This window comes from Patiria miniata, unplaced genomic scaffold, assembly GCF_015706575.1.
Source record: "Patiria miniata isolate m_02_andy unplaced genomic scaffold, ASM1570657v1 HiC_scaffold_21, whole genome shotgun sequence".
NCBI lineage: Eukaryota > Metazoa > Echinodermata > Asteroidea > Valvatida > Asterinidae > Patiria > Patiria miniata.
Window position 1 is genome coordinate 1,476,057 of NW_024037060.1, and position 121,456 is coordinate 1,597,512.

Genomic DNA, 121,456 nt, shown 5'->3' on the forward strand with positions numbered 1-121,456 from the left:
AAGTATATAATTTCTAAAGACACCCCAATCGACCTTGCCCTTGTGAAGGATGTAAGAAGATACATTCCTGAATCTTTAATCGGTGATCTTTATACACAATTATTGTGCAGCAATTGCGTTGTCAGATGATCATACTGCCGTTGTCACACACACCGTACAATTTGTGTTGAAAGCCACTTATTTACATATATTAGGGATGCTGCGTGGTAGATTTTACGGTCCTGCTAACACGCAATCCGTGCATCAAACGTGAACCTCTGGTGACGCGAGCACCCCTTCAGCAATTTTCCCCTCACTTCCCCTTTGCACAGTTCGATAACTCCCCTGCTCCAACCAGCCCGGAAAATGCTCGTTGGTTGCCAGGGCAACTCCTCTCTTATTCCTCTCATGTATTATCTTTCCGTTGCTGCGTCACACTGCTATCGAAGGATCGAGCATGGCTCCTTATCGATTGTTCTATGGGATCACTATTCTGCTTGCACTTTTACCTTGTCTTTCTACTGAATTTTTGCTGGTCACACAGGGGCTAGCCTTTTTGTGCGCTCTTGACTGACTGAATGACTGACTTACTCCCCGACTCGGACCGACTCCCCCCCCCCCCGACTTCCCGATTGACTGACTGACTGACTCCCCCCGACTGACTCCCCGACTGACTGACTCCCCGAATCCCCGACTCCCCGACTGACTGACTCCCCGACTGACTCCCAGACTAACTGACTGACTCCCTGCCCGACTGACTCATCGACTCTCCAACTGACTGACTCCCCAACTGACTAACTGCCACTTGTGAATTAGACTGGTTAACTATCTCACTGACTGACTGTCACTTGTGAATTAGACTGGTTAACTATCTCACTGACTGACTGTCACTAGACTGGCTACCTATCCACGGCCGGGCAATTTTAGGATTTGGGTCATGATGATGATGGAGGGACTGACAACCAGTCAAAAACACTACTATAGTCTCCAAATGTTGACAAGAACTCACCACTCCTGCAAAAAAGTATGTGGTCGCGATGGTTTTCCTTTTCTCTTTTTTTTTTTTTACTTTTATCATCGCATCTTTTTCAAATATTGTACATGTTCATTTCAGCTAATTCACCCCTACAATTCTCCTTCGGATCATTCAACAAAAACACTCGCATAAAAGGTCACATACTCGCCATCAGTCTCTCTTCAAGTCAAACACAATTTTCCTCAAAAACCTCGCCATCCACAGCTTCATTCTGTGATAATTTCACTCCTGTTTGCCCGACACAATGTTTCCTTTCACAACAAAAGTCCCTCTTACTCAGCTTTTAGCGGCCGGCCTTGTTAAGAGCGCGGGGCTCGGCGGGCAAAGTCCCGGGGGCTACGCTGGATCGAGACACGGTGCTTGTTAAAATGACACATTTCAGTGGTGTTTTCTTTCCAAACATTGTCATCATTTCTAGCTTTAGTTACGAAAACCAAAGGTGTTATTGCTGAGACTTATTTTCACCGTAATGAGACTCCCGACAGGATGGTTTACTTTTTAATAACCTTTTGTTTTTGAATTGCAGTGCACTGGGATAACTTTGCTGTCATGCCGAATAAACCTTCAAGTGAAGTGCGCATGATTGACCAGAGTTTCGAAGTATAACGTATTTCATGCACCAATAGGTACAGTGTAAAATCCCGCAACTGTGGTAATTTTGGAATGAATGAAAAATCACTTCTTTTACATAATTGCATTTTCTCAGCAACCCATTGTGCTGTTTTCAAAGGTTGCGCAGAACTTGTTCAAATATTTAACGAATTATTTAACTCCAACCCCGAGTCTCTATTTGGCACGTCACGGGTCACGTAAAAATTACGATGAAATATGTTGCCAAAATTTGAAAATCCACCATTGAAGTTTGAACATTTTCAATCGCGCGCATGAGTCAGGACTGATTATCTGAACTATACAAACACAGCGGTGCGGATTGCTTTTTTGTGAGTGAGGCATATACGCATTTGTTTTACTTTTTTTACATTAACATCTACTTGTAAACATAAACATCTTCACACGCAACTTTCCCACGAGACTTGACAAAATGTATATTGCCAAATTAATTTTGTAAAATTCGAGTGATCTTTTCATAACCATGTTCAAGGAAACTGGGGAACAAGCTATTGTTCAGTGAATTCGAAAACATAATTATAACGGAGCCCACTATTTTAGATAAAGTTTCCATTATGAAAAATTTTCGGGTTTCTATCATTTCTCTCCCTGCATTTAGCTCATGGCTGCTACGATCAATTTTACGGTGCTAAGCACACTAATTCGATAAGTGGACACCTGCCAAACCAAAACAAGTTTACCAACAACTGTGACTGGTAAACAGCTGATTTGTGCTTAGCTCAAAAATTGACTTCGATGTAGTTTTCAAGCAGTTGCAGGCCCTAGCATCGTGTTTGCGATGAGCTGTGCAATAGCCACAACTCAAGGCAAGACACTTGGCCATGAAAAGTTAGGCCGATGTACGAGGCACTCTCGTCCGAAGGTGTTTGCACCGTATACCGGTGTATAACGGCCCGGCGCGCTCCGCGAACACCGGGCCGGAGAGGGCTCAAGAGGCTAGACGCCCTCATGAAAATTCATGTCGAAACGCGCGGGCTGCCGGCGTAGTTGAGATAAGAGCCCCCTGGTAAGACAATCCATGTGAGGATGCATCGGGGGAAAATGAGGACTTGAGGATTGCCAAGGTACGTCTGCTCGGAAAGGTCAAGGGGTCGGTATATTCAGAATGCGATATATGGTGTGACACTGAATTGGTGACACTGAATTGTTGTCTGAATATGCGAGGGCAGTAAACTGTACAAGATTTCATAATAAATTGCCTAACCTAGGCCTACATCTTTCTTTATAGTTGCTACACCCATGCTCTTCAAGCTCTTCGATTTTTTACTAAACGAGATTTCAATTTTGTATGTTTTATTTCAAAACGAGGAAAACAATCGAGCGGTAAACATAGCGCTTCAAAATAATTTCGTTTTTTTTTATTCGTTTTTTTTTTTAACTGATGAAAAATGGCGTGGAGCTTGTCACACTTACAATAGACCTTATTCATTAAGGCGGAGTTAGATGGCAATCGGTTTTGTATCGCTTGGATAGGCGTGGGTAAATCTTTGTTCATGCATTGTTACTAGATTAAAATAACAAAGAATGTCTTCAGAGAGACATCTCCTCCTCGAAATTAGTCTGAAATATTCAACCCCGGCTCCCATCTCCGTACCCCACCTCAATCCATCGCGTAAACCCGTATTACTAAACCCTTTTACCTAGAGAACCACGTGCAGGTGTTGTTGCATGCGACATGTCGGTCAGTACATTTCATCAAAGCTCATCAAACACTCCTTACTTGGTATCTGCTTCTGCACTGTAAGGGTGCAGACCAGTAAATGGGTACAACATTGCCTACGCCGACTACTTCAGAGTTTGCAAACTGTCTTTTTTCCACGTAATAGAGAGTTTTGTAGCCCCCTACACCTGAGGGTTGGTAAAAATGAAGGGTCAAAGTTCAGAACCGGTCTTGAATATATTTTCTGTGAAATTTGGGATGAAATGGGACCATAGAGCTATATTAAAATGGGACCTGCAACGGTTGCTCGATGTTGCAACGGAGTGGAGGAATCATTTGATAGGCATGGGCTTCAGGACTACTTTTAGGAGGGAAAAATCATCCTGAACTCAGTCAACCACGCAGAAATTGAACAGAAAGTGGAAGAGGATTAATATACTTTTGAACGCTTTTGAGAGTTGTTAGGTATTTTCCTGATTTTTTTAAATGGCGGGGGATTTGTCATTGGTGTCTATGGGAATTTATGTACTGGTCTGCGCTCAAAAGGCCTTGAACGGAGTATTATCTGCCACCATACGGAGTAGGCCTATGGCATTATACTCTAATAACAGCTGCATTATTGGATAAATACTATCTACTATTTCTCATTATGCTCAGTTCTTTTAATCATTTTTTCTGCCAATTAAAAATGAGCGCACTGACCCGTATAATTAACTTTTGCATCAGCCGAGCTAATTAATCATGCTGCATAGACCCTCATATCGATACGCTCATATTCCTTCCTTTAACACGCATAGTAAGTAGCATCGTCATTATAACAAAAAACCACACGCAAACATAAATAACATCCATCCCACGCATATCCAACCTTTAGAAAGTGGTTACTGCTTTTAAAGGCTATTGGGTGATTTTAAAAGTGCCTTTAGCGTAATATTCTAACAATGCCCGTGTTCTTTTAAGCTTTGGCAGGAGCTTCTTCATGCCGCTTGGTGGTCGGTCTCTCCCCGGAAAATTGACCAAAATAAAGGCCCCATAAGATTCCCACAAAATATAACTACCAAATATTAATTTTCAAAAAAAAGCAAACGAAATAAATTAAACTAAGCAAAAATTGTTTGTAACAATTTGGAAAGATGTTTATGAAAAGTTTGTAAATGGAGGCAAAACATGAGCAGTAATGTTATAGTCACGTGGTATTCATCACAAATTGCTATAAATCTAGGTAAACATCTGAAGTATGGTGTTCCATATGTGCCATCGGCGTCGCGTTTTTGGGCGCCGCGTTAAGCTCTGGCAGGGATCATTTTGATAGATTTCATGCAAGACTTTCATGCCAGACCGCCAGAGCTTATTGTGCACTCGCATTTGTTCTATGGGCACTCACTTTATAAATCTAACCATTTACGAGTTTTCCTAATAGAGGTCGCCGGTTCAAACCCCGCTCCAGTCAATTTCTTTATTCAACTTTCTAAAATGGATGTAGATCGTGGTAACAGTTCGTCCATAAATTAATGTTGTGCACTTAATTACCAAAGAATCCCATGAAATTGTCCACACCATGTACATATACACACAAACTTGCAACATGTTGTGCTCAAGCAGTGTGTATAGCTTGTGATGACATCGAAGTTTTGCTCGGGAATTATGAACATTTTGTTTTTAGCATCAAAATAAAAAAAGGTCAAGAAACGGCAGAACAATCACTAAGAATTCGGTGCAATTCAAGGATTTTTCCCTTCAAATTTTATCGCATGGGATAACTAATGCGGGTAGATTAAATTAAGGAATCTATACGCTGAATCATATGTTGCAAATCACGTCATACGAGCGGATGTACATGTACCTGCAAATGAACAAGGACATTTGTAACTAATATACGTATACATGTATTGTATCACTTCAGGAATGGTTTCGTTTACACTCTAGTCTGTCAATCCATACCTTTGGGATCTTTAGTGTCTGTGGCTTATGCGGGTATGCATTTTTATAGTTTTGTTCGTTCCTTCGTTCGTCGGGTTGTTTGTTTGTCTGTGTCTGTTATTTTTATCAGCTAGTCTGCCCAGTCCATTCTTTATGTTTTTTTTATTATTATTTTACACAATAACTCCACGTCTGAGTTCGGAAAGAATCAGTGGCGGTATTTTTGATATATTGCATCGTGACTCATCGTCTAAAAAAATGAAGAGATGAGTTATGAAATTACAAACAACATCCATAAACCAATAATACTACCAATGGTAATTTATAATCCGACTAGCCGCATTTACAATTGTAAAAATTATGTAATCAGCCATTTTTGCTTAACTTCGGAAGCAATAACATTATACCCTATATACTTGAACGGAACAAAAGTCATTATCTCTCAATAATATACTCAGGAATAGCTTTGCAATTCTAATTCCAATTCAGCCATTCGATAGTTTTGCAATTCTAATTCGATGACCGTAACTTCCATCGGTAAAAGGTTTATTACACGTGGCGGTCGTTCCTCAAACGCGGTTGCATCCTGTCGTGAACTATACCACGCATGCTGCGCTGTGTACAATCACGTACGCCGTAAGTGGCGCGGCAGTATGGTACAAAGTTAACCTGTAAAGAAATACATTCCCATAACACCAATGATAAAATACTCCCACTTCAAAAAAAAATTGGGGGAAAATACTCACAACTTTCAGAGTGATCACGACATACATCAAATTAAAGCTTTATGTAATCTCTTTAACTTTCTGGCTTTTTTCCGGGAGTGGGGTAATCAATGACTTTGGGGTGATTTTAAAAGCAGTCCTGAAGCCCATCGCCATTTTGAAAAATGATCTCTCCACCCCATCACAAAATAGAACGACTTTCAGGTCCGATTTCATCCAAAATTTCTCATAAATACAAGTTCAAGGACCTGTCTAGAGCTGAGTCTTCATTTCTACAAGTGACACTCAAGTGCAAACTCTCTATTCAGAGAGAAAACAAATGACAGTAGGCCATATACAATCCTGATTTGACCGGCGAAGGCAATTTTGCGCCTGTTCACTGGTCCACACCGGCCGTATGCAACAAGTGGCGTAAAAGAACAAACATCACGCGTGATGTCAATTTCGAGGCTAATGACCGTGGGTGTTTACTACCTCCATCCTGAGGTTATTTCCAAAGCCTGCCTCTCATTAACATCGAATATTACGAGGCGACAGAGTTACATCAGAATGAGTCTGAAGCAATAATAATTCGCATTTAAATAAAGACTAAAATTTCAGGAATCCGCGGACACGAGGAAAATAAACTCTGGTAAGGAGACTCAAAGTATATTTTTTTCAGAGTAGGACTGAAGTAGATTTATACTGTATAAGCCTACTGGGTTTTTTCGATAAGGTTTTTAATGTTTTACAGTTCGAACAAATGACGTATAATCACGGTACAATTTAAAATTATTCATGAGCCTATACTTGCAAAAAAAATATATGCAAATGCACATCCGGAGCCGCTTTCCACAGCACTCAACTACACCTGGACATTAACGGCGTCTGTCTAATTGCTTAAAGCCATATGATCATTTGCAGTACTACCAGGAAAAGTACCTACCGATTTAATGACAGAATCCTTGCTAAGAGTGAAGATAGGACCGGTATCTAATACCCCATGAAATTAATCCGACTGAAATGGTGTCAGTCGGAACAAAACTAACTTCAGGGGTTGTGTCAAAATAGTTTGCCTGCGGGCACACTGTTTTTACGTCCCTTAGCAAGGAATCCAGTTACGAGACCCGAATTGTATGCTATCCACTGAGCTGAAACTTCAACAGGTTAGTTGTTACGTACCTTACTTAAGAAGATTTTAGCAATTGTATTGCTTCAAACAAAAAAGAAATGAACCCAAAGCAAATGATATATGTACCACTGAGGTGAGGGAGGTCCGAAATGTTCATGTTTTACCATTTAGAAGCCAAGATATTACACAATACTAAAACCAAGTAAAGTGTGATCCGTTTGTAATGAAATCATCGCCTGACACAGTGGTGGACTTGTGGATTATCCTCGCACCACCCAAGGGAATAGGTTTTTTCGAGGAAATAAGATCGTGATATTATAGAGCTGTGGCTTGGGGGCTATGAGGCTGATGAGACGGTCCTGCCTCCCCATTGGACAATTCCTGCGTGGTTCCCTGCGTGACCGATGATTACACACACGAATATTCAACTTGACAGGGAGCTGTAAGGCCTACGTGTTGGTGTCACGTCATCATCGTGGGAGCGAGCACGTCTCCATGCATCGCTCATCCACTCACCTGTAATGTGTATTTATTCGCTTCTCTGCCACCTCACCGAGAGAGAGTGAGAGATACACACGGGCAAGGGAAAAAAGCGGTCGGTAAGTCGTACGACACGACCAAGTTAATGGATAGAGTGGAGATGACAGCACCGAGTAGCTACGACATGATGACGGTGTGAGGCAAGTCCACAGGGAGAGGAAACAACGCCACTATATCACGTCACTGGATTGGCGGTGTGTGTAGATGCAAGCACATCCGCTGTCTCTGTAGCCACGGGCGAATCGACCACGCAACATTATCATTTTATGGGTTGCGGCTTGCTCGGCTCGCCGCGTGCTCCAGCCTCAGACCGTATAAACTCCGATCCATCAGTACCGATGCTAACGAGTCTTTTCCCCTGGAAGATATAGGAAGACTATAGACCGTGCTGCTGGCCCATCGTGCTACATCCCACTCCCATCACGGCAACGGATAACACTATGCTTTGGGCTCGTCCGTCATCGGGTCGCCGCTAGCCAGCGCTGTTCTGATTATAATCCGCATTTTTTTTCGATATTAAAATATGTTTTTCGCGTGAGGAACAAGTTAGAGTGTGCATCCACAGGTTGGTTGTTTCAGGAAAATACATGGGATCAGTGTAGGAACACCTATCGTCATTGTTGATATGGTAAGGTTTTAGGCTGCTTTGGTGAGCGGTTATCGGATTCTGTGTGATACTTTTTTCCCCTTCAAAAGAAACGATCTGTCTTCTGTCAAAATATTTCAGGCACACGCTGAATTTTGATGAGCGCATACCGTTGTCTCGACGTGCCCGTTCATTTTCTGCGCACCGCGTGGACAGGATTACTCTGGCTGGTCTATGGTACCGAGGAAGAAGACGAGGAAGAAACAGTGAACAGCATGTCTGCTACGTCGCCGACACCCAAGCAGGTCGAAGTCTGGCTCCAGGAGAACCAGGAGTGGTTCGAGGACTATTTTCTGAAGAACGGTTCCAAGAAGTTGGTCCAGCGGTGGATCGAGTCCCACAAGGGGGAGATGATCGGATCGGGGCCCAATAACTTCGGATTGAAGCCGGCCCTGTCGCCCTCCACGCAGCGGCGGGTCACTTACGCACAGCTCAGCAACAGCAAAAGCCGCACCAACTCTCAGAGCGACGAGAAGACGGATAATAACAACGAGGAGGCGAATCCCATCAGGCCTCGGTCCGGCTCCAGACAATACCTGAGACAGGACTTCGCCAAGGCCAGGTCGAGGACGTTATTTAATACCTGGGCCTCTCCTTCTCCGGCTTGCACAGATAACGACGATCCGGACCAGGACTCAGGACCAACCTCACCCAGGGATCCAAGCAACTGCAGACGGGGTCAGCTGAGACGGGCTTCCACGGTCCCGCCCGAGAGACACTCCATCAGTATGCTCAGCCTGCTGCTTGAGCCAAAGGTGCGGCTCCCTCACCGGACCAGCATCACAAACGAGGCCAAGCTAGAGCTGCGCTCCACCGACGAGAGGCAGTTCTTCCTGGCCTTGGTCAAGGACATCTCCCAGGACCTGAACCTGGACAGCCTTCGCGAGAAGATCAGCACCAACGTCGGCATCTTGGTCAACAGCGAGCGGACTTCCCTGTTCCTCCTGGAAGGACCGAAAGGCAGGGAGATGCTGGTCAGCAAGCCCCACAGGTTCGCCTCAGAGATTCGGGAGAGTAATAATGGGAGTAAAGGAATCTCCCAGTGGCAGGAGAGAGGAGTTATGCTGTCCCCAGGGGAGGGGTTTGTGGGACGAGTGGCAGAGACTGGACAGACACTAAGGATCGAGTCGCCTGGAGAGGTAAGCAGACCTGATGAGATTCTAATTCTCTAAGACAAGAAGACAATTATATCCAACCTTTCCATACTGAAATAGATCATGGGAATTTAAGTTTCAAAGACAAAGAGACAAACACCTAAATTATAAGTGCAGCGTTAACGATTTTTGAATCAAAGATTCCTTAATGAATGATTCAGTAAAACAGAGTGAATTTGTATAACAATTAGCATTAAAACGGAATGCGAAAAGTAAATGTAAGCGTATTAGCTTAAGACTGTCGTTTTTTTAATTAACGTGTTAAACATTTCATGTTAACACGAAACACCCAACACCACATGGCACAAATTCTGATTTGTATTTAACCTTCAGCAAAACCAAATTAATTATGCTCATTTAATTCACCTCGACCATCTGTTGCGAACGTGGAGTCAGTGTTAATTCGAATGTAATCCCCTATGCTAATTTATATAATTTGCCATCAAAGGGTTCTCGCCGTCGGCGAACTGACATATTGCGTTTCAAAGGGTCTCCCAGAAGCCCCCTCCCTCTTTTAATTTTTTTGGGGGGAAGAAAAATCTCTCAATTTTAGAGACTCCCACACACTTTTGACGAAGTGGCGTCTTTTATATTCAATCATAAAACAAATTCGTAAAAAATTACTATTCTTTGTCACCAAGAACTGACTGGATAGAAAAATCGATACAGGGATAATGCAATGATCGTTTTAGCTTTTAACGATAGATTTTCATACATCGCAGATGTTCCAGTAAATAATCATAGCTGAATATTTGTTCCAGCAAAATCTGACTTCTTTTTTGTTTTTTATCAACACTTCACCTCTAATTTGACTGGCTGCTTATTGACAATTCGTATTTTGAGATAAATGGACTTAATTATGCGCTGAAATGCTTATAGGCTGGTTCCGCACACACCGGTATGCATGGTTATTGCTTATGGCTACTAATTATAATTGGTATAATGGCAATGACGAGACTGCAACTTTACCCGTTTCTTAGCTACGAAAGGTCGATTCTAAGTACTTTCACCATTACTGGCCACCTAATGGGGAAAAAAATCAGATTTTGTTACATTATTTTTATCGTCTCACTACCGGGTAACCAATCCCACGGAGCCCGGTCCTATAACAAAACCGGACGCGTTGCCCGGTTCGTCGGAGTCTCCACAGCGGGCATTTTTTTTTGCTGCAGATTTTTTTGGTTTGTGTGAAATATGTTGCTTGGTCCGGGCAATCCGCGGTTTACATTAAAGGTAACGTAGAATCACTTCCTTTTTTGCGCATTTTGTTTTCGTTTCAAGCAAAATAATTGCAATGGCACAAAATGTTTAGTACTAGATAGAGTCCCAAAACTACAACCTGTTGAAGTTTCAGCTCAATGGATACTTCAATGTATACATGTTTTAAGTAAAAAGAGAAACAATGTGCGCCATTTTGGGGGTCTCGTAAACGGATTCCGTAGATGACGCGAGCACCCTATATTTGAAACCACCTTCGATTTTAGTTTTCTTCCACAAACGATAACGATACCCGTTTCAGGCTATTTGATGTCAGTACTACCATCACTTTGTGCAAGGTTTCTGTCATTAAATCGGTAGATACTTTTTTCCGGGTAATTGCAAATGATCCTACATGGCTTTAATTACACGGCTGCCGGGCATCATCATTCTCCTATCTCCCCTGATTACTTCCAACGACATGATGAGAGATGCTCAGCTTTAATCAAGGCCGTCTATCGCAGAATAACCTTAATTACAAGAAATTGCTCCCCTGAAAGAATTGCCGTTAAAGACGAAAGAAAACCGGGCATGCGCCTGAAGGAGTGAATGTTAATATAAACTGACCCGCGGTCGGATATTGATTATTTTGGACAGATGTGAAACAATGAAATGAAAACTTGACACTTTTTTGTTCCGTCGATCGAATGAAGGAACCTTGAAAATAACTCAATCCACAGGTAAAGGAAAGCTTTCATTTGAGAACATCTTATTCAAATTTGGGGCCTTTGATGTCATGTTGACGCAGGTATTGAGATTCCTTATTTTTTTCTCCCAAGAGTGAATATTCACTGTATTCGAGTGAAAAATCCCTCCACCTCACTCAAACTAAGGACAAGACTTTTTAGGGGGAAATTCATTCAGTCGAATATAGCTCGAGTTTTCACTCGAGACTCGACTGAAGTTATCCTTTTTCAATCTAAAATTAGAGTGATTTTAACTCTTACTCGTCTGGTCCCGAGTTTCATTCTTTGGAAATCGAGATATAAGTTTTAATAAGTTCACTGACAACTTTTGGTCAAAACAAAAATTCTAACTTATTTGCAATGCGCGAGACAGCTTAGCCGTAGGCATATTCATTATAATTGAAAAATCACTGAAGGCAAGACAGTGTATACCGGTATCTTATTTTGAGCCACGAGCGAAACCTATGCAATACCTCGACCCGTTTGACCGCTCCGCTGTTCAGGATGGAAAGACGCAAACTCGATCAATTTTAATTTTCAAAGCCGAGGTGCAATGTCCGTCCGGCATGATCTATGGATTTTTTCCAGGAGAGCAATTCCACTTTGGGAGAGACAGTCCCTGCAATGTCTGCGAAAATTAATCCAACGTCGCCAGAGTTATAACATAACTGGCCAGTGCGAATGAGTTGTAGTCGTCAATGCTTCACCTTGTAACATCAGCTGTAACGTAACTCGCACCATAATTGAAAGACACGAAGTCCATAATTGTTACCGTGCATGCCTGAGAAAAGGAACAAAGGCAAAAAGTGACCAAGAAAAAACGAATCAACTAATTTCGTTAAAGCTACACTACAAAAGCAGGAAATGTAATCCTTTTAACGTTTTTTTTTGTGTTTTTGGATACTTGATTAAATCTGTCGACCAATTTGTTGTTAATTATACAATTTTGTGCGCCATTTTGTATGGGCAACATGAGCACGGAACTAAATTATTTTGTTGTTTGCAACAGGTTTGGCCATTTTATGTATGGGCTGGGCACTCAGGAAAGAGGCATCCATTGAAGTTGTTGTCTGCTTTGATTCAGTTGAATAATATTTTATGATTTAAAACAAATGTCATTTTTTTTAAAGAATGTATGCGTGGATAACAAAATAAAAAAATAAAATGTTTGTGACAACGTATGGAAACAGTGGACCATTTTTATTTTTTTTAAATATTTTTTTTTTTTTTGGGATCAATTCTCATAAAATATTAGTGCGGAAAATAGGTCAACACGCAGAAAATAGGCCAATACGAGATCTAATTTGAAAATAAATATCAATTTTCCTTTAAACTTTTTAACAAAAAGAGGAACCTTTCTTCTAAATTCTTGAAGTAGGCCTAGACCGGCCACCAGGCGCAGGAGAACGAATGTGATTGGTCAGCTTGAAACCCGATTCTGGTGGCTCCTCCAGTTTCAGGGTCATAGTTTAGATGTAAATGCAATCCAAAAGAAAAGGATTTTCTCCAAAGCTTTCTCCATTCTGATGATCTTTAAACATGATTCGAAAAATAATCAGATTTCAAATCACCTATTTAACAATGTGTGAAAACATATGGCCCCCCCTCACCGGCCCCGATATCTGCCCATGTTTGTGATTATACAAACCCAATCAACTAAACACAATCGACCCTACAAAAGCAATATGAGCATTTTGCATAATCGACTGCTCCTCACTTCGGAATAAACGAATTGTGTTGCTGACCCGAGACTGTAGATTGAATCATTCATGCATTGCTGGATTTGGATTACTTGGCATTGTATGAGGATATATTTATTAATTAAAGTCGAGTATTTCCTGATGCGTATCACAGAGGAGCGAAATTCTTTCCTCAGTGAGGGCGCTCTGTGCAAAGTGTCTGTATTGTAGAAACCCCGGACCTGCTGTCTACAACATCCGGGCTTTTTCATTCATTGCGCCATGCACGGTTAAGTGTTTGAAAAGCTTCAACATTGATACCTTGTATCAAATTATGACGTTTTACTAAATATAGATATATTTTGCGTCGCTCCCGATGACTGAATACAAATTGCCCATGTATTGGATTTACTCTTAATAAAAACTTCTAATTTTTTAAAAATCAGGTGGAGATACAACCAAAGCATTTAGCTCAAATAATGTTGAAGGAACTTTGGAAGAAAGTTTGTCTTATGTTTTTAACATAGCAGAAACCTTTCCTAAAGCGATCAATTGATATTTCAATATTGGAACCTTTTTGTTTTGTTTTTAACGTTAAGTACAATTTGTCACATCGACGAAAGGAACGGTGTATTAAAACACACTATTTTTTTTCTGAGCTGCACGGGCAACCTCAACGGCAGGTTGCATTGTGTGTATTTCTCGTCTTGGTAGATTTTACCATCGGTATAAATGGAAGCCCTTTTTCGGTGTACCAGTGACAAATGCAAATGTACTCAATGCTTGACGACAAAAGGTTATATAGATTTTTATCTGAAACCCAAGGTCCGATTTTTCTGAATTCAGCGAGGCCTTTCAAACGAGACCTATCCACAAACACGTGGTAAATTTCGTGCCTGGGGTTAATCAGGTTTAGTAAAAGGTCAATCTGCTTAAAAAGCATTTTAGTAACAACTGGGCATTTTTATGAGTAGTTTTGTCAGATCAAACTCGGGTCATGAGTGGACTGACACTTAAGGAAGAAATGGAATTTAATTTATTGCGCCTCGTCTCGAGGGGATGGCCTGGACAACAACACCTTGGAGCACTGATAAAAAGACATGATTGCCGAACTATGATTTGATTAAGGATTTTATTTAGTGTTTCGGTCTAAAGTGAGCGAACTTTAACCTTAGAAAAATGGCAGGAACTGGAAAAGCGTACAAAATGCAGCTAACTGACAAATAGACATCCTACTTAATTAATTTTGTTACAGCTCTGGGTTTTTTTTTGGGGGGGGGGGGCGGGTGGGCGGGGGCATGTGAAGATATTTTTAGCTTCTCAAAGGTCGAGCCTGGCCGATAAGTTTGAGCAGGAGAAAAGATTCCTCAAGACCATCGGCTTTACTTGGGGGGGGGGGGGGGGGGGAATGGGGCACGCCTCCCCCACCCTCACTCGAAGCCCTTCCCCTTGTGCCCCCACCAATTAAAATTTGTGTCAGGCAAAATGAGCCATTTATTGTTAAAAACTAATTAATTGCCCCTTCCAGAAAATGAGGCCCCCTAAGTGCCCCCCCCCCCCCCCCCCCCCCCCCGCAAATTGGACTCCAGTGTAATACGCCACTGGACTGCGCAAGACATCTTGAACTTAGCTCACGCCGCGTGATTCTGCGTTCTGAGAAAAGAATAAATAAAACGACAGGTGACGGATGTGAGAAACTCATTATGCGAGAACAAAATACCGCGCCGCTTCATCGCGCTATCAAAGGACACAAATAAACAAGATAGCTTGCTTTGTCGGAAGAAACTCATAATTCCCTGCAAATCATGTGATTTACGGCATAATAATGACCAGTGGAGAGTGGGAACGAAGGGGCACTTTCCGCCGAGGTTCCTCTGCGTGCTCGTGCTCGGATGAGTGCTGTCTCCCCGTCTGCTGTCTGTCAGCCCCTTGGGCCCGGCCGATAAATGTTTGATGTCTTCTGATGCACTTCTAGATTGTGATTTACTTGGTTTTTGAAGGCGTTTCTGGATATATACTGGTTTTTTTCTTCTCTCCCCTTTCAACAGGAGAGAGCTTGTGAATTCTTGAAAAGGTTATACGGTGAACGACGCGCACGTCTGTCTGACAATACGGGGTTGACGGATCAAAACATTTGTTATTTTGTTATCATATCAGGAAACGGATCAAGGTATTAATATTTCGCTTTCGAGATGGCACGATGTTTTATGCATGTCTGCTCTCCCATGTTATTATACGTCGACAGGTGGCCGGACAAAATAAACAAGTCTATATTATCTTGGATGAAACATATCTTCCCTCGGTAAAATTATAATACTCTTATTATTGTCCTGACTGAAGACCAAATTAAGTATTATAAATAGGCACAACATTTAAAAACATATAAAATCATTTTTTATCATGAATTTTGTTCGTTTCCAATAAAAACACCGCTCAAATCCAAATGTTCAAAACTTAACCTGTTGAACTTTCAGGTCAGTGAATATTACAATTTTCGAGAGACAAAAAAAAAAGCACAACCTTTTGATCACGCAACACGATTTCGTCTATTGACCGCTTGCAGACGCGTTCGATAATCGACGCGCGAAGGCGCGCGACGCCATGTTGTGGGACAGGCGTATATCAATTCACGCACATTTTGTCCCATAACATGGCGTCGCTCACCTTAGCGCGTCAATTATCGAACGCGTCTGCAAGCGGTCTATAGCACTCTTTATTTCCAAAAATCAGTCAGTTGACTGATCCTTGGAAATCATCTGCATTTTTAATTTCTTCTTAATGACAGCAAGCCATACGGAACTTCATGGGGTGTTTAGCACCAATACAAACTTTAATCCAAGTATGTTTTTTGATAACAATTCGGTAGGTTACTTTTGGGATAAATGCAAATGATCCTATAGTACGTATTTCGTTTCATCGTGGATTCACAGAGTGTCAAAGCAATATGGCTATACATACAAAGGCTTTGATAAAACAAGCTAAATATGAAATTGCCAAACAATATATCGCAAGTTGCGCTGAGAACTCACTTGTTCGTCAAGAAGATGTTTATCCTGTTAGAAATTGTGAATCAAATTAGGTTTTGCCCTTCAGAGAAATTGTGTTTTATAAGTTATATGAACTGCATCTGAAGCTGGCATCACAACTCATAATTCACAGCTAAAGGTCCATAGGATCATTTGCTTTTTTTGCGTTTTGAGCAACGAAATATTATTGCTCAAATTTAAAAAGGTACATAACATTACAACTATAACTTGTTGAAGTTTCAGCTCAGTGGATAATTTAGTCTGCATGTACGTTTTGAAAACACTCTGCAGAGAAAACGTATGTACAAGTTTTGGTATCTCGTCAATGGATTCCGTTGCCCGCACGTAGACACAACACAAATGTGCTCGCAGGCACACTTTCTTGAACACCTTCATGTTTTCTTCCGAATGAATAATTCACAGGGTACCATGTTCTATATATTCACAAGGTTTTTCTCGTTAAATCGTTTCCCGGTAATTGCATGCAAGTGTCCTTCGTAAATTAGTATGATTTTAATTCTGGCCGCATTGTTTTAGCAATGTTTTAACCATATTTAATATCAATCTCAAGAATCGTGAATCTTAATACCATAATTTTATAGAAAAAGGTAATCCACAACTAAAGTTGGTTTTATCGGTGCTAAATGGCGGTCAGCCGACACAATGTCGGCATTTTACCAACATTTTACCGGAACCAGCATTTGAAGCATGACCAAAGCTTGACCAAAGACCATCGCATGCACTCATGAGTGTTCGCAATGCTTCTCCCGATACTTCCTCGTGTCGACACTGAGGAAATCCAATACCAATGAAAGGAGGGACGGGTAGACTTTGAAATCGTCACATCACTCGTCGATCAATTACGGAGGCAGCGCGCAAAACCTGAAAGAAAGAGCGGGTAGGAGAAAAAAAATGGTTGTATCCGCTTACAGTATATCTCGGACGTTGTCGGACATTAAAGGACTCATTCGATGGATTTTTCTTAGGAACACATTTTGTGCAACCATCTACTCCTCTTAAATGTGTGAAAACTATTTGACATCCCTTTTTTGGTTAACTTTATTGATAAGTGTATGTCTTGAAACATTTACAATTTTCCATGCTTTTCCGGACAACTGAGGGCGTTGTTGCTGTGATGTCATTTCAGGAACACATGCACAGTTCTCTGTTCATATTGTGAATCAAACTTTTGCTAATTTTGAGAAAAGTTTGCTTACTGCCAAGTATACTGACACAACAACAACGAATCACCACAGAAAAAAATACGACAGCAAAATATCCAAAATTCTAGCAACTTTTTGTGCTGAAAAAGCGTTGAGGTTTCTGTCAGGAATGACATCACAGTTTTGCTCATGAATATGGAAATTTCTTAGCATAAAAACCAAAAAACGCACCAAAAATACCCTTGAAAATGGCAAAACGAAAATTGAAAATAAGGTTAGATGGGACACAAAAGGTGCATTTTCAAGGAATGCATTAATAAAATTACATTGCATGGCCCTTTAAAAAAATGCGGTGAAGTTTATTTGATCGCGCGAATCTATCGCGTAACGACTTTCATGCATGTAGAAAAAACCCCATAATGGAAAGGTTTGCCTCATCCAGAACCCGTGCAATGAGGCTTCGAAGCGTGGCCGGTTTTTGATGAACGACAGAGGACTCCCCAAAAAGGGAACAAGATAATTAACTTGGCTGCCTCCTCTTCAGTCGAGACGGTGACTTAAGACTGTGGAGACAGAGAGGCACGGACTTGAGAGGGAAGGGGCGGCGCGGGGGCAAAGGAATCAGAATTCATTTTCAACTTCATCAATTGAGAGTCGGAGTCTTATTGTCAAAGACTATAGTTCCTCTCTGTCTCTCTAATGTTTTGGCCGAGACACTTCGTTTTATCTGGCAGGGCGTGCATTTTAAAGTGCATTTTAAAACATAAATATGGGATGCGTGAAAAATGACCTCGATTAAGCGCAGCAAATCTAATGTAAATAGCGTATCCCTTTCTACATGACCATGGAAAATAAGACGAGTAATATCCCATATATTTTGAAGTGAAGTAACAGCGTGTATGTTACGATTGAATATCAGTAAAAAATAATCTAGGAAATTACAGGAAGTAAAAGGTGGGAATCAAATTCGCGGACATGAGATTTTTCAGACTTTTTGAATCTGTGAGAAAGCATTATCAGTATAGAAAAAAATGCATCTTTCAGACATTTCATCCAATTTTCAGACTTTTTAAACGGACAATAACATAACTGAATTTGTGAAAAAGTCATTCTAAGACCAAATGATGGCCGATTTTCTTCGCTCGATTTCTTATTAAGAAGTTGTTTGCACTTAAATTTGATTGCGCAGGCGCAAGACATTCCAGAATCAAATTGGCTTAATTAATATCCTTGACCCAACTGGTGTGCAATTACCGTCGCAAACTCTTCAAAGTGCGCCCTCATGGGAGCTCCTTTTGCGCCTCGGTCCCTTTTCAAAATAATTACTTTTGCAGGAGTTGTTGTTCTTTTTTTTGTAAAAGAGGTTTTGCTTCTGAAACATCTCTTGAGTGCGAATGATCAACAAAAATAAACCTCGGGAAAACAACCTAGACTTGCTAGATACTCTCTGATGTCCAAAGAGTAACATTTAATTTTATTCGAGTGGACGTGACAATTTACCCCCATCGACTGAAACTATACGTTTTATTCATTCAATCGAATATATCGGGTTTTTACTTGAGTTTCCACTAGATTGATAATTTTTGGGCAGTGTATTTCAATCTAAAATTAGAGTTATTTTCATTTTTCTGGTTCCTAGATTTACTCTTTGGAATTTAGAGAGTACAATTCTACGATGATCCACACGTTCGTTATGATGCAGAAACCTAGAGCAACGCCCCAAAGTAAATCGAACCGTAAATGTCCACTCTTCAAGTCGTCCAATAACATACTTTATGCAACAGATACCCTGGGCAAGACATTAGCAATGCCTTAGCCGTTGGGTGTGTTACATGTTAACCCCACCAAGTCGGAACAGGCATTCAGCAGAATCTCGCAACCTTCAAATGTCAAGTTCATACCCCGTCCTATGATTACCCTACCCTCGCCCCCTCTTCCTTTTGTTTCACCCGCAGTTGTTTATCTCACCTTCAACAACTGCCCGGGTGAAGAAATGTATCCTTGAAGTTGTGGCATCTTTTTCTCGAAAATGAAAATGTCAAGCCTGACAAGTTGATGGCTGTCGAGGGGCGAGGGCAGGGGAAAGGAGACCGAATAACTTGATGCTGCTCGCGCGGTGGTGAAGTGCCCGCAATATTGGCCCTATCGAGTCACCTCGTAAATTTGAAGGAGAAAAAAGACTCATGCCATTACAACAAGTGGCCCAATATTACATTCTGATGTGGAATCAAAGACGATGATTACAATGTGCGTGGCAATTGCGACAGACCAGGGTAAAGTGGACATATTTACGGCTCGAAAAGGAGGGGTTTATTCTTCATAAAATTTGGCAATAATTCGGAATTAATTTGTAAACAATTTGGAAATGGTTGCAAGTCGGGGGAGTCATCTATAACTGATGATTGTTTTTAAAGGGAGGGTACTGTTGGGAAAAAAAATGCTTTTCTCGATGTCAATAATGAGTTACCGTTTGGCTTTGTTTTAATTTATTTTTTGTTGAATGAAAAGGTTCGTCGCTTGTAACCATATGTTTTCGTTCATCTTAATTCATTTTGTTTAAATGAAATGTGTTTTGTTCCAAAGGTTTACATTATTCATTGGATAGCGATTCCGTCACGCAACATGTTTGCAGGCATGAATAAAAATCGAAATTTGCCAAATGAAAAACTGCAAAACAGCGCATTGGGACGTTGTGTAAAATGCGCTTTATAAGCACCGTTTATTATTATTATTACTCCTCTGTGCTTACGCTTAAAAAAATGGGGGCCTACCCGGTATTGTATACTATATACGGAAGGAGCTTCCTTTAAACCATTATCAAAATTGAATTGGTGAAAGTTCACATTAATTTGATGTTGAAGAAAAATACATCATTAAAGGTAAAGTCCAAAGACGGATTCTAGGGGAGATGTATGGGGTGGCCTTCATCATCCCACCCAACCCCACCCAAACCCCCACCTTCCCGACTGTCAATTTTCGCTTTTCTTTTCCTGAATAACGTCATCACTCAATATTGCAAATTTTGATTGATTGCTTCAGACCTTTTGGTTTTTTTATGCGTTGACTGCAACGCCTAATCCAATCCCCCCCCCCCCCGACAAATTTTGGACTTCAACAATCCAACCACGAAAAATGGAAAATCCTGAATCGATCCGCCACGGATCATGCCAAGTGCGCCGTGTAAATTCAATTTTACCGTAGGGTCTAATAAGGGCCTTGAGGGTCTGCTTTTCAGGTACTGAAAAAGTAACCTGTTTCTCCAACAGGTGCCCAAAGACGTCGAGACGCTGATTGGTCTACAAGTTCGGTCCGTGTTGTGTCTGCCAATCAGGAACAGCGATGATGACATCATCGGTGTGTGTCAGGTCACCAACAAGGTCTCGGGGTCAAGGTTCACCGAGCACGATGAAAAGGTGAGACGGTGTTGCAGCTGCAGCGCGAGTTTTAATTTTGTTCATGCGGCAAAAATCTACCATGAATCCATGATTCATCATGTTTTAGTAAACTACTGTATGTCTGGCTTTGTTATAAACAATCTGAATTGTATGTGTGTGTGTGTGTGTGTGTGTGTGTGTGTGGGGGGGGGGGGGGGGGGTTATTAGAGAAATGCATGCTTCGTCAACTTCATCCGCCAATGTCAGAATGTCCGCACAACTACAGTCGTATGCATGCAGTGCAACCCTCCCTCCGTGGTGCAACTTGCACGGAGGCCAGAGGCTGAGCGCCGTGGGGTACGTACATATATGGACGGCATGATGGTACACTGTATACAAATAATGAATGTTTGTGAGTGCAAGGGTAAGAATAATTTCATGAGGTAGACAGATGAAATGTTCCATTCCACGAGGTTGATTGACTTTTATAAGTTTTAATAGCCAATTTATTCGGGCGAAAAACTGTTTAAAAGTTCGACAAGTTCATCATATTTAATGTACAGATGTATGCAAACTGTTCAACAGGTTGAGAACAATCATTAATTCATATTCAATTGGTAATCCTTACTTTTAGGACCCCTTTCCTATATAAGGTTAAAAGACTCACCAAAACAGCTGACTAAATGACACTCAAAAGTGACATTCTGATATTTATTGACACATTTGAACATTTGGCAATGACACCTCTTGAATATCAGCAGGTTTGATTTTGTAGAAAGAGGGCAGGGTTTCGATTTATGAGGGGTTAAAGACGACGATGACAAACAGAAAATATATTTAAAAAGCAAGATGGCGAACTGCCAAAAAGGTAGGAAAGTCACATTTTCTTTGAAAGTGCTTTCAAAATTATAACTAACATGAGTTTGTCTGAAGAAAAAAGACTTCTTTAGCCTGCAAAAGTCACTTTGGTACTGGACAGTCATCTGCAAAAGTCTGTTTTGAACAGAACTCGTACAAAATAGAGGTGTCCTAAAAGTAAGGATTACCATTCAATTTATCTTGATTTAAAACAGCGCCACCACCGGCAGCAGTGACACCGTGCAATGGAAGTTCTATTCACTGTGCAATAGAACTTCCAAAAGTTCCATTGCACTGTGCGCTGCGCGCCACCCGCGCGCCTTGCATTGGGACGAATAATCCAATGACGTGATCAACAATCCACCAATCAGATGACAGGGATTTATTCAGGTGTTGTATAATACTACCTACTGTACGTATTTGGTGGAAATGTGTGAAAGGAATGACAGTTCAAGTTGTGGAAAATGAAATACATGAAAATGTAAAAACAAAGTTATAAATCTTGGACATTGTCTTTTTAATTTTTGGAGACCATGGCATGGAGATGCTGGGTGCATCCTTGGTCCTCCATAAGTCTGCGCATGCTTTGCAACGTGCGCGCGTTGCCAACACAAATTAAAGGCAAGTGCATAGAAGAAGGCTCGCATAGTTTTAAGGGGTCTGATGACGCTATACATACAAAGTAATATGCAGAAAGCCCTTGCATTAACATTATAAAAAACATTCCAATTTTTCCTTGATATTTTATTTAGGCCTACACAACAACCAACCTGATATGCGTCCGTCGTGATGTGTTCTTGAAAAACATTTTAATAGAAAGTCAGCATACATAATATTAATAAGAGTGCCTGAACTTTGCATGTGCACGTACATGACACATGAGACTCATTACTGCCAAACATGGTGTAATTATCTCCAGTCACTGTACTCTGGCCGTTCAAACCATTGATTTGATTTTGAAATCGATGTGCCCCAATTTACTTGCCCTTTTCATTGGTCGGTCGCCCTGTGATAATTGTTCCAGCCCAAAACAGTTGCACGCATGCAATCACGGATCGTGTCCTACTCCTACATGGAGTATGGACTGTTTTTGTCCACATAATAATGTTCACTGAGGTGCATTTTTCTCTGATTGAAACAGCTGGAATAAGCCTGAAACATGAGTGATGTCACGCTTTGGCCTACATTTGTTTGTTTGTATGTTTGTTTTTATTTTATTTAAATCATTGCAAACTTGCCATTAAATCTAAGGTTTTGCCCTTCACTGACGTTTAAACACTATATACTCAGTGTGTTACCTCCTGAGTGAAACAGAAAGTGAGAAAAAATCTCTCGGGTGGAACTTGAACCCATAACCTCCTGCTTTCTAGTGAAGACGTCTTATAACTCGACCACCAAGCTTGCGGGATCGGTTGTCTGGTTCAAATCTGATGTAGCATCAGGTACTGCAATGAAACTAGTGATAAGATGAATTGTTTTCTCACTTTCACTTGGGGGAGGAGGGGGGGGGGGATACGTCGCTGAAGGGCAAAGCCTAATATTGAATATTAAACCTAACATGTTAGGACACAAAATTAGGAAATAGTAGTGTTTGAGTTTCATACTAACATTCAAATTTAAATTTCCTTGCACAAAACTTAATAATCTCGCCAAAGTGTATACCTGATTTTTCAATGATCATACTAGTACTGTTTCAAATTTCTATTTCACGTCTTGTTCCTTGCAGTTGATAGAAACATACCTGACCTTCTGTGGGATAGGAATCAACAACGCCCAACTTTTTGATACGTATATGAAGGAATATGACAGGAACAGGGTAAGTTTGGGCTTTTCGTAAATAAAGTACCAAATTATTGGCAATGTTCAGTAAATTCCTCCACACATTCTGTGCATGTAGATCAGTCAATCAATCATGTACTGTCGTACAGGTGTACAAAAGTGTCAAGTGCCAAAATGGTAAAACTTATCTGGCCTTTCAGAAAAAATATTAGCAAATATATTCCCTGAAACCTAAAATATACAGTACATGACATGAAATAGGCTGTGCTTACTGCTGCACAGTGAAATTATTAGCTCTTTGAAAAGATTGCACCCTTGAGCGTCAGTTTGATTATTGACATTAGAAAAACAAATCTGGTTTATAAAAGAACTCACAAAGGGAGTCGTGAAGCAATTTATTTTATATCCATGTGGGCTAACAGAATGTTGTCGTTCATTGATAATGAAAAAAATTGATTGATCAAGTACGAAAACAAACTGGCAAGCAGATTGGGCAACTGGCAGGCTGCAAGGCTGACCGCATTTGAGATATTCTTTTCTCAATAAACACACTTTACCTGTAGGCTTCATAGGCCTACTTATAATACTTACCCTGAGCCCTAGTTCAATAAAGAGCTGGCCAGCTATTTCCACTTTGCACTCCCTGAGGAGTGGTTTCCGCCGGCACTTGTATCGGTCCCCCCAAAATTTACCATAGCCGGCTCTTTGGTCGGTGGGCTTATGTTTCACAGCTAGGGAGGCCGGCTGGCTGGCCGGGGCAACCGTGATGGCCTGGAGTTGCCACCTGGGAACCGGGAGGCACGCTTAATCATTAGGCCGCCGCGCAAGCGGCGGGAACGCCGATAATGGAAGAAAATGCACAAGTGGTTTGGATGCTAAAAGCGGTTTCCCTTGTGCCCGCTCTCTTGCGGGTCGGACTAATTTCTGTGCCGCGGCGCCTCGACACGGAGTACGGCCTTTTGTTGTGCTTCAAAATGTTTTGAGAGCTGAGGTGTGTGTAGTGGTATGAAAATCCATTACGATGAGGGTCTGGAGCCAAGTCAAAATTATACATGCTTTTGAATTTGATTTTCATAACCAGGTTCCTTTTTTTAGGTTTGCAGACTAATCCAGTTAAAATCCCTTGTGGGTTTACTCTTGAGCTGCAAGGAATAAGAAGGTTTTTGAAGAGTAAATTACATGTATTTAGCATTAATTTACACCACTAAGGGTTTACACATGGATGTTTGGTGTTCCGTACTCCCAAATTTGATGGCACTATTAAATAACAGCATCTTACTGACATTAATTTTCTCCCCAACCGTCTTATCAGTGCCTGATGCTCTCCTTAATCTGGCCTGGCTTGTAAAATTGCAAGCATCTCTGGGGTTGATAGCATCTCTGGCTGCATCATCATTAGAAGGGTTTGGCATGTTTAGAAGATTTGTGGGTTTTTTTTTGGGGGGGGGACCCCACCACTCATTTTAATGTGTAGCCTTTGAAAGTTTTATCATTAATCTCATAATTAGTGTAAAAAATAATCAAACTGATTTTAACTGGAATTCTTTTTTAATGTAATACCTAAATGAAATGGAAATGCTGCAAATTTGTATTCATAATTTAGGGATGGATGTTTTTCAAGCCGGAAGTGCATCCATGGATCACCATGAAAGCCCAAGTCCGAGGGACCGTAAATAATGAAACCAGAGCCTGACGCAGAAACCAAAGAAGAAAAAATAACTCGAGGTTTGGTTGACCCCAGAAAGACTAGACGCCTGTACGCATTCTCCTCACTCCTGTCTGGACTTGTCTCTCCACAGAAACTTCTGGAGGTTGCGCACGACTTGTTTGAGGAGCAAACGTGCCTGGACAATGTGGTGCAGAAGATCATGCAGCGCGCCCAGTCGCTGCTCAAGTGCGAGCGATGTTCCGTCATGTTAGTGAAAGACCCAACCGCTGAGGTAAACAAAATGCTTAAATGAAGGCCCAGTTTGTGTGTGGGTGTGTGTGTGCAGGGTTACCAGCCAAAATTCTGTGGGAATTTTTATTGCTGGCTGGTGCTCATCACCCTTCTGCACAGTGCATTTGTGAATGAATCTCTACTGAGCATCAATGTTGGACCTGAAGATAATGTACATTGTACTTCAAACACACTTTTACATTGAAGCGTCACTGCCATTAGTCCCATGCCCATCACTTTATCAAATTATACAGGATGCGTGTGAGTGTTCACAAGTTGCTACATGTACATTTTTTTGCGTGCAAAGCTGGCCAAGTGTGCGATTGCCCACAAACCAGGCGACTTGCACATGAAGCTGGCAACTCGCCTGTAAAGTGGGCGACAGGTGGCGACACCGTCTCCCCATGGAGCGGGCAAGGTATAGCCTCGTCATCAACCACAAAGAACATTTATGTATGTGTACATACATGTATGTACAATGTAGGTTCACTGTTAGATTGGAAAAAATTGATTTAGATTGGATTTTAGCCGCAATCTATGGATCAAGTAAAGGTACGTGTACCGGTACAGTACGAAGTACCAGCTGTGCCCTACTAACTATGTCCAGCCTTTTTTTTCAATGTCTTTGCTCAGAAATTGACAAATTAGGAGATTGCCAATATAGTGCTGAGTAACCCATGGCCTAACCATGGAATGTACAGCAATACTGCTCAATTGCTTTCACAACCTTGATTATTCGTTTTCGGTTTGTTGATCACAATGTATTCATTGTTTTCATCTGTTAATCGTCTAGTAGATCAGACTTACATACTGTACATGTAAAAAATTGGCCTTTTTGTAGGCCTAAATGGTTACAAAGATTTAAAGCCATTCCTACACATCGATTTACATGTATTTTTGTGTGTGCAAATGAATTTCAAATTTCTTTTTGTCTAAATATTCGTTTGCAGTGTATTTTCTTGAAATGAAGAAACTTTATGTGAATTCCATATAGAATTGCATTGCAGTGGTACCATGTAGAACACACAAACATGTACACGTTATACGTGTACACTGTACATGTACATGTTGTACATGTTCAACCTTCTTTACCAGTATTGCTTTCCGCAAGATGACCACTACTGACTACAAGAACTTAGTGTTGGTCCCCGGCCAATGAAATACAATCCTTTGTCTCGACCCAACGAGGTGCGTAATAACATTAAGACATTCTTCTAAGAGAGGCAGATGATACGAGGGTTGTGCATGCCTGAAATTGATCTGGTAGCGTTTTACAGTGCAGCTAGCACATAAAACTGTCAAAAACAATGGTATAAGATTTCAATCCATGTTGGAAAATTAAAGCGATTTATGAAAACAAAATTGTACTCTCTGCATGCTTCACAAGAAATATGATTCTTTTCTCAATTTTTTTTTTAAATTGTATATTGTATTTGACTAAAAAACTACTTTTTTTTCTATTATCAGTCATGTACATTGGGTGTCCCCAACCATCTGAAAAAAAAGGCCTTTTAGGCCAAAAAAAGAGTCTTCGGTTCCGGTATGGAGCTTGCCCCAAAAGTTGTGCGGCGACGCGGCTTTTTTTTTTTTTTTACTTTTTTTTCCTTCAAATGTCGGCTGATGACTGCAAATGGTGCCCGACTAAATTTAGTGCAAAATATATGGGGGCAGAGAGGCCACATAAAGCACTCGATCATAACCCCATCTAAAAACACGTTAAAATTGTGCAGCAGCAGGATTCAAGTCAAACAAAGTGAGTTTGGCGGTTTTGAGACATCATCTTACATTGGAAAAAAAAAATAAAAAATCATTTTGCGCATGGCTACGGCATACCAGAAACCGTAGCCTCTTTTTTTGGCCTTATATAAGGTTGTTTTTTTTCACAAAAATACTAGGAGTACTTAGTATTATTAAATCCCTCAACTAATTCAAAACATCGGTATTGGGGAACATCGGGTAGACACAGACAAACAACATGCAAGTCATGGGAGAATAAGAAGCATAGAACATACAAATGTCATAACAATAAAACTACCGATAGCAAACATCATGGCGCTTTATGTAAATACCTCAAAGCGCCTGGCTGTAGGCTGTACAGCTGTCGTGCATTTACGTCTACCTTTCCTCCATACAAATGAACTTTAATCTAAAAAAAAAAACCTCCTAAGGACAACTAAAAAAAAATTGAGAGAGAACCTCTCCATTTAATGACGCACAATGACTATTTTCCCCCCAGGATCATCCGTATCACTGGGGCTAATTAAAGATCTGAATTATACACTTTGTAAATTGGTAAAACAAATGGTTATTTCTGTACCGACGCAGTTCCGATAGCGATCTAATGAGATACCCTATCCATCACGTTTGTCGCGGCGTGCAAGACGAATCAGAGCAAACATGACCTTTGCTTTTGCTTTGCCTGGAGCGGTAGATTCCCTGTGGGTAAGGTTGTTCCTAGATGACAGATAATATTCCTTTTTTAGTAAGTCTTTTTCGGTAGATTGTTGTTTCAGTTCTCCAGATGTCTAAATTTGTGGGGATTTGGGTTTTTGTTTTGCTTTGTTTGCTTTTTTGCAACTACTCAGAAGCCAGGTACATGTACCAAATGTTCAGGCTTTCAACTTTTCCGTCGATGAGCTGATTCCTTGTTTTGACATCCAGGAAAAGGCGTGGGTGACTAGAAGGGCAAAACCTAATATTGAATTTCAACAGTTGACTAGTTGCGATACAAAGTTGTGACTAGTCGACTTATGACTACTGGTAGTTGTGACTAGTCAACTTGTTATTGACTAGTCACGATCAAAAGTCGTCAGGACTACATACATGTGTATTGTTCATTCATTCAGTAATACCTCTGGTCAATGGAGCAATACATGTACCCAGGGAGCTCCCTGCCGGGGGGGGGGGGGGGGGCTTTCATTTGTTAGTGAAAAATGGCTTTATTTGAGACAATTTTGGTCACAGCCGGGGGGGGGGGGGGATCTCCTCCTTACCCCCTGGGTCCGCCACTGATTGCCATACATGTATGGGTCTGTGCATGCTCAAAAAATACATTTTAAGAATTCGGAATAATGTCACATTTATCCAGTTTTGTGTGACTGGAGTTTACCCCTTTATAATGGGCTATGAGGCAGTTGTGATCAGAACTCAGTTTGCCCAACATATCAGTACAATTTGTACTGAATTAATTTTTTACTAGCTTGTTTATCTTCAGTTTAAATGATTGAAAGCCTGAGAAGAAGATGGGCTTCTTCTGCATTTTATTACTGACACAAAGGGCTTCCTTGGGTGTGAGAAAGAGGGCCCCAAACCACACTCCAAATAGTCTTTTCTTACATGTAACGGTACATTTAGGCATCAAAACTCTGTTTACGCTGTATTCCCCTAACAATTAGGCACAACTAGGCTTTATTTTGTTGTAAATACTGGATATTATTTCTTCATTGCAAACTTATTGTTTTCCCTCAAAAAACAAACGTACATGTAAAGGGCATCCCTCCCTCCCCCAAATACCCAAGAAATTAGTTGCTCTTATTGTTTGTGATACTGTAGGAACAACATTCTGTCTTAAGATTTGTACCCTAACAAAAAAACAGCTTTTTCGCTACATTCAACATGTGCCATAATTATAACTGAGCTTGCTGAATTCTCTCAAGAATTGTACAAGAGTAGAACAGATTCCTGCCAAAGCAATTCCGCAAGCCACCCCGGTCCATGTATGTAATATGTCATTCTGACAAGACTTGTACCGTAATTGTACTGTAATTTCCAACAACCTGTACCCCTCATTAGGCTGCTTCAATAAATAATCCCCGGAGATCAATACAGCGAGATCTACTACTTGTACCTCATCGGTACACTCACTGGATGTTTTCTCTCATCAGTTGGCACCCCCCCCCCCGAAACCCCTGTTTGTCGCTTCACATGTCGTAATTTAGCAGGACGTGATTATGCCTGCTTAATTATTGATTCCATCGTTGATAAGCCATTCCCGCAGATGTGACCTGGGTGGACGGTGTCGCAATTCCGTCCAAAAGAGATGTTTAAAATGCCATTACCGGGCCGGGCTGTGACACTCACGTGGCGTGTTTGCACGTTCCTTAATGCAGCCCGCCGAGAGTGTCGGGTTCGTGACTTTCCGGCCGGCCGGTGTGGCGAATTTGAGAGGCCCCGCTGAGATTGATCGGTTAATATTTCAAGAGAGGAAATTATCTCTTTGATTTTTCATGCTGCTTCATCTCAGATCAACATTGCTAAATGGTTTCTTGTATTTGTTTATTTAAATAGAATGACTTGTACATGCTGACTGCCCAAACTGCAGTTTGCGGAATTTAGCTTTTGTTCACAGTCTTAATTTTTTTATTTTACAATTAATTATTACTTTTATTTTATTTCATTGTGTTTGTTTTAAGTTTTTCACTGTTTGACTCTTATGTTTTTAATGGCAAGTTTGGAATGCTTATTTTTACTGATTTGCTTTTCAAGAAAACAAACATGTACAAACAAATAAACAAACAACAAACGTAGGCTCAGAAATCATCAAGTAATAAATATATTTAACACAATATCAGATTATTAAAATACATTTTTGGTATTAAAACTTGGTTATTTTTAATATAAGAGTGTGGAACTTTGCTTCATGTATTTGTGGTACACTTGTAAGTAAACTGGTGCGGTAAGCACTATGCATTATCCCCAGATTGCTGTTCATCCACAGACAAACAACTTTCGTACCCGGTACTTGGCATAATAGTTGCCGAGGATCTAACAACGTATCCTGCAGCTCCCGTGTCCAGTCGTGTATCAAGCCCCTGTGATAATCACAGTCCAGGCACGTACCTTACGTGTATTATTGTATTGACCTGGCACACACGCATGCTTCGTCGAATATACCCTACCTGCGGGTCTAGGGTTGGTCCAGTTGAAAGGGGGGGGGGGGGGGAGCCAATCTATTGACCAATAAAAGGAGTGCGTCATGCATGTGATACCTCTCTCAAGTACCCCAGCGTGTTGACTCTTGTTTCTGCTATTGATACGGACATGGTGCGGCAGTTGAGAGTGACTGTATTTGCTCGCCCCCAGAGCGGGCGGACCTTGCATCAACAAACACCCTACCCCCCCCCCTTTACTACTTGGCAAACAAGGATATTTTAGTGCACTTCCCCATTGCCTAAGTCAGTCTCTGGATACACTTGGTTTGTTCCATATTGGCCCACATGTCCAACACCGATATGTGAGCTTAAAATTTTCCTTGTGTGCTTATTTTGAGTTTCACCCCAATAAATAGATTTTGTTATTTTTTCTGGCAATACAGAAGTAAATGACTTTTAAATGAGACACCCCCCCAAAAAATATTTTCATGTGAAAATCACAAATTCTTTGTTGTAGCAAAGAAACTGAATAAAGTGGATTCGAATCAGCGACCGCCAGAATACCAAAGCGGTGTTCTGCCAACTCTGTTAAGCCCTCTGTGGCCTCCAAACGTGTTTCAATTTGTACAAGTCTCAAAGATTTCAGTATAGTATCACATTAAAAAAATGGTTGACTGCTGCATGTGATGTTGGGTATATCCTTTTTAAAGGGAATATACATCATTTGCTTTTGCTGTAATTTTCAGAAATGGATGGAATTGGGGGGTTGGAAATATATATAGCAAATATAGTTACACTGACTTTTTAGAGGTTTTGTTTTCGAAAATGCTATAAAAACCAAGAAAAACGATCATTTTCCTGTAGTCTGGTTCCCTGACTCCATATAAGAAGAAACAGAGCAGATTAAATACATTGGGGAATTGTAAGGTCAGGGAACCAGTCTAGCTGGCTCGTACCCGTTCATAGGTTTGTAATCGATTGCAAACAAGTGCGATGGTCAATTGGGGCCAGTATTTGAAAAAAAGCCAGTTGTTTCCAACGCTGATCGGCCGATCAGCGTTGGAAATTGATACAAAAATACCACTTTTCTTGAAAATGACAGTATACGAGGTGCCATGATTTTACAGGATGCTTTACACTGTCATTCACTAACAGTCCAGCAAGGTTTTTCAAAATGATTTGGTAGTTTTATTTTTTGATGTTTGCAAATGTTGTATTTTCCCTTTAACTTCCGAGGGGTGCATAACACCCCAGGCAAAGCCGAGAGTGCTACGTGCCCCAAGGGAGTAAAAACTGCATCCCGCAACACAGAAGTAAGCACCGTCAAAACATCGATATTACTCGATTAATACTCAATATTATTTTGATGTCGGTATTGCCAATAGCACTTTTTAATCATATCGAAATATTGAAATTTTCAATATTGAGGAATCATATCGAAAATAGCGAAAATGTACAGATAACTGACTAGACCAATGAAATGCAGTATCCAAGACACAAGACATTTACGTTTTTTTTTATTCATCCATTTATTTATTTCACTTGTCAGTTTTAAACATGATTTGCCTAGGGGTTTCAAAAAGTACAAATGTATGTTCACCCTTTGTGTAATATGCTGAGCAGAAAGTACACCTGAGGGGCAACCAAAGTACATGTCATTTCTCTTCCCTTACACTCTGAGCCCTGTAATGAACAAGCCAGGAATCTGACCAATTGCGGTGGCTGCAATATAAAAACCAAAATGCCCTAAAGGGGGAAGAAAAAGCGTGAATTGCATACACAGTAATTACAGACAATAACTAGATATCCCGGGGGTATGTTAGGGCCGATCCCACAGGATGGTTTGTGGATAGTGATGGAAGATTGATACGACTGCCAGAGATTTATTCCCCAGCTGGATGGGGCTGTAGTCCAAAGAATACACTGCAGATTGAAATGTTATTAAGTCTGCAGGCGATTTTTGTGTATTCTGTTTCTCTCTTTTCCAGGCCATGCAATAACTTCATCCCCAGGTCTGCTTTTCCAGTAAACATTAGTAACTCCCATGTGGGAGGAATCATATGGTCCAGGCCTGACCGAAAATGTGTCTTGTTGTTTGAAGAAAAAGGTTTTCCTCTTTTGAGAGTTTGGGCAGTTCTGTGAAGAAGCAGTTCTCAGAACCACACTTATAAAACCTCTTACTTATTGATTTGCCACCTTGCAAAATGTCCACGTTTTACTTACTGTACATGTAGGTCCCCCACCCCCTCAGGCTCATTTGTCAACCTTAATTAAATTTTCTTCGGAGATGTTGGCATTGGGTAAGTTGCACATTGTGTCTCGGCAAATACACATGTCGTGCCTTAGTTCATCAGTTGACATTGTGTTGGATCAAGCCACAAACATGGACGCTTTAGCTCGGAGCCTACTTTATATTTTGAGAAAATATGCACAGTTTTTTAGGTCTCATAACTGGATTCTGTTGCAAGGGTTACACCTCTATGTTCCGACACCCCTATGTTCCGACTGCACATATTCCTATTCCTAACTCTAACCCTAACCGGGAGTAACACAATCTAGGTTGTCGGAACATAGGGGTGTCGGAACATAGAGCAGTCACCGTTGCAAGCACTTTAAAAAAAAAAAAAAAAAAAATTCTTTTCTTCTTCTGAATGATATTAATTAATTTCCGGGCAGAATAATTTCACGAGGTACAATGTGTACATGTACATCATGTACATCAGACAACAAGCCATCCCCTGAAGAAGGTGCACCGCACCGAAAGCTCGGGAGTAATTTTCCGGTGAGCACTGTAAATATTTTTTACTTCTTGTCATACATTTGGTACATGTACATACCAGCCTAGTTTGAGCAAGGTTTTAGTTTCAAGAAATGTGCAGGTTCATACACATCCGGATATTTACCCATGTCCCAAATTCTTCTACTGTGTTGTGAGTGTATATGGATGCATGCTATCAGGGCTGCCAACTCTCATGCATTGAGCGTGAGACTCACGCATTTCAGGTTATTCTCACATTCTCACTCGCACATGGGATTTCTCACGCTAAAAAAATTAATAAAAATAAAACTCGAAAATGATGTTTAAACGATGATCTTTTGCTAAAAAAAAAATGGTTAAGTGGTCAGAAATTGCCTCAGATCGCACCACAGAGCGTCTACATTGTGTAGATTCCAACATTTTAGGGGCCGTTAAGCGGGCCCTGAATCCACGCCGTTAGGGCTTCGCGCTTTACGCTCACTATGTATGATTACCTTCTGATCAAGCTCCATCGCCAAATGTTCACTTTCAGCTCTATACTCACAGTTGGCAGCCCTGTGCTATGTCCATTAAGTGCAATTCACATTAAAGAGTGGCATGAGAAGAGTTGCTCCAGAGAATGATTCTTATTTACACTTGACATCATGGAAGTCCGGGAGACAGTGGAATATGTGAAGTCATAGCATCAGGTGCGTCAGGAACGTTCTTCATCAGTGTTAAAATGTTCCTAGTCTGTCATTCTGCATAATTTTTGAGTGATTCACAATACAGAAAAGCTGCAAAAAAATAATGTTGGGACGTACTCTACATGTACAGACCTCTTGATTTTCTATACTCTCGAGGACAATGCTTTGTGTTTCCCTTTGTCCCTGTAATATAACAGTCTCCCATAGACTAAGCACACAAACTAAGTACAGAGGACCATTTCCAACAAAAGACCCAACGCCCAAGGACTGAAAGGATCTGTTGTTCTCCCTTTGTGTGTCGGTCCTCGGGGGTTATGTAGAACACGTACATGTACATGTACACATGTAGTCTATGTTTGTATGAACATTGTAAGTTGTACCTCTGACATTTGTGTACTCAACCAGTGTAAATCCCACTATTGCATGAATATTTCCAAAAAGTTGTAAATTTAACACCCTGACATTTGTAAGTAAGTTCACTTGTACAAATGTCAAAGCTTCATTACTTGTGAGATGATAGATTCCTTCACACATTGACTTTGAAACATTTCAGACTTGGCACCATTAGGGCCTGCGCCTGGTAAAGTATATTACTCAACAAAACAATATAAATGCTGTTACACTGTATCTATGTGCCTAATACATCAGATTCGAAGGTCCATGGTCGTCCCTTTCAAAGCCAATCACATATGACAACTTGCATTTTTGGTTAATTTGAATCAAGTACTTTAGGCCATTTGGTACTCACAAAATCAACCGTCACTGATTGCAAAACGTCTTCAGAAAAGCAGATGAAAATCTGAAAGCCCTTATCGCATTTACTGCACTTTGTACTGGACACTTGACCTTTCATCGTTTTTTGGGTGTTATCTTATATTTCAATCTTGATTTGCCAGGATTGAGGGAGATGTTGGTAACAATTAAGCTCCTTTGAAAGAAAAGGAAAGCTGCTACAGAAAAGACAATTCAAATTGTTTTTTTTTCTTTGTACACATTGTTTAATTTGGGTGTAGAATTCTGAAAAATAGCTTTAAATTGAATTTCTTAATTCCTAGCTTTTTGTTTGGAAAACCTGAAAAAATATGAAAAGTCCATTAACTAATGGATTTTTTCCCCCAGGAGAACACTCAATAATTCCACCGTGACTGACATTACATTTATTACTAACTTTGAATATCAAATCAGCTCTAATGTCTAAACAATTACAGCCAACTGAACCATGTTTGGCATGGGGGTTACTAGGACCTGAATACAATACACGTAACAACAATAACAATAACTGTATTTATATAGCGCTTTTTGCCAGAGGATACAAAGCGCTGGGGGAGAATGCAACCAAAGCCAGGTAAATGAAGTATATGAACATATGAGATCCTTTATGAAGCACCTTTTTGCTAGGTGCTGCGGCGCATAATTGCTGCCACTGCCAGAAACACCGGGGCAAACCCCTCCTCTTAACAGTTAAAAGTGCTACAGATCTAACCACAATACAGTATTGAAACTTTGAAATTTTACGTTCAGCTTTTTCGACTAGGTTTTTTTTTAAGTGTCGTGACTGACATTACTAAAAGTGACGCAACCCAAAAATGTCAAACATGTTTTTAAAATTTCTCTTAAGTTAAAAGTGCTACAGATCTAAGCAAGTGAACATGTAGCTAATACTAAAGTATAATAGGGTTACTAACGCAGTAAGATGGGAAAAACTCTTCATGAATTAGAAGCAGCATAACCAAATAATGAGCCGAAACTTAAACAAAATAATAAACTTTCCCAATGGAATTTGAAATTTCAGGACATGAAGGAGAATATTGATAAAAACCTTGAGCAGTATTTTACAATGGCATACAAAGTACATTGCACGTCATGTCACTTTAAACTGGCAAGTTTCCTCTTACTACATCCATCAAGCCCCTTTTCACAGTCGAAGCACAGTACACCCTCTGCCAGGCTCATTCATTTAATCTATCCTTTTACCTCTAGTCATGCTTGGCTTTCAACAGCCGGAAGTGTTTCACCTTCATGTACTTGCACACCTTGCACTTCCCTGCAGCAATTGGCTTGTTGAGGTGGAAAAAAGTAGGTTATGCAGCCCCCATGTGCCGGCGATTCGTCTGTCTAGTGTCCGAACTGAATGTGCTGCATCGATTTCTTGATCAAATAAGGTGGATCTTGGAAAGGTACTTTTTAGGGCAGCACAGATTATTGTTTGTCAGAGCAAGCTCATAATCTAAAATTAGTAAGCTTTTGAGAAGGAAGGTAGGCCGTTGGAGGTTCTTTTATTGACTCCGTACACCCCCCCCCCCCTGTTTGTACATCCCACGGAGTCCATTTTATCTCACTTATTATGGGGAGTGGTCCAGGCAGTCAGTCAGTAACTTCTTAAGATCAGTAAGTCAGACAAGGCTGGCCATTCCGGACCAGCAACAAATATCAAGATTATCTGAGGCATTTGTAACATCACAGCTGTACATCTGATTGTGTTTTTGCAATTCTGTCTCCTCATCACGTCGATGCTCAAAACATCTCTGCCTATAATTCCTCCCTTCTGCTTCTTCCATAATCCAACTTTTACCTTCCAGCAATCCCACGCTCTACCCGTATCAGGTTTCGTCATCTTTATCCCCTTTCCTCTAAACCCCCTCGAAATCCCCTTCTCTGATTCTCATCCGTCCCTGGCATGCCTGGAGGAATCCCGTCTGCCTCCCACTGTGTCTCCTTTCTTTCTCAGTAACTCCCTGTGATCAAATCCTTATTCCAAATAATCCTCATTCTTTGAAATGCTTCAGTCTTGTTCCATCTTCCCCACCTGCAGCATTTGCACTCCGCGCGGTTTGCTTCATGGCGATTATTTTTGGAACTGATTCTAACTCTGTCCAGGAGTAAAGAATCAATTACAGATTCAGCCATCAAAGTACATGTGAGTAAATGAAGAGGGAAAATTAAAGCCTCCATAATACATCTCTTACTCTGTGAGCCGCATCTGTTTGACTTACATGGACACCACACACAAGTACATGTATGTACCCCTTCACGGTTACAAAGGGAGTGTTGGAGGGATTTTCGAAAGCATTGCTGACAGCAAAGCATCTGATACATACCGGTACTTGCGCGAAGGGGCCATTGGTTTGTGCACATTACAAATAAGTCATGCGTACTTCACGCCATACTCCCACAAACCATTTTGCACATGCAGTGTTTCCCTTTCGCTTGGGCTCTCAAAAGTGGTCTAAAGCAGTCCCTTTCTTGGACACGCAAGGAGTCCATTCATGAGTGACCTCAAGATTGTTACTTACCGGTACATGTAATCAATCCCTTAAAAACTATCACAATTCTGATACAGTTACTGAGTTGATGCTATAGTCAAGTCTTGGCGTGAAGTCGCCCAAGCCTTCTCCTCAAACTTCATCTTTCAGCGTCTTCTTCCTCAAGAAAAAAACCTCCATGCTTCTATTTCGTCATCATCCCACATGAGCATCTTACCTCCTGACAAATTCGTTTGTGCCTTCTACCTCTCAAAAAATTAACTTTTTCTAACCCATCCTTAATCCATACAGCCTCTCATTTCCCCAATCATGGCAACGTCCTTACATCCTTTCCTATATCTATTTTCCTTACTCCTTTCTAAAGCTATAGGCCTATTGCATTTCCATCCCTACTTCTCCAACATTTCGAGACACACCTATTTGTCCCTTCTTATTCATTTCCTCAATCCACTCTCCCCACAACCTCTGATATTTCTCCCTTGGAGTTTCTCTTTTGCTGCTCCTACATTTCACCTTCCAGAATCTCCGCTCCCTCCCCCCCCCCCCCAACCTCCCCACGGGCTGATCAGGCTACTCACTCACAGAATACAGTGCATCGACCTGCCTGAATGGCCTTGCGTTGCATCAAATCAATAATTTCCATCCATTCGTAAAGTCTACCCTGCCTGTTGTGAGATAAATGCCACAGAGCCATATCTGTACGCCTCAATGTACCTGATGTGAATTCACTCCCGCAGCTCTGCTTAAAACAAAAAACACCTGTGTTTTTTTGCAAAGTTTTTAAAGCCAAGGAGTTAAAAACAAATTGTTATACTGTTTTAGATTATATGTGTAGCAATGTTTGAGATGGTAGTGACTCAAACAAAGTACATACAATGTATACATTGTACCAGTACTGGTATATACATTTTGTAATTGACCTATCGCTGCTGGTGAGTTAGCCACGCCCCTTAGACAACAACACTATCGAATTTTGTACGGTACGTTAAGTTTTGTTTGTCTCAGATTTTGCACGTTCCGCATCTATTTTGTAGGCCTATATATTGGACAATATTTCACAAGCAGCGTTAACGCGATTCTAGCGCGATAGGTTAATTGCAGCTTGGCATGTCCTCCTTGTTTTGTTACTTCCCAGTTGCCCGATATACACTTTCAGTAATTTTCAAATACATGTTAAAACCCGAAAAATGACAACCACAGGGAGCAATTTCCCTTAATTCATAGCGCAAAATGAGAGGCAGTATTAACTTGTTGCTAGGCAAAATTTGACATACATGTAGGCCTACAGTGTATTACCCTGGAACAAAAAAAAGAGTTTTTGATGTACAGTACATGTAATGTAAAAAAAAATCTAGCAATTCGCAACATTTTTTTTAAAAGAAATTGCATAAATCAGATCAAATAACCTTAATGGTTGTGGGCCTAGTTTGCATCCTTGTCAGAGCCACTGGTCCTTGAAATTAACATTGCCAAGGACGCGTGGGCCCTATCGGGCAATATGTAATCCATCATGTCCTGGCTTTCATATCACCCATGGCACTGATTCTTAACGTGGCCAGTGATCTGTAAAAGTGTTTGCTTTTTGAAAATCCAGACAGTATTGTCAGATGATTGATCATGCACTCTGCTTCGCTGTGCTGGATTGAAGCAATCTGTACTTGGAAACATTTTTTTTTTCTTGTGCACTTGTCGAGGATAGTGAATTCAGCATAGTTTGTATGTTTATCTGAAGCAAGTGAATGATGGGGAATTGATTCGATTGGACACTTTTTTGTGTCAAGTTAGAGAAGTGAGAAAGCACAGGTGAAATTACCTTTTATAATAAGTCTATTTGCAAATCTGAAAGAGTGAATGGGAACAATTTAGTGTAAATAAAGTTACTGTATAATGTGCATACATACGGTAGTACGTACATGTTTGTCTTGTATAATTTGCAGTTTCCCCTGTAAATTAGTCTAGGGGTCAGACGTTGCTATGGTTTGAGACGCGATAACCCGCCGCTGCGAGAGGGCATTATAATTATCATGACCAACCAATATCACCCACGAACCTGTCAGTAACAACGTCTGGGAAAATTTGTAAAATCTCCCCCCGAAAAAATGGGGGAACTAGTGCGCATGCATGCGCTACGGTACTTCTGCAGGCAATTACGGTCCATTTTTAGTCCCACGCACACTACACAACCACAAAAGAGTTGACCAGTGAAGTTGCACACAAGTCTTGCTGCATCTTTTATACTACTGGAAGAAATTTAAGAGTTTGGTTCGGAACTACCGGTACAATGAAATGTTTTAAATGCGCGCTGCTTATATTAGGGCAAATACTGGTGAGTGCGCATTACACAACCGATACAAATTTCCCTAGACGTTGTTCCTGACGGGTTCGTGATAATGCCCTCTCGCGACGGTGGGTTATTGCGTATCAAACCATAACAACGTCTAACCCCTAGACTACCCGTAAATATGATACCGGTATGTGAAACATTGTGGTGGCTGTATTGTGTTGAAGAGTCAGATTGAATTTCTAGTGGCAGAATATTTCAACACCGTCCACTGCCAGAGAGTGCAATAACACTGACACTGCACATTTCAGACTGACTTCAACTTCCAGTTAGGTGTATAATTTGTTCAAGCTAAAATGGATATGTTCAGTCACATTTGGAAGCTCTAAATGAAGTGTGAATCTTTTTGTTTGCGTCTGATTTTGCCCTGTGCACTGCTGCACAAAAACGTGGTGCCAATAAGTGCAGTGTACCGGTAGAATGAAACCTATACATGTAGTCAGTATTTGTGATGGTTCATTTAAAAATTAGTAATAAAAAGCCGTATCCTCTCCGAATGATCCCCGTTTGCTATTTCCCCCAGGTTTGCAGCATTGCTAATAATTGTCAGCATTGTGACTTTGAGGCGTGGTCTGTGGCTACCGGTACATGCCGTATGGCTTCTGACTAGCACCTCTTGATAAGACAGATACAAGTGGGGAACTCTTTTAGGGCTGGGTAGCTCAGTTGGTAGAGCACCAGAACGGTAATCCGGAGACCGCAGCTTCAAACCCGGCTCCAGTTAATTTCTTTGTTCACCTTACAAATTATTATAATACACCTAGTCAGTTCCCCTTTGTGGCTTATTAACCTATCGCGATAGAATCGCGTCAACGCAGCTTCTGAAATATTGTCCAATTACATTATATACAAATGGACGCAGAACGTGCAAAATCTGAGACAAACAAAAGTTAAGGTATAAGATTCTGTAGGGTTGTCTAAGGGGCGTGGCCAACTCGCAAACGGCGATACAATGTGGGTCAATTAAAAAAAAGAGTGAAACTTCTTAGAGAACAGGTTCAAGTACATTTGTAAACTATGTACAACTTACAAGAAAGTACATTTTGTACATGTACTCAGAACACATTATTGACACTGACAGGCTACATGTAGCATCAGCCCCATCCAGGGTCTACAAATGCTCTTGTTTGCTGTCCTTTTTCTTACTTTTGTATTCCACCTAATTCAGATTCTAATTTCTACACTGTATGCAAGGTGAGGGTGAGCACACATGTATGATATGCTGGCTGAAATCTTCCAGGCTGCGTGTGTGATCTTTTTTTTTCCCCCTGCGCTGAATGCCTCACAGACATTTTGATAAAATCTGACAGCAAATAACAAGTCGTGTCTTCACTTTCTTCCTCAGCACGTGTGACACGTTTGCCGTTATTACACGCGGGGCCAGAAGTCCATGCAGGTGTCACTCAACTTGCGCTCCGGGTTAATCTTAATTCATTTTAACCGACCCTGACAAAATATATCATTTCCATATGGCCAACCATACCGGTACTTCAACCAAATATATTATTATTTTGACTATATCTTTCCAAGTGATACAGTTTAAATTAACTCATGTATCAAATGTAACTACTGGTAGATCATTACAAGGATGGATTTATCGATCAACTGATTAATCTTTTGGGCCTAGTGAATACCGGTAACAGGATATTTTTAATTACACATTGTTCTAATCAGTTTACTGTGTTAAGTTATACCAGTATTGTTGCACATTGCACTACACGTACATGTACGTCGTGCCTGTGAATTTAGGTTTCACAGAAGGTATGGCAACCACATATTTTTCATAGAGATGGGAGGTTACACGTGTGAAGAGCCAAGATAGTTTTCACTTTTTTTGCAAAGAAAAGTTAATTGTATGTTATGAGTTTCTTTTTTTGCAACATGCAAAATAATTGCACGTGGCTGACTGCTGGAAAACAGTCACATAAAAAACTACATTTACAATGTATGTTAAGCAAATTACCAAATGGAAAAGAAAACTAGAAATCACTTTACGTGTAGATCAACTTTCAGTTTTCATTTTGATGATTGCAAGTGTCAATGTCTTTCAATGATTTCTGCTCTCTCTCTGTGTCTTTCCCCAGACCATAACCTTCTCCAAAGTCTTTGATCTACCCTCCACCCTGCACAACGGGCACAGCAACAACCCCGTGTGCTGCACGGGTGACGTCAAGCTCTCCAACGGCATCATCGAGCACGTGGCCTCCACGGGTGACACGCTGAACATCTACGATGCTCAGAACGACCCTCGGTTTGACAAGGAGCTGGACAAGGCCACAGGATTCCACACACGGTCCATACTTTGCATGCCCGTCAGAGACAACAAGTACCAAATCATTGGTAGGTTAACCTATAAGTCCCCGTTCCTCCCTTAACTGCCTAGCCTGTATGTAACTCACTGAAAGCCCTGCCAGTTACTCCCCTTACCGCCCAAAACCACCCTGTTATTCCCTGTATCATCGTGAACTACCCTGCCTGTTACTTCCTGTACTGCCCCAAACCACCCTGCCTGTTAGTCCCTGTACTGCCCCAAACCACTCTGCCTGTTAGTACCTGTACGCCTCAAACCACCTTGCCTGTTACTCCCTTTACCACCAAAAACCACCCTGCCTGTTACTTCCTGTACTGCCCCAAACCACCCTGCCTGCTACTCCCTGTACTGCTCCAAACCACCTTGCCTGTTACTCCCTTTACCACCCAAAACCACCTTGCCTGTTATTCCCTGTACCATCACAAAATGCACTGCATGTTACTTCCTTTAAGTACTGCCCCAAAACCACCCCGCCCCAAACCACCCTGCCTCAAACAACCCTGCCCCAAACCACCCTGCCCAAAACCACCCCGCCCCAAACCACCCCGCCCCAAACCACCCTGCCCCAAACCACCCCGCCCCACACCACCCTGCCCCACACCACCCTGCCCCAAACCGTAATAGAACAGATGCAAATATGGGTTAGAAAGGCATCTTGGAAAATCTCTGTTATGAATCTGTAATGATTTGAAATCTTTTATTCCATGTCCTGCCCACCTACCGGTACCCTCCCCCCCCCAAAAAAATCCATTCATTCAATGATCTCTTCCTGCCTTTGAAATGTGGAAGAAAACTTGGTTAAAAAAAGTGGTTAGAAAATTCAGTGGGAACTGCTCCATGCATTTCTTTTGATGAGATTGTTAATCTCAAAATCAGGGATGAAATTAGTCCTGATTTTTCTTGACTTCAGGAATTTGTTGTTAATACATTGTATTTCTCCTGAGGCTGTACAGTGAAGGTGTTTAAACAAAAGAAATTGGTATTTTACAAAACGTTTTAAGGGGTGCTTTTAGGGGATGGGATACCCGAGAGAGAAAGTGGCCGAAGGCACATGCACAAGAGAGCGAATCTATAAATAGTTTACCCACAATGCACTTCTCAGTATACAATAATTATTTTGTGGATTTTTCAAATTTCTCCCAATCTCACCCCAGAAAAATACATTTATACTAGTCATGTAACAATTCAGACTTTCACATTTTAGAATAGTGAACAAAGCGAAAGGGTTTGTGCCAAGTACACAACATGCATGAATGAGCAGGCATGTACATGTATGTTCCAACATCCATCTTATCAATCAATCATCTTGTGGTATTGCATGAGGAAAATCAAATTTAGCTTTACTGTACTTATGTTGCTTTTTAAATTTAGTCCCATACACCTGTACGTGTAGTCAAAATCTGATTACAACAGTACAGTGTACGTGTCACTGGCCTGGAAATAATAATGAACCCGTCACTTTATGGTATACACAAGTATGGAAAAAAATAAAGATGTGGTAAATTTTATTAGTGGTTGAACATTGAGCACATTATGAACTTTCAGAAATCTGTATTACATTATGTTAAGTCTGACAGAACATGTATCGGTACATTGTAACTATATACTGGAACATTATAAAATGTAAAATTAAGAAATGATCGAGCAGGCTTCATATGCAGAACTTGTTATCATGCTCATGGTCTGTCATTGCATCAGATCAGATTGATTACGCACATCAGATCAGCTATCGGGACTTGCGTAAATTCAATCCACTTCAAGTCCTTGATGTGCGTGGGGCAATGACACGCTATGCACCGGCCAGTACGGGTTCACGAACTGAATGGCATTTTGTGCGCCTTTAAAGATCGGTTCGGCCTGCGCCCAGACTACAAGCACACATGGCCAAGGAGCCGCGGCTCTATCAGGTTGCTCTCGGGCCATTGATTGAAACAGAGACGGTCGGTTGGCGACCGATGGATATGACTACCATCCAGTTAACACGAGATGCATTTCTGGCATGAATAATGAATTCTGTCGCATCGAGTTCTCTCGGATGCGGTCTCACCATTTTTTTTTCCCACTTCGTACCATAGTCCAGATTGCAGTCTTTGTGCCGTGCAAGAACACATGGCTTTCAGATCGAGAGTACAGGTCTAGCTCTCTCTTTGTGTAAGAATCAGTTAACCTGACACTTGAGACCGCTCGGAAATCGGGTGCGAGACTGAGACTAAATGACTACCTCGGGGGGTTTAAGGGATGGGATACCGGAGAGACAAAGTTTGTCATCCGTCCCATTCAAGTAATTTGTTCATGATCTTCATGGAAATGGGTTATTCTATAAGTTTAGGGTCTACAGTGCGACCTTTTTCCTGTTCCTGTAATTTGCTATTCAAGTATCAAAAGTGTTTGAAGATTGACGTCAAACTTTTTTTGGCTAGATAGTTTGTTATTCATAATTGCTCTTGGAAGAGGACTGCATTAACTAAAGCTTGCATCAGAATTTTAAAATCATAACTAGGACAGGAAAAAAGTACACCCCAAATTTATGGAATGACCCAAATGTTAAAGCAATACTGTGTGTGAGATCTCAGTGTTCTCTTTGTACGTATTTTAATAGGTATAGATGTACATGTTATATACGTAGGGCCTTTGATACCGTATGTTGAAGTTTTACATACATGTAGGCCTACATGTAAAGCATGACAGAAAAAATGCAAAAGGTACAAACTTGTAATTTTAAGCCCTTTACAAATGAAGCAAACTGGTCAATGACAGAAATTTCTGTCAAATGTTTAATCATTCAGTAATAACACTTTACCTGGTACATACACCATATCGCCACCCATGGGCATACATGTACTTTGTTCTTGGAGCTGTACAGATTGCATCAAAAGTCATAATAATTTTTTTAAATGAATGTGGAAAAGACCTGTTTGTCTGAGAAAAGTGCACCTGTGAACAGTGGCAGCTGTGTTCAAGTGCTCTTCAACTGTATACCCATAGGACTTACGTACATGTACTGTAGATACTGCTCAGAAATGTGTTCACTATGAATTTGCAATCGATTTAATGGCAAAAATTCTTAGGATGAAGTCAATGTCAAGTACACAGATGCACTACACGTACGTGTACCGGTACATGTAGTGTATGTACAAAGTTCATTGTCATAGAAATCAATTCATTTCAATTTTTGCGCAAATGTTGGACTGAATTGACTGAGGAGAAATCCCTGTGTTAACAGAGGCAAATTCCTGTGAGCATACTACAGACATTGTTCTTCCAGGTGGACATCACGTGACGTGTTGTTTGTCCTTTCCAAGAGCTGAACTCATCACAGATACATAAATTAAGGTATTAAAACAACGTCCGGCGATTGTGATCAGTGTTTACATTTTGTGCCTCCACAGGTGTGGCTCAGATTCTGAATCGAACAGATGGCTTCCCTTTTGACGAAAATGATGAACAGCTGTTTGAGGTAAGATCAAAAACTGTGCCGGTATGTACATGTACAAGTAAGTAGTGGGGATAGACTTTTACTATTATATGTACGCGTACATGTACATATGGGCTCAGCGGCGTGCCGAGTTTAACAAAACGTCAATATACACAATTGTTGCTGAGAGTACAGGCATCGATTTCGAGGATTGGAGTGAAGCCAAATCAGTAATGAGGCTGAAGGGTTGGGGGACTGTTTGTCATCACCATCCAGCCTCGATATATTTGCATTTTCTGTGACTGCTAAATATGGGCAGGTGGACATGTGCACTTGATTCTCTTGCTTTGTCTGCATTAGCTTAAATATTCCAGTCAACCTGTTTGTACCTGCGACCTCTGGAACACCGTACCGGTGCTCCAGCAACTGAGCTATCCAGCCCTATGATGGTCGTTGCCCAGTTTTGTCACGGTCTTTGTTCAAGGGGCACTGGTCAGAAGCCATGAACCCGTATGCCATGTAGTATATGCCTAAAGTCACGATGCTAGCAACATTAGCAATGCTGCAAACCCTGAAAATAGCAAACGGGGAGGATAAACAGCCAATTTGTGGTTTATTTGAAAGTTTAGTATCTCTCAAAATCCCTTTAAACCTGCACCATGTTACATGTCCTTATTATTTTTGGGGGGGGGATTTTTTTCTGTACAAAAATGCTCATATTCCAGGTGCTTCTGGGATTTCTTGTAAAGATTCCTGCAAAAGTATCCTAGATGCACCTTGTGTATGTAGAATAGGACCTGTCAGATGGACATTTCTCAACTACGGTAGAACTGTCTGACACTAGTGGTCTATACGCCAAGATTGTATTTTTATAAGATGGAATTTGCATCGGGTATAATGTAAATCTTACATACGTGTATATTGGGTTTTTCCCTTCGCCAAGAAAAAATTAAGACTTTAATACAGTGGCAGATGGCTCCAATGCTCGAATCAGCTGGCTCAACATCTCACCTTTTTTCTGTCAAGGAGGCTCCGGAAAGCCCGGTATTATTATTTTTTTCCCCTTCAAATGTCAGAAGACGTCAGCGTTTTGCCTCCTTTGTGTCTTCCCAAGTGGAGGCAGCAAATACGAGAAGGGAACTTGAATGTGGTTTGTATTGACTTATTCCGGTCAGTTGGATGATGGAATTTATTGTGTGCCGCGGAGGGAGAATTCCGATGGATGGAACATTAATGTCAATGGTTGGATGAGGCAGCACCGGCTGTGGCACCTTGGGTGTATTGTAGTTTGTAGTGAGGTGAGATTTGTGATGCCTTGAAATGACAATCTGTCTTGAATTAAATGACTTGATTCACCCAAAGATGCATCCTCCATAATATACATGTACATATGTACATATACCGGTACATGTACGGAAGTTTACAGAAACAAAACTGCATTTGAAATAAAACTGCATTTCGAAGCCTGGGTTTACCGGTAAATACTCTCCTTGTTATTCATTTCAAATCAAAATTGTGTACAATACCGGTACATGTACCAACAAATCTGACCAACTCCTAATATTTTTTCCATATTGCATAACAGTCTGTACAACACTATCACTGTATTGTTCACCATTCTACCCACTGTTTTTGCTCATTTAATATGTTAACAATTGCTTTCTTTTTCTTCTCTATAAGTGCATACCTGAAAAATCCCATCATTAAGCCTGTTTGTTGGTGACTCACAAATGGAAATTTGCCTCAGAGTCTTGAATAAAGGGAAAATGCCGATCATGTTCACATTCACTGTGTGGAACTACAGATGTATGCAGTGCATCAAGCCAGTAACAGTTACAGGCATTAGGCTTGAGGCCGACACCCAGAGTCAACTGTCATCTCAAAACGACCCGACCGAACCCACGACGTTGCCAGTTTGTATTTGTCCTCTGGAGTACCACAACACCGGTTGCCGTGGTTACTAAAGGTTTCCTCTATTTGCTCTCGCCTCGCTCACCCAACTAGTGGTGTAAATCGAAAGCGATGGCTTTTAGGTTTTTTCCACATGTCAGTTGATAATGTATACTAAAAGAGTGTATCACTGTATCTGACGCTTTCCATTAGGCATTGTACACATTTTTTTTTTTAGGTGTTCATGTACATTTACTTTGGGCAATGTGAACAAATTCCACACGTTAACACTAGGCAAATCTTTTCAAAACGTGGTTCTAGGCTAAGAAAAAAATTGTGTCCATTACATTGAAAAAAAAATATACATTGAAGGGTGGGCAAAATCTGTTTACTTTGCTGTAGATTTTTATTTGGGTGAGCCAGAAAAAAATAGGGTGGGATGAGGGTGGGTTAAGGTTAATAATAATTTAAAAAAAAGGGGGCATGCATGATTGGTCTCTTATCGCAAAATGATATCTGACAACTGAAGTTCTAAATGAACAAAATTCATTTGTACATAAAGTATGTACATCTGTTGCCACAAAGTGAGAGTTTTAAGTTACATTAACGTTTTCTGAGAGCAGCCTCAATGTATTGTTCCCGAGTTACGGAGAAGAAAAAAGTTGAGCAGACAGTTGAAGCCCATTCGAATTGGTCAAATGTTTGACCGAGCAGCAATACAATGTTTGTACTGATTGGTTGACTGAAGGTGTTTGAGATATGGAGAAATTCAGCAATTTCATTGTAAGACACGTCGGAAGAATGCTGTTTGGAGTTTTGCATGTGTTTCTGGTAATTCCAATGTGGCAATTCCTTTGTTATACACCCGTTTTGTTCTGATGTACCGGTACACGTACATCCCATCTCATTACCTTATTAAAGCTCCATTTAACAAGATAACATGTTCACTTGCAAAAAAAAAGAAAGTATTCTATATTTTATGCGTAGGAGTAGAATGTCTGCACGGCTATGACCTGAATTCATCAGTGGCTGTATCGTTGTTTGCGGTGGGATCAAAGAGGGAAGAAAAAAAAGCAATATGGGATTGGAGGTCTGGAACCTGATCTGCGGCATTACCTTTCAGTATGATGAATCATGGATTAGCTTCCCACTCACCATCCAGGGACCACGCTTGGCATTTCACGGATTGGTTTCTGTAGTAATGTGACCCTCTCCGCTCAAAACCTATATCCCGGGCAACTTAATCGCAGAAATCAGACAAGAATAAGGATCCTCAACTGGCATTCATCCTGAGACTTTCAAAAGATCATTAGAGGGTATTTTTGTGTGTATTCAATGTCAGACAACCTTTAAGAGTTGTTGCTACATGTATGCACAGCTACCAGTATGTGTAGGTGCACCAACTGTTACTCCTAAATGTTGTGCTCGCACAGGTGTTACCAAATTTCTTTGACTGTTACGTTTATCACCTGATCACCTTACCGGTACATACTGGTAACCATACATGCACATTTGTGTAAATGAGTTTGTTTCTGCATTCAATAGGAGACATTGAACAATAGAGGACAATAGGGTCCCCAATTCCCGAAGGTCCCCAATTTGGCGATGTGTACAAAACATATGTGAGGTCTTCCTAAAAAGTTAGGGTACAAACAAAAGAGGGACAATATAGGTTCCCAATTGCAGGCAAATACGCACTTGTGTGTACATGTACATGTACACATGTACCGTACACCCACATGCGTGCGTCATTCATGAAATATGCATGTATGCTCACGTGCAGTGCAGAAATGAATTGAATACAAGACAAGGCAAGCCTAGCAAAGCTGGTACCAGAGTGCACACAATTCTATTCTATTGTTTCAAAATGGCTATTCATTGGAGGTTTTAATTGTCATGTGCAAAATGTTTACACTATATGGGCCAGATTTAGCCCATTCATCAGTGTTACGGGGCATAATCATATGTGATAGCACTATACCTCCATCACAAGGATACGTGTGCCGATTGTGTAAACCATATGCATGCATGAAAATGCTTCTGTGAATGTCCATTGAGAATCAATGGACTATAGTTTTGTGTGCACTTAAACCAGCTTTACGAGGCTTGTCTTGTTTTGCTTTTCTTGACTTAATAAAAACTTGGTGTTTTACCACAAAATGAAAATGTCTCAAAGCGCTTCACAATGATAACCCCTGATTGTCAGGCCTTGAGACAAGTTTTTGCAGCAGCTTGAAATCAGCGCATTCTGGTCTCTACCTTCACAGGTACCCATTTATACTCCTGGGTGGAGAGAGGCAAATGTAGTAAAGTGTCTTGCCCAAGAACGCAAGCATCATGTTCCCCGTCAGGGTTCGGACCCGCGTACTATTGTACGGCACATGAGTAACACCGTAACCATTGGACCACAGCTCTCCACAGCACTTAGGCATTTGCTCATGTTTGCAAACTTTGCTTCTGTGGTGACTTTCTCCCAAACCATGAAAACAGTGCACATTGTACATTATTTGCGCACTTCAAAGATGGGCTGGCACAGTCATGACTGCAAAGCTAAGAGACTCATTTCCCCGTCGCTTAACAATAACAGCCGGATCCCTCTTAAATACATACAACATGTACCTCTCCTCTCGTCATTGGATTGAACTTAGCCAAGTCATTCTGTGTTTTTTCTAAAAACAAAATTAGTAGCAGGAACAGATGAACATGATGAAAAGGCATTACTTGTTTTTCCCCGCTGGCATGTCTGGCAAAGGATTGAATTTCTCAAGAGCAATTGTGATGCGGACCTGACTTTCAACACAGAATTCTTCAGGCGGCTTATAGAATAACACTTTAAAGCGACAAAGGAGTGTGCTGGATTTTCAAAATCGAATGCTGTCTCTTTAATTAATTAAATGACTCATTCTTCTCAGAACACCGCAGTCAGATAGCGCTATTGAGCGTTCAGCCTGTCACTTCATCATCAATTAATTAAGTTTATTCTAGTCATAGTTCTTGTCTAGACGTTTGTTATTTTTGTTACATTTTCTGCCTGGATGTTCAATTTAAAGTTGAGCTGCTTTTTTTTAAAACAATTTTATTGTTCTTTTTTAATCCTGGATTACATACATGTAGCTTACTTTTAATTCTTTGTAGTAAAATTTGCAAACATGTGTCTTTTGCATATTTGCTTTTTAACTTTTTTGAAGGAATTTGTGTCTGCTTCTTTTATCTCCGTGATTTGTTCAATATTTGTCTACTCATTTGTTAGCGTTTTCCCTTTAGCTTGTTGTGTTGCAGTGATTGTGTCCCTGTAGTGAAAAAAAGTATTGCTCTTTTTCCCATACACTTTTGTTCCCATTTTGATTGTTCTTGACATTCTTCCTCTTCGTGGACTTCTTTTGGTCCCTCCTCCCACTTACCCATTTCAAACATCTACCTTGTTATTCCTGTCTTTCCCATCCGTCCAGTCTGTGAAAGTCCTTCTTTCTAATGACTACTCCCATTCCCCCCCCCCCTCCATTCCTTGCCTCCTAACCTATGTTACCCTGATTGAATTGTAGCTGCGTGACTGCCTCGATTCACATTCCCCTGGAAATGTCAGAAAGCCTCCCCCATGCGACAAAAAAGCGTCTGCATGGGTCGCCGTGATGCCAGTTTGCCATTTAGGACGCGACACTCCAATTTGCCCCATCTTCAAGTGATATTGATTAATCAGTCTTCAACGCTTGAATCGCGTGGCACGGTAGTAAAAAAGGGATAACCACTCGGGCAGAAATATAGTCTGCAGCTTAATAAACCATTCATTGATGGACTGGCACTTTGGGTGCATGTCATGCTGGAGATGTACGACCGTAGAAACTTTTCAGTAGCTTGCAGTTTGTACATGTACATGTACCAGCCATTTCAATCCTGCACTACTTGTAATCAAAGAAAAGTATCTGAGCACCAAAATTTGAAAATATTGACCAACGAAACCTGCTTAATATTTTTATAATACCGGTATTAACTTCCCAATGAATACTATTCATGAATGTACATTGTGTACTGCAAAAACCTCCTCCTCCCCCATCCACATAAGCCCCTCATCCCTTCTCCCCCACCCCCCTGCCCTCCACCCGCCCCACAAAATATGCACACTCTCTCATTATTTTGATAAGCAAGGTTCAAATGGCACTTGTACCTTAGCCGTGACTCCCCATATAAGTATTCCCAGTTTTTCCTTCCAGCAAAACAAGCCATCTTGGCACACTCACAGCCATCCTATCTTAAGATTTGGCATGTTGCACACGTCCATTTTTCTTAGAGTCCCCCCATTTTCCCTTGTGAAACCGTCGCAGCTGCGACGTGCCCCTGCATTCATAAGTTAGGATACGTTTCGCTAATTATTGGTTTCGGTTGGTTAATGGCTTTTTGATAAATCTGACTCGTATGTATTCAGACAGACTTGATAAGCAAGGGTTCCGTGCTCATTGCCTGCCGGGCATGTTGGACCTTTTCCCCCGACAATTGGGTTCAAGCAAAAAATTGGAATGTTTATAGAATTCATTGACTAGGATCTAATATACAGTATGATTTAAGAGATTAATTTTAAGCCGCACTCCTGCATACGGTACATGTACCTTTTTTTTCTTTTTTCTTTTTTTTAACACGGTGCTGATAGGAATCTTTGTACGTTCATCATCCATGGTTATTAAAAGATTAAAGTGACATTTTAAAACTTTGTCTGATGCACATCGAACATACATGTACAATGTACATTGTACATTTACATATTGTGCAGTTTAAGAGGTTAGTGTTAAAGGCAATGAAGACCAGATGCAAAAGCTGGGTTTTTTTTCCGATTCAAGGAACAACAGTACAATTAACCTGTCAAAATTTCAGTTCAGTCGATTCATCCTTCATACTTTTTGCATCTTCATTTTTCACATATCAATTGTACATGTACAAATGTATATATGCAGATGTATTTATTGAGTGGTCTTAAACACATCCCTCGTAAACACTATTTATTTAAGATACTTGTACATGTGTAAATGCTTTCAAATCCTTCTGCAAAGATTACGTGTGCACCATGTTTTTGCCTTCTCCACATCCCTAAATCCTGCTGAATTATGCAGAGCCTTTTTTCTCCCATCAAACATACATCAACCTTGATTTATCCAGTTGTTGGTGGGGTGATATTTACATGAACCGCAGCCGATCAACACCTGCACCGGAGCTGGAGGAGATTTGTTGCCCCTGGGTAGCCAAGCTTAGCACCTGCTGGCATCTATCAAAGGCTCGGAGGTATCGAGCTGTTTAGCCGAGGGTGTCAAACGCAATAAATAACAACATAATGATATAGCCCCTCAAGGAGGAGACGTGATTGGACAGGGACCTTTGGCCGCATCATAGAGCAAACAGAACGTGAAAGGCATAAAAATCCTCTTGAATTTTTGTATTGTTTGTTAAGGATCTACATTGTTTGTACAAGCCTACATGTACTGGTACATACCTGTACTTAAATTCTCCTAGCATCAATTTGACCTCCTACGCTTCACTGCATAATTCAAGTCGATAGACTGACTTTCCATCGCTACAAATGTCAGCTAGTAGTTTTCAGAGATCAAAAAATCTGAAGTCAACTTTTTTTTATTTCAACGTTCTGTACTGTAAGTTTGTTGCCCGACTGGTTTTTGACAGTCAAGGGGAAGGATGGTTTGACTTGAGGCTAGGTGATGACTATCTTTCTCTATCAGTGAAAAGAGATTAAAAGTCAGTGGAATACGTACATGTACATGTATAGGAATATATGAAGAGTTTGTTTCAAAAACGCAATAAACATCATAATGTTACCTTTTAGAGTACTGAAAGCTGTTTTACAGTTAAACACAATTTAAGAATACAATAAAGCGAAAAAACATGTAGTTTACAAAGAGCTGTGTACATGTACTACCGTATGTATGTTCTATAAGTTTTCATAAATTCACTTAGTTATAATGCAACTTATTCACTTTCAAATGGATGGGCCTTACATATTTTGGAAATATTTGGAGCCACATTTGATAGAAGATCCATATTTTTTAGAGTAGAATATTTTCCAAACTAAGTCAAATAATATGGAGAAATTGAAATAGGGCCCAGATGAGATATGAGCTTACTGTAGTGAGGTCACCAGTAGTGGAACATGAGGAATGAATCCTCAACCTGAATTTTAAAAGAGAAAGAAAAATGGAGGGAAAAACAAGATGTTGATGTTTTTACGCCATTAACTTGACCTGGATGCAAAGTGGACACTGAAAACAGACTCCGGTTAGGGTCTGGAATGTGAGCCGCGACGCCACTTCCAAACTCATGATGACAAGTACCACTGACCCCATTTTTTTATTCGCATCTTCAAGCAACCTGTTGTCGAAGCAGTGGCTATTTTCAGACAGATCGATGCCTGGTATGGATCCACGCTCCAGGCCAGTTTTTTGTAATGGGATAGTTGGGCAGCGTTTCTTTGCCTCCCCATTGGCTAAAGGCGGGATAGAGGGGTCTGTTATGATTTAATCGAAGATGAGAGTTTGAATCGCTAGTAGGTCTGTCTCAATGATTTCAACTCCAATTTGTCTTTTGCAAATGAAGATATATTTAAATTATTTCCTACGTATACGTATACGTAATATTTTTTGTTTTAGCGGCAGGTACAAAATTGACTTAATACGTACATGTATGCCAATTCTGGCTTAATTGTTCAAAATGCAATTCATACATTTTCGTTTTTCAATCCGTTTCTTTTGGTGCAGGCCTTCACGATATTCTGTGGACTAGGAATCAACAACACATTGATGTACAATGAGGTGGAAAAGGCAATGGCACGTCAGAAAGTGGCCCTGGAGGTGCTGTCATACCACGCATGCAGCACATCACAAGAGGTTGATGTCTTAAAGGTACAGTACCGATCAGAGTAAACAATTCCTGGTATACGGTAAATACGTTCTTCGTCAAAGTGTTTCAGCTCTGCCCACTACGGAAGGCAGATTAGCGGGGATTAAAAAACCACAAACGATCCTGCAGTCAAGCGGCAAGTCGATATCGTTTTATTGCTGCAGTACACGTTGTTGTGTTTACCATTGAACCACAGGCAGATCTCGTGGCGGTAGTTCGTTTTTATGAGGTCGGCGAACGCTTCTTATCTGCGCTTAATCCTTAGCAAACACTGCGAGATAATAACATTGTTACCTGGAGTAATTCTGCACTCATACATGTACCAACAGGCCGCTACACTACAGTATGAGTATGATGAGTGGATACCGGTTTTCAGAACATTTCACGAAAACGTTCTACAGTATAGACTGTATAGTACGTACGTATCCAAAGAGCGGTCTAAAAAACGACCTATATAGTATCATGCCGGGGGGGGGGGGGGGTAATCAGGCTTCTTTCTTTGAGAGGCCGCCTGGGTATTTTGGGGGGGGGGGGGAATACGAAAATGTTAGGAAAAAAACATTTCCAGAGGCGAAATACAAATAAAGAAGAACTCAATCTTCTGCTAGTGTTGTCAAATATAGTGTCACTGTCACTTCAAAAATGTCACTTCAAGAAAGACATTTTCCAGGCCTGAGGAAGATCGTTTATTTGTATTTTGTACGTAACGTTCAAGCTCAGATTATCTTTAAAAAAATTATTAAACGAAATAGAAGCCGCATCTTAGGCCAAAAGAAAGTTCTGCTTCCGGTTCCCTACCTGCCCTATTTTTATATGGGAAAATGAGAACAAAACACCCGATACCATCAATGTCTACCTTGTGCCGCATACGTCTCCATAATGATCCTACCAAAAAAAATGTCAAAAAAAATTTAAAATACATTCCCTACCTACCATACCTACCATATTTTTGAACGCCATGAAAAAATAATCGGAAGCAGAACTTTTTTGTTTGTTGCCTTCACAAATGTCCCCAAAGCGTCAGCATTCGAGAAAATAGTCACACCCTCTCTCACATGCAAGATTTTCTGGCTACGCAACCGGCAGTCTGGGACATCACAGGGGAGCCTCCCTAGCAACAGTATCTCTAGGCAACCAGGTTGGAATGTGACAGTTTTGCTGCACCTGCGGCTCAGCCTAGCAAGGAATTCCAGCCATTGGCCATCAATATCCATTTGAGTGTGGAAGGCGTGTCATATTCATGAAAGCATAAATGGTCCGTGAAGAAAGCAACCAATGGCGTATTTATTTGCCGGGACCGGCTCATTTAATTGGCTGAGACTGTTCATCAGACACCGTCCTCAAAGTTCGGCGGCGCCTTTTAAATGATGCCAAATAGATCTTTGTAACAACAACGAATATGTGTTGTATCAATTTGAACAATGCGGCTATCAATCATTCTGCGGGGAAGGGTTTTTTTGTTATATTTTATCTGGGCATTTTTTCAAAGGCCATGAAAACTTTGGAAAAAAAAATGAGGGAAACTGAAATTTCACCCAGGCCGGTTTTGTGAATATGCACATGGCAAAATAACGAGTCGGATAGGGATATTCCAAGTCCCAAAATGAGTCATTAAATGCAGAGAGACCTCCATGTCTTTTTTGATATTATTCTTCGTTTAAAAAAACCATAACATTGCCTACATTATTTTGTGTAGATGTTACTCTTGAATATATTTTTCACGTTCAGTATTAATAAAAGCTCAAGGGCTGTTCAGTGTTGATAATCTTGATTTTATTCCTTTAAAAATAATAAAAACTAAGCATAATTCGTATAAAATTTTCCCCAGGAATTCACAGGAGATTGAACTGACAGTTCAGAATTTAATGGGCTAAGATGTGGTGAAATCGTTTCATTTAAAAAAAAAAAGAGAATCAGACAAATTGTATTAAATTAACTCCTTAAATGTATTCGGCGTCTCTCTCTCTGAGGTCGGGTGAATAAATGGGCATGGCCTATTATTTTTGGGTCCGCTCATAAGTCCGACGCCTCATAAGTCCGACAACGGAATAACGAGGCGTTTAATTTGTCGGACTTATGAGGCGTCGGACTTATGAGGCGTCGGACCTATGAAGCGGAATAAATACATTTTAGGCCTCATAAGTCCGACGCCTCAAAAGTCCGAAATTTCGGACTTATGAGGCGTCGGACCTATGAGGCGTCGGACTTATGATACGGCCCCATTATTTTGTGGTCTTTTTATTTGACGAAATAGAAGCCACATCTTAGGCCCAAAACAGAGTTCTGCTTCCGGTTTCTCGACTTACCCTATTTTGACGGCCCCTACCTACCCTATTTTTTTATGGGAAAATAATGAAGGAAAAAACACCCTAGAACCATTAATTCCTACCTTTTACCCTTGATTACGCGCAGACGCCTCCATCAGTGTTTCCTCTGGGTTGGTGGAAGGTGTGAGGTGGTAAAATAAATTTGGTCGAAAACAGACCCCGCGAGCGCGAAGCGCGAAGCCTTTGCGGCGTGGGGTTCGGGGCCCGCTTAAGGGCCCCGAAAAATGTTGCGTTCTAGACGCTCTGTGGTGCAATGTGAGGCATTTAAGGTCACTTTCTTCTTACTTTTTTGGGCAGTATATGTGAATAAAATATTGATATAAATTATTGAAGTTTTTTTCAAAAAATCCTACATAGGCCCCTATTTATTTGTGAAAATGTAGGCCTACCACCAGGGAGTTGAGCACTGTTTGGATTTTTTTACAACCCTGGAAAATTTGGTATAATTGGAAAGAGAATCACACGACAAAATCACTAACGTTTAAATTAGTTTCATTTGAGCTTGCATTCTGGAGAAATAATAGTTAAAATAAAAAAAATTCAATGAAATTGAAAACATGCTGAAATTTTTAGTGTCAAAATTTTATTATTATTTTAACACCTCTAAATTTTCGAATCCATCAAAATGTTTAATCAGGCTTTTTATCACTCGTTACAGAAAAGTTATGATTTTTTCCCCCCGTAACACTAACACCGCGCGGCACGATTGTACGGACAGACATATCTGACTCTGGGCCCACACCGCAATGCGACCACACAGCCCGCCGTAACACACGGGTAAAATACAGCTCCATTCACGGTACACACAACGCGGCAACACGGAACATGCACGTGTACGCGTAATCACGCGTTGCGGCATGCCGATAACATCGGCTGCCGGAACGGGCCGGCATTATTTTTTTTGACAAAAAAAACAACTTTCGTGTTCTCCTGAAAGTCCAAGCTTCCGAATAAACCCCCTTTCGTGGACTTCTTATGCATGTATTTTGAGGATTTTTGATTGGAAAACCGTTACTTGGTACCGTTTTGTAGCCTTCGGAAAACCATGGAGAAATAAAACGAACAAATTGCATTCACCGATCGCTTGGCAGGCTGAGCAGGGTACCAGGTCATACATAATGTACGCACGCGTGCTGTGCAACCAACGATCGTCGCATCACTTGCCCAATTGCACATGAGGAGCTCACTGCGAATCAGCCGGAACGTGCGCAGCATTCTGGGACTATCTGCCTTGTAAAGCACGGAGGATATGCGTTCATTTTAGGATTGCGCAGTGTATCCATAAATGGGATCATTGTCACTTCGTCACTCAGTCGAAAATCTCGAGTCGACTTGCACCCAGACTCGACCAGTAATATACACACGTACACGGACGTTGAAAAGGCTCCATACTAGCTAGAGAATTGCAGGTACATCGACTTCGTTTACGCATGGAGAAATTTCTCCATGGTTTACGGTACGAATGACGATCTCAAAGAACACTAACATTAGTCCGGAGAATTCGAAGGTGAAATACAAAGACACACACATAAAATGCACAGGTTTGATTATAATATTTTTTTATTCCTTTTTCGTACCCGTGAGGCGGCAACATTGGCCAAAAAAGGCCGAGGCGGGCCACCTCACAAAAGAATGGGCAGGGGAAACACTGGCCCTCCATAATAAAAATGGAAAAAAAAATTAAATTCCCTACCGATCAACCTTATTTTTGAATGGCATATAAATCGGAAGCAGGACTTTTTTGGGGGTTGTTGCCTTCACAAATGTCCCCAAAGCGTCAGCATTCGAGAAAATAGTCACACCCGCTCTCTCCCATGCAAGATTTTCTGGCTACGCAACCGGCAGTCTGGGACATCACAGGGGAGCCTCCCTAGCAACAGTATCTCTAAGCAACCAGGTTGGCGCGTGACATGACAGTGGGCATGCTGCACCTGCGGCTCAGCCTAGCAAGGAATTCCAGCCATTGGCCATCAATATCCGTTTGAGTGCGGAAGGCGCGTCATATTCATGAAAGCATAAATAGTCCGTGGAGAAAGCAACCAATGGCGTATTTATTTGCCGCGACCGGCTCATTTAATTGGCTGAGACTGTTCATGGGACACCGTCCTCAAAGTTCGGCGGCGCCTTTAGCTGATGCCAAACTGATCCTTTGTATATAACGAGCAACAGATGTGTTGTATCAATTTGATCAATGCGGCCATCAATCATTCTGCTGGGAAGGTTTTTTAAAGATTTTATTTGGGCATTTTTTTCAAAGACCATAAAAACTTCAAACAGAAAATGAGGTAAACTGAAATTTCACACGGGCCCCTTTTGTGAATATGCACATGAAAAAATAACGAGTCGGGTAGGGATATTCCAAGTCCCAAAATAATTCATTAAATGCAGGGCCCTCCATGTGTTTATTTCGGGGCAAGACTTTCTTCTTCATTTAAACCCCCCATCGCCCCCCCCCCCCCAAAAAAAAACCCCACCCCGCCTACATTATTCCGTGAAGGCTAGATGTTACTCTAGAATGTATTTTGACGTTCAATATAAAAGTCCAAGGGCTGTTGATAATCTTGATCTTATTCCTTTGAAATAAAAAAAAATAAGCATAATTCGTATTTACGTTTCCCCAGGAGTTCACAGAAGATTTAACTGAGAGTTCATAATTTAATGGGCTAGGACGTTGGAAATCGTTTTATTTTAAAATCAAGCGAATCAGACCGTATTAAATTAACCACTTGGTTGTATTCGGCGTCTCTCTCTAAAATAAAATGGCATGGCCTTTTAATAGTTTTATTGTGTAAATATACTTTGACGTTCAGTATAAAAGTCCAAGGGCTGCTGATAATAATCGTGATGTTATTCCTGAAAATAACAAAATCTAAGTATCATAATTCGTATTAAATTGTCTACAGGAATCAACAGGAGATTTAGCGAAGAGTTCGGAATTTAATGGGCTAGGACTTTTGAGTTATTCTGGAAATCGCATTTTTATTGTAACAATCAAGAAATTTAGAACCAGACAAATTATATTAAATTAACCCCTTGAATGTATTCGGTGTCTCGCTCTCTCTCGCTCTCTCTCGCTCTCTCCGAGGCTATAGAAAATAAGACAAAAAAGTGCGGTATAAACCAGTCTGTGCATGTACACGTACGGTAGCTATTCGCTATAGCGCAGAGCGCTAGCATGGCAGGCCCACGCGGTGCACTGTTTACTGGTCAGTCGGATTCGACGTCGTAAAAATGCCAAGAAAACACCAATGGAGAAGGAACATTTTAGCAAGTTTATTCACAGAGCTTGATCTCTCTTGTCTGTGTATGTATTTTCCGTGTTCAAGCGTTCATTTTGAGATGGCACTACTCGTACTTGGAGTGATACGATCCAGCGTGTTTCCCCAAAATTGTCCACAGTAAAAACGAGGTCTGTCGCCCGCTGGCCACACATGCATTCACTCATGAATTACGGAGTTTTGGCCAGTTTCCAGTCTTGACTAGCGTTAACTTTTTGTGGCATTTTTTGTGTAGCTTTCGTAGTGCAATGGAAAAAGTTCAGTCTAAAACTCCGCATATAATTGAATACCCCATTCAATCAGCATTAAAAAAAAAAGGAAAAACAAATATTCCGACCGACCGACCCTATTTTGGAAAAGCATGTAATCAGAAGCAGAAGTATTTTTTGGCCTAAATGGGAATGACAATTTTCTTCGTTTATTAAAAAAGAACATTACAACAACAACAGCGCACGGCCTATTATTTTGTTTTAATGATACTCTAGAATGTACTTTAGAATATATTTGATTGTTCGATTAAAAGACCAAGGGCTGTTGGTAATCTTGACCCTTATTCCTTTAAAAATAAGAAAAACTTTAGAACAATTCATATTAAATAAAATCACGAATTCGCAGGATTTAACGAGGAGTTCAGAATTTAATGGGATGGGATGTAGGGAATTGTTTTGTTTCAAAAATCGAGAGGACCAGACAAATTTGTCTAGAATATATATTAAAAATGTTCTTTGACGTTCAGTTAATGGTCCAAGGGATGCTGGTTACCTTGATATTATTTGTTAAGAAACTAAGCATAGTTCGTATTAAATGTTTCCCAGAAATCCACAGGATATTTAACGGAGAGTTCGTGTAGGTGTTTGTCGTTGTTTTACTTTAAAAAAACGACCAAGCACATTTTTATACATGTTCCCCAATTACAGCCGGGGAATAAAATAGTGTCCTATATATTCTTGTCTGGAAAGCCATTTCGAGACGATGATTGACAGGCGAACTTCAAAACTTATACATTGTATATATCTTTGATGATAAGCGGCCTTGGAGGTACTTGCACCATACATCGGTCAGCATGCCTTCTTGCAGCTGGAAAGATCGTGGTCAAAAGTTGATACACGATAGCAGATAATTGACTCAAGGATTTTACGACTGCATTATCTAACCACAAGTGCGTGTACTGGAACAATAAAACGATGTGTAGGCTGCTGCAGGAGGGAACGTTGTTTATAGAATCCATGAACGAAGGCAGGAAGTTTACAACCTTAGCCTGACCGCAGACTGTTTACCAATCGGATAAGCATGCCGTTTTGCGGCCTTTCGTCCAAACGCAACGAGATTATCGGGAGGATTATAGGTAACCATTGGTTACCGTTAACCGGTGGTAGGTTTACAATGATCGGTACTGTATACAAACTTTCTGAAATTTGTTCCTCTTTTATTAAGTCAAAAGATTGTCTCGACTCTATGCAAGAAACAATAGATGGCCGAATATACCAAATATCCAAATAGTCTTTTTCTTATTCGAAGATTTGAAGAAAAATGTTTGTGTTATTTGAATCGTATATTTTTGCGTGATTTATTGTTGGATAAATACTACATTTTGGTCAACAGTTTCTTTGAATTGAGAGCCTCTGTGAGGAATATTAGCTCTAATTTGCATCTTTCAAATCTTTCAAATATCAGCCAGTCAGCTACCTTGAAAAAAAGATACATGTGTATCGCTGCATACATGTTTTTTAATATTTTAATAAGCTGATTGTAGATTTTCAACAATTGCATGCGAAGCCCTATTGGTAGCCCATTTACTGTAATAGCCGACCGACTGACGCATTCAATTTATGCCGACGCTTGGCTCAAATTAAATTTGATTGGCGCATTGCAAACATTCAAGTATTCGATCAAACTTGAATAATTGAATACTAAACTCAAAAAATGTACAGCGCTGCAGAGGTGTGTGTATGCACGGGCCTGTCATCTCTTCAATTTGAAAACCCATTAAATTACCAGAAAATGACATTTGCAGGAAAAAAAAATTGACATTGTCGGTCAAGTGTATATAATTTGATTGACCCAAATCTCTTGTCCAACCTCTCTGGTAATGAGCCACATACCTGAACCCTGCAATTAACAAAACCACTCGTGACAAGTAATACTGTTTTTTGGTGACTGTTCAAGGAAATTCAAAAGCTGTTTTGAAACCTCCGCACAGCTTTACTTCTTAAAAGTCAATCGCGCTGTAGTATGACAAGACCCCCACTATCCATTAACCTAATTTCAGCCAGTAGATGGAGCCTCCAAATGATGATGGACATCCATAGTTGGATAAAGGATATTTTTTTCCCAGGTAAAACCCAACCATGAACAATTTTTGCTACATGTAGTCATATTCTATCGTATTAGCCTGGTTTGCATTCATTGTTCAAAATCCCCATGAAAGAAATCAGACTGTTTCAGATATATGTACCGGTAAGTTTCTTTTGATGGGATGATGTGGTGGTTTTTCACATGAGCCATATTTTTAACAAAGTCAAATAATGCAACATTTGAAGTCCAATCTGACTACAATGTATGTCAATATATTTGTCGTTATAAACATTCAAGCTCCTCTCAGAGAATTCACAAATCTGGTAACAAGTGACAGGGGATAACACTGAAAAAGGAATATCTTTACTACAGTTTATTTGTATAGCTGTACATGTAATTGACTTGGTGCTCGATGACTTGTCATGGACTCCGAAACTGGATTTTCAGCCTGAAATGGAGGAATAAACGTGCAGTATTCACTACAACAGATATGAGATGATAATCATGATCACTTTAACCCATCTTGACTACGTACACGTAGGGGTCACTGAACTGGACTTTGGTTTGCTCGCCTATGGATGAGTGTTGGTTTATGAAATTGGAATGACATTTGGATGACAGGGTTGAAGATGTTTGTTGACACAGCATATGGTTAAATATTATTCATTAATAAATAAGACAGATTACTAATTCCTATTGGTCGAGAGCCCGTCATGTGGGTGGTTTTAAACTGTTGATAAAACACTGACTGGTGTTAAACACTTGTTCCCGGCAGCGCTGTGTTCTGTGCCTTATAGCGCAGTATGCGCCACGTGCCCGCCAATCTCCATATAAGGAGATTTGTAGTACTGCTCGAGCGAGGCACATGCCATATGTAGGCACCAGTAGATGGGTGTTTCACAAAACATGAAGTAAAATTGTTGAACAAAATCATTGGAAATATATAATTTTTGACTTTTTTTGACTTTTCGACCCAAAAGTATATGATCATGGGAATAAACTTTTTTTTAGACAAGTACATTTACGTTTAAAACTGGCTAGGGACCTGGTCACGGTTAATGGAATATTCTTCTGGGGTTTTCCTCCCACCTCTAAAAAACTGTAATTTCTTCATTGTCTCCTCTCTACATTTTTCTTCAGGCTCATGAGTTACATTGCCAGTGGGGCGCTTTTGAGGAATTCTTGGTTTCTTCACCAGAAATAAATAGTAATAATAATATCTACAGGAAAGTCCTAAATTCGGAACTTAAAAAAAAACACAATATGAGGATTTGATAGAACCAGTTCCATTTTACCAGAACTACAATGTGTTGTACAATGTTCATTCATACCGGTACAATTGAACATCACATTTTGTATGCTCGCTGACGACAAAAAGCAGGTCAGATTAGATTTTCTGCCTGACTTGAAAGCCATTAGAAAGAATATTGAGTGATGGACTTTCCAAAGCTATTTTTACCTATTCGCTACCCTTTTTGCATAGACCTGCATGTGATTATGAGTAATTGAATTCACAGAAACCTGTTTATACATGTATGTGTCGTGCCTGATGATAGTCTACCATTTCAGTATCTTTGGTCCACTGATGAAAGGGATGATGAGAGGGCAGTGAAATATAAACATACCAGGATTATTCGGAAATGATAACATGATTGAGCGAGCTCTTGTACTTGTATTACCCTGCATAACATTAACAGATCTTTCTTTTGTTTATAAACATAAAGCTCCATTTGTGGGGTTGGCAATCAGTTGCATAAATTATAAAATTTCTACCATGGTTGGCATCAGTTCCCCTCCCCCCCCCCCAAAAAAATCAGGCAGTCTGGACTGAAGAGGAAGTGATTTTCATTTCGCTTCTGGCAGTGTTGATTTGTCAGTGCACATTGATGGTATACATGTAGCCACAGCCACTTTTATTATGCATTCAAATACAGCACACTGGTTTTGAATCTCAAGGCTCAATTCATGTATCAGAGACTGTGAGACTCCTCTTTTTTTTCCACTTTGGTGTCTGCGGCTCCTCTTCTCCAGACAGAGCAATATCGAAGTTGACAGCCGACAGGAATGGAAATGAAGATTTACCGTTTTCACACCGCAGTGTAATCAACGAATCCAGGGCTATGTTGTTTTAGTGCTGTTTTGTCTCTCTTGAGCGAAGCCTACAGGCACCTGCGCGGTCCTGTTATTGGACCATTGATTAAATGTCACCGTCCGGTTTGGATATTGAGCGGATACATGTATGTAGTATGTTAGCTCTCGCTGTGATTGTTACATGTACATGTACATACATGTACATGGATGCGGGAGATAACGTGGAATTACGTGTTTAACTCTCTCAGTTTTAAGTTTTTTGTTTATTAAAAAGTCAAGCAAGAAAGATTCAAAGATTTGTTCCCTGTGCTATTTTGAGTTTTATCCCAAAATCTAGATTCTTTTTTTAAATTGCTATTTTTCTAGCAAAACAAAAGTTCTTCGCTTAAAGACTGAGACATCAACTGAAAACAAATCGACCTACATGTATATTTAGTTATTGAAATATTAATGTACAATTTAGAATTATTGGCTGCCAGACATGCCAGACAACAATTCCCGTTTGGGCTGGTTCCTACATGTACCGGTAGCTGTCCCACAATCAGTATCAATAATGTATATGAACCAGGAACCAGTCTGCTCGCAACAGAAAAAGAAACATTTCAGAGGTTTGCAGACATCCAGAAAAGGAAAAACAAAGTTTTTCTGTTGGAAAAAACATACAAGTTGAACATTTATTAATAGAAAAATATTGAACTTGTTGAAGAGCACGGGCAAGGCAACTTTAAAGTGCTTAAAGCAATTAAAAAAATGTAAGAGGGCCTGACGTTTCAAGACGAAGTCACAAGTTTTTCTTTTCAACCGGAAGAGAATTGGGTTACCATGTCATCTTGAGCGCTGTACCGTAGATATTTTGATGAGTTTGTTCGAGTTGCGTGTGTGACAGGTGTGATTTTCTGTGGATTTAAAATGAGAAAGATATTGACAGCTGACAGCTGCAAGCTCAGTAGTTAAGTGTTTGAGACGTTGATGAAAGTACATGTGTGTTATTACCATTCCATAGGGGAGGATGAACATGAAAAGAGACAGTAAAGTAAGAAGCACAATTCTAGGATTTGACTTTTCTTTTTTGAGGTCCATGACTTTCCTACAGATGATTCCTGTGCTCTTCAAAAAAGAGATTTTTTTCTTTCTAACAAATGTTCAATTTGTTTGTTTTGATTTAACAAAAAAAACTGCTTTATTCCGATTTTTGGGTGTCTGGAATCCTTTGAAAATCTACGTTTTTGCGCACCAGTGAACCCGCCCTGCAAGAGCGGCATCAGCGTCTGGCAGCCATTGAGTCGAATTTTGTGAAGAAATAATTCAATAACTAAATGTCTGTGGATGTTTTCGTTCCATGTCTCATTTAAAAGTAAAAAAACGTTATATTGCTAGGAAAATAGCAATTGAAAAACAAAGCTATTTATCGAGGTGAAACTCGAAAATAGCACGGGAATGCATCATACGTGTACATAAATGTATGTACATGTACGGTACAGTACTCGTCAAACTTGTAAGACAGCCATGCTCTTGTTTCCCTTGTGATATATGAGTAAAGCTTTTGTACATTTGTTGCCACACACCTGTTCACAACACAGAGGGGGCGTGCGGAGAGTTCAAGTCTCACCTGATGAGTAAATTTGCACAGTATATTTTTCTCTCAGGCACAAGCTTTCAGAAAACACAAACAGCTAAGCAGAGCTTAGTTGGGAACTCTACTGATACCTTTTTGCATAATGTAGAGACAGTCACATACAGTAAATGTGGGTGGGCAGGCCAGGGAAATAAGGACCGAGTTATGGGGACTTTCTGCTGTCCCCATAGCGTCTTCGGTCCCCATAATACCATGGCACAACATGTGTGCAGTCCCCACAGTTACTGAGCAAGAATGGGCATACCGGTACTGTACACATGAGCTGTACTCAGTTATGATGATAGATGAATCATGATAGAGATCAATGTGTTGAAAACCATGTTGATGGACAACTACATGTACATGTACATGTTTATATGCAAGACCATCTGGACCCATTTTCATATTACATTATTAATATCACATAGCAAATCTACGTGCGATGCAAAGAATCTGCAAAACAAATATCTGCAGGAAGTTACATTATGATGGCATATATTACTCGGCATTTTGGCCGGTTAATTATTATTGATATGTTTTCTCTGATTTGCACAATGTCGTACCTAATTACCATCTCCTTAAAATAGCTCCCGCCCCTCCTTGGTAAAGATTGTGAAAGATGTGAGAACATTTACCTCTGAAATAAGCAAACCTTTCTTAATCTGTTGGGACACACTGTGTCTTATTGCCACCTGCCCTTTAATCCTGTCCACCCCCTCACGTTTTTAATGACACACCCACCCTCGCTGTTTGTTGTTGGATCAAAGAGAGTCTAAGTCAAAATTACTTTTTAGACAAGCGGAATACTTCATGTTTGCCGACAACCCCTCGGAGCCAAAAAGGTTGCAATACGCCGATCGGATTATGAGTCTTTAATCAAGAGAAGCTGGCAGCGTGTCTTGCGTATTTTCAATTTAAAACCCCCCGTAATCTTTGCACAGGGCATGCAGTTCAATTTCGTTTTTCTCATCATTTGTCCTTTTCATATGAGCGAGCTTACTATCTCGTAATAGGATCTCCTTGTTTAACAAATATCACAGGGTCATCACATGAGCAGCACCCAAGGATATTAGGAATCCACAGATCTGTAATCATGCGCAAAGTTGATGCATGGAGTGTATTGGGCTTTTCTTAAGTTTGGACGTGTTTCTTTTTTTCTTTTTTTTTTAGATTTCCCGGCTGCCGCAGATCCAAGCCTTGGGAATGACAAGATTCGATTTTGATGACTTCAAGTTGGACGCTGATGAGATGGTCAAAGCGTCGCTCAGATTATACATGGACCTTGGACTGCTGCAGAAATTCAAGATTGATCCCGAGGTGAGGGGGCCGGTTGAGGTGGAGGTTTGTGGGTGAGGTTGTGGTGCCCATTGACAGAAAGGTTGCAGTTGACTGGAAACGTGACTTTACGTGGAGTTCACGCGCTGGTTTAGTTGTTACTGTGTTCAACTCATGTATGACAGTACGTGGGTTCAAACCCCAGAGAGGAAAATGGTGCTTTTGTTCTTGGGCAAGATATTTTACTATGATTGCTTCTCTCCACTCTGGAGTATATAGGTGTACATGTAAATGGGTACTGGTGTGAGGGTTTCGCTGATCTGGAGCTGCACCAGAAAAGTTGTCTCATGGCCTGATGACGGGGGTAATAATCATGAAGCACTTTGAGACTTTAGTATATTTAGTGCTGTGTACAAATGTAAGTATCACTGCCGACTGAAAATATTTTGACGACATGTGCTATAAGAAAGTTCAAAGCAAATAATGGGAGTGTGTCACACCAACTCCCCCCCCCCCCATCCCAACAATGCCAGCAGTATCCCTTTGTAATTAAGATGGCGCTCATCAAAGCTTAGCTGGAATTAACTATGCTACCTCGTGACTCTTGATTCAAAGTATTTTGATCCATTTTTGATGACCCTGTTTTTTTTTCAGGCGATGACTCGATTCCTGTTGACAGTTAGGAAGAACTACCGACCCGTTGCCTATCACAACTTCAGACATGCCTTCAACGTGCAGCAAGCGATGTTTGCTGTACTACAGGTAGGAAATCTTTAATGCTAGACTCATTGACCATCTCTCAAAACTCCTATCAAACTCTTGTGTTTTTCCCTTTGCCCCCTCCCCCACCCATCCTCTGCAGAGCCCTGCCCACCATTTTGACTTTGTCTATTAGTGACTCAAATTATAACCGCATAACTTAGCTCATTCAGTCTTGAAAATGCATATGCATCACAAAAAAATGGTATTAAATTGTACAATGTACTTAGAAGAATCATTGAATAGTAGAATGTGAATATTCACACAACTACCATGTACACCTTTAAATTTGCTGATTTGTGTGTAATTAAACATGAAGGAATTTCGGGGTATACAATTTTGGTCATCAAAAATGTACTAATTGGAGCATGTGCCCCCTTATAATTCCAGTCACACATGCTTCTGTTTAAAATATTCTCTGTAAAGGTGAGACATTTTGTGGGTTTATTGTGACCAGACCTTTGAAATATGGCTGCCAAACAATATTTTAAAAAAAAATTGGCGATCTTCGGATGAAGGTGCACCTTTACCTACACTGTTATTAGATAACACTGAGATGCTAATGCTACTATGCACATAGGCTCATGTGTGTTTCTTGTCAAGTGCGGATGTTACTAATTTGGGTGAAAAATTGGTTGAAAATTGGTTGCGCGTGAACACACACATTCACACAGTGTCATGAGTTTCTCAACAGTAAATCACTGTCACACAGCACTGTCTACTATAACGGAATCCATACAGGCAAGGTTTGTCATCGCTTATACACAGTCGACAACAGAGGGCGGGGTTCACTTGTCACATGCGGCAACTGAGCTGTAAGAAGTACCTCATATGAAGCAAGGCCCTATTTTAACCTGTTAAAAGATTTAGCTCAGTAGATAGTATACATTTTTTGAGAAAACAACTTCTTTTGGTCTTCTAAATTTCCTGCCTCATGTTTTAAATTGCGCCATCTTGTGGTACACTCCCTATAAATCAGCAATCATGACATGATTCTCATTTAGCTAGTAAGGATTCCAACATTGGCAGCAACGCAGCAAAAGCATTGACACTCGTTTACTCTGTAGAGAAGACTCGCGCCCATAAGGCCAAAAAAAAAAGTCTCCGGTTTCTGGTATGGAGCTTGCCCAAAAAGTGATGCGGTGACGCGGCTTTCTTTTTTTGTTACCTTACTTTTTTGCTTCAAATGTCGGCTGATGACTGCAAATGGTGCCCGACTAAACTTAGTGAAAATATATGGGAGTCCAGAGAGGCCACATAAAGCTTATTCTCGATCATAACCCCATCTAAAAACAGGTTAAAATTGTGCAGCAGCAGGATTCCAGTCAAACCAGTGAGTTTGGCGGTTTTGAGACATCATCTTTCAAAGAAAAAAAACTTTTTCATTTTGCCGACGCGCATGGCTACGGCGACGTGCGCGCATACCAGAAACCGGAGACTTTTTTTTGGGCCTAACACAGGTTTAACCAACTAACCAACATCAGGGGCTGACTAATGAGGGCGGTATTTAATAGATACAATCATTATTTCACAGCCCATCTTTTAGGTTTCGTTTTATTCAGTTATCCACTTTGACCCGTCGTATTCCTTGTCTCATGCAGAATACAAGTGTTGTTCACTACCTGACTGAGCCAGAACAGCTCTCCTTATTGGTCGGTTGCTTGTGTCACGACTTGGACCATCGAGGCACCAACAATGCTTTCCAGGAAAAGTAAGGTTTTTTCTCTTTTCAACTGGGACAAAAACTTGTGCTATTTCCTTAGTCATGCACCTGGTAATTTTTAATTTTTTAACATCGTACATTTGCAAATTTAATTTTCATCATGAGAACGGGGAGATTTTATGATGCACTTGTTCATATAATGTGTTAACGGTTCCCATATACCATCTGAATTAGGAATTCTCAAGGAAACAATTTTGTTATTTGTTCCTTTGTTTCTTTGCTCAATTTCCAGGAGTCAGTCACCGTTGTCTCAGTTGTATGGTTCCAAGGCTACCATGGAATATCATCACTTCAATCACACAGTCATGATCCTCAGTAGTCAGGTACCTTCGTGACATCCAAATTTCACTCTTAAATTCTCCTCCTTTTGACAACTTTTTTTATTTCAATTCCCCAGACTGCCTGCACTTTGAAATATTTTTTTCCTAAATAATTATTGTCAACCTGCAGTTGTAGGTAAGAAAAAAAGATTGAAAAAAAAAAATGTGTAAAATCCTACCTTGGATTTCGGTTATCTTAATGTAGTTAACATCAACCTAAAAAAATTGTTACATGTATGTGTTCATTTGTACCAGTTCTTAACGGTTTATAAGGCAGGCAAATTTTGTTTCTTTCCCCAAATTTGTTAAACATTTTAAACCTTTAAATTTTTTAAACCAACTTTTTAACGTTTAAATTTTCTGCTTTTCTGCTACCCAAAAACATATCTTTCTCAGGCGGCCGAAAAGTGGTAAAAAAGCGGAAAGAACCTTTAGAAACAACCAATTTTCTTCTCTTCCGCTTTTTAGCTAGCACACCCATATGAAAATGACGGTGACAATTTTTGAATCATTTTCCCTTTTTTTTCCAGGGTCACAACATCTTTGGCAATATGCCAGCTGAGCAGTACAGCGAGGTCATGAATGTCTTAAAGCATGCCATCTTGGCCACAGACTTAGCATTACACTTCAAGTAAGTCAAGGATCGATGGACTACAGCTGAATTATTTATTAACCTTGCCCAAAAGAGAACTTGAAACCATCACTAATAGTGATTTGGAATGTCAATGCTTAGCAGAAACATTGTACCTGCTGATTTAATGGGACAAATCTTGCTCAAAGTGAAATTGTTCTACCAGAAATGGTTTAGATTGAAAGAAAACAATAATTGCAGGTGGCTTTAAAAGTGTGTCTGTAGGCACACTTTTTTTTTACCTGCGTTAGCAACGGAATCCATTTACATAATATAAATTGTGCATATATCTTCTATACATTTTCTCAAAATGTACAGTAGCCACTGAGCTAATGTAGAACATCAACAGGTTTATGCATCCTTCTTATGCTTTTGAGAATGTTTTTGTTGCTTCCAAAAAAACCCCAAAAAAAGCACACAAAGTGAGAGTACATGTATCAATAGATAAATTTCAGGGTGGATAATAAAAATTAACACAAATTATTAAAAAAATCTAAATTAACTGAATAAAATATTAACTGAACTTAAAAAAAAAGGTTCATTAGCCTTATCATTTAAAACCCAAAAATATACCTGAGTTTTTTTTATTGTTTGACTAAAATTAAAAAAGTCCAAATGCCATATAAAAAAGCATTTACTTAGTATTCTGTATTTGGGATGAAAAGAACAAATCCAGTGATAGGATATTTTGCAAACATTCTTTGGGGTGTACAAAGTTTGGCAAGTTAAAATTAAGGAAATGGCGTTTAGTTTTTTTTCCATCGTTTGTTTTCTTTCCATCTAAACCATGACGTTTGTTTGTTTTTTTGAGAGAGATATTTTAAGGGGGAATTAGTTTAATTATGTGGTAGTTTAATGTTTGTAATATAAAGTTTTAATGTATTTTAATGTTTTTGAGCATGAAAACCACGACACTTTCTATTGTATACCATCTAATCTAATCCTTTTAAATGAACAAACTTGATAATTGAGTTCTGGTAAATTTCTTCTCCTCTTATTCTGTCCCCAGGGTGAGAAGTCAGTTCTTCGACTTGGTCCGGGGTGGCAGGCAGAATTGGCGGACCTCCCAGCACAAGGAATTGCTCAGGTATCAATCCATCAAAGATGTTCAGTCAATCTCTCTGTGGATGGTTGCCACACTTTCATCTAAAACTGCGTCTTCTAAAACTTTTTATCTAAAAATGCCTCTACCTGGATACGTACACTGGTAATCAAATTATGCTTTGTGAGAGTTGTTGAATCCACTTCCCATCAAAAACATCTTGGGAAAGGAATTCAAAATTTAGTTGACAGGCATGAAACCAAATGCCACTCACCAGGTCAATGGACTCTGTGCATGTACAGTAGAGGGCGCTTTCTGACCACTTTTGAGTGCGCCAGTGAGAGAGACACACCGCATGCGCGTTCTGGTTTGCACACACTTGGCAAGAAGTAGCACAACTACTTTGTGCACGAAACTATAGCGTCTTCGTTTGAGCGTCAGCTAGTTGGCAACTGTTTCCAATGTCTCTCCTAGTGGTCTGCCCCAACTCTCCCTTTGTAACCCTTTTTCTCCCTTTGTCTCCTGAAGACGGTCAGAGCATACTGACCGGAACGTCGAGTTATACCTCTGGTTCTTTTCAGAACCATTCTCCTAGTTGAGAAATTATTCGCACATGGTGTTTCCGCAAACCTCTCTTTATTTAGTATCTCCACCATGCAAAGCCTCAAATCTTACTTGACCCTTTAGGGAATACACAGATTCTGTGGACTCCGTGCAAAGTAAAGTACCCCCTCAGTGATTACAGAGGGAGAGTTGGGGAAAGACCACTGAGAGAGACAATCAAATGCATTACTGACGACGTGTGACACTCATGCGAAGACGCGAGGGCTTTGTGCACTGCATTCGGAATGAAATTAGTCACGTGTACTTTGTACCATACGCGCGGTGCGTCCCATCCATTTGGCTCTACAAAGTGTTCAGAGAAGGCAACCTTCTGTTCATGCACGGATTCCATAATGGCCATCTCCAGTGGGTAATCGGCTGTTATTGGACTGCCATTCCAATAGAATTAATGAGAGAAAGCTTTTGTTTCTTGCAGAGGAATGTTGATGACAGCCTGTGACGTCGCTGCAAGCACCAAGCCATGGAGGATACAACACAAGGTCAGACAGTCTGGACTGTTATAAGGGTTCAGTCTTAAAGGCTCCTAGAAGCATGGGTAATCCACAGAGACACTCATGTGTCTACCAATTTAATGAAAAAACCTTCCTCAAAGCGAAGATCGGGATGGTACCAAATACCCTGTGAAAGAATTCTGCTTAAAATGGTTTTGTTTGGAAGGAAAGAACCATTGAAGGTGGTTTTAAAAAAGTGTGCCCGCAGGCACACTTTTATGTGCATTTGCAACGGAATCCTGTTACAAGACCTAACTAAATGTGCATATGTTTTCTCTGCTTTCTCAAAATGTATAGTAGCTACTGAGCTACAACTTCAACAGGTTATAATGTTATGCACCCTGCTGAAGCTGTTGAGCAATTTTAAGGCTTCAAATGGAAAAAAACCACAAAGAGCAAATGATCCTCCATATCGGCGGGGACAAAGTATAGACCTTTATCATGCTGCTACCATTTCAGTCATGCTGCCACCATTTCAGTCATGCTCCCTGTATCCAATAACAGTACTGAATGATACTGTTTTTTGTGCAAAAAGGAACCAGACTATTTTCCTTCCAGCCTCACGTTGGTTATGTTGATTTGAATGGGAAAAATCAAGATGGCCGCATCATGATAATGGTCTATAGCATTCACAACTAGAGATGTATAATGGGCAAGGCGTATTGAAGTTAAGTTTTAGATATCTGTTGAGCCATCAATGTGTTTGTTTTTTTCAATTGATATTAGGTGTGATCAGTGTTTGCACTTCTTTTCTTGAACTGATTACAGATCGCAGAGCTGGTGACAAGTGAGTTCTTTGACCAGGGAGACAAGGAGCGCAATGAACTCAAGATTGAGCCCACGGTAAATGCCTGCAGATTCACAGATTATGCACATGTATGCATAAGGGTCATTATATAAGTTTAGGACCCAAAGTGGGATATTTTCCCTGTCCCCGTTACCTTGGAACTTTGTAATTTAACATTCAATTATCATTAAGAATGACTTAAGACAATTTGTTTAGTTGTTGGGGAGGTAGTTTGCTATTAATTAACACTCTTAGAGGATGACCGACCCGACCAAAAAATCGCAAACGCAAAACCGAAACCAAACTGACCCGATTGAAATGATGGAAAAACCGACCCGGCCCGGGTTCAGGTCAGGTCGGTTTCGGGTCGGGTTTGCACAACATTAGTGACCACTTTTGAAAGCTCCAATGGAGGGACACACCACATGTGCGAAGTGGTTTGCATACATATTGCATGAAGTATGCACAACTTACAAAATGTATGTACGCACAAACCATTGGCATCTTTGTGTGAGTGTCAGGTGATGTGGGAAATGCAATGTCACATGTCCACCCAGTGGTCTCCCCCAACTCTGTCCTTGTAACCATTGAGGGGGTACCAGTGCACGGGGTGCATACATATACAGGGTGAGTAAAAAAAAACGAAACCCAAATGTAGGAACCATTGTTTTAGTGAAGTTCTGCATGTAGCACTTTCAAAATCTAGGATATGAAAGCCCAATTCATACGCTTTCTTTTAGGACATTCAAATCATTCAAATTTTAACCACAACCACCATTTTGCAGTTCTGTCCACAGATCACAAAAAAAGTGTTTTTTTTTTTTCAGTAAAACTCAAACAAATCACATTGGGATGTGTGTGAATTGTTTTCTTTTTGCTGAAAGAACGCACACTTTTTTTGTGATCTGTGGACAGAACTGCAAAATGGTGGTTGTGTTTAAAATCCCCTAACTTGAAAAGTACATGAGTGATTTGAATGATTCTTGTACTAAAACAAAGCTTATGAATTGGGCTTTCATATCCTAGATTTAGAAAGTGCTACATGCAGAACTTCACTAAAACAATACTAGTCCCAACATTTTTTTTTTTTTTTTTAACCTACCCTGTATTGTACATCTACATGTAGAGTAAAAGGTTGATAGCTATGGAAGTACAGGAACTCAAATAGTGGGTTAACTATTTGCACTGTAATTTTGGCAGATACTTCAATAGTTTTACCAAAGTTTTCATTAACACGTAACCACCCTGCTAATAAAAAATGTGCTGAACATCTATGCCTTGTGGTTGTTTGTTTTGCAGACAATGTTTGACAGGAATCGGAAGGACGAGTTACCGCAAATGCAACTCGGCTTCATTGACGGAGTCTGCCTGCCACTCTATGAGGTAAAAAAGTCTCAATCAACAGGTCCAGCAAACAATACTGAAGAATTTAGAACTTGGATGAAGTAGAGATGAATGCATGAAGAGTGGGTTTAACCCAAGACATTATGTTGTTTTGTGTTACACAAGTATGTGAGCGCACAGGTATTTTTAATGAAATTTGTGTGGGCATCTAATTGAACTTTCTCCAAATTTGAAAAAAAAAAAAAATAGTGCAAAGTCCACAGTCTTTTGACATGGAGCACGCAAGTATGCACTGCAGTCATACTTCTGTTGCAAAATGTTCACAAAAAGCACACCTGGCTTATCAATCGCCTACAGTGAAAGCATAGCTGTATCAAGTTGCATAAACAGTCACAGCCAGTCAATCCTGCTTTATGTAGGCTGGGAGCTCTCAACTATTAAAAACAGTCACTTTATTGATTTTGACTGAAAGGACAACTTGGCACAGAATGTTTGTTTGCATAGGAGGGTTAATGTAGCTCTGTGGTAAATAATCATTGGCTAGCAATCATGACAATAGCTCTGGCTCACCCTGTCTTTCACGTTTTGTTTCCTCTCAAATTCCTCCCACAGTCACTAGTTAAAGTCTCGCCCATGTTCACCACTATGCTCGAGGGCGTCCGCTCCAACCGTAAGCGATGGAACGAACTCAACGAACAGCGCAAGAGAAAGAAGAGCACGTCAGAGATCAGTAAACTCAACATCTGCTGATTAAAATATTCAAGAACAGAAGCATTTTGTTGTTGGTTCCTGTCATATGCACTCAACGAAGGGGATCTGGACTTACGAAGCAAGAACGCACTGGCCTAACGAATCTGTGCATAAGTACCCCCTCAACTGTCAGAAAGGGAGAGTTGGGGAGACCATTAGGAGGGAGCTTCAAACGCATGACCATTGCGCGTGATCTCACGCAAAGACACCACGGGTTTGTACAGTTTCAGGATAGATTTAGTCGTGCGTACTTTGCACCATTTGTGTGGGATCGTGCACATAAGCAGTACATGTATTCCCTCCTTCTGAAGCTCTTGAAAGTGATCACAAAGCCTCATCTACTGTTGTTGCACAGAGTCCAATGATGAACTTTACTTGCTGATTTTCTGCTAAAATGGATTTCTTGTCTCACCAAAGTTTAACCCATTATTTCGGCACGTGTGGTCTAGCGGTAGGGCACAGGATTCATGATCGTGAGGTTGTGGGTTTGAACCCCACCGTGGCCATGCGTGTTGTGCCCTTGAGTAAGGCGCTTTACCTCAATTACTCCTCTTAACCCAGGTGTTAAATGGGTACCGGCATTATTCAATGCTGGGAAGGTAACAGACTCGCTGTGGAGGAGGTGTGGCGATCCCCCCACAGTAGCATTTCATGGACTCCAGTCTGGCCCAATCGCTTCAAAAAAGAGGGGCACTCCGTTCCTGTGAACACAGGTTCGTGTTTCCCCCCCCCCCCCCCCCCCCCTTTACACCTCCAGCCGCCCCTGGGTTCGCTACTCCCAATACCTCCCAAAGCCATCCAAGCACTGTGTTAGTGGGTTAAAAAAGGCCAGCGTCAACAACTTGCCAACATTATACCCTTCCCTACCAGCACAGTCCATGGGGACGACTAAGTATTCAGACAGCTCTTCTCAGCTCTGAATCTAGTCTTGATCGCAAACTAGATCTGGTTTTTTGTTCGTCGTCCCCATCCGTCATCCCCCCCCCCCCAATCAGGCCTACTTTGTAAAATAATTACTTTCTGAAGACCCTTTTTCTTGGATGCAATTCAGCATATGTTTGTTGCACATTTTTCACCCTGAGAGCTCGAAAATGCACTCTCGGCCACCCCCCCCCCCCATTTTTTTGCCCATCCACGTGTAAATTATAGTTGAAACCATTACTGCAGACTTGCAGATGAGTAGATGATGGGAAGTGTACCCATCATGCTCTCCCAAATATTTGGGGATTGTTTCATAGTATTTTGAAAAATTAACAACTTTTAAGTGTCTTCTTTTAAAGTACATAAAATATTAAGAATCATGTAAACCTGTACATTATGTATTTAAAAGATGTTAATAGTGTATGTAAATATGTTTTATAATATCATTCCTTGTAACAAAGTATTCAAATTTATCTGCATATTTCAATTATCTATAAATTTAGAAAAATAACAATTGTCAAAAATCTCTAAAATTGGGGTGCTTTGTAGAACTACGTAGAAAACTATCCGGATTTCATTTGTACCATCATTTTACAATTCTTGCCACTTTTTTAGACACTTTAGTGAATTTATTAATTTAATATATTTTGTTCAAGGTATTTCTGTAGTACATGTAGTAACAGCTTGGAAATTTAAAGAATATTGGATGTTTAGGTGATGAACATCTATTCCACTGAATGGGATGGTTTCCCAGAGTTCAGAATGATCTTCCTTTGTCTCACCAACTTATCTGTTGTATTTAAGACTTTCTTGGTCTTACATTTCAGGAGTTTTGAGGAGTCGTAGTCCAACACTTAAAACAAACTGTTACCTGTACATTCAACTTCGCTGTTGGGTTTTATTAACTCAACTGACATCTTGAAAAAAAGTTGGTTTATAAAATGTTTGGGCAAAGTTATTTTAACCAACATTTGATATTAAACTACAGGGCGTCCTGAAAAAAATGGATTGTTTTTGTAAATCCAAAGATACGTTTGTATAACGGCAAAGCCAAGAAACCCATTTTCTGCCACTTTCTGTATAGCAGTTAAAATCAGTATAGTCCTAGTCTAAAACCAAATCACTTTACTGTTAGTGATTTTAACATTTTTAAGCAGAGTGTGCAATATTTATTTATATTTAATTGAACTCTTTCGTTGAAGTTTTAAAGAAGTGAACCTGTCTGTACTATTAAATCGTTTCAACATAAGAACAAAACCCTATATTGTCGTGTGAATGGAATGTTTGTCTTACACCCATAGGGATAATCTTATCAAAAGAGCCATACTGGTATTGTCTGATATTTGAAGCACTCGCTTCCTAAAAGTGGCACAGATTTTTTGTTGCTTTGCGGTTATTCAAACATATCTCTGGATTTACAAAAGCAATCTTAATTAAACAAATGGTATTCTCAAGCTAAATCTGTAACCTTAAAGATCATTTAAACATTTGCAGTTAATTCCGGCTGTAAATTGGTGAAAATGGCGGGGTTTACATGCACCATTATTTTCAGGACGCCCTGTACATGTATAATAACGAACATTCGTTATCCCATCCATTCCTAACTTTTCCCCTCCCCTCCCCTCCCAACATTCCGTTTATGCAGCTTATTTTATAATTTGTTATTTAACACTTTTAGTAGCATTTTAGTAAAAGTAGCCTATCAAACATTAAAACATATTGAATTGAATTTTTTCCATAGGTTATAACTCGGTTTATTTTACACTTCCTGGCTATCAGATTTCCAACGTTTTGAGGAATAATCGTCAATCGAAATCTTCAACAGTTGCATTCAAATGTGCTTTCAAGTTAACTCACTGTGAAACAGATTGATAATAAAATATTGGCCAACAATTAGCAACATTAGTTTGAAATCACTACACTTGTTAGTTCATTTCAGGTTTGATTTGACCAACTTTTGGTAAAATGTGCCCAAAATTGCAAGGCAGCTGACATTTTTAAAAGCATTGGCAAAAGATATTGGGCAAAAACGGCCAGATTTGTTTATAAACTGTAATCTGTTGTATTTAAAACTTCCTAATTGTTACATTTCCAACATCTATTAAAATTCTATTTGTGTTACATTTTCAATATTTATTAAAATTCCTTAGTTTTACATTTCGAGAAAAAAAAGACATTCAAACATTTTTTAACACATCCTCAGTGTTACATCCAACATTTATTAACAATTCCTTGAGTATTACATTCCAACATTTTTAACACATCCTTATTAGTGTTACATTCCAACATTTTTAACAAATCCTTAGCGTTACATTCCAACATTTTTAACACATCCTCAGTGTTACATTCCAACATTTTTAACACATCCTTAGTGTTACATTCCAACATTTTTAACACATCCTCAGTGTTACATTCCAACATTTTTAACACATCCTTAGTGTTACATTCCAACATTTTTAACACATCCTTAGGGTTACATTCCAACAATTTTAACACTTCCTTAGTGTTACATTCCAACATTTTTAACAAATCCTTAGTGTTACATTCCAACATTTTTAACACATCCTTACTGTTACATTCCAACATTTTTAACAAATCCTTAGTGTTACATTCCAACATTTATTAACACATCCTCAGTGTTACATTTCCAATATTTTAGTTTTAATCAATGTTGAATTCAGCCTGACCGCTATTCAGCTTAATTTTGGTGGGGAGTTTGTTACTGTTTTTAAATACTTCCAGGAACAGTGGTTATTCAAACACTAAAGAAGAAAGTGTTAAATTTAACACCTGCAGTTAATGCTAACATTTTGACGACCAGTAATTGTAATCAATCCAATAAACAATTTTCATGTGAAATTAAAACGTGCGTTTTTGAAATGTGTAGATCACAAAAAAATTCAGACACTTTTCTCTTGGATTTCATAAGAGAAATACCTTGAAAAAAATTTTTTGGGAAACAAAAAAAGTGTGTTGAAGTGATAGAATTACATGTAAGTGGACAACAACCATCTGGAAAAAATACAGTTAAACTACAATACACTTTGTGAGGTTTAGTCATTAGTGATTTCCCCAATGCTTTTCACATTTAATTACAGCTACCCGTGTTCCCGAGGTATCAGGTATCTGCGTCGTTTAATGGCACAGAATGAACATCAATCCTAACCGGATCAGGTATATTGATAAGACGGTTCAGAGCTTGAACTTGAAACTTGGAATTAACAACAGCCTTGATCTGGATCATGTATCCGTGTCTTTTCTTTTGAATGTACAGGCTGATTACAATTTTGGAATGTTTTACGTGTCCTTTTTGCCAAATTTATCGTGCTTTAATTTGTATTATTAGTTACGTCTGAATTAAGTGCATATTATCAATATTTCATGCAATTTATATGGAGGTATAAAAAATGTCCGGCTATAAGTAGTGCTTACCAAAATAATTCTCAAGCGTTCGGACCGGGCCCTTCTTCAGTGGTTTATTGTTCCTGAATCTTTTTCATGTATTTCTGTGGAGTTATAACGAATAAGTCGACCTGTGTTTGGCACTGGCCGCGGAATAAATCTGCATGAGTGCATCGACCTGTGGCGCCTTGAGATGGTTTTTTGTACATGGTTTATAAATCGACCTGTGGCGTTTGAGATGCTTTTTGTACATGGTTTATATGCATGTTCAGGCTCATTGACCTGTGGCGTTCAAGTTTGAGATGGTTTTGTACATGTTTTAATGCATGTATAGGCAAAATCGACCTGTGGCGTTTGGGTTTTGTACCATGATGTTTTTTAATGCATGTATATGCAAAATCGACCTGTGGCGTTTGAGATGTTTTTTGTACATGGTTTATATGCATGTTCAGGCTCATCGACCTGTGGCGTTGGAGATGGTTTTTGTACATGTTTTAATGCTGAAAGGAGAACACAACTCACTGATGCAAGTCTGATGTTTGGCGATTGGGGGCGCCATTCACTTTACACGGTGTGCCGATTTATTTTTGTTAACGCGCTGTGCTTATTTTGATCCCGTAAAAGTTTTTACGATTTCGCGGTGCAAATATCGTCCTTCGACTTCATTTTACATTTGCAGCTGAAGAATGCGAACCAGGCAATGGAACTTACAGAGCACCATTAAAGATTTATGTTAAAATATAGACGGCACCTTTTCGATAAAATATTTTTTGCTCTGGAGACAGATACTGTACTGGGAGGATTTTAGGTTCATTCGGTAAGTAGTCCGAGTAACTTGAACCCAACTTATAGCCTTTTTTAACATTTGGACATGGTCTGGCGATAGTTAAAAAAGGCGATAAGTTGGGTCCAAGTTACTCGGACTATTCGGTAAGCAGATTTCAGCAGATGTTTAATCACTAAAAGCGTTTTGTGATAAATTTGAAATGTTTCTCAAATTCCAAAAGTTAGAGTGGTCTGATACTGCATCCTGAGCAAGGAATTCTTCAGAGGCAAAACAATACAGGAAGAGGAAGCATCAAAAGAAGTTAATGGGGTTTCAAATTATAGTATACGCTTGCTTCAAGTTCAGTACTAGTGTAATCGCGGGATTAAATACAATCGTTTTATTTTTGGTTTTGTATAGATTTCTCTCTCAACCTTGTAACTTATTCTGATGCCCAGCACCTTCAGTGTCTGTGATATATCCAAGATGGATTCCTCCTTGTTGAATCCGCGCCCCACTGTCGACGACTCCTCCTTCATCTTGCCCCGCCTCCAAGGCTCTTGCAAGGCATCCAACATGGCACTCAATGAGCAGATACGCCAACTGATGGCCCAGGGGAAGACCATTTATCACTTTGGCTTTGGCCAGTCGCCGTTCCCCGTCGTTGATGGGGCTCGTCGAGCTCTGGCGCAGCACGCCGGAGAAAATGCCTACCTTCCAGTTGCAGGTACAATTAAGTTGTGTCCAATTCATCACAAGGTCGTTATAAAAAGTATTGTTTTGGAAGTTTTCTTGGTGAAAAAAAGAAAATCAGCTTCGCAATAAACAGCACAACAAGGGGTGGTGAAGTAAGCGACAAAAACTACCCAGGCATAAAGTACTTTAGCACAATCAAATTTAATAAGATTTGACGGTGAAAGAGCTAAATCATATGTTTAGCTCTGTCTATGCACTGAGAATTCACTAGTTCACAAATTTCACCCACCACCATATCAGTATGACCTGATTTTGTTTAGCATAACTACTTGTGCTAAACAAACTTGTGACATAAATGTAGTGTCTGGCCTCTTCCATCAAAACACCTGTTATACACGTAATGTTTTGATTGTTTAATTATGTATTGTTTTCCAACGTCATCCCCCTGCGCTTTTCCCAATCATTGCATAAACAATTAATGTACATTAAAAAAAGGTTATTTCATTGAGAATTTTTCCTGTTTTGTTTAACTAATAGTGAAGAAAGTTGTTTTCTCTCTGTTTTTTTTTGGTGGTCTGAAAACAATCAGAATTAGTTGATTGGACTTTAATCTATTTCCATTTCACAAGAACTCAGTGTTTGTGTTGTGTCTATCCAATAGGTTTACTAGAACTGCGCGCCCAAATCTGTAACTTCCATGCTGAGTTGGATGGTCTAATGCATCTAGACCCAAATTTAGTTATCGTCGGACCAGGAACTAAGCAGCTGATTTACCTGCTGGTTCAAGTCTTTAATGGAGGTGAGAATGACAACTTGTGGTTCCAAATATTTTACTTTTTTTTTACACATTTTTATTGTGTGATTGTTTCTTTTGATGTGCTTTCTGACTGCAACAATGAGTAAAAGTACTGTACTATCTCACTTTATTTTTGTTGTGCACATGTATAAAGACGTGCTGATCCTGTCGCCCAGTTGGATCACCTACAAGCCAATGACAGTTCTGGCCGGCAAACGGGCCTTTGAAGTGGCCTCCAGCATGCAGGACGGCTGGAAACTCACACCGGAAATCTTGGAAAAGGTAGCTGTCTTTGCAGGCTGGCTTTATACAGATTTGTGCTGAGCCAGTTTATTTAAATTATGATTTGAATCAAGATTTGAATTATGTTTAACATTTGTAGTAGTACATGTATATTGTAATTAGAAGTCACCACACATATAAAAGTAACTGTTTCCCAAACATGAAAAAAGCCTCTTTCACATTGGCCTTAATTTCGCTAAAAAATACCACGAGTGATTGGTAACATTCCATTGAGGTTTAATAGTCTTCCATGAATCCGCACGTACTTGGACTAACATCGGGCCCGTGTGTTGTGTAATGCACGTTAAAGAACCCAGTAACACTTATCGCTAAGAGAAGGGGATTGCCCTGGCGTTTCTGGCAGTGGCTGCAATATGCGCCGCAGCACCTTGTAAACCCTTATAATAAGGGGCTACATAATGGGTCTCATATTTCTCACAAACTTCATTTACCTGTCTTTAATAATAGACATAATTTCCAGCGCCTTGAGCACCTAATTGTTGGTAGATACGTGTGCTGTATAAGACTCCGGTATTAACATTATTATTATTATTATTAAAGAACAAGACTTTTGCCAGAATAATTTGGTAAATGAAGAAAAGTGTTCAGTTTTAAATACATCCCTTCATTTACTTACTGATTTTGGGACAATATATGGTTGTCCAGTTCTTGACTTTTTTTTTTTCATTATCTGTTTTACATTTTGTTTCTTGTCCATTCCATAAAAATCCTAGGCAATTTTGGAAAGCAACACATCCACAAATCGTCTGTTGATTTTCTGCAATCCAGATAATCCAAGTAAGTAAAATATCAAAGGCCACTCTCTTTTTAAAAACTAGACATTTACCTGCTTGAAAATCGAGCTGTTTATCATGTTTATAACATCATTTTGTGTGGTCACTTCACCAACCCATATGTACATATCTTAACATTTTGACGTGAAATGCACATTGCCCATAATGTGCCAGAAATAACCACGCAAAAGGGTGATTGAACAAGCACATTTTTTTCCGAGCCGCATACGTATCCCGTATGCGGTGTTTAGGACATACGGACATACACAAGGACATACGGATGCCTTTGTTGCAGTTCATTTGAATAGCTTGTGAGTTGACTTGGGACTGGAGGTCTTGTGATAGTCTTGCAGGGTCTCCACTACAACACTGGCACAGATTCAGAATAAACTCTGCTCACTTAGGCCAAAAAAAAAAATACTCGGTCTCTGGTCAGCGCGCGCGTCGATTTTAATCATGTGCGTCAACCTTCTTTTTTTTTTTCAAATTAACACGGAAGCTACAACAGTATCCTCAAATTTTTGTACCAAGGAGCACCAAGGAATGGGGAAATTGCACCAAGGCAAATGATAAAGGGCACCAAGGCAAATTATGGAGGACACCAATGTATAATGAGGACACAAAAAAAGCAAAATAGTACCTACCTTGTCTGTACAATACAAGCTTGAAAAAAAAAAAGCCACCAAAAAACAAAACAAAAACGCGTCGCCGCATCAATTCCGGAACTTCGGTCTGACCAGAGACCGACTATTATTTTTTTTGGGCCTTACTGCAACAATTTAAGAAGAAGGTAAATGGCTGATATGCACTGCAAACATACATGTACAATGTATAGGCTTATAAATACCAAGTGGTAATGTATAATTCCTTTGGGGTTTTGTATTTCCCCAGCTGGCATCAGTTATTCTGAACCTGATCTGAAAGCACTAAGGTAGGTTGATGCTTTTCCCATACATGTATACAGTAATTAGTATTATTACTGAAAATATAATTCCGTTGGGTTATTTACATAATTTTAAAGTTGAGTTTTTAATAATAAGAGAGTTTTATTCCTTTTCTAGCAAACAGAAGTAGATATGCATGTAATAGAAGGTTATTTGTAGCAGTATTTTTTATGTATTGGAAATTGACCGTAGCCCGGTATGTATGTTTAAATTTAGGCTCAGTTTTTGACAAACTATTATTAACTCCTACATGCTTTCATGCATTTTGACGAAACTCGGATGCAGCGACCCTTGGGTGGAAAGACACAATTCTTCATCGGATTACTGAGGTCAAAGGTCATGCAGGGGTCATTAGAGGTCATTGTTCATGTTTCTTTGTTTACAGAATTTGATGGATTTGAATGTCACTTGGATGGAGTGATCCTTGGGTTGGGGTTCATTAAAACTCTTCCAAAATTGGAGGTCAAAGGTCATTGTTTAAAAATGCACAAAATTTGACTTTTTTAATAACACAAATTATGCCGCGGAAAAAAGGCAACAAATGCGGTCCGCCGACCACTTATTTTTAACTGAAACATACAAATTGAAAAGTTGTTAGGAGTAAACATACCGTATATTGAAGAGCGTATGCCTTCAGGGGGAGCGTACACCCAAGATATGACAAAAGGCAATACTTAATGCCCGAGGGTCAGACATGAATGTAGACAGTCTGGTGGTGGTTGGCTGTATGTGCAGAATGCAGTGTATGCGGTACATGTCAAGCCCTATCATTAGTTCAGCAATAAAATGTATGCAGATATCTCATACTTTTGTACTGTTGTCAGCTAGCCTTGAAAATGTATTACTGGGAGATTACTATGCATGTACATGTAACAATTTATGACCAATTTTATAATTGCTCCATGGATGCCATATCTGCAACAACAAAAAATCCTCTAACGGGAGACCTTGAATAAAAGTGCTGCATACTGCTTGCTGTATGCATAGATTGACAGGTCAATCATTGACCTGAAATACGCAAATTCAAAACAATGGCCTAACATTTCTGAGCTGAGCACAATTGGACAAATTTGCAATTGGTTTGCAGAAATATAATGTGGTTTCCAACCAAAGTGTATTTCATCATGCCATGTCCAATTCTTGGGACTAAAGTACTTGCTTTTACTTGGCTCGGACATTTGTGAAAACAATAGTTTGTGCCTAGCAATTTATTGTTGCAGTCAGATGTTTAATGTATAAAATGGTTTGTGATCCTTGATACTATGAGTCTGTAATCAGTGTGGTCCAGGGATGCAAAAAAGAGATAACATTTCATCAGCTGTCTATTGATTAAAAATGTTAAACAACTCAAGATTTCAAGTGTGTGCTTGATGCAGAAATAACACTGTCAAAAGTAGTATTCCATACACTGTCCATAAGGTTTCACTGAGTAACGTGCAAGGGCAGATTTTTTTGCCAAACCGAATTAAAATGTCTCTCTTGAGGGAATTATAAGTGCAGTATATGCGAACTAAAGTGGGCAAATGAAAAAAAGATGGATTCTAAAGCGACAAAGTTGAAAAAAAAAGGACATGTAAATGTACATGTAGGTACATGTGTATGTCACTACTGTCGCTGAAAAGTAAACATACAGACTGGTTCACCTTTGTATGTATTGAGGGTGGAGTATGCAGCACTGCAGTTCTTTGCTACGCACATGTTTGTTCAAGGCAATAAATCCAGTTTTCTTGATGTGTGGGAGTGAATGCCATATATTGATCACACTAGACGTCTGTAATGATTGTTATCGTTTTATAACGCTAGTCATCAGTTCATCATGCATCAGAGCCCTTATCGAATGGTGTGATGTACCCCATGACACCCCCATCAATTCATGACGCCCATCAATGCATGATGACGCCCCCAACCAAGTGGTTCATCAGATTATTGTAAATCCCCTATTGATTGTAAGGACAGACCATATCCACCCGTTGAGGGTTGATCAGGTACTGATTTGTCCAATAGTGAGGAATTCTAAAAATACTTTATTTGGCGACGTGATCTCCTGCATAACGTTACTAAAACTTGTATGTAGAATTAGGAGGTTTATTACTAAATGATGCCAAAGTGCACTTACATCATTTGTAATAAACATTGGCATAGGTACTCAGAGTGTTGACATGTACCGGTACGCAGGGCTCCAAAAGCCAGGGATTTGGCATATCAGTCCAGTGCTGCTAGCTACATGTATGACCAAAACAACATTCTATACTGGCAGCCTACATGTTCTGTACATGTTGTAGTTTTTCACACAATTATATAAGGCCAAGTAAAAACAAAAACGTTTATTGATCAGGTTTTTTCCAAATGAAATCCCCATTATATGTGACTATTTTACTTTTAGTGCTGTGCATTTGCAAGTAATTTAGTATTAGATTATTGGAACTTGAATTTGATCAAATATTTAAAGGGAATATACAACATTTGCAAACATCGAAAAATAAAACTACCAAGTTTTTGCGAAATACCTTAATAGGACGTTGGTAAATGACAGTCTAAAGCATCCTGTAAAATTATGGCACCTGGTATACTGTCATTTTCAAGAAAAGTGGTATTTTTGTATCAATTTCCAACGCTGATCGGCCGATCAGCGTTGGAAACAACTGGCTTTTTTTCAAATACTGGCCCCAATTGACTATTGCACTTGTTTGCAATCGATTACAAACCTATGAACGGGTACGAGCCAGCTAGACTGGTTCCCTGACCTTACAATTCCCCAATGTATGTAAACTGCTCTGTTTCTTCTTATATGGAGTCAGGGAACCAGACTACAGGTAAATGATCGTTTTTCTTGGTTTTTATAGCATTTTCGAACCCAAAACCTCCAAAAAGTCAGTGTAACTATATTTGCTTTATATTTCCAATCCCCCAATTCCATCCATTTCTGAAAATTACAGCAAAAGCAAATGATGTATATTCCCTTTAAATATATGAACATTGACATTACGGTAAAAACAGTTTATGAATATCGTGTATTACATCAATATCATGTATTGTATCAATACATGTACATGTGTAATTATTTTGAGAAAGCTGACTAGCTGACATTGGACAGATTTTAACAATGCAAATTTAGGCTATACATGTAAAATCACGTAGCTTATACATGTAAATTTACATCAATAATTTATCAATAATTTTTTTTTTATATTTTATTCGGTAAAAGCTATCCAGATATTCGGTGGATGATCTTATGTTCGGATATTCAGTATTTTTGGAAGAGCCCTATTTGCTTTCCTTTTTTAATAATGATCAACATGTTTCTTTAACTGTCTCCCCTGTCAATCCTGTTACCAATCCAAGAAGTATTTCCATGCTTAAGGTCATTGTTCAAATTGACTCAATGACAAAAACATAAAAATAATAATACGGGAGTCTTATATAGCGCACATATCTACCAACAGTTAGGTACTCAAGGCGCTAACAAATTTATTTTAAAGACAGGTAAATGAAGTATGTGAAATGTGAGACCCATTTTATGTAGCACCTTCTAAGGGTATACAAGGTGCTGCGGCGCATTAAGCAGCCACTGCCAGAAACACTGAGGCAAACCCCTTCTCTTAGCGATAATTGTTACTGGGTTCTTTTACGTGCATTACACAACACACGGGACCTATGGCTTTACGTCCCATCCAAAGGACGAAGCAATAAAGTGTCTTGCTTAAGGACACAATTGTCAAGACCGGGACTCGAACCCACACTCTGCTGATTAGAAACACCAGAGAGCTTGAGTCCGGTGCTCTTAAATGCTCGGCCATGACACTCCGAAGTCAATTCAAGTAAGCCCAGTCACAAGTAACAGGATGAATGCTCTCAAAGGGAATGACTTGGTCACAGTTGATTTGAATAGCTTGTGACTTGTGGTTGACTGTGACAGACTTACACAACACACGGGACTTACGGCTTTACGTCCCATCCAGAAACGGAACTTGTGAAGGAGTTGTGAGGGACTGTATTACAACACTGCCTGAGGCCTTCCTTATTTTTTAATTTTTATTTATTTTAAACTTTGTTTACAGTGTAGTTCTTCGCAAGCACAACGTGATCGTTTTGAGTGACGAGATCTACGGACACACACAGTATGAGGGAGACTTTCTGAGTCTGGCAAAGGTAAACAAAAAGCAACAAACAACAAACATATTGATATTATACATAGCTCCTCACAAAAATAACCATAATCAATTCATAGATACGTTAATGAAACTAGCTCTTTTAAGTGAAAGTAGTCTTATCAATGTCAATAATAATAATAATAATAATAATAATATACCAGAAATGTGTTTGTGGACAAACACTGAGCTGTTTTGACCATTTTCGCAGTAACTGCCATGAAGGAGTTTCATCCAAGTCAAATGTACGTGTATTAACATTTATGATATGCCAGGGTGGGAATAACATTAGAAATCAACTGATTAATAATCACATGATTACGTCAACATGACGTCATAATAATTGCCATGTTTATAATGACGTCTAATGAATAATGATGTCGTCCTTACGAAGCAACATGAATATAAAAATATAAGCCGAGGCTCTTGGTCTGTGCCACTTTAATTGCAGTCAATCTGACCGTATTTTTTATTTAATTTTTTGCAATTACAAAAAATATATTAACATTTTAAAAATTAATTAATTAAAACCTTTCACAAAAAGAATTTCGAATTTACCATGTTCCATTGATGAGATATGACTAAAAGGTCCAAAATGGAATGATTCATAAAAAAATCACATGATGATGTCATCGTAGCGTCACTGCAATTTTTGTCTATAACACGTCCTGGAATACATGCATACCGAGTTTGAACCAAATCGGATTTCTGGTTCTGTAGTTATAGGGCGTTAAAATATACACTTTTCGGATGACGTCACGATGACGTCATGATTCGGCCTGAATCTTCAGATGGTAGTCTAAGTGTGTACCAGGTTTGAAGTCGATTAGATGTGAAAAAAGTCCCAAAGTCTTGTGTAGAACGAAAACACTTATCCTATGGGGAAAAAAGTGGGGAAAAAAGAGAGAAAAAAATAAATAACAAAAACAAGAGCTGTACACCGAAACAGCTAAAAAGGGTGCTTATAAAGCCAATTTTACACAAAGTCCCAATGCGCTGAATAATGAAGTACATGTAGTAAGACAAAGATTACAGAGAGTTTCGTGTGATTTGAATGTTCCAAAGGTTGATAATTCTTTGATGTGAGAATCGGCCAATGACAAGCTCCAATTTGATCATGAATATTTATGAGGTGTAGTAATAGTATTTCTCCTTTTCAAATATGTTTGTTTTATTTTTGTCTGTTGCGTTACAGTATTACCCAGAAGGCACCATTATATCCAGCGGCCTGTCCAAGTGTTTCAGTGCGGGAGGTTGGCGGGTGAGTCTGAAGAGGTTGGCTAAAAATTCAAAAGTACAAATTATCCAGCCACTACATGGAAGTAATAATTCCATGAGTCTTGGCACCATTTTTAGCTACGTTTTATGTGTGTATTTCAGCCAACATCTTCAACACAAATAGGAACATGATGCTGTTTTAAAACGCTTTTTTTTTTTGCATTATGTAAATTGGAAAAGCGCAGAATCAGCAAGCTTCATCAGTCCAGACATTTCTTCAAATAGAAATTTTAAGTGAGCTGTGTGTCACTGCCAGCAGCAGCCAAGTAATTCTGACGTAGCCCAAGATGAAACTGTTAGTCACTCAACCCACCGAAACTACCCTGCCTGTTAATTACTCCCTGTAATGCCAAAACTGCCCAAGCACCCTATGGTTTTCTTGTGGGGTGTTGTGGTCCAATGGTTACGGTGTTCGACTCGTGTGCCGCGGTACATGGGTTCGAATCCTGACAGGGAACGTGGTGCTTGCATGCTCTTGAGCAAGGCACTTTACCATTATTGCTTTGTCCTTCGGGTAGGGCGTAAAGCCGTAGGTCCCGTGTGTTGTGTAATGCATGTTAAAGAACCCAGTAACAATATGCGCCGCAGCACCTTGTAAACCCTTATAAATGTGCTACATAATGGGTCTCATATTTCTCACAAACTTCATCTTTCCTTAAAAATAGACGTAAGGCCAAAAAAAAAAAATATTCGGTCTCTGGTCAGACCAAAGTTCCGGCATTGATGCGGCCACGCGGCTTTTTTTTTTTTTGGCTTTTTTTTTTTTTTTCTTCAAGCTTGGATTGTACAGACAAGGTGGGTACTATTTTGCTTTTTTGGTGTCCTCATGTTCATTGGTGTCCTCCATAATTTGCCTTGGTGCTTTCAATCATTTGCCTTGGTGTAATTTCCCATTCCTTGGTGCTCTTTGGTAAAAAAAAAATGAGGAGGTGCGGAAATAGAGGGCGCTGTTGGAGCTACCGCGGAACATTTTGGGAGAAAAAAAAGATCGACGCGCATAATTAAAATCGACGCGCGCGCTGACCAGAGACCGACTTATTTTTTTTTTGGCCTAACTACCAGTGCCTTGAATATCTATACATGCGCTACATTAAACTCCGGTATTCCTTCAATGCTTGAGCGCCGTAATGGCAGCCGTGCTAAAGCCAGGGTAATAAGAGCGTCAAGAGCGTCACTTTGTGATGGACACGAGTGCTATACAAGAAGCCATTATTATTGTTATTGTAGTACCGTACAGTTTGTAATGGGTAAATTGTATTCTATTGTCTGTTTACATTCCCATAGTGTGGGTATAGTATTTACCCCAAGGAGTTGACTGCACTTCACCAGACAGTGTGCAGTGCATCCAGTCACACCCACTCATGTGCTGCTGCCCCAGTGCAGTATGCAGCCATCCATGTAAGTTTATAAAGTTCAGGGCCCAGTTTCATAGCACTGCTTAACAGCCAATTTTGTGCTTACCGAGCCTCCATCTATTTCATAGATACCGTAAGCAGTAAGCACAGCAAAAAAGCACGCTTAACCACAGAAAACAAAGTTGCTTAAATCAGTGACATAAGAATAGAAATCTCTATGAGCGTGCAACCGTTAGCATGTCCAGGTCGTGAAACAGTGCTTATGCTCCACATGATTTTGTGCTATAGAAGAAACAAATTTTTAGCTAACTATAAGCAGCGCTCTGAAATTGGGCCCGGATAGTGGAGGGGGGGGGGGGGGGAGAATCGCACCAATCAGATACCCAATCAAGATTGCATGCTTTAGCTTGTAAACAATTACTTTCTGTAAAGTCCAGAGCCTGCAGCGGTTAAGAAATAACAAGGCAATAACTAGGACTAGAAATGAAATTGACTCCTTTACAATAGTGGATTCTGTGTAGGATATTGATTGCTATGTAGACCGTGACCGTGATGGTTTTGAAACGCCATTGTATGAAGAACGCAGTCACCAAGAGTAACCCACTTTAAGCTTCAAATGTTAGTCATCACTATTTCATTTACATTTAAGCCATGGTTGGCAATAGATTTTCACATTACATAACACCCTGATTTTGTAAGAAGGTGGCATTTTAATTAAAGGGAATATACAACATTTGCAAACATCGAAAAATACAACTACCAAGTTTTTGCGAAATACCTTAATAGGATGTAGGTAAATGACAGTCTAAAGCATTCTGTAAAATTATGGCACCTGGTGTCAAGTCATTTTCAAGAAAATGGTATTTTTGTACACATTTCCAACGGTGGTCGGCCGACCACCGTTGGAAAACCCTAACTATTTTTCAACTACTGCTTCAACTTTACATTTTTTTCAGTCCAAGTTTTGTTTGCTATCGGTTACATCTTCGTGAACGGGTGCAGGCCAGCTAGACTGGTTCCCTTACCTTACAATTTTCCGGCATCTGTAAATTGATCCATTTTATCTTTAGTGGAGTCAAGGAACCAGACTACTTGAACATTTTTGTTTTTCTTAGTTTTTCCAGCATTTTCGAACACAAAACTTCAAACATGTCTACATTCCCTTTAAGTCTTAGGGTAGTGTGTGTTCTGTTCTTGGTTGTATTTTAAATAATCCAATGATATATTTGCAAACATTAATGGAAAAAAAAAAAAAACTGAATTCGTTAATTCAGTTTGGTCCAACCTAGAGCCACAGAATGACTGGTTCTCCATTAATTTGTACCCAAAGCAGCTTGATGTGGTTCATTAAAAATTATTCTTTATTTTCGCAATGTTAGCCTTCCGTAGTTTTTTATCCCGTAGTTGACAAAAAATGCCGACCACAGGTTGGCTACCAAAAAAAAAGGGTGGTAACCTTTCGCAGTGTTCCACATTGTGACTTTTTTTTTTTTAAATATTCGAATTTTAGCAGCCGGCATAGTTTGTGTTTAATTTCTAAATCCTTTGACTTGACCACATGATCATGTTTCATCAGATATTCAAACTGGACGAAGAGACGAAGGAATACATCAAAGGCTGCCGATGCATTATGGGAGCTGTGGCTAAGTTCTGTCACCGGTGAGAATCCTTTTTAAAAAGAGACTGCGCCCAAGAAATAGAATGATTGATTGAAATCCACATTTTGTTATTTTGATTTACTTTCCATTGGCCCATTTTTTGATAACAACAAAGTTGTTCGCACATATGTTTGTTTTAGGGTGAACTTATACATGTAGAATAAAAGAAGTTGAAAACAAAGTGTTCAAAACAGCGAAGTAGCAATCATTGGAATGAAGGTTTGAAGTCCAAATTTTTTGTTAAAATTTTGTCAGAAACTAGATAAAGAGGAACATAATTTTCTTTCAATTGTCCTTATGCATCCAACAAGTTCGTTTTTTGGCTAATTGCAGCCACTTTGCCTTGAATGATTTTGTTTTAGTCAAATTGAACAGAACCTATTGAAAAAAGCTGGTATAATTTGAATGAAACATTTTACATTTTATTTGAACAGAAATGGGAACTAGAAAAACAGAATTGCGATTGACAGTTTTTCGCGCGTGTTCCTACTCTTCCTATGTTTGACTGCAGACACTTTTCTGTCTTTGAAATGACCGAGTTGGATTGGGGTATGTGTGCAGACTTTACAGGAAACCCCAATTTGATTCTGGTTATGCAGGGAATTGACAGGTTGTGGCATCAAGGCAATTATGCCTGTGGCCGGCTACTACATTTTCCCAGACTTTGAGGTCTTGCGTGCCGTCTTGGAGGCCAGAGGCATACAGACCTGTGAACAAATGTGCGAGGCACTCTTCAAAGAAGGAAACGTGGCGGTGAGTTTCTCTCCATTCCTTTGAAATCTTCATTTGTTTTGAGTTTTCATGCTTCAAAAGTTTTTTGTTGATAAGAAAAATTGCATTGTTTGCCATTAGGATTAGTAAATGCTTGTTGAATCTTTGCTGATGTTTTGTTCGGGGGGGGGGGGGGTGTTAGTAACATCTGCTTCGATGGGCTGAGCTTAGCTGGATGGGGTTGATGGGCTTGACTGGGTGGAACTGGAGTGGGTGGGTTGTCTGGGCTGGGGTTGAGGTGGGCAGTGTGCGATGGCTGGGCTTGATTAGGTTGATCTAGGCTGGATTGGTTTAATGACCTTGGCTTGGTGGGTTGGCTAGGTTTGGCTGGGTTGAGAGGGTTGGATGGGCTGTGCTCGACTGGGCTGAGATGGCTTGGTGGGTTGGATGGACTTGGCTTCATTATACTAAGCTGAGCTCGGTGGGTTGATGAGCTAGGCTACTCTGGATGGGTTGTCTGGGCTGGGCTTGAGTGGGTTGACCTGGGCTGGGCTAAAATGGCTTTAATGGGCTGGGCTTGACTAGGTTGAGGTGGGCTGGATGGGCTAGGCTTGATAGGTCGCATCAGCATTGTTAGGGTTAGAGTTTAATGACCTGGGCTTGGTGGGTTGGATGGCCTGGGCTTGGCTGGGTTGAGGTGGGCTGGATGGGCTAGGCTTGATAGGTCGCATTAGCATTGTTAGGGTTAGAGTTTAATGACCTGGGCTTGGTGGGTTGGATGGCCTGGGCTTGGCTGGGTTGAGGTGGGCTGGATGGGCTAGGCTTGATGGGTCGCATTAGCATTGTTAGGGTTAGAGTTTAATGACCTGGGCTTGGTGGGTTGGATGGCCTGGGCTTGGCTGGGTTGAGGTGGGCTGGATGGGCTAGGCTTGATAGGTCGCATTAGCATTGTTAGGGTTAGAGTTTAATGACCTGGGCTTGGTGGGTTGGATGGCCTGGGCTTGGCTGGGTTGAGGTGGGCTGGATGGGCTAGGCTTGATAGGTCGCATTAGCATTGTTAGGGTTAGAGTTTAATGACCTGGGCTTGGTGGGTTGGATGGCCTGGGCTTGGCTGGGTTGAGGTGGGCTGGATGGGCTAGGCTTGATGGGTCGCATTAGCATTGTTAGGGTTAGAGTTTAATGACCTGGGCTTGGTGGGTTGGATGGCCTGGGCTTGACTAGGTTGAGGTGGGCTGGATGGGCTAGGCTTGATAGGTCGCATCAGCATTGTTAGGGTTAGAGTTTAATGACCTGGGCTTGGTGGGTTGGATGGCCTGGGCTTGGCTGGGTTGAGGTGGGCTGGATGGGCTAGGCTTGATGGGTCGCATTAGCATTGTTAGGGTTAGAGTTTAATGACCTGGGCTTGGTGGGTTGGATGGCCTGGGCTTGGCTGGGTTGAGGTGGGTGTGATGGACTTTATGGCTTCACTATGCTGAGTTTGGCTAGGTGGGTTGATGGCATGGACTGGACTGGGTTGTCTGTGCTGGGCTTGAGTCAGTTGTGCTTGGCTGGGCTAAATGGCTTTAATGGGCTGGACTTGACTACATTGTGGGTTGAGCTAGGCTGAATGGATGTGATGGGCTGGGCGTGACTGGGATGCGGTGGGATGGATGGGCTAAAAATAAGTTGGATCAGCAGGGCTGGATTAGGTTGAGGTGGGCTTTAATGTGTCGGCTGGGCTGGGCAGTACTCGGTTGATGGTTCCGTATGTAACGTAACCCTGCATTAGATTTGAATTCCTTTCTGTTGGTTTATTTTTGATTGTGGACCAACTCTCCCCATCTGCTTTCCAGGTGATGGCCGGAGGGCCAGCTTTCATGCGACCTCTGACAGAGTTCACCGTGCGTCTGTGCTTTGTGAATTTTGACGGCGGGGCAGCGCTGGAAGGCTGGAAGCTCCAGGGTTGCAAGGAAAAACTGGATCAGGATTTCCTGGATAAGTACTGCAGTCCAGTGGTCCAAGGGATTAAGGTAATAGTAATACACTTGTTCTACAATTAAACACACATATAAAAAGATGGTAGCACCTAAGAGCGTTCAACGAACAAGAGATTGAAGTTGTCGAGCCAGCAACAAGTATTAGAGGGACATATGTGACCCGCTCCGCAAAAATGAGTCTGTTGTGGCAAAACTGACATTTTGAGTTAACTACATTAATAAAATGGGAATGAAATAAGCTTTCATTTTGTATATCACGGACCTCTCTAGGACATTTGGTTGCATTGTTGTGCTTGTTTCATTCTGTAAAGTTTTTGCAAAGCTAGAAGTGTCTCAATGGAGAAAAAAGGCTTTGAAAAATGACAAATACACTGTAACTAACCAAGAAAAGCACCAAAGATTCATATTTTTTTTTCTTTTTCTTACAATATTTACATTTCTGTGTAAGATATTTGAACTAAAACTATCAAACAACCAAAATAAAACAAAAACAAAAAAATCCAAATTTTGAGCAAATTTTTACTGTTTCCATTTCAAAATGGCAAAAGCTTGAATTCAAATTATGCGACATCAGACTCATTTTTGCAGAGCGGGTCACATATGTCTCTATCACGCCCCCGGATGTTTACTTTTTATAACTAGTCACAAACGACTGGCCTGATGCATGCAACATTCAGTGCCATGTCAAAAAGTGGTAACTTCAAGCCAACCAGGCATATGAAGTGTTGGATTGACAAATGACATGTGAACATATATATAGTCGTTTTATTTCTTTTCAACAGGCTATTGTATCCTGGGTAGAAAAGCAGCTGGCAGAGCTCTAGTCACTCCAATGGCTTCTGCAGGTTGTTGCCGATATAGGAACTTCATAGCTTTGCTGTGGAGTTTTACACGTCAGTATTTGCACTCGGTCTGCGACTATTTGTTTTCAAGTTCAGCAGTTGAGAAATATTCTTCATACCCTCGACGTACTGCTCTGTTTTCCTCCCATGTACTACATGCACTACCTCGTACAACAGATTTATCTTTCTCTCTAAATTAAGATTAAATATGATAATCCATATAAATTTAAATTATCCAATAAACAACTTTATTGTAAGTTTTAATTTGTTGCTACAAATGTTGTTTTTTTACGGTTGAAGTGATTAACAATGTCCCTGTTATTCTATATATCCATTAATTAATTCAAGTTAAAGGGACAGATAAGTTTTACAGAATTTCCTACATTATTACGCTTTTCAACGAGCAAAAACATCTCTAAACTGGAATAAAAGAGTAATGAATTAGACTTAACGGCCGTTTCAAACCTTGCAGAGTCATGACCTTGATGACGCGCAGGTCACTGTCCAACCAATCAGAGCGTGAATTCATCAGAGTATCCCAGCGTCCTGTTTGCAGGGCGGGGGGTATGAGCGAACCAGACTCTAAGCAGTCTTAAAGGGACACTAGGTCCTGGAACAGCCCAATTGGGCTACAAAACGCTCTTTGAACGAGATTATGTTATTCGGAAAGAACATTTAAAACTAGGATATAAACATCCACACAACTATCCTTTCAAAACTGGGCGTTTTTGTGTTATTCCTGTATTATGCGTGCCAGAACGAATTTCGGGGTACACTTTTGCGACCCCATAAATTTGAGCTGTTTGGATGCTAGTTGTGATTTTATTCGTAAAGTGTTCACCTTTTGCGGACGTTGAAGAAACCACATTTTTTGCATTGGTGATTAGTCACCGCTGTTCCCGAGACACACAACGTGTATATCGTACACTGTATGAGCACGACACAAAAAACGTATTCGTACTCAGTCGTGTCCGATATAAACAACCTGGGATTTTTCCTCTTTTCTCGGGAACGGTAAGACATTAGGTTGGTTTCTTTTCAACCACATGTTTGAAATAGGATAAGTAAACAATCCAAAACATGAAATTTTCGGGGATTTCAGGACCTAGTGCCCCTTTAATTGAAGCTGAAGACTCATTTTTTCTGACATTCTGAAAAAAGTACAAATTAATTTGTTCATAACATTGTTGACACACTGCCAAAAATTGCTTTGCTAAAGAAAGTTCATTTTGGACCAATATCACTTGGCCACGCCTCCTATGATGTCAATGAGCTCTCAACCAATCAGCTTCTCAAACACTTTTTCTTGGAATAGATTACAGTAGTTTACAGAACTACATGTATATAGGATTGTATATATGATATACCAAGATTTCAGATAACTTCATTTATTTTATCTACCGCATCTAAATTGTAGTTTCTTTAGAAAACTGTTGGTTATTTTTTTTCTGTTTATTCGATTTGATGTAAAACTAAAAAGCACCAAAAGAAAACCCGAAAATACAAAAAGTTTTGTTTATTGAAAGCACACCAACAAGCATAACTCAAAAGTTAAATTCGTTCATCAGGAAACGTTTCTTTTTCTGCAAAATATTGTATATAGCACTTTCAATAGTATTCTGAAACTTGTTATTAATAGAAATAATAGATTGTGGCAATTTTTTGGCTGGATAACGTATTCCTAACCTATATTGAAATTATTAAACTTGTATTTTTAACAAATTATTTTAAACATGATTAATACATGTATAACAACTCAAATTACTTATTGGCTGTAGCTATTTCTGGCTATAAACTTATTAAATTAATGTGACATTAATGTTTTACCGGTTTTGGCAGTGAAGGATTTTGAGATTGATCATGGCCTAATTTTATAGATATATATTTTGTTAACACTTGACGATCGCAATATTTAATCAGGAGCAACATTCTATATGTGTTATAGTACAACTGTCTATGTTTTAGTGGACAGGTTAAAATAATAATGGGTTAATATTAATAAATGAATTTTAATTATTTCCATCAAAACTGAAATGTTTGTATCACCATCCAGTGTTCTTGCCGAATAAATAACCTTTTTCATTAACAGAGCACACTTTAAACACATCAATAGGCCTAAGACATAATGACGTCATGCTTTGTTTCCATGTGCGCTTTCCTATGGGAACCAGCTGGGGACGATTGGCTGGCGCCCCCACCTGGTTCCCATAGGATAGCGCACATGTAAACAAAGCGTGACGTCATTATGTCTTAGGTCTATTGACTAGCCTAGTTCTGCGATGTTTTCCGTTATTTTCTCCAAACACATTTTCAACTTGTATGTTTTTATAATAACGGGGAAAAGAGCTGCTTTTTATTTTTGACGTTTTAACCCTCTGAAAATACATATACCCTTAAATTGAGGGTTACTTTGGTGTCTATAACGCACGAAATGACACCCCTAAATTATGGACGGGTCGCAAATAATTCGAAATGTGTAAAGTAAATATTCCATAACTAGATTTTGTTACATTTTTGGTTCGATGTCTCATTCAAAAGTGAAAAACTTTTGTATTGCTAGAAAACAAATTTCAAAACAAATGTATTTTCGGGATGAAACGAGAAAATAGCCCATGGAGATCTTGAACGAACCTCGGAGTAATTTTCTCTAAATGCTTATGATGACTGTCCATTGTCTCCAGTGGCTCAGCTTTGTGGCTCGTCACCGCTTTCACAGCAATATACCAACAATCGAGTTATTACTAAAATTGCTGCCATGGTGAAAGCCAACACTCCAATTGCCATGAAAACGACCACATAATTTCCACTTACATCGTGAATCCATCCTGTGAACACACACACAAAAACAACCACTAATTTTGATTATTGAAAGGCACGTTAGAACAAAAAATTATTTTTATGACATCAGTATGACTTAACACATTTAGCATGTATGTTCGTGAGACATGATGAAAATATTGAAAAATACAAAACTCCATAAAAATCTCATAATGACGTCACAACGACGTCACTTCATTTTTCATCTATATAACATTGATAAAACCAAGGTTGTTTTAACCCGATTGGACTTGTAGTTCTGTATACATGGGACTTTAGAATATCACCTTTAATATGGCTATTCAGGAAAGCCAAAACCCTGCATTATGTAGTACCGGTATGCAACTTGGACACTTCAGGATTTTTTTTTAACTCTAGAATGACTGTGCCTGGCCCCTAAAACCTTGTCACGGTGTTTATTGTTGTTTTTTCCCCTTGAGTTTAATTTGAGTTTCTCAAACTTTTGCTTAACCGAACCGGACCGAAGTCGCTTTTGGGACTGGCCGGGTCGGTTTCGTTTTTGAATTGGGTTTGCACAATATTAAGAGGAAATTTAGGCGTCAACAACCGTATTTTTAAAAAAAATACCCACCTAAAATGACTCCTCCTAGCATTTCACCCGCACCGATTGAAGTGAAGAGCCACCCGTATGCTGACATGTGCTGATCTCCAGTAATCTCACGCACAATCACGTAGGTCAGGGGGTAGAACACGCCCACAGCGATCCCTGAGACGACGCAGGTAGCCGCCAGAGCAGCGTACGGTGAGACGATCAAAGGATCGGCCAGACATGATGCCGCAAAAACTAGCGAGGTGGCGACGAAGAGGGCCCACGCCTTGACGAGACCACGATCCACCAAGGTGCCGTGGCCGAGGCGGCCAGCTAGTAAGCCCAGACCTGCGAACGTGGCCAGGAATGCCGCTTTAGAGTCTCCATATCCGAGCTCTATGCCTTGCGGAATTAGAAACAGATGCCACATGGTGAAGATCCCACCGCACAGCACTGCCACCAATTGATAGACAATAAATAAGGGTTCCGTCAGTAAATGGGCGTCGAATTGATCCCTTAAACTCTCCCTGAAGTCTTGAAAACTTAAACTTCTCGCTCCGCCTTTGAATTTACCTAGATTATGTGGCTTTGGCGTTTCGACAGGATCTCCATCATTTGGCACCTGCTTGTACCGTCCTGCACCACCTGGTAAAGGTCTAAGAAGCGCTCCGGACACGACGTAGTGAAGGCTGAAGGCCCCCATGAATGCTAGTGCACTCCTCCATCCGTACACTGAGACAAGGTACTCCGTAACGGGTGGCAATACCATCATGCCGATCGTACCTCCAGCTAGAGAAAAGCCGTTGGCAAAAGCGAAGTTCTCCGGGAAATAATCCACAAACGGTTTCATGGAAGCAACTTGGATAAAAACCAGACCAATACCTTAAAAGAAAAATCAAATAGACCGAACTTTAAACGATATCTGAGTTGTTGTACTGGAGAGTTCAGTTACTGGGTGACGCAGCTTTCATAAAAAAATAATAATAACTCTTAGGTGATAACCGAGCTATAGCAATAACCGATTAAATAGAATGGAATTTTATTAATAACGGAGTCTTATATAGCGCACGTATCTACCAACAATTAGGTATTCAAGGCGCTGGTTATTATGTCTATTATTAAAGAAAGGTAAATAAAGTATGAGAAATGTGAGACCCATTATGTAGCACCTTATAAGAGTTGACAAGGTTAGTTAAAGTTAAAGTACTCGGGATTAACAGTTACCATAGGTCGTCGTAATTATGGACCAATCACAAGTTGTTCAGATGAAATGTAACAAAGGCATTCCTTATCCATCCCTATCACTTGTGACGTCACTTGTGACGTGACTCGTGACGAGACTCGTGACGAGACTCGTGACGAGACTTGTGACGAGACTCGTGACGAGACTCTTGACGAGACTCGTGACGAGACTCGTGACGAGACTCGTGACGAGACTCGTGACGAGACTCGTGACGAGACTCGTGACCGACTTGTGACTTGCTCATTATACGAGGTTTCAAGTACGTACTCGATAGCGCGAACCACACTGCCAACTGCGTCACCGATGACGAAGATGCGGCAGCCATGGTAGCCAATGCAGACAGCATTCCTCCAGCCATGGTCAGCTTGCGTGGGTCACATGACTTGACCAAAGCACCTACGAAAGGTCCTGTTGCAAGAGAAAACAACTCTAAAAATCATCCCGTTTATCCAGCTCGCTCAGTCTCAGACACCTTTATACACGCAGTTATAGAGCTCAACTCAACTACAATCGAATTTTGGTTCGTGTCGTGTTTTAAGCTGATTGCGGGATGGGCAAACGGACCAGCAACCTCTCTCCTGCCTATGACACTTTTTGTTTTCTCTCAAATGTATGCGAGTACACAACCGGTACCACACGGTACTAGTCGTTAGCGGCATTTTTGTGGAGGAATCTTTCGGGAAGGAATACATTTCTGGTAGATCACACTCAATGGGTGTGTGGCCATAGTTTTGGTTAAAACAATTCTTCGTTTTACCATTGTGACAGACTTAAAAAGATTGATTTGAAAGAGTTACTGCTCACCGGCTATGATCATACCAAATCCCACGGAGGCACTGCAGGCGAGACCAGCGGCAGCTGTGGTAGTAGAGAAGTGCTGGACAAACTGAGGTATGAAGACCCCCAACGCTTTCAAATTACCAACACAGGTGAGTGACCAGACGAAACGAGACAGTAGGATCATCCATCGCCATGGGTGTGAACGTGTAGACCCGCCCATGATGCGCGTGTGCCTATAGGTGGTGCAATGTACTGCATTCAATCTTGAAGATGTATGGAACAGCTAGGACTGGTCACCTTTTAAAGACCAACTTCAACGATTTTCAAATTTTCAATATGAAGTCATATGGAGTGAAGCTGTGTCTAATAAAACAGGAACATGCTACAATATCCTTATTGTTACACACGGTTTTATGCAAAATAATTCACTTTTGGTAGCCTTTGTTTGCGCGAGTCAATGCCGCTTTTGTGACAAGGAGCGTGACGTCTGATGAGCTCTACGTATGTATCGTAAACAATATGCAGAAACACGGTTGATGGGTTACTTATATAAGGTATACAGCGTGTTTACTGTGTGTGTGGGTGTACTACGCGGTGAGTAAAAAAAAGGATATGATATGAAAGCCATAATGAGCCTTCTTTTAGTACAAGAATCATTCAAATCACTCTGTACTTTTTAAGTTACGGAATTTTGAACACAAACACCGTTTTAACGTTCTGCCCACGGAACACAAAAAAGGTAAGTGTACTCTCAGCAAAACGAAAACAATTCCGAGTCACATGCATCGCTGTGTTCAAAATTCCGTGACTTGAAAAGTACATCGATTGATTTGAATGATTCTTGTACTAAAATAAAGCTTAATGACTGGGATTTCATATCCAAGATTTTGAAAGTAAAAGCTTCATTCAAAAATTTGTCCTGCCATTTGGGTTACGGTTTTATTTTACTCACCCTGTATGTACATGTGTTTGTATGTACACCGAACCGCATACATTGAGTTTTAGTCCAAGAGCCCAGTGATGTTTAATTACAATATCGCGCACACAAGGTTTGATGGTGGCAGCGAGTGTGTGGGGGTGTTCAACCATAGAGCAAGGAACAAACCGCATTCTTAAGTGTCACACCCCGTGCGTTTGGGAGGGGGCACCGCCTAAAGACCCCCCCCCCAAAGTTGACCTTTAATTAGAATATCGCGCACAAGCACGGTTCCAACGCGAAAAGATAGTATTCGATTAACTTATCAATGACCAATAACCATATGGTGAACTTTGCCACCGATGTGCAGAAAATCAAAGCCCTGCATGCTCTGCGGTCACACACAACGGTGCATTGACCCGGCGACCTTCACAGCCCCACTGCGTATTGTATTGCATTGTATTGTATTGTTTTATTTTCCATTTGTCACAAATTAATATAATGCAAATGCAACAGATTATTTACTACAACAATAACTAAACTTAATAGAATGCTAATACATGTACAGCACTTTGATCAATTAAACATATGGTGACAGATGGGGGAACCAGGGAAAAAGCCTAAGCTTATACAGAGCCTGGTCCCGTTTGTGAATAACTTATGAAATAAACAACAATTATAGCTATAATTTAAAAAAGTGGTCAATAAATTAATTAATTAATTATTTACTTGGCATAATAGTAGAAAAACTGAAGGAAATTGAAATATACATGTACTAATTTACAATATAACATTTGATTATGATGGAGTGTGACTTATACAAATGCGAATTATGGGTGCACGTCTTGTATAATACCGGAAATAAGTAGGTTTTTTAGATATCTTTTGAATTGATGCACAGTCCGAAAGAAGGGTATATGGGTAAGCTGATTCCAAAGAAGAGGGCCTTGTTTGTGCTTAAGAATGAGTTGAGTTCAATAATAAGCCGCCCGCTAAGGAATTAATTATTTATGTGTTTAATTGGAATGTTGAGCACAACAATCATTCCAACACCAAACGGTAGTATATGAGTCAGCGTTTGCATCATAATTTCAACTTACGAATAAAAAATCTCGTGCAAAACTTACGTAAGAACGGCTTTATTTACCGCTAATTAAGATTGTACTTTTAATGCACTTTGAATGCATATATTTTAAGCAGGGCCAAAACTGCACACCCAGGGTGACGTTTGTACTATTCGTACTATTAAAAAAATACATTTGATGACTTTGTTTTCAATTATTTTAGAATTAAATATAACTCAAATCAAGACAGCATGTTCTAAAAAACATATGTAGATGACTTGGTGTTTAATTTTTTCAGAATAAAATATAACTCGAATCAATACAACATGCTCTCAAAACATATGTTTGATAAATTGGTTTTCAATTAGATAATTAAATATAACTCAAATCAAGCATGGTCTTTAAAAAAAGAATTATAAAAATTAAAAATGTAAACTAACGATGATTGCATTTGTTAAAAATTCAAACTGTTTAAAATTATGTTTGATATTGGAATTGGGTGCAAAATTATGTGCAAAATGGTAGATGCGTCTCAGGGAACGTAACATGGGTGTACCCCCCCCCCCCATTAATTTTTGGCTTTGAGTCTGTGTTTGTCTAATAAACTGTTATTAAACATGTCTTTCAATAATACAAGGCATTTTAAATATAGCACTTTTGTTGAATTCGTAAATAATTTAAAGTTTGAGTTTAAGCAAATTCACTTGAAGTAATTAGGGCAATAGCCCGCGATCGTCCTACGTAGTCCCCCATTATTTTGTTGCAACGAACTTTTGGTCCCGCACTGGGAATTTGCGCTGAAGTCCAACCACATTGCTGACCAGTGGAATGGACATTGGAATTTCCTGCCGGACTTAACCCTAAAGGGGCCGGGGGGGGGGCGGAATCCGCCCCCCCCCTCAACATTTTCCGCGATAGCTTCTAAAAAAAATTTTTTCGCGACCCGAGCTGTTATGACTTTTTAGCCTCGAGCTTTGCGCATCTTTTGATACCAAAAACATAAAAATCGGACCACGGGTTAGCACGTAGCGAAAAATTTTCCGGCGCTACGCGCCGTGAAAACTGAATTTTCGCATATACGTCGTGTACACCGAGCAGAATTGCCATTCATACATATGAATAATTAATTAACCATAATTCCAAAATCCTTTGACCTATAGTCATGAAATTTCTTGGGCATGTTTAGGAAGAGTTGCTCTATGCATGTGCTGAGTTTCAAAATGTTTCGTCACTCGATGGCCGAGATCTTAGGGGGGGGGGCGGAATCCGCCCCCCCCCCCCCCGGCTGAGAGATGGTCAAAATAACCCGGCCCCTTTAGGGTTAAAAGCGCTGGAATTTCGTATAGAGAAAGCGGCCATTATGGCTGATGATTATGAGCTTATTCGTAAACATTCATTTGGATTTAAATAACCGGCATACAGATCCTTGTCGTTTGATTGGTAGAACTCACATCACGTGACATTCGTTATTGCTCCCATTCACGCCGGGGCTCAAAAAGGTTTCCTTCAAGTTGTTTGTGCATGTTTGTTTTCATAGTTGCGTGAGAACGGGAATGTATAACGATGCGAAGATGTACCTACCTATATACAGCCGATGGGTTCTAGATTTAGTTGGGCTGGCTTAAGCAGATCGTGGGTGCAGTCCAACCTCGTCCCCAGTGCTTACTTTATTTCCAACCTCGTTTCCAATAGTAAACCCTGGATAGGAAACTTTCTTCCTGTATCCTGATTCGATACCGCAATTGGCCAGTAATGGATTTTTATCGTGTACTTGGTGTTATTATTCACAACGTGCAGTACGTGTTTTCGCGATCATTCGTCCACGCCTTCTCGAAAATACTAATTTCCTTTCCAGCTTGTTCATATTAATATGAAATGTGATACTGCTTGTTGTCTCGATAAGATCGTAACAGTTTAATTTTTAAAAATCGTGTTTTCGTAACTCACGCCGTGCTCGTGCTGCGACGAATTGACTCTGTTTTTACCCCAGACACCGCATACAAAAACAAACGCTAATGTAAAGCATATCCAAGGCACCACACTATTCCTCATTTGCATACGTGTGCAAAAATCTTGCACATGCAAATGATCCAATACCAGGGTGAGAGAGCAGGTAGTGATGGGCGCGTACTGTTCGACACCCTGGGGACAAGGTTGGGGTGCAGTCCTTCCAACGGCCCGAACGATTTCGCCTCAAAAGGGTGGGTGTAGCGCCCTCTAGCGGTGACGCTGGATGTACTGTAAGGTAATTGATTGAAATTATGCCCCAAGTACTGTTTTTACCAAAAATGGACAAACATGCAGTAAGCGCCTTCTTGTGGTCACCGCGTTGCAACCAAAAATTATTTCATATTGTAGATAAATGGCCAACCTACATTCCAAATTTTATTGAGATTGGCTCTTGCATATACATCTGTTGCATACAGTCCCAAGAAGTCGACCCAAAATGATACGAGGCTTAAAGTCATTTGGTGTGTTTAATTATTGTGCTGTGTTATAACAAAAGTCAAGGTCAAAACACATCGGCCTGAAAACTGGACGGTGTTACCAACGTTCCATATTGATTAAAGTCATTGTTTGATCACAATCTTCTGAAATAAGTCATTAATTGGGCCGGTAAATTAAAAATATTTACTTTCGATAAAACAAGAAACATTTTTGTTGGTTTTTGTTATTTCTGTATCTGCTAAGATTTCAAGTATTTGGAAAATCTGTTTTTCGTGAGTTGCCAGATTTCCACAGATTTATTTCGGCCAATGCCATTTTTTTGACAAGCAAGCTGAAAATAATGTTTGTGTAGTAATAAAAGACAAGTGTGCAATGTAGCTCAAGTGTGTATAAATTGACACTATCATTCAATTTTAATGAAAGGATGTTTAATTAAAATCTTATCATTTTGTGTAAAAATCACATTACTTTTTTTGTTAAATCATAAACAATTATACATCGTTAAAGCAATGGGTGCTGTTAAACAAGTCATGAGTGTTACAAATTGAGTTGAACTAAGTTCAATAATTACAATTTATCATGAAAAGCTGACAAATTACAATTTCTTGTAATTTCAATAAGTCTCAGAATACAATTTAAAATACAATACATTGCATACATTACTTGGAAATTTGTTTTAATTAATTTAAGAATTGCCTGTGCATTTCGTATTTTTTGGTACATTTTATATCACGTGTTATGTATACTTATAATTCAATTCGTGTTTGTCTTTCATGTTAATGGGTGTAGAAAAAGTAGGACATTATAATTTAGTGCACTTCAATCATTAACAAAATAAAAGTAAGAATATATGTATAGTACACAAATTAAAATTACAAAGCAATATTGATTGTACCTGTATATGGATAATTGTATTTAACGTTGATTTAGATTAAGAGAAAATCTATTGCGCAAGGTTATGCATGCACATGTATTGTAAATGTGAGAACAACAGAGCTGTACCTTGAGTGAAAGCATTGAAATTGGAAAGATACCCGTGCACCGAGTGCAAAATGCTGCAATGTAAAAGTCCACAAGATAACCTTCGATTTCCTGTAAACACCTGCAGACATCAGGCAATAAGCCACTGGAGTGACTACAGCTACGCCAGTTGCTTTTCTACCCAGGATACAATAGCCTGTTGAAAAGACAGATAAAATGACTGATTGACTATGACTATATATGCATTGACTTTAATTAACACTTCATTCATACGCCTGTTTGGCTTGAAGTTGTGCTTCTTGTACGTTTCATATGTTAATGGATGTTGGCATTTTCCCCACAGAGTTTAGAACAAGTTTATTACCTTAATCCCTTGGACCACTGGACTGCAGTACTTATCCAGGAAATCCTGATCCAGTTTTTCCTTGCAACCCTGGAGCTTCCAGCCTTCCAGCGCTGCCCCGCCATCAAAATTCACAAAGCACAGACGCACGGTGAACTCTGTCAAAGGTCGCATGAAAGCTGGGCCTCCGGCCATCAACTGGAAAGCAGATGGTAGAGTCAGTCCAAATAAACAAAGAGAATGGAATTCAAATATAACGTAGGGTCATGCTTTGAGTGAGAAACAATACTTAGGTTAATAGATGTAATAAGTCTGTTGCAACATGACAGGACAATAGCCATGCCCGCCCCAAGCCAGAATAAGCATAGCCCAACTAAACCCAGCAAAGCTCCACCAGCCCAACCAGGCTAGCTCAGCCCGTCCCATTCCAGTGCAGCCAAGACAATCCCGCCCAGCCCTGCCTCTGCCTTGCCCTGCCGATCCCAACCAGTCCAGCCCTATCAGCTTAGCCCAGCCCAACCCATCCAAGTCCAGACAATATAACAGCTCAATCCTGTAATAACTTCCAGGCCAGTCTAGCCCAGCCAAACAAAGACCCAATCAAATCCTGCCCTAGACCAACCCTGCCCAGGCCAGCCACCCAGGCCAGCCCAGCCCAGCCATGTTATGCCCGGCCCAGGCATGCCATGCCAACCCGGTCCGCTAGGCCACTTACAATACCCAGCCCTAAAACACCAGTGCAACCTAGCCCAGCCAAGTCAAGGAGCTCAACTCTTCTAGGCCCTAATCAGCCCAGGTCAGTCTAGCCCAGCTCAATCAAGCCCAGCAAAGTCTCAGGCCGGCCCAAGCCACCTCATCAGGCCAGCCCAGCCTAGTCCAACCCAGCATCTACCCCCCCCCCTTCACTCACAAGGGCGGATCCAGAACACAATTTTTGGGGGGCCAAAAAAATTTGTGTTCCCCCCAAAAAGCAGGTCAACAAAATTACGGCGTGGGGTTCGGGGCCCGCTTAAGGGCCCCGAAATTTTTTTGGATTCTAGATGCTCTGTGGTGCGATCTGAGGCAATTTCTGACCACTTTAACCAATGTTTTTTTGAGGAAAAGATGGTGGTGTACTCATTGCCTGCCTTTATTGCGATGTCACATATAAAAAAAAAAAAATTGGTTTCGTTTTTTTTTTGGGGGGGGGGCATGGCCTCCTTTGGCCCCCCCCCCCGGATCCGCCCTTGTTCACTCAGGCCAGCCCAGTCTGAACGAGTCAAACCCAATCAATCCTATAGCCCATCAAAGCCTAGCCCGTACCAGCCTAGTCAAGTCAGCCCAGCTCTGCCTATAGCCAAGATCCCTTTCTACCCAACTCAATTTAATGAAGCAGCTGCACTTTTGAGCAGAATATTGGTCCATTTTGGCTCTAAATTGTGTTTCCCACAGAATGAAAATTAGTAAAAGGAGCGTGAAAACTTAAAACATTTCAAAGGAATGGAGAGAAACTCACGGCCACGTTTCCTTCTTTGAAGAGTGCCTCGCACATTTGTTCACAGGTCTGTATGCCTCTGGCCTCCAAGACGGCACGCAAGACCTCAAAGTCTGGGAAAATGTAGTAGCCGGCCACAGGCATAATTGCCTTGATGCCACAACCTGTCAATTCCCTGCATAACCAGAATCAAATTGGTGTTTCCTGTAAAGTCTGCACACATACCCCAATCCAACTTGGTCATTTCAAAGACAGAAAAGTGTCTGCAGTAAAACATAGGAAGAGTAGGAACACGCAAGAAAAACTGTCATTTTACATTCTGTTTTTCTAGTCCCCATTTCTGATAACATACAATGTAATTTTCAAACCTCTTTCAACCTAAATTATACCTTTTTAATTGGTTCCGTTTTATTAAAAAAAAATCACTCAAATCAATGTGTCTGCAAGAAAGCAAAAGAAGGGAACAAGTTTCAATAAAATGGTCTGTGAAAAGAAAACTATTTTCTAACTCGCTTTTCACACAATTTTAATCAACATGTGGCCTTCAAACTTTCATTCCGATGATTCCAATTTCAGTTTCACGCAGTCTCTTAAAAATGATCCTCACCGGTGACAGAACTTAGCCACAGCTCCCATAATGCATCGGCAGCCTTTGAGGTATTCCTTCGTCTCTTCATCCAGTTTCAAAAGCTGACGAACGTAATCATGAGGTAAAGTCGAAGGAAATTAGAAATTAAACACAAACTACTCTGGCTACTATCCCGATGTTTTTTTTATACAAATTCAAATACGGGGTGGGTAAAAAAAAAACGTTTCAAAGTTCTGTCCAAGGATCACAAAAAGGTAAGTGTTCCTTCAGCAAAACGAAACCAAATCACATGTGTGAATTGTTTTCGTTTTGCTGAAAGAACGCACACCTTTTTTGTGATCCGTGGACAGAACTTAAAAACGGTGGTTGTGTTTACAATTCCGTAACTTGAAAAATACATGTCATGAGTGATTGGAATGATTCCTGTCCTAAAAGAAAGCCTATGAATTTGGCTTTCATATCCTAGATTTTGAAACTTCACTAAAACAATAGTCCCGACATTTGGGTTTCTTTTTTTTTACTCGCCCTGTATTTAGGTTTTTATTGCAAGATGTGGAACGCCTCGGATGTGTCATATAGTGGTCAGCTATGGTGTTTGATCATCACCATGCTCTACATAATGTCCAGTCCACCCTTTGTGTATATTATACACAAAGGGTGGATTACAAGGGTGGATTGGACTGCAACAACCCTGCCTAGGGAAGAAACTTTCGTATATTGTTTACTACCGATAGTAAGACAGTGGCGCAAATGGTAAGAAGGGTGTACAGTATGTCACGTTACGTGTAACTTCAACTTAACGTGTGGCTTCGTTACAACTGATAATGTAATAACCAACGGATAACGTATCACCAACCGATAATGTAACAAACAATTGACCGATACTGTATCACTAACCTATTACGTAACAAAAATTAACCATAATGTAGTAGAATGTACTACACTATCAGTCAAGTTTATGTTACATTATCGGTTATAGTGATACAGTATCGGTCAACTGTTGTTACATTATCGGTTGGTGATACGTTATCCGTTGGTTACATGGATTACATTATCAGAAGTTGTAACAGGCTTTAATGAGTTAAATTGCTCACGAAAACTACCTCAATACAAATCAAATTAGGTTTTGCCCTTCACCGACTTCTTTTTTAAACACTGTATACTCAGTGTGTTACCTCCCGAGTGAAAGTTGGAAAAAATCACTCGGGTGGGACTCGAACCCACGACCTCCTGCTTTCTAGTGCAGATGTCTTACCACTCGACCACCGAGCTAACGGGATCGGTTGGCCGGTTCGAATCTGATGTACATAGCAGCGGGTACCTCATATAATACCTCAATACAGATATGTTCCACCACCCGTGACCCAAAGTATGAGCACTAAACTTACATGGATAGCAGCATATTGCATTGGAGCAGCAGTACAGGAGTAGGTTTGACTGGATGCACCGCAGACTGTCTGGTAGAGTGCACCCAACTCCTTGGGGTAAATACTATAGCCACACTGCCGAACAACAACACAGACAGAGAATGTCGAAGTTGTCTGAGTGTCACGGTAGTTCAACGGAGCCAGCGCAAGCTCCGTATCGTCTGATATATATAATCATGCGAGCATGCAAATGTTATGCGACCCCGCGCGCCAGCCATGCGGAGTCGATTTTAGAAATTGTGACGTTATTTCGAGCAGAAATTCGACCTAAGCTAGCTGTTGATTGGTCAATTGGCTGCCATGTTTTTGTACTACAACAATATGCTTACGGACAACCCGCTAGATAGGCGCCCGCTGAATGGTCAGAATCTGGAGCTCAAGATGCAGGCTTGTTTGGCACAACTAATCACGGAATCTATACGCATGTCAAAGACGCTTGCAAGCGGCTATTCTATATAAACTAATGTAACAGCATTGCCCAATGTGCCAAAATTAGCTTCGCAAATTTACGTGCTCGACAAATATGTGATAACTCATAAGCAAAAGGGCTTTTATTTCACATGGCACACACCGCGTGTGTACCCTTAACATTATGTTATACATCCCTCAGAGTTGCACTCTTTCACAATATGTTTTCATCGAGTTTCTTATATGTAATTGTCATGAAACTTTTTGTTTATATCAGTACATGGTAACAGGTTACTTGCAACTGAGTAATTAGTTAGTGGATAGGCCTACCCAAAAACAAATTGGATTCTAGATGCTCTGTGGTGCGATCTTAGGTAATTTCTGACCACTTTAATCTATGTTTTTTTTTAGGAAAAGATGGTGGTTTACTCATTGCCTGCCTTTATTGTGACGTCACATAGAAACGAAATAAAAAAGGGTTTCGGGGTGTTTTTTTTTAGGGGGGGGGGGAGGGCATGGCCCCCTTTGGCACCCTGGATCCGCCCTTGCAGAGACTCACCCGCCAACCTCCCGCACTGAAACACTTGGACAGGCCGCTGGATATAATGGTGCCTTCTGGGTAATACTTTAAGACAACATAAAAAAATAAAACAAATTTGAAAAAGAGCGATACTTCCGCTTGAAAACATGCACAAAAATTCATTACCTAAATTCTGCCACCTTCATATAAAGTTGTGGTGGACTTTAAATGGTCTGGCAGGGTTGGCGGTCCCAGGAAACAGTTTGCGTTCTTCAAACTTCATTTTTTAGTGGAATAGTTGTTGATAATGCATCCATCTACATGCATTAATTTGCCCACTGATGGGGTCAGAGTACACTTGTATTAATCACCTTTGCCAGACTCAGAAAGTCTCCCTCATACTGTGAGTGTCCGTAGATCTCATCACTCAAAACAATCACGTTGTGCTTGCGAAGAACTACACTGTGAGAGAAAACAGGAAGGCTTCAAACACTGTTTTACAGGTTGTCCCACAAAAAAGACCTAACAGTCGAATCGGGCATGATGTTTTCAGAAAAGTGGGGGTAGTATTCAAAATCGTGTCTTATGTATTGCTGAGTAGAATAATTAGTCTTCCAAATGCTTTTTAGTTGGTTTCATTAGAATGTTTTGTTCAAAAGATACATCAATCCCAATACGGGACTTGAAAACAACTTGAGCCACTTTTTGTATCTATATCTCCTGGTCTTCCAAAAAAACACACCCTTTTTCCAAATGATAAACTGATAAGCTGCACTAACACTTTTGACCCATCCTTTGTGTGTTTCTCTAACTGCGCTTTCTCACTTTCAAGGAAAGTGGCCCAAGACGATTTTTTAACCCTTGAGTTCGATGAAGTACATGTATAAAAGCGTTTGTGCCAAAGCATCGATTTGAATGAAATAAAGTTTGTATGGTAGATTGGTTATCTGACTTAAGAGGTAATTTGAAAATATTCCAAAACTCACATGCAGTGTACCTTTATTAATTGGTTTTCGACTGTTATAGGTTCTTTGTGGGTAGTAGATCCCTCAAAACTCCTTCGCAAGTCAAGTCACAAGCTGGCCAAATGAAATATGACAAAGGATATATTGCTCCTCCTGTGGGCAATCCCAGCGTCTTACACGGACGATATAAATGAATGTATTGTATATCTCAATTTCAAATGTCTTTCGATTGTAAAACTGATAACTGATAGGAAAATTAAAAAAAACCAAAAAGTGAATGTTTACCTCAATGCCTTCAGATCAGCTTCAGTGTAGCTGATGCCAGCTGATCAATGGGAGAAAGAAGCCAAACAAATTTACACATTTCGTTGTTGTAATAGTATAGATCTATATGTACACAACGCACTCAGGTTATTTACTTTTTGAGTTGTTCCCTATTAAAATTATCTTTCAAGAATTAGGCCCATTTTATCGATCTGTAATGTTTGTTAGACAAAACATTTTCAGTTACTATTTTAACCTATGTTCCGATGCCATGAATCACGATATTGACAGTGTGATGTTCTGAACACAGATGAATATTATACGAGGTTATAGGAGATGTTAATCATTCAGTTTATACAATACTGATAATAAACAAGAGGCAGTAGAATGTCTCCATTTTACTATGAAGTGGACATTGATTTTTTACTTACTTGGATTATCTGGATTGCAGAAAATCAACAGACGATTTGTGGATGTGTTACTTGCCAAAATTGCCTAGGATCGGAATGTGGAATGGGCAACACAAAAATGTGAATTTGAGTTAAAAAAAAAAGTAACTAGGCAATCATCATTGTTCAAAATATATAAAGAAAGTTATTTATCTAAAAATTAACACATTCATTCATTTACGCATTATTATTCTGGAAAAAGCCTTGCCCTTGTAAAAACTAAACCACACCCAAAAACAAATATTTGAAAAGAGAGAAAACTAGTGTTTTTCTTATTACCGTTCAAGTATCTGGAAACATCAGAAAACTATACCACTTGAATGTTCCTTCGGGAATACGATCATGTCTCTGTTGACTTTAACATGTATAGTGCCTATGTCAATAGACCTTCAATAAAATGATTTGCCTGTTACTGCTCGTTGGCATAGTAATATGTTCTATTATGGGAAAACCAGATGTTCACAGATCACTGACAAGTTGTTCAGTTCACAAAATTCCCAATAGGCAACAAATGTGGGTTGTGGGAAAGAGTGGCATTTGAAAAGGATGAATTCACACCCAAAACAGACTGGCGTTCCTGAGTTGCGCCGAACTGAAAAGTATATCAGCTGAATGTTTTGGGTCGATCCAAATAGACTTGTTTGTGGAGAATACGTCTTTCCGAATTACTTCAACAGTTGATCTTACATGTGTGGTCGCTCCCAATTGTTTCCAATGTCAAGCATAATTCAAAACTTGGGAAGAATTTAGTTCGGCGGCGACTCTGGAACGTTATAGTCTGAAAGGAGGATCGTTTACCTTTTCCAAGATTTTCGGAGTGAGTTTCCAGCCATCCTGCATGCTGGAGTCCATTGTGAAGACCCGTTTGCCGGCCAGAAATATCATTGGCTTGTAGGTGCTCCAACTGGGTGTCAACATCAGCAAGTCTATGTACATGTACAACAAAAATATAGTAAGGAGGTATTATACAATACTATTGTCTCATTGTTACAGAGTCGAAAAGTGCATCAAAATAGACACAATCACATGATAAAAATGTGCAAGAAAAGTTAATCCTTCCGGAGACCAAACCAACACACAAACCAAAACCCCAAAACTAAAACCAAAACCAGCACCTAATTAACACAAACAACATCTTTGACAAACCCAATACCATCACACCAAACCCAAAACCAACAGCAATGCCAAAACCAGCATTAACACAATACCACTACCAGCACCAAGACCAAAAACAACACCAAAAGCAGCATTAACACTAAAACCAAAACCAAAACCAGCAGCAAACACCAAAGCCAACACCGGCAACACCAAAACCAGCACCAACACCAAATCCAGCACCAACACTAAAACCAATACCAAAACACCCAGCACCAAACACCGGCAACACCAAATACCAGCACCAAGACCAAAAACAACACTAAAATCAGCATTAACACTAAAACCAACACCAAAACCAGCACCAAAACCAACACTAAAGCCAACAGCAAAACCAAAACCAACCCTGTCAACGACACTCAACCAGCACCAACACTAAAACAAAACCAGTACCAACACCAGCAACACCAAAGCGACCAGAACCATCACTAAATCAACAACCAACACTGGCAACACCCAAAACCAGAAACAACACCGAATCCAACACCAAAACCAAATACTCCAAAACCATCATCAAATATAAAACCAACACCAAAACCAAAACCAGCGCCAACACCACCAACACTTAAGCCAACACCTAAGATAAAGCATCACCAACAGCAACATATTTTATGTACATTTGTATATATTTTACATATAAAATCATGAAGTGCCGTATTATTCTCACCACCATTGAAGACATAAAATAGCAGGTAAATCAGCTGTTTGCTTCCCGGTGCAACAACGACTAAATTTGGATCCAGATGCATCAGACCATCCAGCTGAGCGTGGAATTCACAGATTTGGGCGCGCAGTTCTAGTAAACCTATTGGATGCACACACGATGAACACAAAATGTATATGCTCGTCACAAAATAGCTCAGCACAAGCAGTAATGCTTAGCAAAACCAGGTTCACAAAGGACTGTGAAATTACAGGTAAGACATGGGACATTTCCAACGGTCTATCCATATATTTGTTTGGGGAAAAAAACCCAGATTTGCTCAGACTAACTTTGTTCAGTTCTCTTATCTGGTGCATTCTTAAAATAGTGCGTGTGGCACATAGATTGAGTTATAGTTCGTTTTGCCTGAGCAGGTTTTGTCGCTTATTGCAACACCCCTTGTTAGGAGCCATGAGCTGTATATATTGTTAAACCGATTAAGCTGATTTTGCTTTGTGGTAAGAAAAACAACCTTCAGAGCGATAGTTCTGCTTACTGTACCTGCAACAGGAAGGTAGGAGTTTTCCCCAGCGTGTTGCGCCAGAGCTCGACGGGCCCCTTCCGGTACGGGGAACGGAGATTCACCGAAGCCAAAGTGATAAATGGTTTTCCCCTGGGCCATCAGTTGCTTTATCTTCTCATTGAAAGCCAAGCTGGCCACCTTGCCGACGCCTTGCAGACGGGGCAGGATGAAAGAGGAGGAGTCGGTAGTGGTATGGTGATTCAACGAAGGGGAACCCATCTTGAATGTTGGAGACCCTCAAGGTGCTGGGCGTCAGAACAAGTTACACTCTAAAAAAAGAAGTGTCAAAACTTGCTGAGAAAACTTGTATTGGGTACGAAAGTAAGTATATACCTTCAAAAGGAAATTTTGACCTTTTAACTTGTGAGACCAAAAACGTTCAAATTGTAAATAACGTTAGCGTAAGAAAGCACATTTTCCTTGATACTAAGTCAAGTGGACCTTGTAAAGTATACAACAACATATGCAAATGCATCTCAAATGGGTAAATGTTGCCTCGAAATGGGTAAGTATTGCCCAATGTTGCCTATAGAGAACGATCTCGAAAATGACTGTACAACAGTCAAGACTGGCGCATGGTGGAGTTACAACGTGCTGCGAGAGTCCTTGAATCCTCGGTTGAAAGGTAACTTTTCACGATGTACTGATTAATAAAATACGTCACTGTGAAAACGTGGGCAATTAATCTGCAGTGAAGCATGTGATTTTTGTGGCAATTAGGCCGATTGATGATGGGATTGCAATGTTACGTTGTGAATAACGTACATATATTGTCACGTTCAGAGTGCTCAAATCCAGTCCCTATAGGCCTGCATGGCAACCAATTACAGTCAACGACCATAATGCGCATGCGTCAGTTGGTAACGGAATGGTTCTCGGAGTTATAACTTACCTTAAAAAAAATCCTCAAGAGCCATGAGTAGTGCTGCACGGCGGTATAGGTAATGCCCCGCCCCCTTTTTTGTACACGTTCTATGGGATTGTGGGGGCGGTGTGAGGAGGGAATGAGGAGGGATTTTGCGGTCAGTTAAAAGGTAAGAGGATTACCGGATGTATTGTGTAGGGATATATATGAATTTGTTTGTCATATTTTGGATGAATGGTAGGCCTATAGGTTTAAGACGGCTGTTAGAACAATAGGCCCATTATGCTTGTCACCAGTGTGACAAACGCTTTGGACGGAGATATAACCTCTTGAGACATACCGAAAATGCACATGCTGAAGATGAATCTAACATAGAGGAAGTTGAGGTGGATAATTCTGAACCTGAATTTAAAAGCCGTAGATTTGAAGATCCGGAAATGGAAAACTATGAAACTGAATCTACGTATGATGAAGACGAAGATCTTAAGGAGAATGATTCGGAATCCACAACGGAGGTGGAAGATGACGAATCATTCTGATGAAGATGAGTCTAGTTCTGATTTGGAAGACAACACCGCATATCGAGACTGGTTGAAAGAGTCCCTAGAAGCCACCGATGAGATGTGGAGTGCAAAATATGAAAAATACATCAGCGGGGATATGAGTAAAGATCAGGCAAAGGAAAAGGCCAACAGAAAGACCCTTTGGGCAGTCAAGCGAATCTTTTTCAACAAGTAGAAAGGTTTTTTGTCGAGTTACATACATCTGAAAGATAATGGCACTCATCAAGAAAGTGTGGAAGACATCCAAGGAAAATTGAATACAGGCATGGACGTGAATAGGGCTCTGAACAGGATAATGCCTAAACACCGTAACACATTTGACGGCCTGTTCCAACAAGATGAAGACGAAGAAAACGCTGGACAGTGATGATTAAAGACTTCAATAGTTTTCGGGAAAAAAGAAGAAGATTATTGTCATTTTCAAAATAATAGAGAAGCGTCTTGTCGAAAAGAAAATAATATATAAAATAGCAACTTCATTAGCCACTCTTTGCAGTCATTCTTTATTGTTATTTCATACCTTAGATCGAGGAATAATTAAGTTCATACTACATGTATCATGTTACATTGTGATCGCTGACGATTGAACTGCTATAAGAAGAAGAGCATGTGTGCATGTAGATTTCAACATTTGGAAGTTCTCATCGACAGTTTATTGTAAACCGGTATATGTCAGGTACAAAAGACAATATTATTAGTTACAGGTCTGAAATTATAAAGTGGACAGTTTTGTGGACAACTACAATAGGCCTCATACGTAAGATAGACAATTGTATTAGGCCTTGGGCGCTTTATAGAGACTGACTTCATTCACGGTTTCGTTGGCGGTACACACCACGACTTTCCAAGTTACTGAGCAGTTCACTGTAGCGGAAATAATCCAAAAGACGTAAAATCCATGTGCTCGACACCAGTGAGATGTGTGAATACATCGTTTTATAATGTATTACAAGCGTATGGACATAAGTATCGTACATATTTCCCTACTTCTGATATATTTACTCTCCGTAGACAACTATGCACATGTATGCATCATAATGATAAATAAATTCTTCAATAATCACTAAAAAGAAATACTCTGTGAATAGACTTCCTTTAAATTCTCTATTCTTTTGTAATTCAATTCATCTGTTGACAAACCTGGCCCAATATACATACCTCAGCACTTCCTTCTCCCCCTTCCCTCCCGCAACTTTTGCTCACAGAACGTGTAAAAAATGGTCAAGCAAATCCTATAATAACGCTAGTAACGTCTGACTCCATTCACCGCTGGGATACCGTCGATGTTAACAGTGCAAGGTCATTGAAGCGATTATATAACTGTGACGATTATACCGCGCCTTTTGTAAGCTTGCCAAGCGCTGTTTGCTGTATAAACGAAATGGTCCGATGCATTCATTGCAAGTGATGGTCACAGAGGCTTATACATGTACATGTACATCCCATGCGCAATGAGCGAGCTATTAAGTGACCCATTTCATGCATTGAATGATTTTATCATTTAGACGTACCGTATACACTTTATACAGTAGAGTTATTATAAGCATCTTATAGGTTATCCTAATTAATGTTGTTTTGCTAAGCATAATGGGCCTATTGTTCTAACAGCCATCTTAAACCTATACCATTCATCCAAAATATGACAAACAAATTCATATATAATCCCTACACAATACATCCGGTACCTTTTAACTGACCGCAAAATCCCTCCTCATTCCCTCCTCACACCGCCCCCCACAATCCCATAGAACGTGTACAAAAAAGGGGCGGGGCATTACCTATACCGACGTGCAGCACTACTGCCATGCATATAATGAGAAGAAAAGGGAGAAATTTATTTTATCGATCATTTTATTTATCGTTTTATTTTACCAGGGTACGTAGCCCCATCAGTTATCTAATAACTGTTCTCACCTGGGCCCTGGACTCGGGACTTGATTAAACACAATTTCGAATAGAAAATTCACTTTTTGGGGAAAAAAAATGAAAATGTAAAATTCTTCCTCGATTTCAAACCCGAATCCTGCAGCATTCAGACCAGAGGGTTTTAGCGCAGCACGCTATAGCGCAGCCTCGACTCCACGGGCGCGTGCGCGTTCCCAAGATCGCGCGAGGCATGATGGGAAACAACATGGCGCAGCGAGATCGTACCCATGAAAACGAGGTTGGCTATATAGCGAAACCACCCCGACAGCAGTGGAATATAAGAAGTTATTCCGCATCAGGTGACATATTTATTCGTTCACGTGATATGTTTCACGCGTGCGTATTACGATCAATAACTTTACCGAGATGCCAGAAAATAAAAATGGTTGCATCCAAGTTGGGGACAAATGGGTAATAACATATGGCGAATTGTCGACAGACGCCCCTCCCCCCCCTCCTCCTTGTCGGTTGGTATACTTCAATGTTGCACGTATAAATTTGGAAGGGTTTTTAGCTTACATTTTTCATGAAGTAACATAAAAATATTGCACTCACAAATGGACTCTGACCCTTTGCTGTGGTAAAATACTCCGTTTTATTGTATTCATAATATTTCATTATTTGTTTTTCTTCTTGCAGATAAACGATTGCAAGATAAGTCGAGTTCGATATCAAAATTATGTTGCACACAAGATTCAAGTCAATTACATTCAACATTTGTTGTATGATTCTATACAACTTGCAGGGTTTAGAGGTGAAATGTTCAGGTTTTGTTGGAGGGGCAGTAATTCTCATTGTGAGCATGGTAATTTATAATAAGCACATTTAACTAAAAAAATAAGTGTTAATTGAATAAGTAAGATATTACAGCTTTGAAATCAAGGTGTTCCTCATTGCCAAGAAAAAATGTAGGTTCAAGTCAGGGTATGAGTTCCACACAATGTTCACATTTCCTGAAGTCAGCAGTTGTTGGTTGATTTTGTTGACACATGCTTATAATTTCTTGAACAGTGCTTTCCATTTTATTGAAGGAGATTTTAACACTCATTAACTCAGGGTTTGTACTTGCATGGGAAAAACATTAAAAAGTAGAAAACATATGGAAGGTTTTTTGCATTAATTGATTTTTAATCGGATTTATTAGGGGTGGAGGTGGGTGCGGTGGGGGACTTAAAACCATTGGTGCAAAGTATGATGGAGTTGTTCATTTGATGATAAAAGCATGGAATTTGGCACACATGCAGTCAGACTGTCAGAGTATGACATGGAAAAGATATTTGGCTATGTAGGGCCATTGCAGATTTGTCCTTTGGAAAAAAATATCATAGAATAACATGCAATGGCCGCCATTTTAAACATTTTGAAAATGACTTGTTATCCTATGATATTTTTGTCAAGGACAAATCTGCGATGGCCCTACAAATATCTTTCCCATGACATACTCTGGCTGTGTCAAAGTTCATGTCTTTATCAACATACTGAGCAATCACCAATCTGCTAATACCCACAGACAACGTGCAAAATAGAACACATATATAACTTAAAGCTTTGCATGGCGGATGAGATAGATTATAATGTTTGCGGATTATGTACATGTCTGCTGCGAATTTGAACATGTTACGATTTAAAGGTATAGTACATCAACTGTAATTTGTGCATTTTGTTCGTTTGAAGCAACAAAAGTGCTCAGAATCTAAAGAAGGGTGCTGAACAACTAACCTGACGAAGTTTCAGCTCAGCTTCAACTGTATATTTCGAGAAAAACAACATTGTAGGATCTCAATTTCAAATCAAAAGGTGCTGAATCATGTTTTAAATTGGGCCTGAATTCAGCGTCCGAGACACGTTCTCACTGAGCCGATTACAGCTACGCGATGTCGCGCACCGATCCGACGAATTATAGCAACCGCGTACGCGTGTGCGTCGTGTCAACGCTTGCGCGCTCATCGCCGAATAAGAAAACCCGAACTACCAACGGAAATTTCCAACGGTGCGTCTTAAGACAGAAACCATTGTCTAACCAACCATTGTCTAACAACGAGACAGAACAGGATTTCATTAGCTTTTAAACTTCGTGTTTATTTAAAACATTTAAAATTAAATTAAAAACTTAAAGGCAATTAAATTCCACGCACTGAAAAATTGCCTGGGTTAATTTTACCAAAGAAAGGGTGAAAACTGGAACTACCCAAACTTGGGTTGTTCTATAACCAATTGTTTGGGTTAGAATTTCTCCTAAATTCAACCAAAACTTGTAGTCATTCAAGACCAAATTGGTCTTGTATGACTACAAATTTTGGTTGAATTTAACATAAATTATATTACATGTTTTTCTCACCCTGAGACTAATCTTTACTTTCCAAGTTGGGGGTCTTCATACCTCAGTTTTTCCAGCGCTTCTCTACTACCACAGCTGCCGCTGGTCTCGCCTACAGAGCCTCCCTGGGGTTCGGTATGATCATAGCCGGTGAGAAGTGAATCCTTTCAATCCGATCTAAACAGTGCTTAAAGTAGATAACAACCTTCGCTAAGAAATTGTATTTTTTGGAACTATGACTATACACCCATCATTGATGAGTTTGACCCCTCCAGAAGATTTATGAACAAGTTGGACACTACAAACGCATGACCTTTCGTAGGTGCTTTGGTGAAGTCATGTGACCCACGCAAGCTGACCATGGCTGGAGGAATGCTGTCTGCATTGGCTACCATGGCTGCCGCATCTTCGTCATCGGTGATGGAGATGGCAGTGTGCATGGTTCGCGCTATCGGGTATATGTAGCCTAAGGTGTGATGAAATAAAAACGACTATTGTTTCTGTCATGAAATGAATACAAAATGTAATTTTGAGAGCTGTTTTTCAGGTCCTGTTTCGACCCGAACGTGCAAATTGTGTAAAAGTCGTCGTTGTGGGCAGCAAACAAAACATAGTAAATCGTGACGTAATAAACAGGACTCCCTATGCAGCGTA

The 121,456-nt window shown here is 40.1% G+C and overlaps 4 protein-coding genes and 1 non-coding gene across 8 annotated transcripts; 3 read left to right on the forward strand and 2 right to left on the reverse strand.

The window, feature by feature from the left end:
- Nucleotides 1–7,506: 7,506 nt before the first annotated feature.
- LOC119729591 (dual 3',5'-cyclic-AMP and -GMP phosphodiesterase 11A-like) lies at nt 7,507–75,499 on the forward strand. Its single transcript, XM_038202212.1, has 17 exons — nt 7,507–9,386; nt 20,479–20,625; nt 23,171–23,260; nt 25,023–25,163; nt 41,166–41,421; nt 44,782–44,849; nt 53,450–53,593; nt 66,368–66,514; nt 67,127–67,234; nt 68,833–68,942; nt 69,187–69,277; nt 69,805–69,905; nt 70,915–70,992; nt 71,987–72,050; nt 72,831–72,905; nt 74,149–74,232; nt 74,806–75,499. The coding sequence occupies exons 1-17, from the start codon at nt 8,346–8,348 to the stop codon at nt 74,941–74,943; spliced, it is 2,883 nt and encodes a 960-aa protein (XP_038058140.1). The 5' UTR covers nt 7,507–8,345; the 3' UTR covers nt 74,944–75,499.
- Nucleotides 75,377–75,449, forward strand: Trnam-cau. The gene has a single exon. It is a non-coding gene; the product is annotated as a tRNA-Met (tRNA).
- A 4,320-nt stretch (nt 75,500–79,819) lies between the features above and the next one.
- On the forward strand, nt 79,820–95,987 carry LOC119729744 (aspartate/prephenate aminotransferase-like). Of its 2 annotated transcripts, none has more exons than XM_038202464.1 (13): nt 79,820–80,083; nt 80,453–80,759; nt 81,390–81,527; nt 81,679–81,806; nt 82,541–82,604; nt 83,492–83,531; nt 87,603–87,693; nt 88,888–88,953; nt 90,255–90,368; nt 91,902–91,984; nt 92,583–92,736; nt 94,527–94,703; nt 95,453–95,987. In XM_038202464.1, exons 2-13 carry the CDS (start codon nt 80,483–80,485, stop codon nt 95,492–95,494), a joined length of 1,374 nt encoding a protein of 457 aa, XP_038058392.1. In that variant the 5' UTR covers nt 79,820–80,083; nt 80,453–80,482; the 3' UTR covers nt 95,495–95,987. The 2 variants fall into 2 exon arrangements, with proteins under 2 accessions (XP_038058392.1, XP_038058393.1); XM_038202465.1 differs by having other exon boundaries at nt 80,491–80,759.
- A 2,060-nt stretch (nt 95,988–98,047) lies between these two features.
- LOC119729884 (monocarboxylate transporter 14-like) lies at nt 98,048–101,437 on the reverse strand. The gene is made up of 4 exons (XM_038202675.1): nt 100,927–101,437; nt 100,390–100,530; nt 98,922–99,761; nt 98,048–98,337 (listed from the first exon to the last, which is right to left on the reverse strand). The coding sequence occupies exons 1-4, from the start codon at nt 101,120–101,122 to the stop codon at nt 98,198–98,200; spliced, it is 1,317 nt and encodes a 438-aa protein (XP_038058603.1). The 5' UTR covers nt 101,123–101,437; the 3' UTR covers nt 98,048–98,197.
- A 4,272-nt stretch (nt 101,438–105,709) lies between these two features.
- On the reverse strand, nt 105,710–121,240 carry LOC119729794 (aspartate/prephenate aminotransferase-like). Of its 3 annotated transcripts, none has more exons than XM_038202537.1 (13): nt 120,866–121,240; nt 115,110–115,400; nt 114,573–114,710; nt 113,549–113,676; nt 112,733–112,796; nt 112,323–112,362; nt 111,444–111,534; nt 111,112–111,177; nt 110,106–110,219; nt 108,736–108,818; nt 108,150–108,303; nt 106,676–106,852; nt 105,710–106,507 (listed from the first exon to the last, which is right to left on the reverse strand). In XM_038202537.1, exons 2-13 carry the CDS (start codon nt 115,348–115,350, stop codon nt 106,472–106,474), a joined length of 1,332 nt encoding a protein of 443 aa, XP_038058465.1. In that variant the 5' UTR covers nt 115,351–115,400; nt 120,866–121,240; the 3' UTR covers nt 105,710–106,471. The 3 variants fall into 3 exon arrangements, with proteins under 3 accessions (XP_038058465.1, XP_038058466.1, XP_038058464.1); XM_038202538.1 differs by having other exon boundaries at nt 120,824–121,240; XM_038202536.1 differs by lacking the exon at nt 120,866–121,240 and adding an exon at nt 117,718–117,934.
- Between the last annotated feature and the right edge of the window lie 216 nt (nt 121,241–121,456).

Excerpts from the sequence above, each read along its gene's own strand:
- LOC119729591 (XM_038202212.1), top strand. The coding sequence starts at position 8,346 with ATGAGCGCATACCGTTGTCTCGACGTGCCCGTTCATTTTCTGCGCACC. Across the intron at positions 9,387-20,478 it reads GGATCGAGTCGCCTGGAGAG|GTGCCCAAAGACGTCGAGAC; the intron begins GTAAGCAGACCT and ends TTTCTCCAACAG. Across the intron at positions 70,993-71,986 it reads CAGCACAAGGAATTGCTCAG|AGGAATGTTGATGACAGCCT; the intron begins GTATCAATCCAT and ends TGTTTCTTGCAG.
- LOC119729744 (XM_038202464.1), top strand. The coding sequence starts at position 80,483 with ATGCCCAGCACCTTCAGTGTCTGTGATATATCCAAGATGGATTCCTCC. Across the intron at positions 81,807-82,540 it reads CACCGGAAATCTTGGAAAAG|GCAATTTTGGAAAGCAACAC; the intron begins GTAGCTGTCTTT and ends TAAAAATCCTAG. Across the intron at positions 88,954-90,254 it reads TCAGTGCGGGAGGTTGGCGG|TGTGGGTATAGTATTTACCC; the intron begins GTGAGTCTGAAG and ends ACATTCCCATAG.
- LOC119729884 (XM_038202675.1), bottom strand. The coding sequence starts at position 101,122 with ATGGGCGGGTCTACACGTTCACACCCATGGCGATGGATGATCCTACTG. Across the intron at positions 100,531-100,926 it reads ATTTGGTATGATCATAGCCG|GACCTTTCGTAGGTGCTTTG; the intron begins GTGAGCAGTAAC and ends CTCTTGCAACAG. Across the intron at positions 98,338-98,921 it reads GCTAGGAGGAGTCATTTTAG|GATGGATTCACGATGTAAGT; the intron begins GTGGGTATTTTT and ends GTGTGTTCACAG.
- LOC119729794 (XM_038202537.1), bottom strand. The coding sequence starts at position 115,350 with ATGGGTTCCCCTTCGTTGAATCACCATACCACTACCGACTCCTCCTCT. Across the intron at positions 111,535-112,322 it reads GCTGATCTGAAGGCATTGAG|TGTAGTTCTTCGCAAGCACA; the intron begins GTAAACATTCAC and ends TTTCTCTCACAG. Across the intron at positions 110,220-111,111 it reads TCAGTGCGGGAGGTTGGCGG|TGTGGCTATAGTATTTACCC; the intron begins GTGAGTCTCTGC and ends GTTGTTCGGCAG.